Source organism: Teleopsis dalmanni, chromosome 1 (assembly GCF_002237135.1).
Source record: "Teleopsis dalmanni isolate 2A chromosome 1, ASM223713v2, whole genome shotgun sequence".
Taxonomy (NCBI): Eukaryota; Metazoa; Arthropoda; class Insecta; order Diptera; family Diopsidae; genus Teleopsis; species Teleopsis dalmanni.
In genome coordinates this window covers 212726631-212870809 of record NC_051846.1, presented here as the reverse complement: position 1 = coordinate 212870809, position 144179 = coordinate 212726631, and the positions used below count along the sequence as shown (strand labels likewise).

General features: G+C 31.5%; 2 protein-coding genes across 3 annotated transcripts; one reads left to right on the top strand and one right to left on the bottom strand.

Moving 5' to 3' along the window:
* Positions 1-2995: 2995 nt before the first annotated feature.
* Positions 2996-5535, bottom strand: LOC119671817 (gamma-butyrobetaine dioxygenase). The gene is made up of 5 exons (XM_038082615.1): positions 5155-5535; positions 4872-5088; positions 4249-4375; positions 3805-4113; positions 2996-3453 (listed from the first exon to the last, which is right to left on the bottom strand). Exons 1-5 carry the CDS (start codon positions 5491-5493, stop codon positions 3123-3125), a joined length of 1323 nt encoding a protein of 440 aa, XP_037938543.1. The 5' UTR covers positions 5494-5535; the 3' UTR covers positions 2996-3122.
* A 41525-nt stretch (positions 5536-47060) lies between these two features.
* LOC119671816 (netrin-A) lies at positions 47061-138302 on the top strand. Of its 2 annotated transcripts, none has more exons than XM_038082613.1 (7): positions 47061-48436; positions 109850-110038; positions 131133-131282; positions 131366-131467; positions 136429-136494; positions 136646-136901; positions 138089-138302. In XM_038082613.1, exons 1-7 carry the CDS (start codon positions 47245-47247, stop codon positions 138228-138230), a joined length of 2097 nt encoding a protein of 698 aa, XP_037938541.1. In that variant the 5' UTR covers positions 47061-47244; the 3' UTR covers positions 138231-138302. The 2 variants fall into 2 exon arrangements, with proteins under 2 accessions (XP_037938541.1, XP_037938542.1); XM_038082614.1 differs by having other exon boundaries at positions 131366-131471; positions 138089-138177.
* Positions 138303-144179: the final 5877 nt, after the last annotated feature.

Below are 144179 nucleotides of genomic sequence, written 5' to 3'. Positions count from 1 at the left end.
TTTATTTTTTCGCATGTCTGATTTCGTTAGCTCTTTTATTACCTTTTCGTATTTGAACTTTAAAATAATGACATTTTAAGCACATTTAATAAAATTGAAATAAATATATATGGAGGATAATAACAATTTTCCGCCCAATTACAAGCAAAACCCATAAATGTAAAAACCGAGTTTTTCAAAAGGGAGAAGGAAGAAGAAGAGTTTTTAGCGGAGTTTTTCATTGAAATCAACTTTTGTTGCTACTTAAAATTACATTTAGACTTTCGCAGCAATAAAATAAAATCCAAAAATAATCTTCTCTTTCGAAACGTAAAAAGCACAAAAATTCTATAGAAATCGAGTGAATAAAATTTTTTATAATGAATCGGAAAACTTGCATTGAAAACGCAACTTCATAAAAATGAAAATGTAATAACAATGACACATTTTTCCAGCCAATTTGATAAAATTACAATACAAACACAGCCCAACAGAGAAACACATACACACACACACACTCGCATTACCCATTACCCATTCACCCAATGGCCTACTCGCGCCACTCTCATTCCACCACACACAAAGCACCCCATGTGGTGGATAACACGCAAGCAACAAGGCATAGCCCAACCACAACATTTCTCCCCTCGCCCGCCGGTTATTGTTATTGTATTTAAGCAACTTTTTAAGGAGTTGCTCGTTATACTGATAATATTTCACAACAACAACAACATCAACAATACAGCGAATGACAATGGATTTTATTTGTAAATTGTGAGTGAAAAAAAATTTATTTTATTTGCTAAAAGTCAAAAAGCTAAAAAAGATTTGTTGTAATGATACGAGCAAGAACTTTTATTGTGACTGTCGCAGCACAGCGACAGCGGCAACAACAACAACTACGGTACGAACAATAAAAAATGGCGGAGGAACATATTATCCTGAAGAAATACTAAAGCTTATTTGCGTATTTATTGTGCGACTAAATGTGATAAATCGTTTGTGAAAATGATTGACAGAAACTTTTCCCCGCACACCGAGCAACACAAAGCAAATTCCCACTCATTTTTAAAGAATTTTTGGCAAATTGGCTTAAGTTGACATTTTTTATTTCCCCCTCTGCCTTTCACAAAAGTGCGAAAAAATGTTGTATCTGCGCCGGTTGTCAACTCAGCCCACTTCACTATACGCCGTCGTTCGAGTGGCACCTGCAAGATTCCTACTTCACAGCATCTTTGCGCAACTTTTTTCTTAACTTCTTTTTAAATAATAGGTCGGGCAAAAAGTTTTTACCTTATTTGTGTTATTTGGCTTATTTATTTTTATTGTTGTTGTATTAAAATCACAAGTAAATGGCGCACTGGGATTTGTTATTGTTGTCAAATTGAGTTGAGAGCTCCGGTGAGGTGTGCTATTGACTGTTTGGAGAACAAGCGAAAATGTTATCGTTTTTAATTTAATGAGTTTCCTAAGTTTAGAAGCCGCACTCCTTGACATTCTCAACAGATTTCTAGTCGAATGAGATTTTATTTTACGACAGAAGAATTCACATAAAAACAAACTCTTAAAGCTACTCTTGCTGCTCTGCTAAGTGCATTTAATGTCCTCTAAGCAATCGCAGTTTACGATTTTTTAAGATTTTAAATAAATTTTTTACTTTATTGCTTAATTTAAGACAATTTGGAACTAATTTGATGGGATTCGAGGCTTACAGCGCAAAACTTTTTAAATAAAACAGTTGAAAGTGTTGAAGGAGTCACTCGAACAGAGGAAAACCCAAACAGACATCAACCTAAGGACCTAAGGAGGCTTAGCTAATAGATTTTTAGGATGGTTTTCAATTTTTACTAAATCTCTTCGAGTTAAAATAGTTCTATTATCTTTCTTAACTTATTCTATTTTCAATTTTAAATAGAATTCGATTGAAGTACTATTTTATTAAAAAATATTGCATATTATCTAAACAAACTTTTGCCTATTAAATAATATATCATACTCTTAAGATGCACTTGCTCAGGGCTCACAATTGGTTAAAAAACAAATTTAAAGATGTATTCTGTTCTTTTCTTCAGTATGAAACTAACCATAGTGGTGCTGAGAAAAAGAAAAGTATCTAACAATTATTCCATTTAGTGATTTGTCCTAACATTAACTGCAACACACAAAAGGAATGAACCATCAATCCTAGGATCATTATAATAACTTAACCTAACCTAAAATAAAGTGAATATTACACACCTAATAAAACTTTCTGATTACGAGTAATTATAATAATAATATTTCTTCATGGGACTCAACATTAATAGTGAAGGCAGATTGGACTGTGACGTCCTGACTCCTTGGATATCTGATATATACACTCACTATAGGTTCTGCTCTTCAACCAGTACCGGAAGGATCCATATTTAATTCATATTTAATTTTTTTTTTTAGTATTTAGTGCTTTGGGCGGATTTCCTCCACCACACCCACTAAGTTACAAGCTCTTTTAAGTACTTATTTTGCAAGTATTTCAACAAACAATTTCATCAGAAAGAAGAGGCAGAAAGAGAAGCTCAGCAGATAAAGATTCGAACCGAACTGCCAAACCAATGTCGAAGTAACCTTTACTTTGTAAATATCTATATCTAACTACACTCATAGTAAGATTAATGAGGATATTGATAAATTAGTCATTTTATCAAATAGATCTTAAAAAGTATCTTATAGGAAAAACAATTTAGATAGAATGAAAAAAATTAAAAGTTCTTTCACTGCAATACATATCTTATCAAAATTTTTCGACTTTTTGAAAAATGCGAACTTTCGATTCATCCTTATTGAATTTTATATCTGAATACGAACTCTCCACACTTCCTTTGACAATTCCATCGAATAATCTTTAGAATAAGCACTTATAGGGTTCTCAATAAACGGATTTTATGTCATACAAACTACAATTCACTACTTAACCTCATTACTTTGTTGCAAAATGCAATCAACTCGTTGTGCTTCATTCAAAATTAAACAAAAAAAACTGATTTCAGGATATTTATTAAAAATCAATAATGACGCGAGTCCTTTTACATAGAGAATGTTATTAGAGCAGGGAAATGCATTCCTTTGTGCCAGGAATATTTTATATTGCCTTTGTGCTTAGTGCATTAACTCTGCCGCCTCCCTTCAGACTGTGCTCCTTTTAACACTCTCAGCTTTGAGTAAATGATGTCCCAATCGAGATAGGCGCCTACTATGTATCGCACATTTCCCTCGGTGTCATCGTACCCGGTACGGCCGTGCAGCAAGCGAATATTATTAAAAGTTAAAACGTCGCCGGGTCTCGTTTTGAATGAATAAGCGTCGTCGCGGGCCAAAGTGACAAACTTCGCATAGGCCTCATACCAGGGCAGTACCTCTTTCAGCGGCACCGAGAAGTGGCTGTCGCGCTGTGGTATGCTGTGATTTATACGCGCGTAATTTCCTTCGCTATCTAAACTGTGGTGGCAGCAAATGAAGGAAATAAAAAATATTTATTAAAAAGTAAATGTGGAAAATATTGTAAAAGTTCTTGATGGTGTGAGTGATAAATTCCAGTAAATGAAAAGCGTCGAACGATAAAAAGCAAAGCGAAAATGATAAGCAAAATTGAAAATCGATTTTATATGCAAACCAAGCTCTGTGCCCTCCTCGGTCTTTGGCTTTGCATGTACAGCAATTGTAGTGCACTTTTTCCATTATGACAAAAGGCACATGCAAAACTAAAACTATTTGCACTAAAGGACTTAATGATACTCCCTTGTGTGTCTTCCCCTCCACACTCACGGCAACACGGCAACCAACACTTACCATATCACAGGCGCACGCCAAATGTTATGAAAGCTCTTGCCGTCTTCGCTGCCAATGTCATTCCAATCGACCAAAGTCTCTGTTAGAATTTTGTAATCCTGCGGATGTACTTCCTTGAGACGATCTGCAATGTGAAAGGCGTCTACCAGTAAATTGCTGCCACCCGGCGATTCTGATTGCACCATGCAGTGCAATATGTTGACGCTGGGCTTGTACTCGTAGTATGGCAGGTCTGTGTGCAGGGGTAGTGGGTCCGATAGGTAGGCATAATTCTTTGCGCCTGGTTTCGATTGTACAATGAATTCCTCGCTGTTTGTGAAGGAAACGTTAATGAAATTTAGTTCATTTAAAAGAGCAAGGAACAAACATGCTGTGATTGTTGTTGGTGTTATGTTTTTTTGCAACACGAATTAGCATTGTTTCCTTTTATTCCATTTCACTTACCCGTAGGTTGTTTTACGTATGAAACCAACACGCTCAGCTAATTGACGAACGACTGTCTTCTCCAGTGGAGCGTTATTTATAATACCAACACCACGCACGGCTAATGCCTCCAACCAGGCTTGCAAAACTAAAATTATTTCAAATTTTAGTACATATAATTCGAATAGAAGTCGTGTTGGGAGTAAGTTTATTTGTGGCTAATTTTAAGTTTTCGCTAATTTTTAGAAATTAAGATATTATTTGACTAATTTTAAGTTTGAAGAATGCAACTTGGCCCAGTATATTAACCAGCGGGTCTAAACTTTAAATTTGACATGGTTTTATTAAACTGATAAAGATTTCAAAAGATCACTAATGATTGTAGACACAATCCGAAACAGATCTATGTATGGTTAACCAATATATTTGACTTAATATGAAATTAATTTTCAAATTTGCAATTTCTCCCCCATTTCCTTCTTTACTACAATGACCGACAATTTATACTTAAAAGGGATTTGGTAAGGAAACCCACCACTCCAACCTAATCAAACCCCTTTCACTATAAGAACTAGACTTCTTGTCATGGAATATAACAATGTTAATTAAAAAAAAAAAGCAAAAGATAAATATTTTGTTCGCACCTTTGTCGTCTTCCATCACAGCATTGAAATCAAATCTTGCGGTAATTTTCTCAAAGTCTGCACCGCTCCAATGCAACGATTTCGGGCGGTAGAAGTCTGTGAGATACTCTTTTCGACGCACATCGGAAAAATTGCGTTCCTTCAACCATTTCAAATCGAAAATTGATTGATGCTGGTCACTCCACTTGATATGTACTTGTTTTGTTATAGCTTCGGCCTTTAATATAAAGAAATTCGATAAGCCATTTTAAGTGATACACGACTCACAGCCTCACTCACTCACCTTCAAGTCGGTCACTTGCACTTTTGTATCAAATTTGTCCCAATTTATGCGACGTGACTTAGAACTTTGATGGAAGCATTCCTCACAGCAGCAATTGTCGCGCAGCCAAACACCTGGGAACTTCATGGCCGCTGCATCTGAGGATGACTGCTCTTGGATCTCAACGTATTTATTCTCCACTAATTTCGCTGTTAAGCAGCGTTTAAATATTTTACTTATATTATTAACATTTGTATTTATAATTTTATTCAATTGCTTGCAATGGCCAGCAAACATTTTTGTTGTTAAAAATTCAAACCAAAAACTTTCACGAATAAAATTTAAACTCAAAGTTCTCATCCAACACGTTCAGTAGCTTTCTAAGCACTGATCAGCTGGCCATAAAGTTTATCTCCGCAGTTAAGTCAACTCATTCATGAATATATATTTGCTTTATTAGAAAATATGGTTATTATCGTTCGCAGAGATAAGATTTCCATGAATAATGGGATTTGTTGTTTCGCAAACGACTAAACAGATTTGATCAAGGTGACCAGACGAAAAACAGAATGAACAGTTTAATAGAAATTTTCAAATATGGAAGATTTCATAATCGGATTGGTATTCGTCAGGGAATCACTCGTCATTTCAGACGACCAAGTACTACTTCTTGAATAACCTGAACACATAATATTAAGTGATTATCGCATTGCATTGATTTCTATGTTATTTCTTAGTTTAACTTATTTGTCATTTGAATATTCTACGTATGGTCACCTCATTTCTTTAATGAAGCATAATAATATTAATGTGTTTAGACTTTAAACCTATGGGGGCATCAGTTCTTCAAATGCGCAACCAACACGTCAGAGAGTATCCCATTTCTACTGATAAGCGAATGATCGCAAATCAACAACAACAAAGCACGAATGCATCGCTGGGTGACTTATGTGCGCTGCTAGAACGTTTACATGAGAACAAAGACGCGAATAGTGGGAACAGATTTCTGACGCTGTTAAGTTGTTGATATAAGTGTAAAGATCACTGCGGAGAAGAATTTATCGCGCTGGATGCATATTTAAATTTTGTATGAATTGAAGAGCAAAATATATTTAAAAATTAGTAAATATTTTTTTAAACATTAAATTAAATCAATTAAAAAAAACATAGATTTATAAATAGCAAAAATATATATATAAACACAAATAAAATTTAAAAAAAATGTGAAAATAAATAAAAAAATTAATTAATTGAATTAGATATTATTTATAAAAATAAGAAAAATTTTTCTTTAATATAAATATATTTTATTTATGTTTACCTAATATTAATATAATTTAGCTTAGATAGGTAAATTATACTGATTGAAACTAACTGTTCAACCTTTGGCGATACAAATAAGAGACATGATTACGAGATCAGTGAAGTTTTCATATCATATAACTAAGAGATTTTAGGTATGACATAATTTTACCATATATTAAAGTACCCGACTGCTCTGAGTACTATTCTGTTATTATTTTGGACATGTACCATATATGTCAAATTTTTGTTAATATTTTTTTTGATAACATATTTTGTTTCATTTTCTCGTTATGAACAAAAGATTTTAAACAAATCCTTAACATTTAGTTGATGTGAAGAAATTTTTAAAAATTTATATTTACAAAGGCTGTCAAGAGAATTTATATTTTGTGGCTAACAAGCATTCGAGTTCTTTACTGCTCAAAAATACTGATAATTGAACTCAACAAAGATTATTTACATATATAGTAAAAAAGAAATTAAATTATTTATTTAAGATGATGAATTATGAAAGTAAATGCAATTAAATTACAATAACTGAATGTAATTAATATCTTTTGCCCCATGAAGTATGCTAAAGAAAATGCAATATGCCACAAGCTGTAAGTTGCATGCCAATAACATTTTGTTAACATTTATACTGGGAGCATTTGACAGAAAATAAGAACAGAACAGAATGCAATCTTTTGTTGTCGATGCAATGCACATTCATTAGAAAATAAAGTGGAGTAAGTGTTATAAAGTAACTTTGCTTTAAAGCTATAAAACTTCAGCGACACAACTATTGTTTCGACCATAATAAAATCACTGTTCATTAAATGTGAGAAAGCTTTATGTACTGGTAAAATGTCTGATGAAATTATGTGGAATCCAAATCAAAAGTCAAATGAATATATTAAACAGAATTAGGTAATTCTACAACATTTAGGTCTTAAAGTATCTGCATACACAGAAGACAGGTGTATATATATATATATTGTGAGAGGTCTGGATAGTGCACCATCCAACAAATGGTCCCAATGAAGTGAAAGATTAGCTGAAGTAGACCACGAAACGGACTTGAGTGCTATTTCGTCCTTCAAATTCTCAGATGTCGTTATTGAGTAAAAGATAAAGTGGCTTGCGTTCGCATAACTACATCTCTAATTATTGCAAGCAGCTCATTTAGCTGGTATGTTTGTATCAATTTTAATACTTAATGTTATTTCGAGATTAGATTTTAGTAGTAACCTATCCTTTCTGATTAAATTGAGACAAAGTAAGTGTGTCGCTGTTTTGTAGATTCCAGGTCATGAATAATATGAAATCAAAGAAAGCATTGATTGACTCGCCAAACGAGGAGCCCCACGTCAAATAATTAGACCTTACTGATTCTATAATCTAGCAATGGGGAACATCGTAAAGTATTTTCAATTTTTAAATTATCAGAAGAATAAAAAAGGCCAAAGACAATCTTAAAGATTCATCAAATCTTCTAAGGTTACCTCAAATAGTCTTCTTGTACTGTAAAAAGAAGAAGAAAAACTCTCACAGTGTGTATGGCAAGTCTGGAATTATTTTCAAAGACAAAGACAGACTTAAAGATTTATCAACTTATCGAAGGCAGCTTAAAATATACTTTTTGGAAAGGTTCTATGACTAAGAGACTCTAATGAGCATAGATTATATTACAGGATTTCTGAGAATGAATTGCAGCTTAAGTTCCTAATTCAGTTTATTGGATTCTCACAGACCAAAATCTATAATTGGAGCAAAAATTACTATTTTTAAGAGTTCACCTGCATTTATATGCAATATCTACATCTCAAATTTAGTGTTGATTCTTCAGTTTTTTTGGATCTAAACAAATATTAACCATTAAATTTGTAAAACTTCTCTTTCAAATGCGGAATTGTTTTTTATTTACTCAATTCAATGATTTGGAACTATACGATTGCATCAATCCAATCTTAATTTTGTTCGAAATTACTTATTGCCTTAGATTAAAGACAACTTATTCTTTAATATATTATTGAGGACAACTAAAAATTAATTTTAATAAAGTTGATAGTTTGTTTTTCCAGATAATCCTATGGCCACGTCAATTTTAAACCGAGGGATGGGCTCAGAAGGAATTTGTTCTGATGTATACTGAGATAATCCGCATTATGTTTTACTCATATTATTTTAAGCAAAATTCATATAAAATCAGAATGAAATTAACTATATCACATCAACAAAACTGTGAAATACTTCTTCAGCAAATATTTGACAAAAAAAGAGTACACTACATAAAATATTATAAACGTTTACTCAGATTAAAATTCAATAAAGTGGAAAAGTAAATCATGAAACGAAATTGTGATGACTTAAAAAGGTGAAAACAACAACAACAGCAACAGCAACAGCAACAACTTCAACTTACAACAGCTCAGCATCTCAGCATCTCATAAGCACGGTGACATCTTCGAATGCATAAATTGCATTGCTTTGCCATCGAAAAGGCAAGGAAATCAAATAGAAACCAAATCACACACGAAATGCTCAGCAATTGGAAGCTTCAAGTGAAGAAGACATTTCTGAAGATATTCACCGTGGAACGCGTATAGGTTCTGCCTGCAACCACTGCCGCTGCCGCTACTGTTGCAGTTATGCGTTCGCCAAATTGTATCTGCGATATTGTACTCGTATCTGAAAGATAGTTACATTCGTTGCAATAAAAATGTACGGCAAATGTGAGAGCATTTAAGATTGCAACGAATTTGAAGTTACAAAAGCTGATAAAGGCAGAAACCGAGGCAAACCAATGTAAAGCACAGCAAGGCTTGGCGTGGTATCGCATCTCGGATGGCATGGCAAGACTTGACATTGGTATGGATTGGCACAGAAGCAGCAGCCTTGTCACATATGCCATAAAAGGAGCTAAAGTACAAATCGTTGTCAAATGTGAGTTGCATTTTTATTTGCTACAACTTGGGAATTTGTAGTTAATGCTGTTATTGTTGTTGTTGTTATTGTTGTTGTTGCTGCTACAAAACTTTGAAGATCGCAATATTGTTGCTTAAGTATTTATTGCACGAAACTTAAGTGGTCAAGAAATAATTCATAACATTCAATTTTATTCAATGTTAACAGTAATATAAAGGCAAGAGAATCCAAGCTTGAAGCTACTTTTCTCGTAGAGCCAGTGTACGTTATAGGCATTTTATTAATATGTTATTATGTCGATCTTTAATATAAAAACAATATAATTATAACCTAATAGACTATGTTCATATAGTTAATATACAATGAACTACTAAAAGAAAAACTATTTGAACTATTTAGAAGCACTTCTTAAGCCTGATATCAGTATTCGGAAATATATGGTATATATAGCGCGTCTTATATTCGTTCATTACCTATAACATTTTTGGTATTAAATTTCTTATTTTTTTATTCTTTCCTTTTTGGTAAAGTGCTTTATTGTTATTGTTTTGACTTAATTCAATTTTTTTATGATTTTTATTGCTTTCACGGGAATGCATTCTTCAAAAGGTGATGCCTATGGAGGAACCAATCGTATGAACAATGCGCCGCAAAATCTTCAATAGTTGCCAGAGCTGTGAGAGCTTCGAAACTTTGCTTTATGTGGTTAGAAGAAAATATATGAATTGTTTATATATATACAAAACATTTTTCGGTTTGTTAAATCTAATATGTTATATCTAATAATACTCGAAACAACTGAATTATTAGCCAAAAATTCAATTAATTAAAAATAAATAAAATTTGTTGTTGTAATTCAATACTGTTCGAAACCTCTCTACCATATAAAAATATAAGAGTAATCTAACAGAACTTTATTGATATATTCATTACCCTATCACCCCTACTTGGCTTTATATAGTCAGTGTACCGAACTTACTTCACTGAAGTTTTTGACTTAGTATCAGTGATGATCATATCTTTCTTATCGGTAATCGGGATAGGTATATTGATCACTTGATCTGATAAGAAAGTAATTAGCATTTATAACAAAATCCTCATAGGTGCTTAAACAATGTATTTTCAATTTATTATTTAAACTATATTCAACCATTCCACCTAAATCTTAACGTCTGATTTGAATACTAAAATTTTTTCATTGTCTTGTTGAAGTTAAAGAGAAACATATGAATTTTAAATTATTTAAATTTAATGCATTGACCCAGAAGTATAAAATTAGTAAGTCCCTCCATCGAAACCCAGTTTCATTTGCCATTCCGAAACCGTTCAGTAACTGTTCATGGAGTTTCCTTGTTACTCGTAACGGATTTGTGTCAAAAAGATTTTTGAGCTGTCATTGGATGTAAACAAAACAGCGACTTGACGTTGTCCGCTAAATTTCTGTGCCGGAACATAAAACAATCCAACAGATACAAAACCAATGTGACGAATCCAATACAAACAGAGAAGCTCATCGATATATTAGCGAACCAAAATGCTTAAATGGTCAATTGGAGCTCAGAAAGTTCGACTCACAGCAGCGCAACACATAAATTTCCAACTTGAAAAAAAAATTTACGGTTTTTAAATATATTTTGGCGAGATGAGAAACTTCTTAATGTAAAAGCAACAAGAAAAGATACATTTACCAATACAGAAGCGGATAAAGACACAGCATTCGCGACACAAACGATTTATTGGCGTTCAAATTTTTATAAATTTTTTTTCGCCTCTTCAGAATTTCGATGCGACAGAAAAGTTCGTCGAAGCCGAAGAATGAGAATTTCATTCCTTCACGTTTTATATTTCAATTGTAAATGTTTACTTTTATTCCGTCCTACTACTATTCCCTACTATTACTTTTCTTGTGCTAAATTTCATCTAAACTGCAAGTCTTCTTTTCCCTTTTGTGGATACATTGTGCACGTAGCTTCTTGGGTTTCTTCTTGCATCGCTGCATTGTCATGAATGCATTGTTGACTCGTCTTCTTGGTGTGGCCTTGTATCGAATGGCATCAGAGCATCTTTCATTGCTGCCATTGCAGTGATTCATTGCACTTAAGCTTTTATCCATGAGATTCGATGGCAAACTTTGAATTTGAATGGAGCAGGGGAAAGCACCTCTTAACGATTGCTGCACTTACACTTACAACAATCCTTCTCGTTAAATCAATGTCGTCCTCTCATCCAACTCTTTAATCCGTAGTCCCATTATTAAGTATTAATACACTCTTCGGATTATCCTTTTAGTACATGAGCGAATGCGTGCGAACTGAACAAATTTAGTGTCTTTGCTTTGCGATTTTTTTCGGAATTTTGTTGAGAAAATACTTTGAGCTCTGTCATCTAAATCAATATGAGCATTTAACTTAAACAGAGGAATACTTCAGATACGGAGGGGTACTTCAGATATAGTAAAGAAAACTACTTTTATGTTTTTAAAATTCACAAAATTTCATATTTTAAGGAAGTGAAGATATTATCTGTGAATTTAAGAATTTTATTTTCAGTACCCAGTGAAGCTCTAAAGATTGTGTTTGAGTAACGTAAACTGCAAACATCAGAAACCACTATATCATACATGATTTATAAGATCTACTATATCAAATTGGACCAATTTTCCGATATTAATGCTTTTCTATTAACAATATTAATTTATTGTATTGAAACCTCTTTGTAATGAGCAAGAATCTGATATCATAGTAGTAGTAAGTCATGACATGGACTTGAGAACAAATACTTTTCGAAAAATGGATTAAGCTATGTTAACACCGCCAGATTTCATAGATCGCTACATTGAATATCGAACCGTTTTCTTAACCTCTAACTTGTGATGGGCAATAAACCAGTTTAGTATCTTATAAGTGTGGTACTTCGAACTATTAGATATAGTAGTTTTATCAGAAGTCTAAATCTATGTTTAGATTATGATGGTATTTAATAACAGTTCATATCTTTGTATATCTTTGCTCTTTCAAACAATGAAAATTTTTTCCGTTTTCTTTTGATTTTTTTCGAAATCGAGTCTATTTAAGAGGATTGAGATTTTCTTTGTACAGACCATACTCTTTACTTAATGTAATCTAACAACATATATTAATACGTATTGAAGATTTAAGACTTCCCAAACTGTAACACATTAACCGTCTCAAACCCTCATTAGGAATAATACAAACTTTTGATGAAATGAAAGCCGACTAATTTGTATTGGAAACTGAATGTAAAACTTTTACATGCATTAACTTTTTTTATGTACTTCGCAAAATTTTACATTCATTGTGTAAATTTCATTATTTGTTAAGAATCCCTGCTACATTTCATGAGGTATTTAAGAGTCTCACTAGCTCATATCCTCCCTAGCAAGCCAGTCACGTACGAATTAATGCAACACGCTCCAGACGGCACAAACAAACTGTAAATGAAAAAGGACAAAAATTTAAATGGAAAAATAAGAAATACTTTTAAACTTTTGCAACAAGAAAACAGAATGAGGAAAGCACTTTCCAAAGCATAAAAATAAAAGGATTAAAAGAAAAGTAGAAAAACTGTACAGAAACTACATAAAGCAGAGAAAAATGTTTCAATGATTTTATCAGTTAAGGAATACATCCTCATCCTTGCGAGGCAAAGAATATCAATCAAGATTCGTCGTATCTTATCGGATTATTAATGAGCTAATTAATAATAATTGATGACTGAAAAGCGAAAGGATATCAAAGTTTAATCTGCACAGAGGGATGACCCACATTTCAAATATTCAGCTACAATTGATTGGTTCAGTAAAAGTGAGATAGCGCAGCTTAGCTAAAAAGCTCTCCTATCAATTTATATGAATTATATCGAAATTAAAATCTTTAATATAGAAGAAGACATTTTATTCTGACGATGTATGTTAAGTATGCAATCAATAAAATGCAACTCATCCACGAATCTTTACTGCACTGCAACATACATGCAGCGCATTAAATTATTGTTTCTCAATGGATTTCAAGAGGTTTCCACATTGATTGCGGAAGATGAATTTTATTTCAATATTATTCATAGACAAGTTAACTTCCACCGAAACATACAACCGCCGCAGGACACTGAGAACGTCATGGTCTGCTGCATTGGCAACTTTCAATTCCGTACTATTTGTGGTTCCAAACACGTTCGCAAACGTTATCAAAACATTTTCACTGCACTGTTTTGAGCTCATTTTCATCTTTTTATTTCGTCCATTTGGATTTTTTCCTCAGGCGAAACAACTGCATTCAGAGGAAATGGAAACTGATTTTTTTTATTTATGTGTTGAAGGCGCATTCATCGTCTTGTTTGTTAGTCCTTAGGGAGTTGCGCGCATTGCGGCAACTACGCCAACTACACAGGCATAGCAATGTCAACAGTTCTTGGTATCCGTGCCACATTATTTTATGAGTCCTTCTTTTAGTGGTAACTTATCAGTTTACTAGTGTTTTAAAATCATGAAACTATCCTTTATCCAACGGTTCCAGTAGCAGGGTTGCTACTGCTGTCGGCCGTCCAGTATATGCAAGTTTTGATTACACTCCATTTTTTGTGGACGTTATCATCCTTGCAACTGTGTTCAGCTGCCTCAGTTGCATGTTTAAAATTCAGCATCAGAAAAGCCAGTAAAAAATCAGCTCTGATATGTATATGGACATCTACGTCCTTATGGCAGGCTCTATTGCCGCATCTTCATTATAATTGATAATTCAATTTGGCTAAAAAATGTTATGAAAGTCTGCAGCAGTTTGGGATTAAAGTAGTGCGGAATTTTATGATGAAGTAAAACTGTATAGCATGTTTCAGATTTTTTCCTTAAAAAAATTAAATACATTCTTGTTTTTAAATTCAAATTTTCTTTTTAAACTTTCTGTATATAATTTTAAAGTAAATAAGGCAAAAACCTTGTACAATCTCAAGCGAGTTTCATTATTTGAATTATAAATATGAAGGCACACACCATACTTAATATACTATCAGCAGCTTGTACTAATGAAGACGAAGGAGGATGTGTCTGATTAGTCAGAAAACATTACATCTATGAACGAACGACTTCATATTGTTATGTTAAATATGGCTTCTGCATGAGTTCTTAAAAGTATCTATAATTATTCACATACTATATTTTGTTATATTACTATATTCTTCACGTATCTTCAAGCATTCGATTTTAATTTCAGCTGTATTTTGTTCTTCAGGTATTTACGGTAGAAATAAATCAGATATATCTGTTTAAAATAGTTACTTATTTAAGAATCTTCTTTTATGAATAGTACCATGTTTTCTTGATTCCGGTACTGACAGATTAGCTTAATTGCACAATATACCTTCTTCTTCGCAATGTATCGGAATGTGATCGGAATGGCATGGTATCTAATATATAGCCGATTTCATCTAAATAACTGACAACCAATATAATTATTTAGTCTTCTGAGTGCTACATCCAACTCCATGTGCGTTTTCGTATTTATTGTGGAGCTTTAATTCAATTTATGTGAGTCCACAGATTAGTATTGAATATTCTCAGAGCCCATCAGATATACAAAACGCGGTATTGGCTTATATAGTTATTGGTTTATAAAACTCTGAATTTCGAATACAACTAAATTTCGAATACAAAAATCTTGCCAAAAATTTACCAATCCGAACAAATACTGGACTAGGGTAAATAGACCCCAAAAAGATAAAACTGTAATTTAGTATTTGAACTATAACAGTATTAATTAACAGTATTCATATATCATAATGTCTATGTCTGTGGTAATAACAGTGTTAATTCAGATATGATAAGGTCATAGGCCTCGGTAGAGTACTGAGGGATATGATCTCTCTATATTTTTGTGTTTGATTTATAATGAAGAATTAAAGTATTACTATACTTTGTCATCATCATTTCAATGGAATTAAATGTTAAAGATGTCACGAATTTTTTATGATTTTCAATATTCTTAAGCACTTAAGATTTCCACACCTATTTTTTTTAAATATTCCTATAATATTAATTTTTCTTCCACTGCTCTCGTCAACCCTTGTGGTCTACACAAACAGCATAAAATAAACAGAACTCTAACATCATTGAGCCTCAGCGATTTACTAATACTTCAGCTGCTATTGCTGCTGTTGTTTGCTTTCCTTCTCTCACAAGTGCTCTTCTTCTTTGTCTTGCTGCCACCGAATCCATTTTTTATGGCTGCCTTTGCGGTGTTAAGGCCACAAATCAATTTTTATGCTGCATCGCCAGCTTCATCAATTTGTCGGTTGTAAATTACACGCGTATTAAAAGTATCGCACCTAATTAACCATACCGAAGAGACATTGCTTTCAATATTACCAGCAACAACACCAACAACAACAACGACAACAAACACAGCAACTAACCACACAGACAATGAGTATCTTCTTGCGTTGGGAAACATGAGTCAATATTGTTGTTGTTGCGTTAAATTTCACGGCATTTGTAGTTGCTACGCTTGCTTGCAACATTTTTATATCGGAGCATGCACCGACAACAACAACAACAGCAACAACAACAGCGTCAATTGTTTATAATTAAAATGAGTGAACGGAATCGAAGCTGAGACATGTTGCCGCATAAATTAGTCGAATTTTATTTGTTCAAGCAGAAGAAAGCAATGCAACGAATTTCCATGGTGGATCGCCTCAGATGATTCAGTAGAAAATTTCCGACAATTTTGATTTAATAGGGAAAAGGTGTGAGTACAAAAACAAAGTGCCAGAAAAATATAATCGCTTGGAGGCACTCTATTGCAATGTAGAATTCCGAAATGAGCTATTATGAGATGTTACTGCAAAAATTGTTATGGATTTGATGTTGACTTAATAAGTTTTAAAATTAATTAAATTAATTACAAACCAAAAGATAATTTTTAAAATGACAAGGAGAGGTGGAATCCCGTTAGGTCACTCACTCTTTATGGATTGCTTTATATAGTTTATGACTGGAACTACTGAGACTATAGTAAGGCTTTATAAAGCTAACTTATTGAAATTTTTTAAGGTTATGAAGGTTATCTCAGCCGTTGTTTTTAATCTATTTTCTTCAGCTTTTCATCTTAAAAGACCAGTAATTTCTTCAATGAACTTCTGAGCCACAATATATGAACGATTGATATTACTCCACTTTGAAATTCAGGTTCTATATTCACATATAAGTGTTGAGTAATTTTATAAGAAAATGCCTTGAATTGAAAATATAAGATTATCGTTTTTCCTGCGATGATACAAAGCTTACTTTATCAGAAACTATTGTGCATTTTTTCTTCAATCACTAATCTTCTTATTAGGTTGATACTGCTAATATGCAAGTACATGTGATCTTACGCCAAAGAAAATATTTTCCTTATACATATAAAATATTTTACATATTTGTCTATAAGAAAATAATTATGTAATATAATAAGAGGCCCCATATAACATATACCTAATCAGCCGCTGAATTAATTAATTAATTAATTTGATTAATTTGAAACGTCAAGAAAATGTTTTTACTATGAGTAATGGAAAGTTGCTCTAAGTGCAACGTTTGGACTTTTTCAATCTAACATCGTAGATTTTAGAATAAACAATATTAGTGAGGAATAAGATGACACTATACCTGTATAATCGTTTTATATAATCTGCAGTGTAAATAATTAAGACGATTCTGAAACTAGTAATTTCTTTTTTGCTCTTAGATCCTTTAAGCTAAAATTGTGGAAGATGATTGCACATATAACAATTAATTAATGAAATATATCTGAAATATATCTCGTTAGCAACAGCTCGATTCTCTATTTATGACTACTAAAACCATTTTCAGTTTCACACATATTTTTCAAATAAAGCGAACTGATGTGACAAACTAATCATGACTGCCTTCACTGTAACGCTAATCAAAAACGCAACAATTTCATTTAGTTAAAACGATTTCCTAAACAATAAGAGTATAACTTCAAATATCCGAAGTGCTAATGAATCATGTCTCCAACAAAAGAGCAAAGTTCAATGAAATATAATTCCTTGTAAATCAACATCAAATCTGTGCTTACTGGAGGAATTATCTACTTAACCCAGCTTTGTAGTATGTTTTTGGTATTAATTAAAGTAAGACTTCATTTACCAAAAGTATCTCATTTATAAAAACAGCATCTGTTTCATTTGAGTTCCCATCCAAGTTAACAGTCAACAACTCCACTCCAAACTCCAGCCAAACCGTATAGGTGCTCTTTTTCTGTCATTTCTTCCTTCATTTTTAATTCACTTAAATGTCGCTTTTAATAAAATTTCACAAAGTCAAGATGATTTGAAAAGGTTAACTGTCAACACTGACTTCGTCTTACAAGGAAAAGTTAAACACTGCAACTGCAACTGTAAGTGGACACGAAATTGGGACTGTGGCTGCAGCCAAGGATAAAGGCACAATCAACTCGTACACGAGTGTACATTGTACACTTTATGGACATAGTTCTGATGTTATTTTATTTTATCCAACTCCACTCAAATTCACTTCTCTTTACTTCAGATACGAAATACAGTTACAACTTCCTCAACAAGAGAGAAATGAAATCTTTAAATTATAACTTCAACAAAAATGTCTTGACTATTCCTGCCTCTCGACTCACCACTGCACGTGACGCCAAGGAGGAAAGATGCTTAGAATGCTTCAACGAAATGTTAAAGGTCAATTTTTTTAAAGTAGCTGCGACTTGTAGTTCTTGTCGTTTTTTGTATTTCAAAAAGAATGAATAAAACCTTGAACAGGTGTCAGTGGAGATTAGGGTATCCGTAGTGAAGTCAGCATTTTTGGCAGTCAACAGAAACTGCAAGTTACTTTTTAGACTTCTGAACGTCACGTAGCCGGAGTGAATGGAATATGGCAACTGCTAAGATGTGTTCTGTTGCCACAGAGCAGCATAAATCAGTAGTAGCAGTCGCCGGAGGCAGTAACCTGTGGCATCATTTGCATAACAGAAATGAAAAATGTAGTCTGTAGAAAAGCAATAATAGTTTCGAAGTAAAGTTATTACATTCAAACTTAATGGGAGCAGAAAGGACTTTTGCACAATAAATGGAGAGGACACTTTTTTCTTAATCGGACTGATATTTTCTATAGAATTTGTTTGTTTTACGTTCATTTACTTCTTTCCTCTTCGCAAAACGACAGAATTTTTGAAATTAAATAATATTATAGTCTTTGATAATATAACCATATTCTAATTCATAGGAGAAGTAAAGCAACAAAAACTATATAATATATGAATATTAATACTTTCCAAGAAAATACAATAATATAACTATCGCATGAATATTTGAATGTTCTGTTTAATACTTATGTCACCCTAAGTCTTTAAAGCATTTTAATCCAAAATAACTTCTGTTTGAAATTTGTTAATTATCACTATTATTTATCAACATGCTTCAGAAGTAGCCAGGACGCGTCATCGATTATAAAGCGTCAATTACAGCTCACCGGAGTTTCACTAAAATTACTGAAAGGTGAACTAAAACGGACTTTCTCTGAAATAATAGAACTACCTAAACAAAAATCATTCAATTGAAGATGTTTTCGCCCTTTTAAATAAATAAAATCTTAAATGATGACTTTCAAAATAACAAGTTTACTTTTCCGAATAATAAATTAGTAAGTAGGTATACTATTTTGTGTAAGTAAAATGTGACTTATGAATATCTCGATAAGTGAAATCTACATATTCGTTCATATTCAAGAGTCGTCTGCATCCCAAACTGATCGTGACATAGTCCCTCTGTGCTAAGGGATGGATACTTTACTCATACACTATCAGTATATTTATTTATAAACTACACACTATCATACACTATTATTATCACAACAGATAGCTGCAAATCAAAATATATATCAATATGTTTATATAATATTCTTATTAATCTCCTATTGATCCTTGGTTCCCTCTAAGAATACACCACTACATACCGATCTACAATTAACTTACTACAATAGTAAGTTAGTAGTAATGAGTAAATTAATGAGTGCAATAATACAATATATAATAATATCACAATAATATTGAATAATAAATACATAAATAAATAAATAAAATAATTAGTAATAATCAGTAAAGATTACTCCAAAAATTTAAAAACTATACTGATAAATACTAATACCTACCGATAGATTTAGGCTTTAATGTTGGGATGTAATAGGAACTACGAAGATTTGACTTAGAAATTCAGTTGCAGATTCTTTTTATACAAGAAGTTCTAAACTAGTAGTTAGATTTATTTCTTCAGCAGAAGTAGACTTTACTTATAACTACGCGATTTCATAAACCATCTACAGCAATTTTTCACTTGAAAAGTCCTAAAGATTATAATGTAAATTTATCTCGAATATCTTTAAATGTAATAAAACTTGTATTAGTCCTACCTAATTAATTTATCCTTGTATCTTCTCGAATCCTTTTTTGTTGTTCATATACATGCAGAAACAATTAAAATACAACCTTTCCCAAAGCAAAGCCCAATATCCACAATTAATGACAACTAAAATTACAATAACAGAACGAAATTTTTCCAATTAACCGAAATTAATCCTGATTTATGTGATACATTAATAGCCAATGTCCGACTTATTGAACGCCAATGAATTAATAAGCAATAAAAATGCACAACAAAGTACAAGGCACATTTGTGTCCTCATAAAAAGGAAAAATAATTGTTACAATTTAAGTGGATGAAACACGGCAGGACGCACATAGAATCGAGAGCAATCCAGAGAAGCTTTGCCAGCATTTGTTTTATTAATTGGTTAAATTATAATTTTTATGCATTGAAGCCACCGATATCCACACACACGGAGACTTTAACGTCGAGCACATATGCGTAGCGCAGATTATGTACGCACCGCCGAACTATTTGAAACGAACAAAGTTCTTTTGGTAGCGAAATTGCCCTGCTAAAGGACATTCGGAGTATAGAGCAGAGCATAATAATCCATACATTTTTATATGAGTTTTCCTTTACTCTGTTGAAGCAAGCCACATGCTGATCAATGGTCTATGAAATTCCAATTATATAAACACCCGCACCAAGAGTACATTCGCCTATCCGGACATTTTCTGTATAATTCTGTTGCAATTCCATTGTGTGAAATCCGCAGGAAAGGAAACGAAGAAAAATTTGTTTTTTACTTTTAATGTTTATCACTTTTTGTGTTATTTATGTGCATAGATTTTTTACCCCAAAAACGGTACTGCTTCCAGGCAAGGACATTTTTCTACACGATTCTCAATAAGCGCCCACACCGCAACTCCCGTAACTCCCGCAAATAATCGCAAACAGAGGCTTTCCATTCACGTGATGTGTTGCACTGCAGTTCGTCCATTGTTGTTGCTGCCGTTGCTCTTTTTATCTTTTACCTGCCACCCATCGGCTTGCGGGGAAATCAGTTGGGAGCGGTTTGTTGTTGTCTAAATTTCTAAAATCATTTATTTTATACAAATCCCCTGAGATGCCAACTTTTTTAACTCAGTTTGCATTATTTGCTATCCTGATATCTCGCAAATTAAAATGATAAATCGCTGCGCAGAAATCATTTTAGTGGATTTGCCCCCTTGGATCGGAACTCGGCCTGCAAGTATCTACTCCATGTGACATTCAGAAGCACAGCCAACATATTTTTATGAATGAATTGGGAACGAATTGTGATTTTGGGCTTTGTACTTCGTCATAATAAAAACGAAATAAAAATCTCATCAACTTCATAATGCGCTGCGTCACGTCAGGTAAAGTAAATACCAGATATGATTTCATGGCATTGGGGGTAGTCTTGGAAGAATGAATTGACATTTGTCTTGCTTAAAATAACTTATAAAAGCTATTGTGATATGATAAAATAAATAAATTTATTTAAATTTAATTTATTAAGAATGTTAGAAATTTTCTAGATAAGCCATCATAAAATCTTGCAGAATTTCTTGCGTCAATCCAATACGAAGGTAATTTATTCATACAAATCTAAATAACTTCAAATAATGAAGATTTTTTTCCATTATTTGTATTACCAAAGAAAAACCAAATACAAATGTTTAGATATATCAGATATTATTAGTTTTGATGAATATAAATATAGGGATTTGTATTTAGTACTATCCAAATGACCCGTTAATCATTTTGCATCAAATAATTTGAGTGCTGAAAAGAATTTGAACTAAATGGTGTGAAGAACTCTTCTACAGAAGCTGCTTGTATGATAGTTCAGTTCCTAGGCAGTTTATTCTGATGTCTTAGGACTCAGATCAGTAATACTTTGACGTTTGATTAAAGTGGGTAAGATCCCGTTGCTTTGTTGCACTAATTGGGAGACTGTAATGAGTTTATTAAAACCCTCAGTTTAAGCTAGGCCATCCAATAAAATACGTTTTTTATAAATTTATAGTCTGTTATTACCATTCTACGAACCTCCTTGAATCCTTTTGATGTTTGGTCTTTATGCTAGTAAGGATAGAAATTCATTTTAAAGCCATCTCAAAAGATTGAAATATCGAAGCCATTTTTAAACGAAACTATTTTCACCCCTCGGTGTTAGAGTATAACTTAATAAAAATGGATATTCTCTTATTTCTGTTTATAAATGTTATGAAAGATCGGACCTTAGTATGTGAAGTATATGATTCTTTTGGTCTTACTATAAAGAAAAAAAAGTTGCAAATGTGATAAAAGAGAGGAACTAAAGATGATAGATAATCCTACTATCCTGAATTCCATGATGTAATCTGTTCTTTATAGTAAAAAGCTACTTTTTTTCATTATTACATATTTCCTACGATCTGCTTTATCATAACAGTTGCAGATAGAAATAGTTTTGAGCTACAATTTATAGAGAACAAAATTCCTACTGACCAAACTAAAAACAGTGCTGATATGCCATTGCCCAGTAGACACATATGCCGAAAAATTACCTACCCCTTCTAGCCAAATATGCAATAGCTGTAGGGTAGAAGAGGGAAAAGAACAACATTCTATATAAATTGCAAGATATGGTAATTCAAGATTCAAAATATAATAACCTTTTTTCACTGTCCGGTATGGTTTTAAAACTGATATTTTCATAAACGGGTTTATGATATCAAAACGACGACTAAGCGCTACTTAGACAGAAGAGAAAGTTCTGCAGCAACTGAAACCAACTAACCCATAGCATTCATAGTGCTTGTGATACTTGACATATTCTATATACAATCATAGTCTTTTTAAGTGTTTATTACTTTCGGTAGTCCACCGAATAACCCTATTATAGCTCTCCAGCATTTTAAACAATTCTACTCGGCTTTTCATTACAGATCTTCATTGACCAAATCTTCTAATACAGATATATTATGTATTTTCTAATATATATATTTTTAAACTTTATATTTTCATACGTTGTAATTATGAGTACCTATGTATGACTACAAAAAATGACGACTAGGTATTGATTGAGGGTTACACATCAACATAGGTAGTATTTAAACTATAAATAAACTATTTTATTCATGACAAAGACTATCAACAAAAATTTATTAGAAGGACATTAGGGTTAGCTATTTACTGACCCCATTTTCATAACCGCCTTTTACGGATTATTCCATGCCAATCACTTAAGAAAACAACCAATTCCCAATGAATTTGTCATTTTTTAAAATGTTCAAGAAGAAAAACACTTAGGATTTAGGTGAATGGAATATGAAAAGGAATACTTTTATACACTTGTGCAAGAGATAAGCAAACAGGACAATCGATGAATTGACGAACGGACTGACAGACGCTGACGGATCAAAGTTTATCGGTTTTATCTTTTCATTTTTCATATTTTAAATTTGATGTACGCACAAATGGAATTTATGAAATTTTTCATCTTCTTTCTCCAATTCATGCTCGTAAATTGATTCAATAATATTTTTAGAACTTGAAATGGGATAAAAGCATTCCTGGCAATGTATGTAAGCACAGTAAGCAGAGTAAGCAGAGTAAGCCAATGGAAAGAAATATAAAACCCAAGAATATAAAGCAAATAACAATAAAAACAGAAGTATTTTCATATTTCTTTGGAAATTTTCTTTCATATTCAAAGGTGAAATACACAAAGGAAGAAACTGAGGGGATGGATGTCTTTCACAAGTGCGGAGTGTCGGAACTCCCAAAGCTGTGGTATCAAAGTTCCTTTAATGTTCATGTTACACAAAAGGCGAAATATTAGGAGAGGGATGACTAGGTGAGGTTAGGCAAGCAGAAGTGTCAGTTGCTTACCTTCGGTTTGAAATGCTTGTCAGAATTGAGTAAAGTTTGTTTTTTGTGTTTAATGAATTTTTCAAATCATTTTGACAGCTAACGAGTGCGTGTTTGAACGCTTCAAGTATATTAAATTTTTTTCTGCTATATTTTCTAAGATTGAAATTCTTCTTTTTGTATAAATTAGCATTTTTTCTCTACTGAGTGGTAGATATTTGAAGTTAAGCTCGAAAAAGCAACATCACACAGAGACTTCATTCTAAAGTATACTCGCGTTTTAACCGGAAGTTCGATCTAAACTATAGCTTTTGTTCTTATTCTTATTGCTAGTCTAACTATTTTCACACAAGCCGTACATCCATACACACGCACACACACACGTCCTCCGATGATGTGGAGTGTACACCTCCGCAGACAGAACAATTACAATGAATTATGTTGGCGTTGAAGTTTGCAAACAAACTGTGACTGTGCATATCCTCAACAAATTAAAATTTCATTAAATGAAAAATATTACGAAAAATATAACGAAAATAATTAAGCTGAGCGAAATCGTCTGCACACCACAACCGACGAGGGAGCCCAGCTCAGAAAGCGCAGCTCCCAACCCAGCGCACATACGAGCGTTGCTTTACTGTGTTTGCTTTACTGGTGTGCCCCTTTGTTTGCTTAGCTGCACTTGGTCGGCTATTACCGTTAGTCGTTAGTTGCTAGTTGCTAGTCGTTAGTAGTTAGTCGTTAGTTGTGTGCAATTTCCGGCGCTGCATTTAAAGGCACATAATCGCTTCCCCGCATTTATTATTAAAACAATTTCAAGTGAGAAATTCTTAACATTTACGGTTCTGCCAATTGCTCGCACTACGAATGAAACTTATATTAATGAAACTGCTGACGTGGTTCTATTTATTCCCATAGACTCCCCACATAAGTAATTAAAGACTTAAACAATTGCAAGTTGAAGTTAAGAGTTATGACATTTAAATAAACAATTTATCGAAAAATGCTATAACTGATTTTTTAGGCTATATTGCTCAAATTGGAAGATTTTGTTTTGGACTTCGAGGTACACAAGAAACGATTGATGTTTTCTGAGTCACCTTTATAATGGAGTGAAGTGCTGTCAGCTTCTTTTCGATATTAGTTAATGTTTAGGATATACATAGCATTTCCCGGACTAAGTTAAGTAATGAATCAGGGAACATACATCACTTTTTCAATATTAGTTTAGTTCAGAGAAAGATTTACACACTTTAAACCAGTGTAGTGAGTTAAGTAATGATACATAGAATATGCATTTCTTCTTCAATATTAGTTAAAGTTTATTAATTTTCTGACCATTATAATCGCGAACATGATTAGTAACACATTATAACCATATTGTGATAAAATGGATGATATATTTTCTGCTATTAGATTAGATCGATCTTAGATACCCCAATCTCGTTTACAATTAGCTTTTACTGCTGCAAATTTTAACCTAAATTCTAAAGAAATTGACAACTACATATTATCCTCTAAGACAGGGCTGTACAGACCAGAGAAGGTCGTGGACCAATACAAATCATTGAAAAAGTTAAAGGACCGCAGAAATAAATATATTGCCGTACGAAAAATATTTCATTTTTAAAATAATGTCTTACGTCTGGATATGAGTTTTTTTTACCAGTTATAAAAAGATATATATACTAAAGTCTTTACATTAATGTAAAGTGTAATGGATTATTTAAAAAATTTTAATTAATTTATTTGAAATAACACAAAAATAAAATAATGTAATGTTACCAAAATATAACAAAGAAAAATTTGCCTAATTGTGGTAGATTAGAAATATATCGCGGACCGCACACATATTAGCCACGGGCCGTGCTTTGGACAACCCTGCTCTAAGATATGCGAAAAACTCTTTGAATTTGAATTCGTTAAGCATTAGAATTAAAAATAATAAAGGATAGATATTTATAGTATATATCATATGTTTTTGAGGTTATTGTAGATGAACATATAATCTGCATTTATTATATATGACACAAAATAATTTGGTTTTTTTTTCAAATATAGTTTTTTCTCATCCATTACTCAACATATTCAAGGTCTCCATATTCCATGCTGTCTATCAAAACTCATTATGGATAATTGATGTATATACTGCATAGTTGAATGAAGGTTTTATGGTTACTATATGGTTTTATTAGTTAAACCACTTTTAGGAATGAGCCATATTTGCCACCACACAAATCAATTTAAGCAAACACCTCTCTTCCTTCCCACAAAAAACATCAGCACTCTGTCTAGCGATTCGGTATGCATTTTGCGGAGTGTTCGTGCGTATCAAATCGAACGAAGCCGTAATAGAATTCGAATGCTTCAGCAATAAAAGAAGAAGAATTTCATAATGTTTTGAACGTGCAACAAAATATTGCAAACTGTGACTTCTGTTGGCATGCAAGGTGCGGGATGCAAAAGCAAGTTTAGCAAATTAAATAAAATTAAATTAAATTTCAAAATAATTTATAGCCAACACATTTTCTCAGTGGTGAAGGTGTTCACTCACTCACAAAATCTAAGCAGGATGAGCAGAAGCACGTCTATGGGAGATAAACAATTTCCGCTGGATTAGCAGATGTTTCAGCATCATAAAGCAATTCTGGTCTCATATTGAGAGCAGTCAAAAATTTATTTAAATTTTTGAAAGCAAAAGATACTTATAATTCAAGTGCTTAAGCATTTATGCTTTAAATTTAAGCTAATTTCTTGCATGACACTAATTACTCTTAGCCATTTTGTGTTAAAGTCCTTCCTGTGCGCTTTTCTTACTACTGCCATTGGAGTCATTGGAGTCATTGGAGTCTGGTGTTGAGTGCAGTACAAATGATCGTAATTACACAGTAAAAAGCAGATTTTATGCTTGCATATGTTGCTTAAGACAGATGCATTAAGTTGCACTAATAGTTTGTGAGTGGATGCGAAGGAGGGCGGATGTTTAGTTGTGTTAAGCATCATTGGCATTAAACATGCAGCATACAGCATGCAGCATACAGCATACAGTATGCAGTCAACTCAAATTGTAACAAAGCTTGCAACATTTAAGTCAGCCGCACTTACACGACAATTCATTGTTGTCCAATGGGCGCCAAACTTAACATATCCGCTTACACATCCTGTGCAAGGATAAAGGATAATATCTCTCTTTTGCAAACAAAACATAACACATACGCCACATTCACACCGAATACTCAAATACTCGCACGCACACGTTGCATTTTCTTGCAGCATTTGCGCACAGCTGCAACAAACCCCATACAAAGTATCTAAACAGCTACATCTTCGCAAAGACACACACCCCTCACACGCCCACTTATATAGGCATTAGCACTTTGCCAGCTGAAGTGTTGCATACTTTAGTTGCACTTGAATGCTACCGGACTTGGAATTCGTTTTGTTTAATGCCTGCCAAGCCACCGGTTGGGAGTTACTTCGGGCTATGAGCCACTATTACTCATCCAAGCGCTGCCTCCATTGTGTTGCGGTTTTCTGCTTTGGCACTATAAAAACTTTTGGCTCGGCTTTGGCTTTCAGCTTTGCTGGTGCATGCAACATCGCACTTACGTGTAAGTATCTTGTACGTGTGTTGATTCAACACGTTTCATTTAGACACTACACCGCCGACTGCACTGCTCAGATGTGCTGGAAGTAGTCTCTGATCCAATTTTCTCTACTTGAATTTAAAACTACTTCAAGTTGTTTTCATTGCTGTTGTTGTTGGTGTTGTTGTTGTTGTTGCTGCTGCTGCTGCTGCTGTGAAGTGCACTATTTCATAGCAGGTGCTAAAGTGAAAAATGTTTTTGAGATGGACTTACAAGAATTTTATGTGTAAACCAACAACTAAGCAAATGGTTTTAAGTAGTGGGGCAGGGACTTGGTAGTACTTATTGTGTTATGCTTCGTAAGGGTTGCAAGGGGTTAACAGAATATAAACACCATAGAGTACTAAGCATATAGATAATTCCTATTTAAGATATGTTCTACCACTTTACGGAATATGTACACATAAAATATTAGTTAAACATGAGGGTATAAAGTGGTTCCAGTCATTTAGAGTATAAAACTGTTAGATAAAAAGAAGATTTGCCTCTAAAGTAGGCACAACTAGTTCCAATAAACAAGATTGCAATTACATCTGATAGTGTCGGTTTATTTGTATGTATGATTTATATGATACTTCATTACCCACTGTACGACCGTTATTTCTTAAGAAAATCTGTTAAGAGATATATTCTCCATAAATAGTTGTGGCTGTTTTCATATAATACCATTTCCAAAGACTTTTGTTTTTTTCGTGATGGTTATTCTTTACAAGAGATATTATTTGCTTCATCATTGATTGAAAAGAACCATCCTGATCATGCTCGCTAACCCTTTTTAAAAAGAGTACTTCCAACAGTAATTTTGGAAGGATTACACCGTCGCTTTCGACGGAAGTTAAGTAAGCAAAGTTGTCGAAGATTGCGAAGTTGTCGAAGATTCAAGAACTTTTTAAACTTTTTAAAAAGTTATTGAAAAGTAAAAATTTGACCACAGCATTTAAGAAATAATTGTATTAAAACTCACATACCCATACTTGTCACCAAACAAACATGTGCAACGAGCTACCAATAATTGTTTGATAAGAATTAATCAGTTGAAATTAAACAGTAGAAATGTTACATCCTGGATGACGTCGCATTTATAATTCTCATGTAGTAGGGATATTTGATAAGAATTATTTAGTATGCTTTTCTAACAGAAATATATTACCAAAAATGTCGCATTTATAATTCTCACCTAGTATGAAACTTTATTTTTATATAAATCAATATTGGAATTAGTATAATTGTACTTTACTTTAATATAACTTTGTAAATTCAGTTTGTGTTGCAGCCACTCTTTTTAGTCTGATATTGATATAATCTTAGATAAAATTGATTTAATATCGTTGATAAATAAATACAATTATGTATTTTCAATTTCTTACTTGTAATTAAATCCAAAAGAATAATTCGGCCATTTAATACATAAAACTACTTTGTGGACTACATATCATTTTATAAACTATGTTCATAATTTATAATTTACAATATACATCTATAAGTATATTGATATAACTTAATATATGTTACATTTGGATAAAAAAATAAGATATATAAATAGGAAGACGAGGAATGAGTCTAATATGTGTAAATTAAAAGGAGACTAATACCTTAAAACTACGGGGATGATAAAATAAGCACGTAAGGGCCCAATTTTCCAGGTGAATAAAATAACAAATATAGAATAAAATAGAATACATAATGTATTCGATAAGGGACCTGAATTTATTCCACAGAGGTCTTTAATGTGACTGTGTGTATATATGTTTATGTAGATCACAATTTTTACATTTATCGTATCCAGCTTAAATAAATAAATGAAAATATTTGATTATAATAATTTTAATAATATATAATAGTGGGTCAGTCTATTTTTTTCCACTTATTGTAAAATCTGTAACCCTTCAAGAGTCATCATAGGATACGATTCACGCATAATTATTCTGTATATTTCAGTACCGATTACTTTATGAAACATTCTCATCACTAACTCACATTCTTAGTATTTACTTTTGTCGTTTCTTTGGGAATAAATTCTAACTAAACTGCACATCTGTGCTTGCAACATAAACATTTAAATCAAAACAATGGCGAAACAATGCACAAATGCATAATGTGGCAGTGAACAAGGATACGAACGCACCTACGGACAGACAAGCTTTGACATATTACATGTCAGTGCAATGCGGCTCACTGCATGCCGAGCAAATTCAGAATGTAAAGTTAAGCGCCAAAAACTATGCAAAACTATTTACGGCATACAACTTTTAATGTGATAATAAATTAAGGAAAAGGATGAAGCACTAGAAAGATGATAGCACAACTTGCGACCAGAGCTGAACCGAAATAAACTATTTAGAAATGCAATAGTCAAACTTGTGATGTCTTCGCAACCCAGAGTGTGTTGATGTAGGCTGTGATATGTTGTAACAACTGTGAAACCAAAGCGTTTGCATTTGTAATGCAAGGATGAGACTAATATTTCGTTCATTGTGTTTAAGTAATACAAGGAAATTCCCAGTTGTACAGCAGCAAGCAGCAAACAAGACGCAACATGAATAAGGACTCATTGAAGAAGGTTCTATTTATTTTGCAAAAGAGCAGCATTCTCATTTTGTTTAAGTCCACGTTGTTGTAATTTATTTACTTTCCAATTAAGAAAGCCACCCTTTGAATTTATTACTTCGGATATATAGTATTTAACTATGAGACTTGCAAATAGTTGCAAGTCTAGTAACTTTCCCAGGAGACAGGATGCAGTGTTAAGCCAAACCCAACTTCAACAAATTATAATACTTATAAAGCCATTAAAATAAACGCCATTCTAAAATAGAAACACAAAATAACACAAAATAACACAAATTTTAGAAGAAAAGTTTGAGTATTAAAATTTGAGTCCATAACGAAATTTTCGTTTAAGACTGAAGTGCCTCCTCAAGTGTTGCCAATTTGCCAAACTTTTGCTGCCATTCATAAAAATTCGAAAGTAGTAAATTAAGTGCTTTTTAAACTTTCTTTCTTTTTAAAAATAATAAATTTTTTACTTCACCAAAAAAGTTTGGTGTTTTTTGAACAAGAAGCAAAAAGAATACAATCTCTGCAAAAGGAAGAAATAAGCCCAAAAGGAAGAAAAGTACCAAAAAACAGAAAAAAGCGCATTTACGATTTACAAATGAAATTTTAACTAAAAAGTAGCAGTAAGAAAAATGTTGTCCTTTGTAGGATTACAGCCTGCGGCAAAGGAACAAGAAAAACTGCAAAAAACGCATTAAGCACTGCAAAATGGGAGAAGAAATCCTGAAGGTACGAAAATACAAAGCCACTTAAACGTGTTGCTTTTAACCATCAATGGTAAGAGTAATATAAAGAAAAATTTAAGAAATGACATTAAATAAGACTTTAACTACTTCTTTTTAAGCCTTGTACATTAGATATAAACTTTAAAAGAAAACAGGGGAGAGTCACATAGATCGTATAAAAAGTTTTAAGCAATATTCAAAGCTCATAATAGCATAATTGCAATAATTAATTCAAGTCACTAACTCAATGATAGAATAAAAATTCATTAATTTTATTTGACGTAACCAAAATTAAAATCTCTCATAGGCTCTTGTAACAACGATCAAAATCCTTAACGGAATCTAAAGAGTTTCACGGTTGAGAAAAAAGACGAAGAACAAAAGAGCATCCTTTTACCAATTATGAAAATACACGTTAAACGCAATTTAGTAATTATTTTTTTAAATAATAATTTTAATAGAGCAACCAATCCTGAAATTGGATTTCGCTTCTCTCATGATTTGGCAACACTTTTTTATTGCAATCATCTAAGGCAAAGAACTTTTCCTGATTTTTAATTCCGATAAGTATTTTACAAAGCGTAGTCATTAAGCCATTTTATCTTGGCATCCCGACAATTCTTTCAATCTTTCCCGTTCCCCGTTCCCTTCACTGTCCCTGTCGCCTCTTCTGTTACTGTCAATTTTGACGGTTTTGTCTGCGGAAAATAAATTATTTTAATAGCACTGCATTTGTGATTAATTGTGAAGAAATTATGATTTAATGGCGGACATTTCAAAAAGGATTCGATAAGACCACTGAAAACTTAGAGCTCACAAGCAAAATGCAGAAGAAGATAAAAAAGGTCGCTAGCTCGACAATATTTTTGCGCTTGATTTGCGGCAAATAAATGAAACATTTCAAAAGTAATTTAATAATCCTTAAAAGTTAATTGTTTGCCAAAAGGCAACTTTATTCCGTTTATTTGTGGTGCAGTAAAGCCTCTTCAATGAATAAATTTTTGATTTATTAAATTAAATCAGGCCGAACAAAACTTCACTTTAATTAACTCGCTTTCTGCTTGACAACGAATCGGATGAGCCTGAATACTTGGCAGATTAACAGATACTTGCTGTGTTTACAGTGAAGAGTAATACAACAAGTGACGCAAGGATAAAGTAATCTTTTTGTTGAACCACTACTGGCAGGCAATAAGTAATGCAGGACGACCAACAAACGACGAACGACCTACTTTCGTAGTGCTTAAATAAAGCAACTTAATAAATGTCCTCTTGCATTATTTAAATTTAATGTCGCTCTTGATTAAAGTGATAAGTTGAAGCGCCAGGGCAGCGCAGACGCGAAACTTGGAACATTCACAACTGCAGCCACACCGCAGCTACAGTGGCATTTCCGGTGTCATGTAGCTGATGTCCGTGCGCCGTGTGCCGTATGACTCTCGTTCGCTCCGTAGCTGCCGCAACCGTGCAGGCTCGGAATTAAGTTGTGTCATTTTCATATTGTCAATCTGATAAATATTAAACATAAAATATTGTATATAAAAAAATATTTTAAAAACTTTTGTAAATCACTTTTTACTTAACAACTTAATAACTTAAAGTGGATGTAAATGCAGGACATCAGTCACACAACCTGGATTGGCAACGGGTTTGGGACGGGAAGGATAGCGGTTGCTAACTTAAATTGCGTATTTCCGTGAGTTTTCGTAGAAAATTTATTGCTGGTAATTATTTTCAATTGTTATCTTTGCAGTGTAAGAACTTGCAAAATAAATGAAAGTCAAGCAAACAACGTAAAAAATTAATAATAAATTATTCTCTTCATTGTTTTTGTCGCATTTTTGTCGTAACTTTTGTGCTTAACCAGAAGCTTTGTCTGGTTAAGTTTAAAGAACTATCATGGACTTGACACCCACAATTGACCTTTGCACATTCTAGTCAATTACAGCATCGGAGAAGAAGAAGAAAAAAGGATTTTTGAACTTCTGATATAAATTAAAATTATTTATAATTGAAGGAAATACGATTCGGTGGATATGGGTTGCGACAGATGAAGTTGCGATATTTAAAAGTATTTATTTTTTTCTTATTGGAAAATATCATAGCAAACTATTTTGATACTAAAACTATTCATATAAGAACCATTTAAGAAAATTTTTGGTAAAAAAAGATTTAGCTTTTTTTAATTTTATGTGTTATATTTAATATTCTGCTAATTTTTATTAACTATCATCTTATTTAATTACTTAGCTGGTCCTAATAAGCTGTTTGAAGGTTTCGATCTGACATAACTCTTCCCTTCTGACACCTCTGTTTTATAGGCGCCTCTTCCGTTTCGCTTTTCAAATGCGATTAATGCAACCTCAACTTGAACACACTATTAGAGACACAGACTTACCTTACGTTTTCTTCTTCCTACAAACAGCTACAAACACCTTTTAATGCTAAAGCATCTTTAGCTATTCCATTCCCACAACACGATCAAGACAGTGAATCCGCTAGATGTTAATTCGTCGCTGTATAGTGTTCATATCAAGATAATTCTCGTACAGCTTGTACTTGATTTAGTTTCGGTACACATTGCCAATTCGTAGATTACCAAAATTCTTATAGATTTTTATGTTAAATACTTCAACTGCTGCTTTATCGTTGTGAATCGTTGCGTCCGTGATTTTACAACATACAGAAGTACAAATAAATTGAATGACTTAATGGACTTAAGTATTGTCCGTCAAGAAATCATCACTGCTACCAACTCGATGTCATGCTCTCATATCCGATCTTTCGGCTATCGTTTTTATACGTTTTTATATAAGTGGCGCCTTGAAGGCATACTTGTCATGTGCGAGCGTCATACATTTCTATCAATAGCTGATATATTCTTCCACATGAACCACCATTTGGTTTTTCATAAAACAGTTTTATTTTATCCTGCAAATTTTGCATACGACTTTTTATAACATTGGGACTCGGCATTTAGGGTGAAACATATGATTCCACCTTAACCGATCCAGAACAGATATTTACAATCCTATTTGACAATCCAATTCATATCTTATTTGCACTTAAGTAAATGTATGCTCAAGTCAAGTCTTTAATATATTGGAGACAAATAAATATATGAATATTGATTTTTGAGTGTAACCTCACCAATATTAACATTCATTGTAAATCAGAGTTGACAGAAAACTACAGTTTCCTTTTTTTTACTTTAAAATTAATCTTTGATGAGATGTTTTTATGCATAGTTACCTCTTTTCGTTCTTTCATATTCTAATTTGTTATATATAAAATAAAAACAAACATCAAGTGTTCACCTTCTCAAGACCTATACTAAGCAACCCAATTATTGTTGGAAGTGCATCTTGTATAACATTCGAGTACAACATGAAAAATTTAAAACTTTATGATATGTTTTCTTCCTAAATGACTTTATCCTGCCATAATCTCCACGCAGAGACACTCATCCGGACGCAAATCTGTAAATCGGCTTAAATCGGTTGCCGCAGAGCATTCAATCTCCCACAAAACATTTAAAATGGCATTTAAAGTGCGTGGAGCGTTTAAATTTAAATTAAAAAGGAAAAAATTAATTTTTTATTCAAAAGCATCAATAGGAAATAAAACGTTGGAGTAAAATTTTTGGAGGGCGAAACGAGCAAACAAAACCAAACGCAACAAAAATGAACTCATTTTCTCGAATATTTTCCTCCTTTTTTTTTGGTGTGTAAACAACTGTCAACATATGTCCTGGCAGCCATTACTGCTACAGCATGGAGGCGTGTGAATGTGTACATCGCTCTAGCAGAGCATTTTAAAATGTTCAACACGTCTAATCCTTTCGAGAGCTGTCATTCTGCTCAAAAGGTGTAAGCCGTAGATACTTTTTCCAACACTGTTAATACGGAGTGCTTGTGTGTATGGGGGCTCAGTGAAGCTAATAGACAAAACAGGATTTCAACTACATAATAACGCCAACAAAGAAGCGATTTTGAATGACAAACATTTTTAATATTCGCATTATAAATGCACAAAAGAACACACACTCACACAATCAGTTTAATGTCCAAAAACGCACGTGCAACCATTTTGGACTTCGACGAAGGTAGCCTGGCACTCATCCAGACTGTTTTGCATGTAAAAATGGTCAATTCGATAGCGAGAGATTCGGAGAATGGACTCTAACAGGCACGCAAACAACTTTTATTTCAATTCAACCAACCCGACTACGATTAGCAACCCTTACGCTACATTTTGGCGCGCTGTCATATTTATTTAGAAATTTATTTGGCTTAAACGTGCCTCAAATGCTACTAACGAAATCGGCGTACAAAGCTAAAACGCTGTAAAGTATGCAATAATAAATTTTATGTTATTAGCTATAGGTGAACCCAACGGAAACGTATGTTTGTTTAATCTTCATAAATTCAGAATATTTTTATTCAAATTCAGGGATGATTGCATTCATTCAACTAAAGGAAGGTAAGAAACAACTCCTCCAATATTTAGATTTTGTAAAAAGAGTTGGTCGAGCACGAAATAGAGTAAAAGATCTATTTTAAATGTTGTAATATTTAACCGATTGAATTGTTCAATAAGTTGATATTATTATATATCATCTACTTAACACTTGACTAGTTCTGGGGAATATAAAATAAATTAAATAGTTCATAATTTTATAGATATGCCTTTATTAACCTGATAAGTCGCTTACGCTTATCCAATTTTATCACTCTGAATTACAAAATCTCTTACAAATCAGTTATTTAGGCCTTCATATCCTATGAAGTGCGTAGGATATCCATTAATTCAAGAATGTGTAATGCAAAATAATACACTGAATCCGACAAAAAAAATTTATTTAACAGATGTTCGAAGTTTTGATTAAATAGGAAAAATGGAGTGGCTACAGTAAATAATTCTCTTCGCTATTAAATTTATAAATTGGCTTTTATTAAATTCAATATTGAAACTATATATTACGAGTAATAAAAATATTTAGTGCATTTTGACTGCATGCGGACTAAGTTCGCTATTCCATTTAACACACGAAAATTACGAAAGTTTTCATCCTAGTGTGCACTTATATCCTTTTTGGCATACATTGTCCTCTGATTTCGTGTTCCATATGTAAATATGAGCTAACATGTTGCGCTTCTTGGCAATTATTTGAGTTTCAAACTTTAATGGCGCATCCTGGCGGCTTTCGCTGTATACAAAACTTGGCCAACAAATCTTTTTCATTTCCTTTTATTGCTGGAAACTTTAAAGGAGTTGCAAACTTTCTATGCTGGTAAGTAAATATGCTTTTTGGATAATATAATGCTTCCATTTATTGCCTTCATACGTATATGAACGCATATGGTATAATTTTATTGACTTGAATAGTTTTGAACAGTGGAATGAAGTTGATATAAATAAGAAATACTTACATCAGTTCTTTATATTTTAATATTTGATTCCAGTATTAACAAATTTCGCTATTTAAATCTTTAATGAACTCTCAGCTATAACCAAACAATATGCAAGTCCGAGTTAGAAACAAACTCATGGATGAACCAACGTCTAGCCGACCACTGGATTATCACTACAGGTACAAGAACTCCTAGACTAATTTCTATAAACTATTTCAAAAATCAAGAATCTTTCTTAAACATTATTTCAATGGAACCAAAAGAAAATTACATAAACCCACGACTTTCAATGGATGAAGTACAGTTTCAGTATTCATCAAAGCAGCATACAGTAACGGCATTAGCCTTAATTACTTCCTGCCAAAAATACTTGTAACTCTCAAATACGGCTATCGCTTCAACAAAACCCTAACAAATAAGCCCAACGAAGTTGTTGACCCAAAGGAAATAAGATTAACAGTGCAAGCCTGGCTCTGCCAAGCTGACTATTGGAAGTGTGAAAAAGCCTCCGACAGCAACAACAACAACAAGAGCAATAAAGGAACAAAACAGGAAATACAACTACAAGTGCAGGACCAACAGGATGAACATTAACAATAGCAGTAGTCAACTTTGGCACAGTCAACGAATGTACATAAAGCCCAGGAGATTTAATGAGCATCCAAGCAAATGACGTCAGCCAAACTGTGAGAGCAACAGACCGGCACAACAACGATGTCAAAATGCATTATAAAAGGTATGTATTTTTAAAAGGAGGTGGCTGAGGCTCAAAATGAGCAACAGACGAAAAATGTTATTAAAATAAGCCTCCGTTCCACGTTTTTTTAACTCGCATGTGTGCATGGCAGCTTCCATGTATAACTGTGCCACCTTGGTTACTTCTCATGCAAAACTTCGACTTGTTAGTTGGGCGATTTAGACATACGCCTCTTTTCGTCTTATTCTATTCTCAAAGTCAAGTGGATCTTTTGAACGGAGAAGAGAAGAGCAGGCCCATTAAAGTTTGTATTGTACCTAAAACTGTCTCGCCATAAATGATTTATCATACACAAATTAGTGGCAGGAATTACGCTTGTAGCACACCATGAGCCTAACCAACAAACCGGAACCGTCAGCAGTGCTCCACAATAACACGACGGAACATTGTCATTTTGCTGAGGGAAGCGAGAGGGCGGTGGCAAGAAACGGTTCAGCCAAAAACCACCAAAAAGGAAATGTTAAGCAAGCAGCAGAAAATTATGCGCTGTCAATGCTGAAAGTCACGGAGAAAAGAAGATAAACTTTGCTAGTAAAATTTGTTAAAAATCATTTTAAATATTCAAAGGATTAAATAAATTTGTGTATGGATTATGTCTGTAAAGGGTTCAGAAGTGTGCGAAACAAGCCGCCCGTTCACTGCAGGGACAGGGGCAGATTGTCCTTGCGGTTTTAATTGTTTTAAGTCGAAATTTGTGGCAACAGCCAGCGAAGTATGCATGCGAGTTGCCAATACGGCATGGCAGCAAGCGTTGCCAGTGCTGCCAGTAGAGTTTAAATTTGTGCGAATGTGAAATAATTTGGGTTGCCCACAAAGATGTGTGTGAACTTGCTCGTTGGCAAGTTATGTATGTAAAAAGTGGAGCAAGAACCACTGTTGCGAACATTTTGGAAATTTCTATGTTTTTACTAACATTTCGTGATAATTGAAATCTTGTGTAGGTGCTCCGATCTACACTTGCACTCTTCCCATCTATGAAGTTGGCTCGTTATACTTATACGGTTTTATAGGCTGTTGAATTCTCCCGTTACTTCGTTCACTTTTTATTACCTTCTCGGTTTAATTGCATTTAATTTGGTTTGAGAAAATTTCCCATCAAATGTGGTATGCGGCAGCCAAAAAAAATACGTGACCGTTTTACGTAATCCATTACTAATTCAAGGACATTTCTATTCCATTTTGCGTACATTTCAAGTACATGTCGACTATGTCGATTAAATTGACAATGATGATGGCAATTGCCAGTTCCAATGCGGTTGCCATTGAGCACGTGTTGAAGGATTTGGAGAGAATAGAGTAGTGAAGTAATTGGGTTGGTTTTCGTGGCAAATTAATATTAAAGGTAGTCCACAAAAGAACTCCAACATCCCACTTGCTTCGAATTGAAAAGGTAGTTCGAAAATTTACTAGAGAAAATTCATTACTAGAGAAAATAAGAAACGAAGAATTTTCATCTTTTTTCTAGTTAGTTTACAGTTTTTACATATTTAGTGATTCTTAAACGTTTTATATTGTAAAATGAAAAACCTTAAACTGAACATATCTTGCCTTGGATAATAATTTCGTTTAAAACATGTTACTGAAATAGTACTATTAATTAAAAAATGAATAACTCTTTATAAACATGGAACTCTAGATTAGTTTATTATACTATTCACTGTCATTAAATAGAAAAATAACTTCCCTTCTCTTAAATATTTTTATTTTACTTTAAAACCTTATATTTTATTTATTGAACAACTCTATAAAATATACACCTTTAAAATTTTCATAGAGCAGACAATATAATTAAAGGCATAAGTGGTACTATGAAATGCAAGTAGCACTATTTTCCAAGTCCTTTTATCAGCCGTAAATGGTTTGAAACATTCAACGCAGTGATGAAGAAGACATAACGAACTGGAATAAAAACTCCAAACTATAATCCGAAAATGAATTGCGTGTTCCAATGCATATGAGCAGATAATAAAAGTTTATCGATATGAACAACTGAAAAACAATAAAATTAACAATTTTAGCAGCAAAAAAATCACACAAATCCGGTCATAAATCGTGGATGTGCCTGCAATTCGCAGAGCAGCAGAAAATAAATAAAAGCAAATGGCTCAGCGGATAAAAAATAAAAGTGAAAAGTGCATTTGAGGCTCTCAAAAACATATATACGTATTTTTTTCCGACCAGCCCGCTGAGCCTGCTACTTTATAACACTGACCTACACACCGCACCAGAAACTCCTGGCCTCGATGAGGCTATGATGCGGCACCAATGACTCTGAACTTCACTAACCACGGACAAGAGCAACAATATTGCAACGTTTACTTGTAAGCCACAGCGGTGGAATAATGCGCTTCCATGTTTGTTTGCCGGTTTCCGTATGGACAGAAAGATGCACAGTCTCATGCACATGCAGCTCCAATGCTGTTCCCACCGATAAGCCAGAAGTGCGCACCGATGAGCGTTATTCGCGCGTATCCATAACGTAAATTGACGCCATCAAACAAATGCAATGTTGCATGTGTGCTGCCACGATGCCAAAGCGGCAATACATGGATTTGTATAAATACAAATCAATGAGAAAATTTGCGGTCATATGACCATAAGGAGCACTCTACAAATGACAAATTCTTCATAATTCTGGATAATATTTTAACTTTATTGATATTGTTAGGATTAATAACGCAAAGTTCTTCAATCTTATTGATTGATAAAAGTTGTATAGAAAAATCAATTTAATATTTGAAATTTTGATCTCAATGACAATGTGATACATATATAATGGTTGCCTTTTCCAACTTAACAGATGTCCACTGAATAAGTAGCGCACAGTTCCTTTTAGTAGTCGCGTTATGGACTTGGAATGCGAGTTTATGGCATTGCATATATTTTACTCGTGTCGAATCGTTTTGGAAAAATAAATAGTTATGCTTTTAATCAAGAGTCGTTAAAATATTAAAAAAATGGTTGCAAATATAATAAAATAAAATATATAATAAGTATTTATGTGTTTAAACATATTTTAAAGTTAAACCACGCATTGACTTAATTGTTCTGTTAAAATATTTAAACTTCAATCATTTTAAAAATATATATCTTTAACAATAGTTTTATAGCAGTCGAATATCATCATCCTATTTAATCTCGATTTTCGTAACCTGGATTATAGGGTACATAATTACTAACAACCTTGTAATCATACTCCACTCGTATCTCTCAATCAAATCTTCTACTATTACCACCATACTCGCTCGTTTTGTTAGGTGTGTTCAGATTTACAATACTAAGCCCTTGATTCCTGGAATGAAGTTCTTAGCGCTCTAACTTTCCCGATGAAATGACTGAAATCTTCACTATTCATTATTTTGAGGTGGTTTTAATGGATTGACGATGGCTTTTGATGTCGTTTACATACAGTAGCTTTATAAGTTGATTTATTAAAAGCTGCTTCTATTAACAACTGTTACTACTTACACTTACTCAAATTTAACGATTTGATTCAATTTTAACATAATTTTATAATAAATTCTAATCATCCAACTGTCTCTGAAATTAAAATCAAATAAAATTATATGAGATCTATATCTTATACCTACAAATGGCATAAGAATACTGAAAATAACAACTGTCAACCGCGATAATATCGAAAAGAATTAAATGCCGAGTTATAACACATCAGAATCGAACGTGAGAAAGCACGAAATTAACTCAGCAACCTTTGCGACTTCATTAAACCCAATGAATCCCCTGCAAATAAAATAACGCAGCTAAGCAAGTGGATGTCGGCATTGCCATAAGTAAATAAAGAAACCACAAAACACTAATTAACGATGATGGAGCGCAGAGCAACCAAACCAATGTTTACCCACACACAACTCGCGCTACTGCCATATTAAAAATTAATCAGAAAAAAAGAACGCAGTACTTTCGTACTACGCAAGTAGACAGGGAACGATGGTCGGGGCATATGTGCGTAGCCTACAACGCATGGGAAGTTCTTATCAAGTCATCAGAACTGCCAAAATTGATGAGTTTCATTAACGAGAATATCATAACTTAAACAACTGCTGATGAGGGCGTAACGGAACGTGTCTACAGTTGAATATTGGATTATATTTGTACAAAGGAAATGTTTAGGAGTATGCAGTTGGCTTTATTAAGCGAAGTTGTTGTTGTGGGGTTTAATCAAACATACAAATACATCTCTTAAATGAAATACTTATTTTTTTCATTTAGTGATAATTTTATAGTAAACATTAGCAGCATTGCAGCTGGAAACGATTTAAGAAGATTCTACAGAATCCTTACAAAGAAGATTCATCAATATATACTTTAGTACAAAGCAGTTTTCTGTAATAATGTATTTAGTTCGGGATAAATAAAATTTAATGAAAGTTATTTATAAAAATGCTAAACTTATCTTGATTATTGAAAAATAAATAACTTTTAAACAGAAGGGATACTCATCTGAGTAATGTTGACTTGAATAATGTTGAAGGATTTATTCTCAAAGTGTTCTGACGTATTATCTTAAATATTAAGCTTGATACTTTATGCTTTCATTTTATACATTTAATTTAATTCCAATTTCTTAGCCTTCATCTCTCTTCACAAATGTTTTTCCTGATTGTATATATATTTATTTATCCCGGCTGTGTATTTCTCCAAGCAGACTACTTTAATATAATTCTATTCACTTTTACTTCTTTGTCGTACACTCTTTAATTTTAATTAAATTTTTGTGTTACTGTCATATTCTCTCTCACACTCTCATATATATTTCTTTAATATCATAATATTTAACATTTATTTTTAATATTTATTTTGTATTAATGTTTTTTTGAGTTTTTTCTTTCCTCTCCTATAAATATTCCCTGTCTGCTCTTCATCTCTTTTAAACAACATTCTGAAATTTCCATCAAACCGTTCCCTATTTTTCCTATCTCTCTTCATCTTTTCTGTTCTTTCTTTATAACTTTTCTTTATTCTTTTTGTCTATATTTCGTAAAGTCTAACATCTTCATTCTTCCTTCTCTTTCTCTACGTCTTCCCTTTTTTCTCTCTTTCGTTCTCTCTCATCGTAGCTCAGTTCAATTTGTTTTGGATCCTTAATATTTACCATACTATTTTACTCCACATCTTCTTTTCTTCGGCTTTCTCCGTTATTCTTCCACTATTATAAACTTCTCCGGCTTTCTCCGTTATGCCACCACTCCGTTATAAGCCTATGTTCCAAAATCTCTCAGATGTCTTATATTCTGCATTCGTCACCATTCATAGTTCCTATGTTGTATGTGTGCCGATAATAAACTACGACACATCAGCCTAAGATAGTTAAGCAATATCTTGATAAATATATATGGTAAATAATATACACATAAATATATTTTATATTATTTATATTTTTATAAAAAATCGTAATTATTTTATTTATTTCTTTCCTCAATTCAAGTATAGGCTTTATCCTTTAATGCAGTTTTCTCATTACAATCGTTGTAGCTCCTTTTACATAACATATGAGCTTACTTCTATAAGTAACCAATGCACCGAAAGGACATTGCATTTTTCTTCATGAATTATTTATGTTAGCCCATATTTCATCCTCAGTCGATATGGCATAGTGTGATTAAGCTGAAGAAGCAGTGGAAGCGAAAACATATGTGGATGGAAAAGGCAATGAACAGTACATAACACTGACATTGATGACCATGATTTTGACCGCCTTGATGACGATTTGCGGCTGTTGTTGATGTTGATAAATATTATTGCTTCTGTAGTGATGAGAATACTGTCGCGTTGTTGTTGTTATTTTATTATTAGTGACGACGAGGACGAGAACGATGACGATGACGTACAACGGGACTACTAAAAATTTTTGGCGTATTGTCTGCGAGCCCGTTGCATTTTCATTCAACCAACAAAGATGGACAAGCAAAAAATTACGCATCGATATCAATGGTTTTCATATTTGTTTGGTTAACTGGTTAGACCCAACTGACCAACCAACTCCAACAGCTTTGGTTGTGCCTGCGAATCATGTACACGCTTGTCCTCTATAGAATATTATTGACAGCAACAAATTTTCGCTTTTTTGCGATAATCTTGATGATGGCATCTGGAAGATAATTCATGGCTGGAAGTCATTTTGTGAAATCCATTTGAAAACCATTTGTTCTGCTTCTGTTCGGCTTTAGTAGTGTCGTTCTTCTTGTTGTTGTTAGCATTAGTTTTGTTGTTAGGTTGACTCATATGAAATTCCTTATTTGTTAATGTCCGTTAGTTCTATGGATTCTATGGATTTACTGATGAACTTGGCCGTTTTGTCTTTTTGTGAGAAAGATATTATTACATTTGTTGTCCGTATTTGTGTTTTTGTTTATACAAGTCAACAATATGCTTAGTACTATTGTTGTTGTTGCATTTCATTGTTATTGTAGTTATTGTTCTACTGCACAGTGTTTCTGACAGTTACCCATGAGCGAAATTCCAACTTGTCATTGAGTCTAATGTAAACTCTAACTAAATTAAAAACTCAAACCAAATCTACGACAAAACATCCCATTTGTGTCCACTAAATCCATACTCTTCCAATACAAACCAAGTCGATCCCTTGCAAATGAGTCGAGCTCAACACATTTGGGATGCTTTCAGTTGTTTGGTTTGCTCATTCATTCTGACTTTGCATTTGCACTCTAATGTCTTCCTGCATTTGTTTATACTTTTGGTTTATTACCTCACCAAAAGCCAGGAAAAAATCCACAAACGCTTTCATACTTCCGTGCCACATTCTGTCACTGGGCCAGAGCCATAAGCCAAAAGCTTATCTGCGTCTAATATGCCTCTTTGCACAGCCTTTCATTTCTCACCCACCCAACCACTTCACGCTGGTCATTCAAATTTCAAAGCCACATCAATAAAGCGGTTTCCTTGGCCATATTGTTTGTCCATATTGACTCACTGCAACTTAACTGTGGGTGCTGCCAAGGCAGTGTGGAAGAACCAATGGCGGTGGGCAATTGGCAGACCTCGTTCAGTTTGTCGATTTCGGTCTTTGGTTTGGAATGCAAAATTTATTTTCGTTTATCATTGCAATTTGTTGTTGCTATTGTTATTGTTGTTATTGTTGTTTATTTGTTTGCTGTCCCTTCTAACACACTGACACTGCAAACTGCTGGCAACCGCAACTTTTGTTTACTGTATCTGCAGTTATTTGTTTGGATTTTTGTTTGCTCAGTGGTTGGTGCTCAATGCTCGGTACTCGGTTCAAATTCATGAAACTCCCAGGCAAGTGGAGCGCTTCCCGTTTGTGTGTTCATAATTTTGAAATTGAATTTGAAATTGAAATCTAAGCCAATTCAGTCTAGAAATTTCATTTCGAAGGAATTCATTCAAAATTTATTTCATTTGAATTTTGATCAATTTTATTTTATTCGACATATTTTTTTTTTTGGAAAGGATGATGAAGTCTATATTAAGCTTTAGCTTATTAATGGCCTAAGAAAAGTTAGGAGTAGCTTTGATGCTATTCCTGTTAGTACACAGTAGTGTATCACTCCATATTCCATATTCTAGACTCCGTATTCTTTTTTTTTGTGTATTCTTTTTTCACAATATCATGTTCCAGTAAGAAATTTATAGAATAATTTATCAATAGTAATAGTAGGTTTCATGTTCTGTGTCTTTTCCTTTGCTAAAATCAAAGAACTTCACTCTACAATAATAATAGGTATCATGTAATTTTTCTTTTCCTTTACTAAAATTAACTGAAGTTATTTTTTTTTTTGTAGTTAGACGGAAAGCATGGAAAACTAGCTTGTCCAACATTCTTTTTAGTATTCACCTCTGCATCATCCCAAAAACATTAGATTATAAATGGCCGAACTTACAAACGGTCTCTAACTTATTTTTATATCGGAAAATTGTTATAACTTAGGCTTTAGTGCAGAATTAGCTCAATATTTTAATAAATTTATGAATATCAACAACCAATCTTAGTTGTGGGAATGAAAAATAGTCGAACCGTGGTACTCGTATACTTTTTGTGAAGAATTTTGCTTGTTCATCCGCAGTGAATTCTTCATTATTTTTTTTCTTTTATAACCATGTCTTAAACCAATTCAATGATAGTTCCTTCTTTAAAATCGACATTAATTATTATTATTAATTAAAATATCAAAAACAATTGAGATAAAAAATAGGATAACAAAACCCAATTAATTAGAACAGAAGGAAAACAATGAAAATTAAATTAAAAAATCTTAAGGGTTTATCTCTTTTCGAATTGCTCATAAAAACCTATATCTATGTTAATATAAAAATAATTTAAAAATAATAAGGAAAAAGTTAAGAACCATAACAGGAATTCTATCAGGGCACTATAAGCTAAGCTGACAAACTGGATTTCAAATAGAATTTGCAGGTTTGCAAAGAAAAAGAGGAGAGTTTGAAGAATGTACTGGGTAGGTACTGCATAAATCATAAACACTCCAGAGTAAATTCATTTCACTTGGAGATGAAATAGAAATTGAATTGATCTATTTGTCGCAGTCTTATATAGCTCACACAATAATAAAAATATAATAAAGTAATAAAGCACACATAAACACTTTTAATGTTATCAAACACCATTATTATCATTTTCATTTATTTCATTTATTATTGGTTTTTTTTACTTTTTGAATATACTTAAATATATGGATTATAAGAAATATTCATATAACCACTGTCAAGAACAGACTATCAATTGTTATTAAAACCCATTATATATCATATTATAAAATTAGAAGAGTATACTTTTCACTGACTTAAGGAATGAATACTATCTAATGAAGAACCACTCTTGATAAGTCGAATAAGTGTGTGAAGGGCGTCACATTCTTCAACAAACTCGGCGATATTTCTAGCACTAGTTTTGGCAAAATACAAAATTAGCAAAATAAAAATAGGATGGTTCTAATATATCCATCCTTCTACCCACAATAATGAGAAATGTGGATGAGAATGGCTTTCTTAGCTAAATGAGGAGGATGCGTTCCTATTACCATTTCACCTAACTAGCCACGTGAAGATTTGTTTACTTCACTCTTTAATACTGCTCCAAAAGGCTCAAAACCTTTTAAATACACTGTAAAAAATTATGCTTTATTATATAAATAAAATTACTAATCATTAATGAATCATAAAACAGAAATCCAACTAATTTATAAAGCCTTGCCTCAAATCTCTTTAACTTCAACCAAACAGCAACAGTTGTGCACACTGTCGTTAACAGTGCTGAAAGCGTCATTAACATTTTTGTTAACAGCAATAATCGCAGCAGCGCAATGCAAATGTAAAATGAGATGAAAACCGTCACAGCCGACGAGAGCAACAGCGACTGAGATGCTTCGTTCAATCGTGGTGAAGACCGAAATGTGGATGCTGCGAGTTGAGTTTCATCTCAGACAGCAACCCAACTGCTTCGTTTACATTTGGCACATGCAACTACCTCCCGTCTGCGACATGTTCGCAGACATGTTGTGTTTAGTTTGATGTATGGTACAGCGTACAGATGCGGCTGTTCGGAAAATTGTTGCATGCAGGTAGAAAAATGTTAAGTTGCATGCCGCAAGTAGAAAAAGCGCCGAACAGACATTGAATGAATGATGCTAACACACGATGACGATGACGATAACGACGACGACGACGACGACGACGACAAAGAGGAAGAATGATGATTGCTTGAAGAATGATGTGTGCTTGCTGGGTTAGGCAGTGCAAGTAGGCAGCGCTGGCATCATCAGCGCAGAGCCAATACAGCATACAGCATCGCCACGGTAAAAATAATTGTTTCAGTCGTGTGCGCCGTGTATTTTCGTGTCGTGCTTGTTGTTGGGCCCGTTCAGTTGACTCTAAACAGCCAACTTGAATTGACGTTTGCGAACGGGACGGCGCGTTGTGTTAGCAGAAATTCTGTTCGAGTGCATTTCTTCGGCAATTCTGCGTGTGACAGAGCGAAGTGAATTTTTTGCGTGTTGTGCTTATCGCGTGCGCGCGGGAATTAAACGCGTTTATTTTTAAAAATTGTGAGAAATTCGTTGCTAATTTACGTGTGGTGCGTGCGAATTTGAAAAATTCTATTAATTTTATGCGAAATAAATTAAAATAAGTAAAATCTGAAATTGCTTCGTGCATGATTTGTGGTGGATTCCAGTGCTTTCAGGTGCTCGATCCCGCCCCATATTCAATCACCGCTTGAATAAATGCGCAGAGGAAAGAAAGCAAAAATATTTTGAATCTCAAAGAGAATTACAATTTTTTAATAAAAATTATGATTTTAATTAAAAGTGAAGTGAATTCAAGACAAAATTTATTACAAATAAAAATTGTGAAACAACCAAACAATTAATTACTTTTTAGAAGTGACTTGGCCTGACCTAATTTCTGACTCCAAAACAAATTGCGACAATTAAAAAGGCTCGCAGCCTCTACAATTCAAAATTAATCGACTTAATCCCTACCAATAATTCAAACGTAAAATGGCTAAGCTGGTACAGCTCATTCTGCTCTTAGCCACACTACAATTTGTGCTGGCTATACCGACCGACATTTACTTGAAAATGTTGGCCGCACAGGCGCCCACCGACCCCTGCTATGATGATGACAAAGCGCGCAAATGCATACCGGATTTTGTGAATGCAGCCTATGGCACACCCGTCCTAGCTACAAGTACTTGTGGCTACAATGAACCGCAACGCTATTGCGAGCATACCTCGGTCAGTGGCAGTAGTAAGTCTCAGGATATGACATGTCACACTTGCGACAACGACAATCCTCAACAACGTTTCCCAGCCAGTGCACTAACTGATTTAAATAACTCCAACAATGTCACTTGCTGGCGCTCGGAACCTATAACACCAGTTACCAGCATGAATGCTCCGCCAGACAATGTGACACTGTTGCTTACTTTGGGCAAGAAATATGAACTCACCTACATCAGCTTGCAGTTCTGCCCGAAAGCACCTAAGCCCGACTCGATTGCCATTTACAAGAGCGCAGATTTTGGCAAAACTTGGCTGCCATACCAATTCTACAGTTCACAATGCAGACGCGTCTATGGACGACCAAATCGCTTAACTATAACTAAGCACAACGAACAGGAAGCACGCTGCACTGATGCGCATCGCCACGCTGGTGAAATGTCTGGCATACAAGGGACACGCATCGCTTTTAGCACTCTTGAAGGTCGCCCATCGGCACGTGACTTAGACTCATCGCCTGTGCTGCAAGATTGGGTTACAGCTACAGACATAAAAGTGGTATTCAATCGCCTGCAAATGCCTGAGCAGGCTACGAAGCTCACACTAGAACCGAATGTTGACATAAAAGCTGGCAAATACAGTGAAACCGAAAGTAACACGCTGCACATACACCAATTGGGCTCGAACGCCCTTGATCAGCAGAGCATGTACGGTACTAGTGGTGCCGCAGCTGGTGGCACTTCCGCACTCATTGCAAGCACTGGGCAACACTATGCTGTGTCAGATTTTTCTGTTGGTGGTCGCTGCAAGTGCAATGGACACGCTTCGAAGTGCATTCCGGATCACCATGGCTTGCTGACTTGTGATTGTAAGCACAATACGTCCGGACGCGACTGCGAACGCTGTAAACCTTTTCATTTCGACCGTCCGTGGGGACGCGCAACGGCACGTGATCCAAATGAATGCAAAAGTAAGTGGCTTTTAAAGTTTTTATTCCTATTTATTTATGTATGAAATCGAGAAAGGTCGAGTGATGTGTTAAGGGAAATGTAGCCAATTAAATAGTGTTGAGATAAATGAATGAATAATTCTATTGCAGTTACTTCTTTTATATATTAATTAAATTTTTCATTTTATTGACCATGACTTTATAATATTATATACCTTTTGAAGAAGTTCACCAATTTTAATTGGCATTTCATGAATCTTTGAGTTCACTAAGAAAGCTAAATAAATAACTAAATAAATAAATTATGTGATTAACTATTAACACAATAAAAATGCATGGTTAAAAACGTGTCTGACACTAAATCAGCAAAATTAAAATTTTTTCCTTCAGCAAAAATTTAATATTAGCTCAGTTTAGAGTACATAGCAGTAAAATTATCCAAAACACGAATTGCCCTTATTAATCCTTTATCCCAATTTAATACCAAGGCAACATAAAATTACATGGCATCCATAGCAAACATCAGCAAGCATGGAAAATCAACTTCAGGTGCACGCCTACATTGAAATTAATCCTCCTAGATTATGATAACTAAGCCAACATTGATTAAAATGTTCCATAAATCGTCAGTGCAAGTAACCATTGCCTTCAACCACCAAATCCCATTCCTCCTTCCTCCAGCCATGAACGCTGCTCTTTTGCAAACGCTCAGTGCACTGAGTTGCCTGCTTTAATAATGTTTATGCAATGGATTAGGCTTATCCGTCATTGAGTAACATTGGACACGTGTGCCTTGAAAAATAAGCTCACAACAACATCAAACAAAAGGAACAATGCAATTTTTTATGGTCGTAATAAAAACTTTCACTTAATAAGCCAAACTTGCTGAAATTAAATGAAAGAAACAGAATGCAGCGAAGAATGGTTGCCTTCCTTCCCGTAAACGGGGAACTCGTGCCACACAACAGCAGTGAAGAATATTCCTTAAGCAAACAAGAGGAACGCTTTACGAGGCTTGACGCATTTTAAAAAGCGGTGCGCTCGTCAATCAGTCATTTTGTGCAACAGACCGTCTCGTTCCAGACCAGATTTTTAATCAATTTGCCTTACTTAATCCAGAGGAGCACGCGCCCTCTGGCGCTTCGCACATGGATAGCATACTTTTTGGTTTTTGGTTATGAAGAAGTTTTCATGAGAGGAGTGCACTGGATGTTTAAATTGTTTATTTGCTCTTCTCCGCATTCGTTCGACTTCATTTCATGTTTGGCAAATTATCGTTTAAACGCGGAATTCACTTTGGTTTCTGGCATTTTTCAGCCTCAATACCCGTGGCACAAGTGTCCGACATGTGCACCGCTCATGACGAGTGCGGAACAGGGAGTGAGTGGCATATAAATGATATTTAATTAAATGTGTTTTTTATTTGATTAAAGGATTAGAAATTTTGCCTAACGAGTTGTCATAAATCAAGCAAATATCATTCCAATTTGGATTTTCATTTGATGCTAATATGACAGCAGTTAATTTGTGCTATTTACGAAGTCCAACAATTTTCTAATTCTTTAATGAAAGAAAAAAAATAAATTAAAAAATTTTAATTTACTCCGTAGAGAAACGCAATTCTAACTAGAAAGTTACTATGATAATGGCAAAGATTTGAATGATAGGATATTAAGATATTGAAATCAAAAGATAACACTGTTATTGTGGCAATCAATCTAGTTAATGAAGTCAAATAGCACAAATAATCCATTGCCATACCATTATTTCTAAAACATATCAAAGTGCTAAATGTTAGTGATGAACACTACCACGAAACCTGAACTGTGGAGCTAAGTAACTACAGAATAGCTATTTCTACCTCCTTATAGAGAATGCCAGTTTTAATGTCTTTCTTCTTCCTCTTTATAGCTACTATTTCTATAATATTCATATGCATTAATACAGGTGGTTATTTATTATGAGAAATTATTTTAAACTGATCCTGTAAGGTATAGTAATCCCTTCTTGCTCTACAGTTCTATTCAGGGTTACTGTGTTTTGGAATCCATACCCGAACAACCTTGGAAGCATTTATGATTATCAATTTTACCAACTGCAACTTATTAAATTCTTTATCCTTTAGCCCACAACCAGATGATTGTTGTTATTTCAGTTTCTAAATTTAGTATTTGAAAAGGAGTATTGACGAAAAGAAACACTAGAAATGTAAATAACTTAAAAATACATTAAAAATATGGAAAACCAAAATTTACTTACAGTTTTTCCAACATCACTTTAAGCTAGCATTTTTCCCAAAGAATATATTTTAATAAACTTTATTAATTAATAAACTTTATCTATGGCAAGTTCCTTGCCAAAAAAGAAAGCCCTTACTCCTAATAATAATTAATATTATATGGGTCTGTTACATATGTTCTGGATTTTGAATCATTAGTATAAGATTTATATAACTGTAGATCAGAAGATCACCAGCTCCGAACCTGCATAACAAGGATTTTACCACATATAGGTTTTCATTCCATTCATTTTCTTTCAGCAGTGCTTGATCATTATTTTGACGGTACTTAATGAATTTTACTTTCTGAATATGTATAGATTGAAATCGTATTTACTACCTATATATATTTTTAACTACAAGATAGTCCTAACTACCTTTAAAGTAACCTTTGAGATTGTTACTAATAGAATCTACAAGAACTTAAGAAACCACAATGAAACTATGAAAAGACTTGAATACAAATATCATCCATAGCATTTACCAAATCTGACCTAAGGATTCTTCTTTCTGCTTCTTTATGCATTCTCATTTTATAATTATTTAAGTCAAATATTTTCATTCATTTTAACACTTGATTTGTTGTCATATCTTTTTAATTTTTGGTGTTATAAGAGCCCGGGAAGATCTATGTAGCAGATAACATTATAGAAATATCATTTCTCTTCTTGACAGTCTACTGAATATACAGACTAGAACAACTAAACTTTTTTCTGATAATTTTTTTTTTTAGTATTCACATTATTTCTTATTTATTTGATATTTAATTAGAAATTTAAATAAAATAAAAAATAATTGAAAATAAAAATAATATTAAAAACTTTTCAAAAAGAACTTCAAAAGTGCAGTTATAAAATTGAAATCAAATCGATGGCAGTAAATGACGGTTTCATTACTTTTATCCTCAAAAGAAAAAACTGATTCTTCTCCAAACAGCTGAAGGCAATTATTATTGCTATTATTACATATCGCATATTTATCCGGGTAGTCAGAAGTGCTCCCAATCCTCAATAAATTGAACCCTTCAGCTGAAGTAGACACGGTGTGTTGTTTTAGTTTTTCATTTTATGCAACCCTAAAATGTGAACACAAAAAATAATTGCACAATCCAGCAATCCTCAGTCCGTAGAAATTGAAAGTGAATTGCAAAGAGTTTAAATAAAATTAATTTGATAAGCATGTCCTTACATATCCTGTAACAAACACAAGCAGCAGGCGTAGACCTACGAGTGTTACCCTTGACTCGACAATAATTTATTGAATAACAAAAGTTTTGTAATGAGTATTGTAATAGGATATGAGTTCAACAAAGTTTTCTGAGGTAGTCAGATTTAAAAACGTTTCATTGTAAGGATATCCACTTGGAGTATTCATGTAAATGTAGTCGAAATTGCAATTCAATGCCATTACATTTTTAAAGCATGAAGAAAGTATTTTAAATAGAAAATTTTGTTTATAAATAAAATCATTTAAAGATAATAGCAAAATTCTTCTTCATATTCTGTCATATCAAGGGAATATTTAGTCGATTTAATTGGAGTCTTAGCATTATTTTAATGCTAGAAGAACTTTCAATTATACTGAGGAGTGCATAAAATATACGTAAGATAGACACACCATTTCGGAACTAAGTAAAGATCATTATATATGAAAACACAATAATTCTGGTTTAAGAAATTTTACATATAATAAAATGCTATATCGCTGTTTACTGGAGATAGTTAGATAGATAGATAGAAAGACAGTTAGGTAGATAAATAGATAGTCAATTAGATGGATAGATTGATTGATAGTTAACAGGACTAATAACTCCTACTGCAGCACAAGACTGTGGCCATGGCAGGTCTTATTATGCTACAACTAAATTGATTTGAACGTTAGACGACAAGTATGTCACATGATATTAATTTTTTCTGTAGAGTAGTATAAGTAGTTTTATTTAAAAAAAAAAACATTTATAATTTTAAGTTGTAAAGTAAACGATTTAAGCCCAGTAACAATAAAAATCTATGGTATGAGTAGTAGCATAAGTAGTTAAAAACTCCGCGAAACCGAATTTTGAAAAAAACTAGATAAACAGATAAACTGGATAAACAAACTAGATAAACAAAATGGATATATTTATAAAAGCGGTTTGTAAAATAGTAAAGAAAGTCACTGTTAGTAGAACATAGCTCAACAGTAGGTCCACCGTAACCAAGTAGAAGAACCTTAGCCTTTCGCATAAATGCCAAAGTATCCTTTAATGAAAAGTACCTAATATCAGGTGAAAAGCTTCCATACTAACTATACTGATACTGGTGATAGGGGTCACTAGGGAGTCATCTAATAACTCCTTAGCAATAATGGAAAGCCTCCTCACCTTTTATCGCCTTGAATGATTTTTAAGTAGCGTGGCATATTTGGTCTTTTGAAAATATCAAATCATATTGTTAACAGATTTTCCACACTTCTCTTCAGATCTTGAAAATTTCTACACAACTGCTAATATATCTCAAACAATATAACATATGTTAATAAATTCCTAATATATATTTTAAAAAGGAATTCTTACAAACAATTACCTCCTGTTAGAAACAACGATTGCTACACAAAGAGCTGTCCTTCTACTCCCTTTTTACTGCACTTTTTGATTCCGGCTTGAATGTGATTTTATTGCAATTGTAAAACATTTTCCACACACCACACACACACACACACGCATACACCTCAATCGTTGTGGATGAACATATGCCCAACATCCTCACAGCACCTACAGGCTTGTTCATATAAATTCATATCCTGACTAAATGTGAGTCAATTGCGGAAAAAGTCCTTTTCGACTTCCGAGTTTATAAATCACGCCAACGCCAACGTTAAAGCCATAGCCGCCACTACCATTGCCGCTGATTACAATGCAATTCTTGTTGTTGTAGTATTGTTTTTTTCAATGACATTTGTACTGCACGTTGTTGCTGTTGTTGTTGTTGTTGTTGTTGTTGTTGTAATATGAGTGTTTGTTGCTCTTGTATGAATGAGCTTAGCACAGAATTGCGGCGTTTATTAGGGGTAAATATGCGTGCATATGTTGCATGTTTATCCTGTTTTTATGACCCTGACATATCCTTTCAAATGTTTGTGTACCGCAATTTGTGCTGCAATTGCGTTTGTTATGCATTTTTAAACCTAATTTTGACATGAAAAAAATGTTAATATGTGAAACAATAATAACAACAACAAGAAGAAGAAAAGTAGCTCGAAAAATAGGAAAATAACATTTTGGCTGATTGCCTACGGGAAAGTGTGTGCATAATTTGTGCATTTTCACCCTACACAATGCAGGCATGTCGGGCCTGGCAGGCAAGCAGTAGCATTCAAACTGGGTAGAGGACAGATTCGAGGACTGGGTAATAGGCAGAATAGTTGAACATGGAATCGGCAATATGAAAATGTGTGAAATTGCGGAAAATTATTGCTGTCGTTTTCTTCCCCGAAATCAACTTCATAGGCAGTAATCACAGTTATTAACGCTGCTGTTTGTTATTAGTGCTTTAGTGTATTAGCATGATAAGCACGTGTTAATGTATAAGTATATGGGTGTATGGGTGTATGAGTGTATGCGCTGTGCTGTATGTACGTAAACTATAAATTAGCGTGTAGTTGTTATATTGTTATTAAATTGTAATTCTATTCAAAGGCATGACTTCATTGCCTTGCTCGCATATGCTGCGAATGGTTGCGCTGACACATGGACACAGAATCGCTTTGGAAAAACGCTTAATTTGCGGAAAATTTCTGCCAAAAATTCAATTAATTTGTATTTTCCATTTTCATTCCGCCATAATTTATACGGAATTATTAATTTTGCCTTAGTACGCAAAAACTAATTGATTTTGAAAATAATGAATTCATAAAACTCACGTCCAAACAAACAAAAAAAAATTAGCTTTCACATATGCGGAGAACATCAAATGAATTTCCCGAAACCGTAAAATCGCTCAACCGTTTTATTGCGAAAATATGAATTTTACAATTTGCAATTCACAGTTACCTCCTGTGAAAACTTCCGCTGCACAAAGAAAGAACTTAAATGTTCATCGATATTCATGGTCATGGATAATACCAAAGTTTTTTTTTTGAATTTTCTTAAACGAACGGAAACATTAAATATTAAAAAATCATACATAAAAACACCGACTGCTAATCATTATACGCTATGAGTAATTTATTAAAAATGAGAATATCCTTTGCCAGTGATTATGTTCAAATACCGCTGACCCTGCATAAATGACTTCTAAGTCTTGATTGACAGCAAACAAGATAATATTAAGTGTTTGATAAAATTCGTAGGGAATTGTTTGTTACGACCTGCTCCAGTGTAATGTAACGATTAATTCGATTCTTCACTGCTCACAACGAGACCCCATGAATAAAACTATCCAGAAGAAAGGAACAGAATCGACCAACGGAAAAAAATTTGTCGTCTATCTTGACAATGCTAAGCCACACACATTTGCGAGTATTATGGGCTTCACACAAACTGATAACCATTTTATTTGGTTTCTGCAAAACTCCCTCATTGGTAAAAATTAACCAACCGAAGAGCTGCTGACGATCACTTGGGGAATTTTTTCTCCGATAAACCACAGCAGTTCTATGCCAATAAAATTATAAAGCTACCCCAAATATGGCAAGGTCTTAAAATAAAAAAGTAAATCTTGTGAACCACTGCAAGAGGATGTCATATTTGTTTGATGTAGGTTCGAATATCTATTCTATCAGTGAACTTGTGATTATGAGTTAAAAGTAAAGAGTTTCTACCTCAATATCAATATCCTGATAGCTGGTAACTGGTAGCTCTTATTCTCATCCGATATTATAATATATCAACAAGTCATGTTTTAGTCTTCGCTTAAAAAACTAATTGATTTTTATTCAATGATTGACAATTGTTCCGTTTAAGAACGATTTTGTTTGCAGTCTTCCGCTCTATTAGGAGACAAACTATTTGTTTTTGAAAATGATTTATGTTATCGTATCATGAAAGTCAAAAAGAAACTTCATGAAATTATTCAATAAAAAGTTGCAGACCACACCGAAAACAATATAAAAATATATATGAAATTCTAAATTCTCCTCACGTTTCGAGTGAATGAATCATCATAAAATGAATCTTTTACACTTTTAATTATTTTGTCACTTCAACAAAAATTGTGACCATTCGCAAATGAAAACTACATTTGAAATTGTCTGCAAATCACAGATTCATGCGCTGCTGAGGTAGAAGATACAGGCAAGAAATTCTATTTCATTAAAAAAAAATAAATCTTGTACAGAAATTTGCGTGCAAAAAAGATAAATGACTTCTGAATGTAATCTACACATTTTACCGACCGAAGAAATTAGTTAAGCAATTTATCTGAATGAGGAAAAAATACCAACAAATGCTTTCGTAATGAAATGTTAGGGAAATATTATAAAATCGCCAGCAAAAAGTCGGCATCAAAGTGAATTTGACATTTCAGGAACAAAAAATTAATATAGAAATAAAAAATTTAATAAAAATATTAAACACATAAAAAATACAATCTTTGACGGCAAAATATCAAATAAAATTTAAAAAAAGATTTTTGCAAAAGAAAATAATTCAGAAAAAAATTATTATCTTTTTTTGTTGCTGCTACCGTCATAGCAATTGTTGCTGCTGCGTGTTGTTGATGTTGATTTTGATGTTGCTAATGTCACAAGGTGTAAACAGCAATTTCGTTTGAAATTTATTTTTGCTTGTGGTTCTTTCGTTTTCTGTTGGACTTGGATGTGGATGTGGACGTGAACGTGGATGAGGACGGACTTCGTCTAACCGCAGTGACCACAGCACATAAATTTCGAATTAATTACTCGGAACCCAAACAGAAACGAAGACTTTTTATAAAAAGAATATATATATATAAATGCTATTTGATTTTTAAATTTATAATTCAAAATTATTTAATATTTAAATGAATAAAAATTTATTAACATTATTTAAAGAATTAAATTTAGATAAGAATTTAAATTTCTTAAAGTGATTTTTGGCTAAATTGCTTAAATTGCTTAATTAAGCAATTAATTTAAAGCAATTTAAGCAACACCTACAGAACTCAATTTTGGATCATTTAAGAATTATTTCGGATAACTATAAGAACTATCAAAGCATTATCTTAAATATGCTAAGATATACATACATCGTGCTACCTGTGATATTGCCTCTGTCTTTTATTTTTTTTATATTGTCTTTTATATATTGTATAATCAGAATTGTGCTTTACAATGGGCAATGCTCAAAAGTATACTTTTGACTATTTGGCATATTTTTGACCAAAAATTTTCTTTACCGAAAATCAGTTCTAACCTGGCCGTTATTATTTATAACCACTTGTCATTGTCACATTCATAATACCTTCGGTACGGAACTACTTAGCCAAATGTTTTTCAGCAGCTCCTTGTTGGACCAATTTTTTACCATTAAAAGAGTTTTATAGAGAGTGAAACAAACGGCAGTAACATGGTACAATGTCCGGGCAATACGAAGAATACATCAAAACTTCCCAAGCAATTTTGTTCAATTTGTACTGAGCCATCAAAAATATATGTGGCTTGGCTTTTTCAAGATGGAACACAACTCATTTTCTGTTGACTTGTTCTGGTCGCTTTTCCTTGATTATTTCGTCCGAACAGTCAAGATAAAATTTGAATGAATCATCATAACTTTATTCTTCTTCTTTCCTTTACGTTCAATAACGAGTACTTTTTCATAGGCGATAGTATAAACTCTCTTGATCAGATAAAAGTATTGAACAAAGTAATACGATTTGTAATTAACATGATACACAGTATCGTATTGTATATTTATTTATTTTAATATCTAAAAATTCTAAAGAAAGTTAAATTAAGTCAAACTGGCTGGCCATAAGCGAGATGTAGAACTACTAACTCTTAACGATACCTGATGGAATAAAGATATCTATGGAGATTACAAGATATCTATGAATGGCTACGTTGTGTAGAATTCTGATTCTGTAATAATGCAGTAGCATATTGAATGATATCATATGTCTTCCGCAGTGACTCCTATCAAACTATATTTGCCTGATTTGTAATAAGCTAGAAATCTTCGCTGCCTACTATATATATATTACCATGTATTCAATTAGTATGATAATAAATTGTCTTATTTTAAATTAACTTCAAATTATCTGCTTTTATAAGAACTTCTCAAATAATAAGTCAAACATTTTTTAATAATATTCTAAAAATTGTGAAAAAAATGTGAAACTCACAGAATAAACTCATCAAAACCAATTTTAAAATTTCTCTTTCCAGTAAAATATTTCAAATGTTAATATTTGCAAATTGAGTAAGAAAAGAAAGTAAAATTTTTGTTTTCAAAATCGCGCAAAAACATTGTCTCAAGTATGACCACTTCACATCAACCATCGACGCTGTGAAAAGTCCTTACGACTATAGCACACAATAGGATATCATGTATCCGCACTTGAGAAGAAAAATGTTTAAAAAGAATTTTATTAAGAACGTCAAAAAAACAACAACGAACAATCACAAACGAAATTTCTTATAACATTTTTTGTCCACTGCTTGGCAACATTATTGCCAAAAAATGTCCTTAAGGTATTTGCTTATGCTGTGAGTGCAGGACTTTGTGCAATTTTATTTGTTGCTTATTTTTGCTGTTGTTGTTGTTGTAATTTTGTTGTTAAGTGTAAACAAAAAAGTCAATGCGCAGTAGGATTGCAATATATATACGCCTTTTATACGCCACCACACACACACATGTACGGCTACGGGTATGAAAGCACATACACAACGAACATATGCTGTATCATAAGCAATTGCCTTTGCTGTAGTCCTTTCGTCCATTGTCCTGCGGCTATAATTTCGTTGTTCTACGTAACTCGTTGCATCTCTTTTTATTTTCTATTGTCATTTTATTAAGCATTTGTTTTATTTTTTGACAATTGTTTGAGTTCTTCTGTCATTTTAATTGCTGTTTACTGTGATTGTACATATCTGCACTTGAACTGTTTCCTTTTCTCCCCTCAAGCTCTATTGTATAGGTAACTGCTCTTCTCTTTGTGTGTGTTCATATGATGAATTCAGTGGAATTAAGTCGAACAATGCAACAGAACTGATGGAATTTTTTTGGAGTCATAAATATCTGTAGAAACTTCTCTGTTTTCATTACCTCAATTTCTGAGTAGCCAGCATTTCAGGTTAAGGGAACAAAAACGAATTTATATTAGGACACATCATATGAATAGGAGTGTTATGGGATGATTATATTTTAATTGTAGTAGACTTAGAAGAACTTAGACCATAGATTTTAGATCTTGAAATGTAAATAGTACAACTATACACCAAAACAAAACCAAATAAAATATTCGTTGTGTGTTTTATAAAAGAATTTATGATTGATGAGAATATTTACAAGTTCTGGGAAGAATTCTAATCTAAGTATTACTGAATAAACTAAGAATGCCGAAGAAAAACTAAGAGCTTATTCAAACAATTTTAGATTGTATCAAAACCACTATTTGAACTAAGCAAAGATTGTTCAAAGTTTCAGAAAGGGCTAGTACCTCGTTCTTTCTTATCCTATCTTCTGAAAGGGCTAATTCAAATACTATCTCAATAAAAATGGCTATTAAAGGTTTTTTTAATTAGTATGTTAGAACTATTTAACAAACTCTTTGTTTATACTCAAATTGTGTAGCATAAATCAATTTATTCAAATCTAAAGACACCTGGAATTAACACAATAATTCATCTCAGGTGCGATACAGAGTATTATGCGCAGAATAAGGAGTAATAATAATAGTGATAATTATTAAGAACATCTTAAGAATGTAAGAACATAACTTTACTAGTTCATTTGATTAATTTGTAATTGATTAAAATGTCAACTTTAAACTATTATAAGTAAAAAGTGCTTCAATATCTCCATTACAAAAACATTATTTATAACGTCTTGTTTTCAGAAGATATGCAATTTCATTTATATCAATCAGTACTATAGTGACTAAGGTCTACATAACCGACAAAATTTTTTTTGTCTTCATTATTATTATTTTCTTGTCATTTTTCACATCTCATCTTGTTTTGTATTGTTATTTTTTTCTTTTTTACATTTTGTTAATTTTTTCCACAAATTTTTTTCAATTTTCATTGTCCTTACATCTCAACTCAAAGGACACGTTATGTCATTATTTCATTTTTAGTTGACTTTGATTTACTTTTTACGTAATTTCGCCTTATAAACGTGTAAACCGTAAACTCATAAAACTCTTCACACACGAGAATGTTTTTATAATTTTGAAATTGAATTTCTGCACAAAATTGAATTAAAATGACATATATAAACTAATATATTTTTATGTGTAAACCATTCTATAGTAAGCTTAAAAAAAGTTCCATAATTTTAATGAAATTATTTTTTTTCACATATAAAATAAATAATGTAACTCAAGGCAAGTTAAGTTATCTTTAAGATTTTGTGAACTTGATAAATCGTTATCAGTACTATATCACAATAAAATATTGTTAATAATTATAATTTAAGAACTATTGAGAAGTTAAAAATTCAAAGAGTTGTGAATGAAATTGAGGTTTATGTAGTACTTATTTATGAAGAAGTTTAAAATATAATTCAATCTAAACGTAACTAATGATTATTTGTATAAAATTGATTTTTATGTATAAATATAATAATATGTGCTTATAAATAATATTCATAAAATTTAATAATTCTACACATTTTTATATTCATATTTAAAATTTTAAAACGACATAATAACTGCATTAATAAAATTTCTCTTATATTGGTACAGTTTATATAGTTTATAATGCATTTCTGTTTTATAACAAAATATAAAAAATTTTAAATAATCACGATTAAGAAGATCAAGCAAATATTGTTTGCAGATAAATTTCACACATCTTTTTAAATAACTAATAAAAAATACAACACTGCATGTCATTCTTCTTGAATAAAACTTGTAATAAAAGCTCTACTTACCAAGCAATAGTAAATGTAACGGATTTGCCTTCATACGATATTAATGTGCCCTCACTTCAAAATTATTTCTGTTGTAATTACAATAAATACAACGTTAGAATATTGAAAATCACACTATCAATTTACACTCAATTTGCATTGCGGAATTCATTTCATGCAAAAAAATGCGAAAAACAGTTAAATTAAAAATATTGTGATGCTTTTTCAGTCACTACATCAAATACCTCTTTATGATATTATTTTTTAATTATAAATTCATTAATGAACTAATTATTAATTCCTTTTAAAAATTTAAAGTTTGAATCCGTTAAAATAAGCACTATTTTAATATTAATATTAATATTTTATATGTCTTTTACTATTTAATTGCCAATTTGCATTTTTTATTAAAATTAAAATTTTTGTTTTATATGTTAGTTTTGCATGTAGTTTAGAACTAATTAATACTTTTTTGTGTGGTATATATGCATATTCTTTTTTAAAAAATATCTACAAAAAAAACAAAAAACATATGTTCAAATATGTACATCTAAATATTATATATAAAAGCAGAACAATAATTTTATAAACTTTTCTGTTTACTTTCGTCGCAAGAACACACTTTCTCACTTCATTCTCTAGAACCCGACTATTACTCGTTCTCGTTTACTCTTGTCTTAAACACGATCTCTTTTACAACTTTTAGTTCTTGCTTTTCGTGAGCTTTCGCTGGCTTAAGAACTGCGAATCAATAATTAATAAGTATTTTAACATAACACTATTAACATTTTTGTGTTAATATTGACATTTGTTAACATTTTTTTTCTTCAACTTATAATATTATCAGCTAATTTTACTTGCTTGTAGACCAATGTAATCACCTTTATTAAATGTATAGTACGCCTTTGTTGAGCCATTTACTTCAATGTTATTTTCTGCATTGTTATTTTAATTAAGTAATTTAAAATTATATTCAGTAAATATATTTTTAATTTAACTTTAAACTTAATAATATTTACTTTAAAAGTCTCCATAAAAAATAAATAAAAAATATCATTTTAATATCTCAACTCAACCTTCTCAAGTATATGTTATTTGCTGTTTGCTGTCCAAAATACTTTCATATAACTTATGACTTTTAACAATATTTAAAAATTATTTTCACAAATCCTTTAAGCCATTTTAAAAAAATTTGTTTTTATCCTTTTATATCACTTTTGTTTGCTTGGTACTCTTTTTTGAGTAAATAAACAACAAATATGCATAAAGCGATGTTATACAAAAAAAAAACTTTTATAAAGAAAAAATGTTTATAAAAGCTGAAGAGTACTTGTCCTTTTTTGGTCTGACATATAAGGATCTACTACTTTCCTGCTGGTTGCCGTTGTTATTGCAATTGTTACTTTTTTATACTAATAGCAAACAGCTCTCAAAAGGATGCTGTTTGTTTATTTATTTGTTGTCCTTTTGGCGCTTTTCTTCTAGTTCGGCTTGGCTTGGCTTGGCTTAGCTTAGCTTGACTTTGCTTTCAAGTGATTATGAATATTTTTCGTACACATAAGTCACTTCACAAAATGTCCTTTCGGTTTTGTTTGCTACATTTTTAATACATATACTCAGCTGATGAGATCGGTTTTTTAAGTTTAATAGTAAAACTACTAGTTACACAGAGTTACATATAGTTAAATAGAGTTATATATAGTGGTCTTATTCAACACCATGGTCAACAGTTATTAACTTTGTGTGAATGGTATACAAAAATATCAGATATGGCTTTGAATAGCTTATATAATTGCTGCTTAAAGCGTTATAAAAGGACTATAATGGCACGCACAAACAATGACATTAGGAGCAACACATGAATACATCTAACCAATTTGGTTCGTCTGCCCATTGCCATTATCAAAAAGATACAAAAGCATTGCTCACGGCTACGGCGGCATAGGCTATTCCAACTGCATATGCTGTCCAATAGTCACAAATCCGTAAAGTGACTCTTTGCATTTGTGCTTCCATCTCATCTCCTATACATACACATGTCATGCTAGTCTGTCTGCGGGTCCGTCCTTATTTCTCGCTGTCTATTTCGGCATTTGTTGGCATTTGGGATTGTTGCATTTGTTGGTTGTTGTTGTTGTTGTTGCCATTGTTATTGTTGTTGTGTTTTATATTGTTGCTGGTGCTGGTCGTTGGTGTTGCAACTGTTTGTTTGTATAGCTGTAAACAGTTAATTGGATCAGAGTCCATATCTTTGGCATAGAGAAAAGGGACTGCTGCATACTTTATGGCGCAGTTGCTTATGATTTATTTTAATAAGCTCACATTTGTTGGCGTTTGTTTGGGATTCATTTAATAACATTTTTATTTACATTTCGTTTTTTTTTTATATTCCCTTGATAATATTTGAATTTTATTTATGTTTGGCTTGCTATTTGTGTTCTGCGTTAATTCTATTTATTTTTGTAGGAATTTCTGAGTTTTCAGTTGTTTTTGTTTTTTTAGTTGTGAAAGTGCGTTGATGCGTTTAGTTTCTTTATTGCATCGTAAAGTATCTCAATTTTAATTTTATCTATTTACTCTTCGCGAAATGTGTAGATTCTAAAGTGCGTTTGCTTTACACTTCGCTTACCAAATTTGATACTTTTAATGGCTCAATCTTCCCCTAATGTAATACTTCTTATGCAAGCTAGAGTTGAAACCCTTGTTTTTAATTTGAAGAAAATAAAAAAAATTGTTTGATTAAGATGAGCTTACAGTATGTTATGAATATAAAAAGAATATATTATGTATAATAGTACAGAGTTTTCAGAGGTAAGTACTATTAAATGTTTTATAGTGCAAGTTTTGTGGGTGTGAATATATTTATATTATTATTTATATTATTATATTTTTACCACGTTGTTTATAATTTTAATTATATTTACACATAAAATAAGATTTTGAACTGAAAAACATTTAAATCGAAAATAAGGCAAATTTATATCTAAAATGTTTGTTCTTGTCTTTTCTTTGCTATTCCAATCCATCTAACTTTTAAATAGTTTCTTTTCATCATAAAGATGTGTCACTCTCGGCAAGAAAAAAATAACATTAAGACATATTTATTTTGATATTTATAGACGATTACATTTTCATTCTTGTATGAACTGAATACTAACTCACATATGTTACACATAAACATATTTAAAGAGTCAACAGATATACGCTTTAATATCAGAAAGGAATATTTTGATCACTACATAGTTTACATTCTACAGACAACTTTCAGGATTTTTCGTGTCTTCTTGTCATTTTGAAATAATCTGTGTCCTGATTCAATAAACACCAAATCAAGTCTACATTTTAAAATTTTAACATAAAGAAAAGTCTGCTCTTTTGAAGTAGTAAATGGTTTGGATCTCAACGTAACATTCCAGAATTCTTTCCCATAAAAAGTGACTTCATGGTCAAAGTCAAAACAAAATGCTCGATTAACCGCAACCGTTTCAAATATTCCAATGAATGCTAATTAGTAATCAGTTGCTAATACTTCATAAGTCAACCAGTAATTCTTAGAAACTTCGGAAAATATTTTTGTAAATATCCGTCAACGTCATGCACATTTAGGACGAAAATCAATTCCTTTTTAGTAAAGAAAATTGCGTTTAGATAGGTAGCGACTTTTAACAAATCAACTTTTGGCATTAAAAAATATTAAGTTTGATATAAACTATGAAAAATCTGTAGGAATTCACTTCAATATTGGTGTTTTAATTTAGCTAGAAAGACACTAAAAATAGATGTATGAATAACAAAGACATAGACTTCCAGTGAAGCTGAGCAGTGCAGTGATAATAGTTTCTTCGTACTTCAACAGACTCTAACCGACCAGAAAGCAATTAGTCATTCAAATGAAGACCAGCACATCCGTTGTTGAAGAGTCCCTGATAACAGAAAGTACAAGGAATCTACATACATAGCTGTTGTCCTCCTATGAACTTTAATGTTTAATACTGTTTAAAATTGAGATTATATTATCAAGCCATCACATTTGTTATTTCATTACCATTCAAAATAATTATTAATAAATCTCATTAGCTTTCAACTGGAAGAAAAACAACATAAAAATTTAATTTCTTTCTCTACATAAATGTTTCAATAAAATATATTATTTGAAAACAAAGCGAATAATGTTGCAGATAATATCAATTAAAGGATCGCAACTGCAGTGGAAAACAATAAAAATATTGCTGCATCATGAAAGGGCAAACGTTGCACAAGTTAAATAACATTAGCAGCAACTTCATTATCAGCACCAAAAAAAAAAAAAGCAATAGCAACAACAATGGATAACGTGCCACAAGTGTTAAGCAGACACAAGCAACAAAACAGTGCAAAGCAGCAACTTGCAGTTACATGCAGCAGCAGCAACAATTGCATTTGCAACACACATCATTTGCATATGGCGTGATTCGTCTGGTACCTGTTCCAAAACTGTGGCGCGATGTGTTCCATGTGCATCCGCGCTCTTCCCGCTTCAGTGGTTTTAAAGATAATTCTCTGAAGTTCTGTTGTTGCCATTGCCATGATTTGGTTGTTGCAAACATTAGTTTTTGTTGTTCATTTTTTTGTTCATGTATGCTTGGCTTGTTGTGATCCTCCGCGAAGGAATCGCTTAAGTGCCACTAAGCGAAATGTAAATAAGCATTTAAAAACATCAACAACTCCGGCTGCAATATCCGAAACAGCTGAAAAACAGCAACAAACAACAACACAACACTTGACTTTAACAACAAATAAATCTCAAGCAGCAGTTGCAATCAGCGGATTTATGAATTGCACGTTCGCTTCATATTGGCAATGATTTTCGCCAGTAGCGTTTGCGAAAGCACTTCGACATGCGATTCTAGTTTTCGAAGTGTGAAACTGTGTATCTTCACTAAAAACATTTTTGTTGCTGTTGAGGCTTGAGATACAGCAATTGTTGTGACTTAGGGTAAGGCATACCATGTTAGCTGTTGCTGTTACTGTTGCTTTTGCTTTTGCATTTGTGAAGCGAGAAAAACCGTAAAAACCTGCCACGAAACTCTTGAAAGTGTTGAAACGATGCCGCCTAATAGTCTCCGATCGTTCGTGGTGCTACCGTCGTGGAAGTCTCTGTTTCAAGTATCTTCGATTATGTGGCGCGCAGCTTCTTTCACAATTTTCGCTTTATTTCAATTTTTAACATTTATTTTTTGTCAATTTATGAAAAATGCTGTGTAATCTTCAATATCGGCGACATGCAACATAACGAATTTCATATACTTCACTTCACTTATTTGAAAGTACAAGTACCTAAATTCTTCCCACTTCGATAAATAGTTTTTGAACAGTTTTTGCTATTAAAATACAATGAGAGATGAACTTTCATATACTAAGTAATGTTTACTAATATTTTTTAACAATATTTACTTTAAAAATTATTATATATACACCTTTCCCCTCAATAGAGTATTTTGATCAAGCATTAGAAATAGCCACGCACTGAATTAAAATAATAATGTAATTAAAGATACAATCAGGTATCAGAAAGTATACTTAATTAGTATACTTAGTAATTTCTTTATTTTAATTTGAGTCATCCATTCCTTTCAGTTGATTCAAATTTATATATAAAAATAAATATCAGCCACACTGCCAGCTAACTGTATAAAAAACATAATAAGAAAGATTTTTTGGTCTATAGAGAGGAATTCACCTGGAATAGGGAAGAATTAAATCGACCTAAAACTCTGACCTAGAACTGAAATATATCGAACATATCTCTGCATATCACAACGACTTCTTCTATTTCCTTATATTTCAACCTATAAGTCCTCATCACATTCAAACTGACTTCAATATTTTGAAATGCACTCAATAATTGTCTGTGTTGTATGACTTCGAATACAGATTTCAGATCTATAAAATCCACCAATTAACTTAACAAAAAAGTCTTCAATCTACTAAGGACTCAATTACTTCTATATTGCTTAAAGTATGTATATATTCTGTTGCATTTAAACAAGCCGTAATGATTTTTTTATAAGTCAACAAATTAACTTGAGTTAATTTTTGGTCTGCATGAAGTCCTTAAAGCATTTTATATTTCAGTTTTATTAACAATTTCGGAAGTAGACTGGCAAAAATGAAGGCCGCCAAAGAAAACTTTCAACAACTTCCGCGCCAGCAAAAAAAAATATAAAAAATTGGTTAAACAAAAAATGTTTCTCGTGACGGAAGGATGTAATTGTATTTTACAAGAACCAACTTTTTCATTTACATAACATTTTTCTCCAAATAACTTCATTGTTTCAAAAAATTTATAAAAATGAAATTTATTAAGACAGAAAAAATGTGTAAAGCATATTATGGAATTATCAATTTATTCCCTTAAAAGAGAACTTTATGCTAGAGATATTATTATTACTACTCTTATTTTTAGAAGACACTATATTACATCGCCATCTATGAGAAGATATATTAAGATATAAACAGCTCTAATCTAACCTGAACATATAAAGATTAAGTCATTTATATACTTCACAACGTCTGTTGTCTCCAGATAGCTTCAGTTTCACAAAAACTACGTGAAATAGCAGGTTACGAGTCTGAGGTAGTTAGTTTGAATCTGAACCCGAGATTTTTTATTTTATTACTTTTGTAGTTCTTGTCTAAACATATGTATATATAAGATGACACATTCAGTGACTTGAAAATCATTTTTGCAACAGCTAGTCTCATGACAGATCCTCTTCTTACCAGTTCACCAGTTTTTTTATGTCCCTCAATAGTTAAGGTGGTGCTGAAGATAGGAGACATAATACGAGTAGGTGCTGAAATATACTAAAAATATATTTTAAGACATTTTACAATTCTATCGTAGCTACCATTCGCAAATAAACAGTAGATGTTTCTATAATACTAAATTTAAATATCCTATACGAATGCAGCAGTTTTTTAATAGAAACATTTCCAATACCCTATTTAATACATATATTACTTATTTAACGGGTCACCATGGACTGCGTTATCATCTTAACAAAATGGGTCTGTCTGAAGAGATAGATTATCAACTGGCGTTCATTCGGAAGGCGGAATTTCTTCTGTTCGGTTGCAGTGCTCCGCTCCGTTGAGAGCTACTACCCCGTTTATTCCTATCCCATCCTATATCACTTGTCTATATAATCTACATGGTAATCCACTACCGCAATTTAAAATTGAAGTAACTTTTAATCAAGTATGTATATATACATTTTAAAATATCGGAATAAAGTTAATACTGAATTCCAAATATCTTTCATTATTTGATTCGGATGATGTCAGTTTAAGGTGCTCTCAGTTTTCCACTATAATGACCATCTGAGGCTTAAATTTTCACCTTTGTAACTATTATAATTTATAAATTTCATTTTCATATTCGGATAAACATTAAAAATATACAAACTTTAACTCTTTCTGTAAACTGTTAATCCTTTTATCTATATATTTCGTTTATTTTTGCTTGTAATTATTTTACGAATTACAAATAATTAATTTAACCCAACCGCATAAATAATAACCAAAAATATTACCTGACAAAATATTTACGGAGTAATTAATTATCACTAAGCAAACTTAAAATTATTTTTGCAGATAATGCGGTTAAAATGTTTGTAAATTCACACGAAAATTTGTTGAAATAAATTTATGTTGTTTACAGTAGCAAGGATATTTGCACAAGGATATGTATTCAGTAGCTGATGCTCTTGGTGATGTTATCGCTTATAAATTTGAGGTTGTCCTCAGTTGACTTTATTGTCAAGATTTTGTTTGTTGCTACAATTTGGTGCTGTTGCTACTTCTGCTGCTCATTTCAAAATATTTATATTGTCAACAAAATTTTATAATTTATGTAGTTCTGCTCACTCTCAAAAAGGCGATGAGTGAAGTGAGGACGGATATTTAATAATATCGAAAAAAATAGAGGGACCGGGTTCAGAGCCAAAGTGTGTGATAATAACTGAAGTAAGCATAAAGTTAAGTTGAGTTGTGAAAGAAGCTCGTTGGTATTCAGTAAATTACATTTATTATAAATAGAAGTGTTATAAATTACAGATTTAATGATAAGGATTTAATTATGTTCATTTAAAGCTCATATTTTTAAGATGTTAAAAAGATACTATATTTCACAATGGCTATTCATCATTCAAATGAATTTCATTCACCACTGAGGCGATTCGTAGAAATTAAAATTGCTGCTTTTCAAGTTCAATCTTTGAAAATAAATTAAAAAAGATATGAGTTTAGATTGTTTTTGAGTGTAAAATAGTTTTGAATAAACAATAAATTTTTAATTGTTTTCGCTGAAATTCGCCGTAGCGCTTTTGATTAAAAATTACAATAATTTAATTAAACAGAACTCGATTACGATTACTAAAATTATTGTAAGTAATGTAAACAATCAAAATTTTTATTTTAAATATTTTATTGTAAATTTACGAGTTTGGCATGAATTTTACTCCACCCAAAAGTTTTGAGGAATTTACACGCAGCGCAAATAGAGGAGCACAGATACTGGGGCAGACATGAAAACAATTAAATTAGTAAAAATAATAAACGAAGCATAAAACTCCAATGAATTAAATTTGAATTAAACATTTAAGCAATTAAACACGAAATTAAATTCTTACCAAAAATATTGGGAAAACAAACAATTTCAAAAGAGCCACAAATTTAACTAAATTACATTCGAAAACCATAAAGAATCATTTCAATACCGAAAACACGCCCGGTTTTCGGCTGAACTACTTTAGTAAAAATAAGAACACAAATAAATTAGTAAGAATTTCAAATAAATTCTAAATTTACTTTTAAGTTAATTGATAAGCAATTTTTTCAAACAAAAATGAACACTGTTGCATCGCTCGGGTCTACCGGTCCGATTTTATATAGACAGCAAGTATTTATATCGCATCATTTTAAACTCTATGCTTTGGTTTTAGTTTTCTTTATAATCAAAGTGAAGTTCACTTTGTTGCAACATCTGGTTTTGTAGTACATATTATCAATGTTTAAAATTATCTCCAAGTCGATTTTTCAAAAATAATGTTTCAGTGAAACAATATCAGCTAATTGTACGATTCCGGGAACTATCCTATATAATGTTCAAATTACTTGGTTTCCCTAGACTGCGATCCTTTTCTGCTCAATGATAATTCTTCTTCATTGGTTCTATAACTAAAGTGCAGTTTGACTTTTGTTATAATATATCATTCGAATTTTTTGACCACATTTCACTTGCCACATAAGAACACACCTAGAAACCTAGAAATTGTTATTTTTTACAAAATGTTGTCCATATTTTAATATGTAGTATGTGTATGTAACCAAATAAGGTACTTCACCTTCAAACTCAATTTAAAAAAGAAATCGAGGGTCGATTCTCGGCTAGAAAATATAAAAAAGGAGAACTGAACCTAACAAAAAATCTGTCGAATTATATATTAAAGAAGAAGAAATCGAGGCTTTATAGTCAGGTAGAAACTCTGAAAAAAGAATAGTACTGAACCTGACAGAAAATCATTTAAATCATTTAAATCATATCCATTTATATTCGTATATTTAGGTATATCATTTTCGGTAAATGTTTTCTTTAAAACGTTTTGCTTCGGTTTCGAAGTAAGTACATGATTTAAGAGATTAACTTAGCATCCGTTCTCCGCTAGAAACTATAAGTAATATTATGAGCCTTTTTAATATTTTTAAAAAGTTAACATATGAAATTCTGTTCGCAATTCAGAATACTCTTTGTGGAAATGTTCTCTAATCAAATGTTCGCTACATGTAGGAACATTTTAAATAAGATCCAATCTAAATATATAGTATAATTCCAGCTAAATAAAGAAACTTATAATATATTCGAAGTTAGTTGACCTTAATTTTTAATTTTAAGTGAAATCATTTTGTCTTAATATTTCTATTTATTTATTTATAAATTAATTCAAACGCACATAAATTAAAATTAGCGAAATATTTGACGTTTGCTTATGTTTTCCAAATGTTCGCACCATTTTAGAAAAATATGTTTTATTTGCTTTTTCAACTTAAGCAAATAATTCATAATTAAAAATAACAAATTTATAAAATTTATTTTAAAACCGAAAGTGTGAAAAACTAACTAATTCACCCGCTGCTTTACATATTTAAATCATCGAAGAAAATCATAAGCACCAGTAAAAATTTCAACAAGAAAAAAAATTTTATTAACTGAATTTTTTGGACTTTGAAAAAAATCCATAACACAATCGTTTTGACTTTTTTTAATCGCAATCGAAAAATTGTTTAAATTGCTTTTGAAAATTTCCTCAGAGTTTTGAGTTATTTCATAATCGATTGATTCAGTTCAATCAGCAGCGCCGCGGTTCAACAGGAATCCCACAGACACCACACGAAACGTGGACGGTTTATTTACACTTCGAATTGAGACCGAAAATGTTACGCGGCTGCTCTGAAAATAGAGCTCAAGTGCGGCGTTCAAGATTCGTAAACAATTTACGAATGCGGTGAATTGACGATGGACATTAGCGATACACCTCCACACTGCGTCAATTGATATAACACATAGTTTAAACAAAAAACCTACAACCAAAAAAAAGAAAGATTAAGTAATATTAGGCAGCATTTGAAATGAATTGTCAGACATGATCACTGAAACGAAGGTTGCACTAGAATTTGATTGAGATTTGTTCAAGAAAGGGAAGAAAAGTATAGAAGATATAACATATCATAAAATCACGTATTCTTTCTCTTTTTGTTAGAGGGAATTTTGTTGACAAAGGCAAAACTATATGAGATCTTACACATCATAAATTCGATCTTTTGAAAATGTGATCAGGTATTGTACTCAGTTAATCTGAAGTAATATTCCGAAGAGATGATTCTTGGTTATGTGACGTGGGTTAATATCTTTCTACTTTCGTTATATTTTTTATTTTACATACCTTATGATATATTCTTTACTTCGGCGTTTATATACTTAGGGATTTGTATTATTCGAGTCATTTTTATATACTTTAGATGAAGACAAAAATCTGGTTTACGATCCACGGAGAGTAACTTGTATCCAGTTCGCTTGATATTTCTTATTCCTACTGACGCATATATAATACGTATACGTTGATTAGTATAAGTGCACAGTTTAATTATTTGAATTTTTAGATACCCTTAACATCAAGAATTTTAACTACTGAAAATATGGGAAAAGTGTGGGCAATCCCAAATATTTGAAGTTTTGTATGAATTTGAATTGATGGAAAGTTTTAAAATTATATACCTTACAACTCTCATATAATTAGATCTATTAATATTTATGTAGACCCCACTTTCGTTTTAGTTTGGATAAAATATTGCTGTATAATATTGCTAATAAATCGTATTTTATATAAAGCATCTAGTTCTAATTAACTGAAGTATCACCATTTTCCCTATTACTCTTTTAACTTCAGTATGCAATGGCGATCTTTTCAAGTTTATGTTCCGAAAGAACGCCAACTCGATTTTGTATAAGAAACAGATACTCTACTCATTTAAGACATTTATCAAATTGGAACTATTTCAAATATCGAATGCTTATATTGTGCATTTCTAAGTAATACCTATAAGAAGTAGAAAAGCAAATGTTTCGCAATACAATTAAGTTTAGAAGCGCCCATATCATTATCCATTAGCTGACTCATTTTAAATTTATAAATAACTATTATGACCTGCTCCAACTTCATTCAAAATGAATTACTAGGTGCTGAGTATAAAATACTATTGAAAACTTTCACTTCCCTTCCATTTTTTGTATTTCTAGGTCCTTAGCAATTACTTGGTCATGCCAGTAAGGCTAAATGTTAGTATCTCAATGAATGAAATGGAGTGGAACGTTATCATAGCAGCATTAAGTTTAAACTGTTATATTTACCCATATTTTTGCCCTTTATTTTACTATAAATCTAAATTGCAAGGTACCCCATTAGCAATGGAACTTAATCCTTTTTCTCATTTACATGCAAATTTCATTGAAAATGCACTTACGTTAAGTTGTTTGGTGCACTCTTAATGCGTTGTCCTTATAATGTTGGACTTTGTTGAAGTTGGTGATGTTTTTGTTGTTGTTGTTGTTGTAGCTGTAATTAGTATTACAATGACTTTTGCAAGTTGGCATGTCCCTTTTATGTTGGCGAAGTTGTTAATATTAATGTTGTTCATTAAAAACTTCAATAAACTTTGGTCAGCTGAAACAATGAATAAAGTTCACGCAATCAGTGTCTGCAGATACAATATCTAGCAGTAAATGAGATGTATGCAATCTTAATATATTTAATAACCACGCCCATCTCTATTTGCAATAATGTAATGCAAACATGTTATAATAATTAAGATTATGATGATTGCTTCGTGACGTAGCTTGGTAACGATTGACTGAGACTTGCTAGGAGGAAGAAAGAATTCTTACTCCTTATTATTTATATCGGTTCTACTAGAAGAATACAATGTATGTCACTTAAGTTGCTTGTAAGTCAATAAGTACTTCTGCGAGTCTGTCTATTTGCCACCATACTTAAAGCATTTTTATACGGTCGTCCGTTTGCTGTTAAAATACATCCGGGAACATATCCGACAATTTCCTGCTCCTGCTCTATGCAAACCTAACTGAATGTCCTTTATTATTATTTTGATTGCTGTATTTGTTGTTTTGTTTACCGTTTTTGCTGTCGTTTGTATTGTTCATTTTATTTAACTTTGGCCCTTCCAACACTTTTTTCTCCTGGGTTTTTCACAAATTCTGACATTTGATGTCTATTTTGCAGTTATACAATTACAGACTGAAATGTTTTTGGTAAAAAAAATCATCTTGAAAGTAACAACTTAAGAGGAATACATTCTGAAGGCACAATTAATTTTATTATTTTATGTAGAAGTTTTAGATGTAAGAGGATACATAGAAATGCCTCACTGTTTACAAGATATACATATATCCTTTATATAGTAGATACACATGTTAGTTGTATGTAGATATCATCTACCTATCTTATCATCTCTCTCCATGTCTTTTTTTGTAAGAATTTTTTATTGCTCAAGATTTGTAGAGGTATAAAAAATTTTTAATAAATTTATATAGATGGGTTTCATCAGAACAGTAAGCGCAGTAACAGCGGCCCATTAAGTTGTTATCGCAAATTACTCAAGTATTTAATAACTGATATAAAAGTCATCAAATATCACTCACATATTATTCTCTCTTTTCAAATTATTGAAATTATAGATTGAATAGATAGATATGGGGAGTAGAGACTTATCTTATGGAAACAAATTCATTTAGGACCTAAGAAGTAGGCCCGTTCCGATATCAGTGCAAAACACTTATGTATGTAATAAATAGTTTTCACCAACTAAATAATTTTCTTTTCAAATTATTCAAATAGTACGAGATAAAGGCACACTAGATAAATAAATGTCAGTGGCACACCATTAGACACATATTTAAGAAAGTGAGAATTATATTGAATATATGCCATATGGTAAGTGCCAAGCAATAGTAGAGCAGAAGGGCAATATTCTTACTCTTCTAAAACCTCGAACACTAAAGGTTTTTTGTTATACGATTTGAAAAAAAGATATATAAACTAAATAAAAATATGTAGTGTTTATTACAATCGATGTGACCGATTAAAAATATTATGTACTTCTCATATTTTATTATATTTTTGACAGCAGGTAAAAATGGATCAAAAATCTCAAACTTAACTGCAATTGTCGCAGGTTTTTATTTGCTCTTTCACTTTGTTTTCCGCATTTTCAAGATTCGTTTGAATTATATTTTTGTAATATTTTGATAGAAACAAATGCTTTTAAATTAATTTTTACTTTTTATTAATTTTGTAATTATTGTTTCATGTATAAAACAATAACTAAGAAAAAAACGTTATGAATAAAAATCTTGAATTGCGCTTCCGGCTTATTGCCGACAGCTAAGAAGTAAATAGTCGTGGCCGCTGACTGTTGACTGTTGACTACCAACTGCCGGACTGCTCACAAGTCTCAAGTTAAATTTATTTACTTAAGTATGCTTGCTTTTTCCGATGAACTCTTTCAACTTTCTGGACTTTCCCTCAAGTGTAATTAACAAAGTTTGTAGCAAATTAAATTGAAGTTACCTAATAGCCAAAAGAGTTTGACGGTACCGGTAGTGGTGCCTGTGCCGTGAACGTATCCGTAGCCGTAGTCGTAGCCGTAGTCGTAGCCGTACCCGTTGAAATGAAGTTACATTTTAATTGCATATTTGGATAGAATTATTCATGATTTTCATAAACGAGATTTATGCTAATTTTATTTTGAATAATTTATGCCAACTTAATTACTTTACAAATGAAGTTAAGCTTTAAGTTCATTTATTAATTAGCGTTACGAAGTGAAAAAGATTATGAAGGAATTAAAAGAATACCGGAATTACGTTTAGAAGGAATGGTGATTTAAAATTAATAATATATTTTTTGAATTTGCTTTGAGAAGTAATTTTTATGAAAATTATCTATCTGTTATCTATTTACATACACTTATGAATTTACTTATAATGAGAATAAAATGAAATATATTTCGTTATTGTAGATTAATGGGTTAGTTTGTTAATAACAAACAAAACATACCTTAATCCTTTTAAATAAATTTAAACACGATTTTAACACCATTTCAAACCGTTTAAAGGGTTTGGCAATAAACTTGCCTTTTCGATATTTGTCACAATTATAATTGGCAATGCCTGAAACTGGAGAGCGCAGAGGAACAGGTCTTATTTGCTTACACGCCCGACAAGTGTTTGAGCATGTAATTGTGTGGGTGTGTTTACATTAGAAGCTCAATTTAATTGAGCCTAATTGCATGAGTGTTTTCACATACAGAATACAAACACAGAGCGACATATACACATATGTGTGCGTTAACAAGAAAATTCTTTGTTAACTGAAATTGGATGTGACTCGGTATTAAGTGTCACAATGAACAAGTAAACACTGTGAAGTGTTTGTGGTATTGGTAGGCACACAGGCGTGACTTGAAAGGAAAAGAGAACGCCACTGTCTTATTACACAGAAGCTATTCAATTCAGCATCGGTGAATTAAATTGAAAATTGTGTTGCTCCAAATAATGGCAAAAACCACAAAAAATAACGCAGTTTTCTATTCAACCACGCCCTTCGGTTTTTATTTTTTTCGTCTTCGAAGTGCTACAAAAATTTAATTGCAAGTTAAAACTCAACTAATTGTTGCTTTCAAGTGCTAATTTACAGCAGCAAAAATAAACGAGAATACAATTCAAGTTATAGAAATAAATCAACAAAGTCTAGTATAAGGCAGTGATGAACACTGTAATTGTACATTGAGTATTTGCTGCCGTACTGTACTTCACAGTTGACAAAGTAATGCTTCCTATATTTTCGTATGGAATGCTTACAGTAATCATAAGTATTTGCTTTTGGGCTTTTAGGTAATGTAAACATTTTTCAATGTCATTCCTCGATGTCATTTGGTACAAGGGTTAATTCTTTCTTGTTTCTTTCAGTTCATTTTGCCCCTGCTACAGCTTCGGTCCCGGTGCTCTTTGTTATTTATTTCTTCACTATTTGGTAAGGAATTTCGCGTGCAATGCAAATTTATTAAAAATGCTTTTCACTTTTTACCTTCAAGTTATTTTGCTTTAATTTAATTTTCTAAGCGTTTTTGTTATGTGAAGAATTCAGTTCAGTCCCTCACTGTTTCAAGATGTATAGTATGTTATAGTCGTTACTCGCAATTGTGGCCTTGTGACACCCCCAATTTTGGCATTATTGCTTAAATGCCTTTTAAATTTCTCTTTATCGTTTGTTATTCTTTCTATTGTTATTTTTGTTGTTGTTGTTGTTGTTGAGTTGTTGATTTTGATGCTGTGTAAATAAATACCTTTGAGGTGTGGTTTGCTTTTCCAACATTGACCCTCGTTACTGTAAATCAACCCCAAAATTAAGTTTTTAAAATTGCATGAACGCATAGTACTCTTACTTTGGTATACTTTACTCTAATAAATTATTAACAATAAATAATTACTATATCAAAATTTAGAAAACAAACAATATTCAAACAAAAAATACCTGACAGTACTTGATATTTGCCTTAATAAATTGTATTCGTATCTATGGCAAGTAAAGTCGCCTTATTTCATCCACACATGTTACATTCAGTTATTACTTAGTCTGATGAAGTGATAAACAATAATCCAGTTAAGACGTAAAGAGGGGTTATGAAAAAACCTCGCAGTTCATAGAGAGTAAAACTGCTCAAGAACACTGACTTAACTAGCCTCAACATAATAACAACAAAATAATATCCTTGAGTATTAAAACAACGAAAAACAGAAAAGTACGAGCTAACAGCACCAAAATGAGCAAGAAAATTTCAATCAATCAAAAATAGTACAAAATAATTTTAAACAATCATTCTATGAACGAAAAAATGCGTAGATCTGTGAGATTCGCAACGATACCAATTTAGATTTCTTGCAGTCTATAACAGTAGTATGTTATATTATCATATTTAACTTTTAAGGGTTATATTAAAATCGTATGAAAGATTGACACACATTCTTAAATAGTGAAGTTTAGAATCTTAGAATCAATCACTTAAAAAGCTTTTAAAAGAATGGTTAATACATTTCTATATTAATTCTTTATACTCAATACTCCATAAGGATATCTTGCAAAAATGTAAACTTGGTCCAAGTCACTTAACGTCAAAGAGGTGCTCTTTACTCTTTAAAAGCCAACGCTGCTTGGTAGACGAAGTAGGCTGAGTCAATAGAAAATAGAAAAATGTTGCAAATTTCATAGAAATTCGCTCATTGTCAGATTTATTCACTGAACTGTTAAAATGACAAATATATTTATTTTGATTCCGACTCTGATTCTGTTACTTTATTTATCCAAATAAAGCAAAAAAAAAAACGCAACCTTCCAGTTATTACATTTCTGAGGATTTTTTCAATATTTCATTGTGCAAATTGTACATTTTTAACATTTATCTCAATATTTTATGGGATTTTTTACAAAATACCAATAGCAACAACTACAACAATAACAACAAATACAACAACAAATACAACAATTATTGAAACATAAATAAATATTTATTCAGGGTGGTTTTTATTGCATGTTTATTTATACTTTAGCCTCACAAATTTACAATTCGAAGTTTTGAAGGATTTCAAGGATTCGAAACTTTTTTCCATTTTGAATTTTTTTTATTTGGGTGCGTTTGGGGCGCAGCAATATTTCCGACTGATTATTATCCTTTTTTCGGCTGAATGCATTACATTATTTCTCCTCAACAAATCCATTTCACTTTTATTTCTTAAGATTTTTTCCAAGTTTTTCCATTTGTATGGGCGTAAAAAAGGAAAAGGATGTAAGGTGTAAGAGGTCAGCAAATAGAAGAAGGATAATTTGTGAGGTTTGTTACAATAAAATGTCAAAATGATAATGATGCACTGCTGATTATGGCCAATTTTTATGGCTTCAATCAGTGACTTGGTTGTGTGTTTGGCCAATATTTGTTACACCTACTAATTACCGGAAAAATAAAACAATCTTTGTTTGGGTTTTTTTTTTGTTTTTAAGTTTTTCTTAAGGTGGCAATATTTGTACTCATAGTTGTAGATGCAATATTTTCCCAGCAAATAATAAAATAATGTTAAAAATCATTAAAGCATAAAATTTTAATGAGCGTAGAAATTTCGTTAGAAATTTTAACACCTGAATTAATGCTCGATTTTACTGCCATTGCACAAAACTGTTTTATCTTTCATGGAAGGAACATTTTTCACTGAAACAAATTCGTAGTCATTAAAAAATAAAAGCTTGAAACAATTTGTTGTGCTAACCCCGTTCCACATCCAACACCCCTTCATCCGTTCCGGTGCTGTTTATATTGATTGCGTTTGGTATTTAATGGGTACAACTTTAACAATTTGTTTATTTTGTCAAGCTCGACAATGGCGGTGACGACTACAGCGACTACAGCGACGAGAGAGACGACAGAGGCGACAGCGAGGATGGCGGCGACAGTAGCTCCACTGCGCTCGGAATAGCAACATGTTCCATTAAAAATATTTACAAGATTAATGACATGTTTTCGTTCCAAATATAAGCATTTGCGATTTCATCATTGCTTCCATTGCTGCCATTGCCAATCTCGCTTCATTTACATGTTGCCATTTTATTGACAACCCCACCGTCGCACACCCATGCGCACCTAATAGTCTCGCACGGTTAATGATTAATTTATGCCGATTCGCGCGTCGAAGGTGTCAAATTTTACTTTTTAAACTGTCAATATGTTTCATGTGTTCACATGTTTTCAGCAGAAGCTTCAAGCTTTAATCGTGTAAATGTCATTTGTGAATTGGTGAATCGGAGAATTGATGGTGATGTGATGTGTTATGTTGTGTTGTGTATGCTACGGGACTAAATATCCATAAATGAATTTACTTTTCAATTTTCGAAATGAGCAAATACGAGAATTACATATTTAAAATAAATTTAAAAAAAATGGTATGGAAAGAAGTAAATACGTTTATTTTATTGATACGAAAATATTACACGATTTAAATCAATTAATTTATCATAAGTTATGGTAATTGTTTCAGGAAAATAAAATATTATAATGTTGAAATATATTTTTAAAATTTTGTTCAAAAACCATTTGTTTTGTTATCTGATTATATATTATATATTAATTGATTCTGTTTATACAGAGGCTCTTTAAGAGATAACGCAAATATTGCCAAAATTGTTTATATAGGCAACTATGCGCAATAGCGCAAAAAACACAGAGCACCGTAAATCTACCGGACTGCCGATAAGACCCGCATGGACGAGTGGTGTCTCTTATTAGTATACATTAAGTAAAATGATCTATTTTACAACCTTATATGCGATGGAGTTGCATTTTGTAGCTGGTACGCATCGGCGGTAATCTTACTACAAATAGACTCACTTACAGTTGAGCTTTTAAAAAAATCGCCGGTTTCTTTTCTTGATTGTAGAGTCACCACTTTTTTGTTGGGGGATAGAAATAGCGTCTGCAGATCTTTTTGGTACTTTTATTGTTTTTTATACTTTCAGTATTAATGCTAAACCTTCCTATTCTTCAAAGGTTTATACTTTGGTATAAAAATATGTGCTGCACGCGTGGAACTAAGTACAGAGCTATTCTTCTCTTTGTGAAAAGTTATTGAAATCATTCAAAATGAAATATTATATATATGATATTATAAAAAACAAGTTACTTAAGTCACTTACTCCTAAAAATGTTCACCTAACACATACAAGTATACGTATATGTGTATAAAGCAACCCACCAACGATTATATAAATTCACACTCAAGCGTTTACAGTAAAGAATCTTCAAATCTCAATTCCATTTATGAAGTTATAGATAAAAATAAATAATAAATAATAAAAATACAAAAAAATCCGTAACTTTTCGAAGGCACGAGAACACTTCTTCCAAGCTTCATGCCACGCTCATATGCAAATGATCCGTTGAAAAAGAACTTAATTCCATGAAATTGTTATAAATGACATTTAAATTACATCATTATCATAGATATGGTATGTTGCTGTCAATACAAAATCAATGTCTTTATAATGACGACAATCTGAAGAATTCGATTTTATTGCTGCCATGTTTAAATGCAAACTACAACAAAGAAAATCTTACAACTTCATAAATTTATCTCAATCTGACAAATGACAATTTTAATGTTAAATTACAAGATAGCCACAAAGAGCAGCAACATTCCATATCTAAAATCAAAGACGTGTCTTTTATGAAATATACTCCATAAAAGCGCCGCAGTAGTAAAAATGAGAAAAAAAAAACAAAAATTTAAAGAAATAAATTAATTTAAATGTACGAAATTGTTGAGATAGAAAACAATAACAACAACGTAAACTATGAGACGTAAACTATGAGATACATACACGTACAGTATATCGAAATGGCTTTACCAGGGAATTAGAAAGAAATAAACACCTTCGAACCGAAAAGGTTAATTAAATGCAAATGACGATAAATTTGGGAGCAGATAGACTTGAGCTGGTCATCGATGGAAAATGAAATTATTTTGTATTTGTTTAGAGGCGTGTGCGACTGATAATCCTCGACATGTGAGTAGGCCAGACGACAAGCTCGACTTGTAACATGGCTGATCGTGTGAAATCTGTGAAATTCTTCACTACAGAAGTTTGTTTCATAGTGATTTTCTTAAAGAGCTTAAGATACTAAGCCTAATTTAATTGATAACCAGCAAAGACTTCAAAATGCGCGGGTGAGAGAGTGAGTTATCAAGTAAGCCGAGTTTTGGTGTTGTTAAACGGAAAAAGTATTTGAGTATTCGAATAAATTTATGCATCAAGTAAAGCATAACGGTGTCTTGCTTGGAAGAGAAGCCTATTGAAGATGATTCTTCTTTTAGATCATAAAAAATATAAATAATTAAAAGATTTATTTTTACAACTTTTAAATAAAAAACTCATACAATTCTGTGAAGTTGACCGAAATATTTATTATAAACTTTAATAACTAAATTTAAATAAGGTATCTAAGTTAATTACTTTGTTTTAATTAATTTAAAACTATAGCCTGTGGTACCATAAACACAATGTAAATTAATTGCACATTTAAGTTTATTTTTAAAACACATTAGATTAGAAAAATTTTCTTAAATAAAACTATATGAATAAGTAAGTCTTGCTTCTCAAAAATGATATTCGAACTAGAAATCGAATACAGATATATGAATAAATTGAGAGATTCTGATACTGTCCTTCTGTAATACTAATGGAACTAATGGAATAATAATGGAACAATATTACCATTGTTAAAAGAAAAGTTCTTCATAAGGCCATTAATGTCTTTTGAATGATAACTATGATTACTGTACCCATATGTATCTTATCACGATTTTGATAGTATTAATTATTTAACGATTACACTTACTAGGAAGTTAGAAAAAATAAACTTAAACGCTCAGAGTTAAGTGAGCAAATTGATGAGCACTAACCACACTTGATGTACAAAACTGGAAATTGTTAATATGAAATAGAATTACCTGGAGAGATGTGTCATATAAGACCGAAATCTAGAAACGGGTTGTTGAGCTTACATCAAGTAATTGGAATACTGAAACATTGAGAATTCTATGTCAAAATTTGAATCAAAAGTTTACTACAAGAGAATAAGCCTATGAACTATCACGTTTTATGAAAACAGCATCCCAATTCTAGAATTCGTAGACTTATTCTGGGTGTTTAGAATATCTGTGACAATACTGAACACCCAAATTTAACGTATATTTATAAACTAATCACTTCTCGCAAAGTGATGAAATTATAAGTTATCTATATACATTATAGTTAATGTACCTATAAATTTTATACTATAAAGAATTGTTAAGTAATGTATATACTATGTATTATAAAATTAAAAAATTCATTATTAAATGATAAATATTATTCATTAAATACAATTTTATTTTAAGTTGGAACAAAAAACTTCTGCTAACAATATTCAGATTTTAAATTGTCGTTACTTATGTATAATTAAACTCAATTTAAATTAAATTAATTAATTTATCATTTTTTTAAGCCAATGACTTACAATTTTTCGCACGTTTTTTCCTCACTTTAATAATCGTTAAGGTTGCAGGCGAGAAACCCATTTGCTGTCGTAAACTCATCATTAATCAAAATGATTTTCATAAATGAAGCTCATTTATTTTAAGCCTTCATTTAAAATACAATTTTGAACAATTTTTTATTTTGTTTTTGATATTTCACACGATTACACTGAGTCCATAATTATTTACCAACTGCACTGCACCGCACTGCAGTTGAACTACGAAATGTCATACTAACGAGCTTACACAAAAGGTTCAAGACTGTCTACAAAGATTGGAGATTGGCTGAAGACTGCTGTCGTGATTCTGCAAAAATGCAACACGATATGCAACTCAGAATGCAACGTCATTCCGATCTTTTATTGCAAAATATGAGCTAATGTACGCCTACTCTTTAACACCTTAAGACTTTGATACATGTTTGCCTACTGTTTTCAATACTACAAATTAATTTAAATGGAACCTTAATATATTGATCGTGTATTAAGAATTCATTTTTCGAAAAACAGATATTCATTGAATATAGTACTTAAGAAGAGATTTCCGAAATATTTTTAAAACGGCAGTTTGTTTGGAGAGATTATCATTCACTACTGTTTAAAATTCGAACTTAGGAACCTCATATCAGATATAAATCAAATAAGTCCAATAGCTGAGCAAAGCATCACTAAAAATTGATTAATCAATAATGCATCAACCTTTAGGGAACTTCATAAAACAGATGAATGATGATTACAAACTGTTTAACTAACTATAGTACAAGATTAGATTAGAACTTGGAAATATCAAATAAAAATTCAATTAATAAAATAGATGAGTAAATTTGTAGTATAAATGAATAAATAGAAAGGCACGTAAAGTTTCATTAAAGTGAGTTTATTATCAATATGTGTGAAAGGGATATGGAAAAGGATATGGAACTGAAGGCATGTGTTTCTTAAAACAACAAATTCAAGATTTCAAATTAAGATACAAGACAATTTAAAGAAGAAAAACTGATGAGAAGAATATCTTAATAAAGCCAATAAATAACATTGTCAATGAGTCCAAGATGAAACATTGACAGAGATTGTTGTAGAATTTATTGTTCCACTGTCCATATGTAAAAGCAATTCTAGCCAAAATACCACCTTGTATAGACCTGGTTGCACCGAGTTCTGTTATTTGTATGCAAGGAATATGATGAAGCCAATATGTCATACTAGAGTCATTGTAAGTTCTACGGCCTTTTAAACGAACATGGGGCCGTATAATCCATAGGGCATCAATAAATCCTGTGAAATTAAGTATTTGCGGTTAGAATAAGAAATCAACAAAGAAGAATACAGTAGATGGAAGAAGAGAGTCAGCATTCTTTTTCACTTGATAATCTGATTACACACAGCATAAGAGCCCATATGGTATTTTGAACAAGTAACAAGTAATAGATTTCAATGCTCCAGTATTTTTTTGATATCAGATCTTGAAATAGGAGATTATTCCGACTTTGAGTCTGTTATCATTTGATGTGAAGTCATTTGAGTTAATAAGTAATTAAATTTAAATTTGGGTTAAATTATTTCAATTGTTCCTACACTTTGAAAGTGTAAGAGTACAATTTTCTATTCTAATTCGAAATGATAGCAAACTGCATTCAAGACATCGTCTATTTAATCTTCTTATCAAAGACAATAAAGTACTAAATATTCTTAATCTATTGTAGGTGTGAAAACCAGACAATAAAGATTTTGAATCTGAAGTTTCAAATGCTTAAATCAGTTATTTTCTATTCTTAGTTTTTTATTGTTTATAGTTTAGTATACTTAATTCTAAAAAATCTCATTTAAACTTACATAAGTTAACATGTCATAAATTCTTTGTTGTGAACACGCTTGACCCAGATTCAGTATCAATAAAAAACAAACGAAACAAAGACCAAACATCAAACACCAAAGGGTGTCATTTTACACTAGGCAACTTTGTAGCTTCCACAATATTTTCCATGTCCATGTACTTCATTGTTGAAACAGACTCAGCGTTTAAGCGATTTGCCACTTCCACTCATGGCACTCGAAAGTATTTGCGATATTTCGCGAGACCACAATGCGATATCCAGCAGCGTCTTAAAAGCTTAAAAGCTGATTGTAGATAGAACAGCTCAAATGAAAGTGTTTTCCTAGCCACCATGAAATCGTGTTTCCTATAGTTTTAGCTTAAGTTGACTGAGTTGGCAAATGGTTTATGTGGAACAATGCAGCAAGTTGCATTGTTTCCTTATCGCTAGGCTTATGTTGTAAGCGAGCTGAGCTGTTTTAAGCAAAAAATCGAGTATCTGTACGAGCAGTATGGGTAAGTCTTTAATTTATATACCGCGATAATCTTGTTAACAAAGTAGCATTAATCAAGCATGTGGAGCGGTGGACGTTTAAGTGTGCAGTGGCTCAAGCTATCAAATTACGAATTAAGAAAATTTAATGCAATTTAATTCACCAACATTAGCTTCGGTTTCCAGTTTCTGTTTCTGTTTCAACTAAACGAATGAAGTAAAACCATTTAAAAAATGCTATAAAATTTGCTTCAAATACGAAAAGCTATTTTCCATTCTTGGTTCCCACTCTTACCGTGCTCTCATATAAATTATTAGCACATCTTAGACGGTATTCATGCTAAGGACTTGTTAAATTTATTTACATTTAACTTTTGTTTTCAAAGAAAACATGAAAACTTTAAGCGGATCTCCATTATAGCAACCATTATAAATAATGTCAAAGATATTACAAGCAAAAGTACAAACTGACATCAAACAACAGACATTCATACGCACACATACATACATACATACATACATACACGGGTACACCATTTGCAGATTTGCAGTTAGTGGCTGTTAGTTTGTGCCAAATTCAAAGGCACTGAAAAGTACTTATGAAAAATTCAAAGCAGCCACTGAAAATACGAGTATTCCAACGTTAAAATCATTTGATGGCAAGGTACTCCATGCCATACTTCACATTCCAAATACCGTATGTACCGTGCCACATACGAATATTTGCGAGCACGACAAAAAGGAAAAGTGTGAGAGCCAACAAAGCAAAACTAAAATCGTAAATCGTAAATAGGTCTTCCTAGCGCAGAACTACCAGTAGTTGTTTGTGTGCGGATATTTGCTTTGGAACTGGTTTGGACCCTTGAAGAAGTTTCACTCGTTACGTTTGTTTAATTCATGACAGCTTATTTTCCTAAGAGCTAAAGTAGTTAAATCCTTATATTTATTTACAGTTGTATTTACATGCCGTCAAGGATATTATGCGAACGTGTTAATACGCTTAACGGAGCAAAGTAAATTTTGCTTTCAGTGATGTGTTTAAAATCCTAAAACAAATTTTACAAAATACTTCAGAGACAAATTCTGGTTCGGTTATTTCAGTGAGCTGTGCTCTAAACTGAAGACCTTTTAACACGTTTCCTAAGCAGGTTATTAGAGATTTCATAAAAATCTCGACATGAGTGGGATTCACATTTATTAAATACCTTGCCAAAAACATTATTAAAGGCTGTACTGAAATTTTTGTTAGTTTTTGGCGAAATTCAGAATTTCATTTTAAAAAATTCACACTTAAGTCATTTAACACCCATCTAGTTGATAAGATAAATTAATTTTTTTTAACATTTTACTATATTTCACTTTTATTTGTAATTAAACGATAATATTTGCAATTTAAATAAATTATAAATCGTTAAGTGTTTTATATTAATGTTAATGTCAAAATCTCATAGAAAATTTTAATAATCAATTTTCACTTTATAATTTTATGCAATAAGTGTGAAAGTGCATGAGACTTCGTCTAACAGACATTTACTGAAACCTGGTATTTTGAAGCAATTCTAGCATATAACAATGTAACACCTTTTTAAAAGTGAAGCTTAACTGATATTTTTTATAATTCATATGGAGAAAATAACAATAATTAATAAAATCATTGGTATTCGCTGGCAGATAGTTTTAAAGAAAATACCGTCTGAGAAAAACATCTTTGTATCTCATATAAAATTCATTTTTCTCGTTTTTATTTCTTGCTAAAAATCAAACTGCTAATTTTCCATAAAAGGCATATAATTTTCGCAATCAACCAATTACAAATCACAGCCAAAAGAGCATGAAATCTGCAAACTCAGATAAATAAAGAAAACTGGGTACGGCATTACATACGTCGCGACGTACATACGAATACGTCCCCGGCCAACGTGAATATGCAGTAAAATTTGAATTGTGTGTAAAAAAGTATCTGTAAAGTATTTTTCTATATTGGTATTTGCTGTAACTCAAAATGATACAATATTATAAATAAAAAACGAAAACGTATAACGAACAAAAATATTAGACTTTTTATGGAAGTTGACACAATTTCCTTGAGTTTTCCTTACATTGTCATTAAAAGCAATTTTCAAAAATTTAAGAACATTGTAACTTTTTTCATAAAAAATTTAATGATCAAAATTTATTTTGTTTCTTTAATAAAAAGTTCATGTTATTAAGTTGTTTTGTTTTGTAGCAAAATAAAAAAAAATGTTTACCTAAACAAATTTTATTTTCTATTCTTTATTAGCACTGCCAGTACTGGACAAAAGATAATTTATGAAAAGAATAACGACGTGTCCCTTTTGGGCACCTTCACTGGCTGTCGCGTCGCGGTACCAGAAAGTATCTTCCACTGTCTCTAAAGTTACTGCACTTGACAAAGCACAGCACATTCTTCAGAAGTCGCAACATTTGCTGATAAGAAACTTATAATTGCCGTCATTACGGCAGCAAATCTAGCAGCTGTTAATCGCATCATTCACAAAAAAATGGAAAGCAAAGTAATTAAAAGACGATACAAAATAGATAACCGACTTCTCAGAGTAACTGAGGTTTTCCACGGAAAAATTTTTTAGTCTGATGTTACTAAGTTACTACGGTTTACATTCAATTGAATTGATGTGATCATCTTTCATAGCTTTTGTATCTTCTTTATCACATCACTTAAAAATCATCTCCACTATCGAGTTTTAAATGCTTTTCTGCTTAACAATCGAAATTACTGAACGCAAAAAAAGAGATTACAACAACAATGGAGTGAAAAGAAACTAATAAAGGCAACCTAATTAAAAGTTAAGAGTAAATAAGTACTTAAAGGACCGCCTATTCTGTAAATTGATATGGCCCGTGCTCTCCTTCATGTTTGTGTCCTATGAAAATTTACCCTCCTTGAAGGTGACCCTCCTTCTTATCAGTGAATTTTATAAACTTTTATTTTTATTTGCACAGATTCAAGATTGCTTTTGGTATTGTTCAGAAAAACACGAAAATTTTATAATATCAGAAAGAAAAGACCTGCATCAAAAAACGAACCTAATGGGTAAATAAAACACGAATTAATAAAACTTGGATGTTAAAATTAACTAAAGTTTAAGTTCCCTACAGACATATTTATTTTAAATGCATTAATAGTAAAGGAGCCGCTTTTAATTTCAAAATATTTAAATCTATTTTTGATTCGAAGATAAGATATATATGATTCAAATATCCATCAAATGAGATGGAGAAAAGTAAAATAGATGTAAGCCGGATATTGACTCCCGATGAACCGCAGAACTGCGATCAAGACAGATATTTTTGTGCTAATATCTGACGTCAACCAAACAGAAATACGTATACGTCAGGATTCCTTACTGATCACTCGGTAAAATCAGTCACGGATAAGAAGTTCCATGTAATAGCTTCCCAACCCTAATCAAACCAAGAAAATAATATAGAATTTGACTAAAAGAATAAAATGAGATAATATACAAAAATGTTACTACATCCAAGAATTAAGATAGATACCGAAGTCATCTTCATTTCTAACCCACACTTAAGCTACAGTTGCTTGCTACAATATATGTGAACTCTGTAGTCTAACAATATTGAATAGAGTAACCAGCGACCGTTGCGTACTCCTGCGTTGACCATCAAAGGCATTTTTAACAACCCTGATTGTATTTTATTCGGGCCTACGTCCCTAACGAAAAGTAGGGATTATAAGCAGTAAAAGCATTGAAATAGAATGAAATAAAAATTAAAATAAATAAAAATTAAGAAAAGGCAAATTTTTTGCAAATACGGACACAATCAGTTCGAGTTGCAATCATATACATTTTTAATATTATTTCTATTGCTTTTATTATTTCTGTCTCTTCCTTATACAATATATATATATATTTACTTTACGTATTGTTTGTTTTATCTCCCATTTTTTAAGTGCTTAGTATAATCCAAACGCCTTTCTTCTCAACAAAGTGTTTGTACTTTATTGTTATGTACATCCTTACTCCTGTTTCTTAACTATTGTAGTAGACCCTAAAATGTTATCCTTTTGTGTGTATTTTTTTCCTTTCACATTAATTTAGCATTGTTTGGTAACTAAAGGAAATCACTAAGCAAAAAATCCTTTCTTTGTTGTACTTAAACAATTCTCAGGAAATCGCACCCAGAGGCATAAACAACGGTCAAACAGGATCTTCGTTCATCTCTTAGTTTTAGTGTACTTTAGATGATTTTTTGTTCTGCGATGCCGTTGAGTGCAATTTGCTTTGGATATCTTTAATTGCAACAATTAACTTCCTTAGATTTTGTGTGATTACAACTATTTCTTCTTTTGTCTGCTACAAATACTTTCAGTTTATTTAAGAACTAAAACAAAGATTTAAGACTTGTACACACATTCACTAAAGGCGAAAATCTTTTGTGAAATTAAGATGGGATATAAAAGTTGGTTTTGTTGGTAAACACAAAGACATCTAACGTATAAATTTGCTTTTATAGAAAAAAAATAATGATGTTTGGCCATCCACAGACTTAATTAAAAAGCCCATATTTTTGTTAGGCTGTCATAGAAATGCCAGATAACAAACATCACAGTTAAATTTTTAACAACTTATATTGAAAGAGGATAACCACACAGAAGATAAATAGATAAATTGAACAAGGAGTTACAGATAAAAAGAGTCAAGAGGTATCAAAAAAAGCAGGAACTCGGCAAGTATATGGTAGGTGAATGGCTTAGCTTCTTCAAGAACTGTTACGTCAAGGAAAAATAAAGTTTCTCTATGAAATCAAAACAGTTAATAAATTAGTGATTTTTTATATTTTATATCATCAACTTTCATTTTCATCTTGAGATTATAAGTATATATACTTTATATCCTGAAATATATCATCAAAATAAAAATATAAATCTTAAGTTAATGTTTTTAAAAGTAGCAAATGAGTTTTTTTTGTTAGTCCAGTCACCAGAAATCCTTTCGTGGGTATATATTCTAGTATAGTTTGAACTATTATCTCCTGAATTTATCAAAAACAGAACAAGCTCAAAAATCATCTTATTTGACCTACAGAAAATAATAAACATGGATGCAATTTCTAGAGCAATTTCTAGTTAGCTACTCTCTTTAAAAAGCATCTTAAGTTTCATGAAAGGATCCAAATGGTTTTAAACTCATTCTGTTTTACACTGTAACAAAGTGGGCCCATAGTCATAAGAGGATCCTTTGGATTTCTCTAACCTAATACTGAAAACTAAAGAAAGAGAATACATGTGTACGTCTGCTTTAAGAAAATCAAGACTAACTTAGTCCCAATGTAATATTACAAGTACTGGTATGACAAACTTACCATGCTTCGAAATTTAATTGATAGAGACCAGGTTTGAATACTTGAGGAAATGCTTACCTTGGAAAAGTATTTGTCTTTTTCCTCTTTTAAGACATATCTTAGGCAGAAGTTATTACAGGGTACTCATACCCAGTTAGCATGTCGGCCCAAAACCAAATTTCCTGTTAGTATGGCAGTTGCATTTGCTCTGTTCAGAGTGTATTTGTACCTAAAAGTTTTAAGGAAAATAAAAAAAAATTTACTTAAAAGAAACATCTTGAGCTGTGCTTCAATATGAAACAAAAAATACTTCATGTAAATGAAATATAAATGTTTTATGTTTATTGGAGCTTTTTATATCATATATTTCTTGTTTAAAGTCTAATAGCGTTGTATGAGTAACTGATATTATACTCCAAATAATGGTCCGTCCCTGTCACTTTAATTTCAACTATCACAAGCAATTGGTAGCATTAACAAGATATAAAGAAAGTAGCTCGTGTTTTATTTAAAATTGAGGTTTCATATTGCATACTTGCATGTCGGAGTTATACTTTGCCTACAGAGTAGAAAAACTGAAACAATATCGAATTTAAAACGTACAAAAGGTCTATAAAAGTCAAGTCAACAATAACGACTGCTAATACCGACTCATAAGCCAAAAGTCAAAAATGTTGTTACAATTTCTACATGCAACATTGCCACAATTGCCACAATTGCTGCAATTGCAGCGACAGAATCTAATCCAAAGACTTTTCCGCTTCTGAAATTTTTTATGAGACATTTTCAATAATTTTTATTTTCTTGTACGGAAAATGTGAGGTCAAAAAGTCTACTGTGAGGAGTGCAAGAAAGAATCCAGCTAACATGTATTTAAATTTCATATTTTTATTACTATTATTTTTACTTTTTCGCTTATTTTCAAAGAGCATTAAATTGTTATAAGCACAAAATTTTCTAATTTGCATATTAAAAATGGTTATTGTTTTGCCAATTTTGGTAGCACAGCAACATGAAGGAGAGATGTATCTTCTCCTCGCACAGATAATGGCATACATAAATTAAAGATATGCATAATTCTATGAGGTTTGGAATTACAATTGTACTTTTATTATAATACAAATGGGATTATTGTTTAGAATTATGTTTAACAACATTCAGAAACTGTTGGTTTGTCCAAAAGTTTCGATCACGTTTGCCTTTTCGAATAATCCAAAATATTGCATTTAAGATTTCTAAGCAGATTAATATCGAAATAGAACTAACAATTGTTGATTTGATATTATAAAACAATTGCAACAACAAATTATAATTTAATATTCAAATAAAATTTATTTTAATTTTGTTCCACCACCTTTTTCTCTCATCGAATAATATATACTTTAAATTTATCATCAAAATTAGTTGGATAATCTTCACACGCCAACACAACAAATTATTCTTTTACTTTTCTTATTTCTCGGTTTAACATCTTAGTAATCTCCTTCTATTCATCCATAGTTGTTGCTGCTTTTCTTCAACCCCTCTTTTCTCTGTTCTCAGTATTTCATATTTTAGTATGTTTTGTAATAAAACATGTTATTGTATTCACTGCAATCTAGCTAATCATTAAAGGGTCCTCTTTAAATATATTGGTCTTGAACTGATCAAAATATGCGTCAAAGCACTTTCCTCTCGATTATAGCAAGTCTGCAAATCTGCTTTAAAATATTTTCATCTTGAAATTTTTAGATAATACTTTTGAGCACAAATCCATTAAATATAGAGAGACTATAATATAAACCAGTGCTGTTCAGAATAGATAAGTTCGCAATCAAGAGATTATCCTATATTATTTATAGTTTTTAAAATTTCAAATGTTCTGCCTTCTATTGTTATGTACAGTGGTGTTGAACCAGAAAGTAATATAATTCCATATTATGTTTTTTATGCAAACATATACACATATTTATTTATTTATTATTATTAAAAATATTATTCATAATATTAATATCTGTTTTGTTCTTTTCTTTTACAGGTAAGTTTTCCTGCAAAAATCAAAATGTTTGAATAAATCAATAGTTGAATAGCCGTAAGTAATATTGTTATATTACCTAAACTTCCGTCAATTTATGCAATCATCCATAAATCATAGCTTTAACCTAAACAGGATTATGTATATAGATGCAAAAGTACCCCTAGCATCGTTTTGCATTTAGTTGACCCGAAAATCGGTTAATACCCAAAAATGACAATGTAAGAATGAAATTCAATTACGTATCAAAGAAAATCTATTTTTTTTTACAAAAATTTTGAATACATTATCTCGGTCTTTGGAAGACATAAATGCTAGGATTGCTGCCTTTCTATGGTAACAATAGCAATGACGCAAGATTGCGGTGCCTGTAAGGAAGATATACCGGCTACACTGAGGACACAGAGCGTGTGTAACAATTTATGCATGCTTTTGCTTTCAGCTGCAATTCAGTAAAAATTTCATCTTTGGAATCATCACAAACTGCAAGTTAACTTTTAAATTATTTCGTCTTTTTCTTAAAGTAAGTTGAGATTAACTTACAGCTGCTGACCATCGAAATAAATAAAAATATAACCAAAAAAACCTCTTAAAAGATTTTCTTTAGCCGGAGGAACTCAAGAGCACGTTGGGACCACAATGAAAATATCTGTGCATTGTGGAAAAAATTAAATTAAAAAACCAAATGAAATGAATTCATAATAAATACACTTGAGCAAATGTTAAATGCAGCAAAAATCGAAAGAGACTTTTCTTTTCAACTACATAGAAAAACATTAAAGATAGAAAAGTAAATACTTTATTTTAAATGTAAATTTTAAGAAGAAAATATACAAATAATGTCTTTCAAAAGCATTTCAAGAGTAACTCATTTGAAGTTGTGGTTTATCTTCTTTTCATAGATGAAATGTATTTATATGCATAAAATATATATACCTAGAAAGGAACAACGTAGAACCTAACCTGCAGCAATTTTCAATTGTTGCAATCCAAAATTTTCTTTGAACTTCACCACCTGTGAATTGTCTAAGAACAAGAGAACTACAACAAAGAGTTTCTCATCAGGAACACAATATCTGCAAATTTAACTAAAAAATATACAAAAATAAATTTAAAATAGTAATAAATAATAAAGGACGTAGTCAGTTATGGTGGGAAATGCGTTTATCTGTGCGATCCATTCATGAATTTCATTTACTGCAAGATAAAAGACAAATAGATTTCTGCAAATCATTTTGAATCGTAATTTCGAATTACTAATTTGTTTAAATTTTGCGAACAAAAGTCCCATAATTTTACGCCCCTGACATTTGGAATTGTTGCGCCTGAGCAGCCGGACCAACCGCACAGCGTGGGATCGTTCCGTCTACATGCCGCTGCTAACAAGTGTGACCGTGACAAATTGCGTGTGGCAGTCGAAACCTATACTGCTGCCTCGAGCACAGAAGCGACATTATTTTCCGCTCAATTTTTTATTAACACGCTTTTGTGCTGAAACAGATATAATCTTCCTGCGTTCGCTATACTTTGGCCAGGTGCTTTATATCACATTTGGTCAAAGTATTTAGTGTCCCTTTATCTTCTTCACTTTAAATTAACAATAAAATATTTTTGCTTGCTATTTCTTTCATATTTTAGATTTTATATTGACGATAAATAATCGGCCCTTATGGGTTAGACCATCCACAGATTTTACTAAGCATAATTTAAATATAATTTTTCTTAGTTGAGACTGTTTGCCATTGTTTGCTTTGTAAATATAAGGGATATAATCATTTTCAATTTTATAACAACTCAAACTATAGATCTCTTAGAATAAAAATGTGGAAGATGACAAATATAGAGAAATATCATATTTTCTGCTATCATTTTCAACGAAACCTTTGAGACAATACCTTAAATCGTTAAAATATTAAGTCCATCGTGTTTTATTTAAACATATATTCAAACAAATTTAAGTCCATCCAAAGCCATTTTTAGTATCTTTATTAGCAGAGATAATTCTCTTTATGCATGAAGTTAGTAATCAACTGAACTCTACAATATATATTAGGAAGAAAAATAATATATTTACCAAATACCTGTACCTGGTTACAGTACTGAAAATGTGAAAGAAGAGAAAATTATTTAAAAAATATTTGTAGCTCATTGCACAATGATGGAAGAATTTTGCAAAAACTTTCTGTAGAAAACATTTTGTATGTCCAAAAAAAAAAACAAATCTAAATTTCAGATTTAATTGTGGACCCAAAACTCTTCTTTTTCCTTCCATCTACAAGCTCTTCGAATAATGAACACCAATTAATTGATCAGAAACCGATTCTTTAAAGGGCATGTAAAGTCATCTATAAAATTAAAAACTGCTTTTCTTTCCTCTCTGCCATTTTTTGCTATAATTTGTGTGAAGCTACAAAGTATTAAGAGAAAAATGGAAAAGTAAATGTCCAAATAATTAATCTTATATTTTTAATGGCAAGACGCAAAGTACAGAAAAAATTGCTAAAGGAAGCAAGTGCTACTGCCAAAGTGGAAGAAAAATAATGACCCATTATTAATTAAAGAGATAAGCAAAAAATGTGCCACTTAAGAAATTGCTAAATTGAGCTGAGAAGGAACAAAGACAACTTAACTTTTTTAAAAAATATAAAAACTTAATTAAATATAATTTATTTAAAAAAAATATTTATTTTTTATTTTGGATATTTAATATTTATTATTACTATAGTTGGGTTCCTCCATATTATATAGCAAAATGTGAAGAGACCTTGCGGTGTGCGGACACATAAATACGAGTATAATATTACAAGGCTTTAAATAGAAATAAATGATTTTTTAATATAACTGACTAATAACAAATTTAAGTGATTTGTCGTTTCATTATTTTGTGAATTCATAAAACCATTATGAGTTTCAAGACTTGTCTACGTCTTTGTCTCAAATTCAAAATATCTTAATTGTCATAAATTATTACGGGTTTCTTATACAATTTAATAAACGATATTACAATATAATAGTAATTATACTCGTATGATCAAGAAACTATGAAGTTGTAAAGCGAAGTTGAAGTAAAACAACAATCTTATGATTGACGTAGGAAGGACGCCCAATTGAAAAGTCGCATCATCAAGCGATTTATGACATTTATGCACAATTTTTAAACTTTACACTCTTCAATATCAATGTTTCCATTGTTTCAACAAGATTTGATCTACTAAGAAACAATAAAATTGTAATCAACCCATCGCAAGACCACATCAGATACAAGAAATCTGTAGTAGTGCCACAACCACGCACAATCGTTTTCGTAATTATTTCTCATATAAAAGTCATTAATTTTTACGTTGTTTGAGTAATTAAAGCAGAGGAGATAGTTTTCTATTCTACTTTGTTAAAATTTTATTTATCAGACCAAAGGGTTTATTTACTTTTAGTTTCCCCAAATTGTTTATTTGCTTAAGTGCAGAGGGTCCTTGAAAATATACGTAATGGAATTCCTACATTTAGTCTTAAATTTTCATTAATATTGATAATATCTGCTGCTTTTTTTGTGATTGCTGCACGCAAACCTTTTTGTTGGTCACACAGTCAAATTGGAAGGAATACATGGAAAAAACAGAATACATTATATGATTATCATAAGATATCATACTTTATTGCTTTGCTTTATTTAACTGAATATCTTGTTTATTCAACTACCGCCGCTGCCACTTCAGTGTGAAATGATAAGAACAGAAAAAATTTCGGATCCAAAATTCCACTTCAGTGTTTTTGGGCCTTTTTTCTTCTGCTTTGTTTTTATTGCGGCAGGTTAGTTTATTTAAATGTATAAATAACTTCTTACTCCCATGAAGACCGATCTTGTCATGCGTTAAGATAACGTGAAACTGTAGTCTGGCTCTTTGTAGCATAATTGATAACAAGTTAATTTAAGAAAAAATATGTAAATTTCAATAAAAAGAAATTTTATTTCATTGATTAGATTAATGTGTAACTTTTTTAACAAATAGTAAAATTTTAAAAGCCTTTAATATCTGACATTGAAAATGTTCACATTAGTTACTAAACTTACTTTCTTATTGGTATACCCAACACAAATTGTTGTGTAACAAATCAATAAATATTTTATACTCGTATAATATCAGTTTCAAATAATATTTTTTGCAATTTCAAATTATAGATTTGAATGAATTTTAAATTTTACTACAGGAGAAACTTCTGTAGTACAAAAGGCAGCATCGTTGTTAATGCAAATTTATTGCATTCTTTTAAACATTGTTTTTGCATTTGCATTGCTGCTTCTTATACTTCTTCCTGCTACCTCTAGAGTAGTAAGAACAGTTCTACAATTAATAAATAGCAAATAACAACGCCGTAGAGTGTCGCAAAATTAATATTAGACGATCAATATTCGTTAATTTCTGAATCAGTGAAGATATTAAAATGAAATTTCTCCTAAATATGGTTTTTGAGATACACTTTGAATGTATATTGAGCCCAATCGACTTATAGGAACCTCCCAATTTTGGGCACAGACATTATCAACCTTCTTATGTTTTTTTAATTTCGCGTAAACTGTGCTAAACACTGGTTTAAAAAATACCGAATTTTGATGGTCTAATTTTAATTCGTTGACACCGTGTAACAGCAGGTTTATACTAACTAGCAAATAAAAGTGTCGTTGGGCTAGAAAATGTCTTAAAAAATCTTCTGCATAAAATTTTTTAATATTATAAGACTTGATTGCATGTGCAATCTATAGTATCCTTGATGTCTTCTTCACTGTCAGCATTTATCATAGTAAACTAAATATACTATTCTCAAACTATTTGTTCTACTATGTAAATAAATCTTCTCATATTACCTAACACGGTGCAGCACTAAATTGTTGCACACATAAATCCATATTATTTAATGTACTGCGAGCAATAATAATTGGAATTTATGCGCTTTACACACATACTTCAAAACCACAAAAGAGTTATTAACACTATCATTACTCAAACGCAAGACTCAACACAACACTACAAAACACAACAAACCAAACTAAACCCAACAACAACAACAGCAAATACTACGCACAATATGCAACCCATAAAAGTGTAACAATTGCAAGATGCATAAGCATTTTGTAGACCAACATTTATGCACCTTGAACTGTACAGAGGCGCTGTTAAGTAAACAAATTGATAACAGGGAAGCAATAGATTCTCACATAAACTAAAAATAACTTGAAAAAGGGCCATGTGGCTTATTTGACCCATCAACAACACAAAAAATGACAAAACAGTCTAGAAACTGTTTGAAAATTATTAGCAAAAAAAAGCACTTGAGCACAGGCAACACTCAGTAATACCAATATTAACAACAACAACAGTAGAAAACATTGCCATAGAATGTTTTCCAATTTGAATATTCAATTTGGTAATAACAACAACAACAAACAAATCAAAACAATAATTAAGAATAAAGTAGGTATACTTCAGAAACTGCAACCAGTCAAACAATAAATGCCTTCTTCACCCACAGCCGCAGCAGTCTATCCACGTTTTTAACTACTGTGTTAGCTGCACTACAGCTTTGTTGTTGTTGGTGTTATTGGCTTCTCTGGTTTTCATTGGTCGTAATCATATGCGGCTTATGTGGCATATGTGTGCATGTGTGTTACCATACGCTTTGTTGATTTTATATTATCTTATAATTTCTATTTAATTTACTGAATTTGTATGCGCTGTTGTTATAACTGATGTTGTTTTTACTTTTGTGTACCGTTCCAAATCTTAATTAGAAAAATGCATAAACAATTTTTTATATGAGATATTTGTTTTTGCAGTAACATTGCTGGGCATACCCTTTCCAGTTGTTGTTATTAAGCATCTTTAGCATACGCATACACTCGTACATAAAATACATGAAATGGTTGATTTGAGTTTTGTGTTGCATTGTTTCTTTTTCCCCACTTCTCTTTTTGTTTGTTTTTGCTATTAAGTTTTGGAAATGAAAGGTACTTTTGTGTTATTTTTTGATTATTTTTCACTTTTTCTTTTTACCAATTTTATATTCACTTTTTATTGTTTTTGTTATTGTTATTCAAATTGGTTTGAAATGCTCAATAATGTTAACATTTATTTTCATCAAATTTAATTATTTCTTATTAACATTGTTAAATATTTACTGCTGCAGTAAGTTATACATATGTATGTGTGTTCATATATGTATGTATGTATATGTGATGAACATATATATAATATAGCAACATTACTATATTATCTTATATTAACTATCTTTTTTAACTGTTTAACTGTTAAGTTTATGTATTAAATATCGTGACAATTATTTTCAGTTTGGTGATAATTACAAAAAAGGGTTCTATATGCATAAATATTTGTCAAAATTTCAAAAATGCTGTTTGCCCTACCCAGGCAAATGTAAAACAAAAATTTTTTATAGATAATATTGTTAAATATTTAATAAAACTCATAGATAACTTGCTGAATAAAAACATGAAATATCTCAAATATTAAACACAAATTTAAAAACATGCATAAAAATGCAAAACAGACTCTTTAAAAGCCATAAAATGAATATAAAGTCATAAATAATTTACACCCAAGCATTTAGCATGTTAACAAGACCGTCGTTGACACCTCAGAGCTGGCGAACAAGAAATTTCTTTGACAACCCAGACGCGGGACGAGATGCGGTATTAGAAGAAATTTCAAATTGGCAGTACTAAAATCAGAGATTTGTGTTAACTCCGTGCGGAATGTGTTGGTTAAAATGTTTAAATGGCCAAATTAAAATTTGTAATAAAACTGAATGAAAAACATGCAAGATGTGCATAAATATTGTACATAACAAAGCCCGCCCGCAGTGAAAATTTCGACAAAATCACATCACCAATCAAAAGAATCGCTTATGCGACAACTAACAACTAAAACCAATGCTAATAAAAATTATATTGATTTTTTATTGAAGAAAAATGCATATGAGATATGAAATCGATGTAAAATGAAATGTGTGACATTGTTGTATAATTTACTGATCATAAATCGGACATACAACAACAATTTGTTCGATATTAAGTGCGGATTGAGATACATCAATGCACCTGAGGAGAGTTTAATATACAGACGTTAGAAATTGATAAAACAAAATGCACTTAGCTTACCATATAATTTGTCTGGCTTTACGGATGATACAAAAAACTTTATTAATTACTTCACCGACAACTTGTGGCACAACAACATCCGAGCAATTATGTCGAAACACAAACTCAATTCAATTTGTAAAATCCAAACAAGGAATTTAACTGCATGCTTTTCTGCTGTCGATATGAAAAATTGAATTGATGCAATTCCATTTGTCGCTACTAGCAACATGAAGCAACTGCAATAACAGCAATAACAGCAACAAAATCAACAGCAACAACTCAACTAGAAACACTCCACATATTTAGTCATATTGACAAGTTGATGAACATGAGTACAGCAGCCAACAACCAAAACGACAATATTGCCACAGCAACACCAAGAGCATCGGGAATCTACCAATATTAACTACGTTGCTTAAGCAAATACAACACATTGCTGCAATGCATTGCTGCTGTTGCCACTTAAGCATATCTAAAAGATAGCAACTAAAGCAAAGCGCAAAAGCAAACACTTTTAATTTTATTTTTAATTAAATTAGTCTGCAATGCAACTAGTAATATCATCAATAACAACAACAACACCAAGAACAACGACAATGGCCACAGTGAGAGTAGCAACTACAGCAACTACAGCAACTACAGCAACAACAAAAACAGCAGCATCTGTGGCATTGCTAACTTAGCGCAAGCAACACAAACATTGAAACATGCAATTGGCAGTAGCAATGGCAACGGCAACTGCAACGGCAACGTTAGCAGCGACAATTGCTCTTGGCCATAATTTCTAATAGCTGAAATGACATCGGAATTGCTGCTAATATCAACAAATTAATCTAAGCAATTTTAAATATTTGCGTTTAGTTTTTGCATTTTTCACTTGATGTTCACTTTATAAATTTTTTGATATTTTTATCGGAAAAAGATTAAAAATTTTCAGAATTCTTTTTGCAAAGATATTTGCAATAAATTGGTTTTTATTGAATTCTTTGAATTGCAATAATGTGATTATTTAACTATATAAACAATCATTTTATTAAAGTTTTCTGTAGCGTTGATGATAAAATAAATAGATCAATAAAAATATTTAATAAAGATAAATATTTACTTCTATTTATTTCAATTCTTATGCATATTTGCTTATAAACATATAAATATTTAACTTTGTTGATAATCCTTCATCTGTTTTTAAGAAAAAAAACTTATTTAACTTCAAACGAGACTTTCAATACTTCTTATATTAGAAAGTCCTAAAATGACTATTAGTCATTAGTATATACACATGTTATCGCAAATACTTGCTAACAGAACTGTCAGTATGTTAGTAAGAGTTTCCGATATTTATCAAAATTTGTTGATAACTATTGATTATTGTTAATCATTATCGATAGCTATCGATTACTGCACACATTTATGAATGCTATCGATGGTTGTCAATTATTATCGATATTCAAATATTTTTATATACTAATTTCTGTAGCATATATTGACTTCACTTCTATGGAATATATTTTTTTTTAATTTTTTATCATCTACAATTATCTAATGATGTACTTCTGAATCTATTACTTATCGTTTATATACATATGATTATCATTATTATGTTGTATACTATGTTTCTGATTACTCAGACACCGAAAGTATTACTCACTTATCGCACAAACTTTATTTTAAACATTTCCGACATTAAAAAATATAAAGAAGACATCAAGAAATTTTTGACAATTATTTTAAATCATTGCGCCATGAAGTGGCCTATTTTCAGAAAAAAAATTAGATGGGATTTAAAGAAAAAGTGCTGAAGATTACAAGGCAGCAACTAAATAACAACAATTTTATTATTTTTAAATACAATTTATTTTTTATTTATGTTGTATTTATATTTTTATATAAAATTTTTAAAACTATTAAGAAAATTCAGCAGCGTTGGTGTTGGAATTATGATTTTAAAAAAACAAAATTTTTTTTCATCATATATATCATACAATCATACACGTCGGTGATTTAGTACTCTAGGGGCCCCCTTCCTTGAGGACCTGGACCAGTTACAGGATCGGGCTTTAAATAGCATTTTATGCTTCGCAAAAGATTCTTGGTGGTTTTAAACCCTGAGGTTTCTTTTACTTTCTTTTAGTATTTATATACGGCATCACAATGGGCCAATAGGCCTAAGTGGATCCACTAGGGATCACCGGTATAACCTAACCTAACCTATCATACAATATTCTTTATTTTATCCCGTAATATTTTCAATATTACGAATGTATTCACTTCTGTAATACTTCTGATTATTCACTTCTGATTATTTTAATATTAATAGATTAATAAAACGACTATTTAAAATCAATAGATATTTTATGATAGTTGGAATCCACCCTTGGATACACATTAATAGTTCCCTAAGTAATACCTAGAATTTAATATAGGGCGGGCTTTAACAAGATAAAAAGTTCTTTAACATATAGAAAAGTTCTTTATCGCATATAGAAATCTAAAATGTTAGTCTTTCTCAAATCCTTTCTTAAGTCATAGAATAGCAGTCGGAGGTGGAGCGACGTAAAAAGAATGCGGATCCGTGCGAAACCAATTTTTACAACTCAAAGTTATTGTTACGATTTAATTTTATAAAAAATATCCTTACATAAATAACCGTAGAGGTGAATTAGCAGAAGTGAATGAAAGCATAAAAATAAAATTATTTTACTTTTAGAAAACTTTAATCAATAATCAGATATTTATCTTAATTTAATGCGTTAAGAACAGTTGTTAATACTGGACGTAGTTCCAAAGAACCCATCTGTCTTCAATTTTGTTAGGACAAAATCAGCAAAATAGCGGAGCTGCAAATCTTAATTTTCGAAATTTTTTTGTTTATTTTAAAAGAGAAATATTTTTTGACGTGTATTTTTATTTTCACTTGAGTCTTTAATCATGAAATGTTGCAGCTGCACGTCACGAGTTTGTTGTTTGCGACATGTTGCCGCTTTAATTCAGCGTTGATTGCAACTTATTTGGAACGCGTTTTTTTTTTTTTTTGAATATTTTTCCGTTGACGAAACTTCTTCACCCATTTATTTTCTGTGCTATTTTTCTTTCCCGAACTGTTCAAATCGACAAATGCATTTAATTAGCCAAGTTGTGCTCGCCTGTCAATGACTGAGCCGCGCGTGAATTCTTGACAAATTGCAACAATAAATATGAAAATATTTCCGTTAAAAAGAAAATCTTGTAAATGAAGCAAGAAAGTATTTGGTATATTTCCAAAATATATAATAAGTTTCACTAAAAATACAATTAATCGCAATTAAAAATTTTACTTTGTTAATCTTACTTTCCGAGAGTTGTTACCATTGTGCTTCCCAACGAATTTAATAGAGTTATATTGCAAAGTAGTTTGCAATTTGACAATGTTGTATTTAAAGGCCCTATCTATTTGTTACCTACCCCAGCTCTTCAATTTATAATCATTTTTTGTTCCAGACGTGATAAATGCATTAAGCCGACATCAACTTGCAAAATTTTATGTCCAGACGAATTTGTATGGCTCGAGGACACAAATCAATTTAATGAAACATGGTACACTGAAGCGGAATGAACTGTCAATATATTTAAATACAATTCCAATGATTCAGTATTTATGAATATTTATTTCCATTTAAAAAAAAAGAAATATTGAACATAGATTTCATTGCATTCAAACCATCCAACTTCGCATTTAAAAAAAAAATACTTAAACTGTTGAAACTGTTTAAATGGAAAAAACGCTTTAAATAGTCAAAAAATTCCGGCAACTATCAAGGGGCGAACTTAATGACTCAATTAAATTTCAATTTGGATGAGGCTTTGATGTTGGTCACAACTCCATAAACTGCTAAAACACTTAAAACTCGGTTTTGCGGTAAAATTTATTTTTATGCTAATTACATTTTAATTGTGACGTCAACTTTGATTTATATCAACTTTGTTGCTGAGGGGACTTAAATCAATCGTCTTGTATCTTTAAGGCAACAATTGATGGTCAGTGCGACTGCGGTTAACAGTTACAGTTACATTGAGAAAAATTATTTAAAGCAACGAAGATTAAAAACTTAAATTCAACATCCACTAAACAGAACATTTACATAAAATAATAGCCATGAACTTTAAGCGAAGACTTAATTAAACCGAGAGGTTTAATTTTGAATGAAAAATTTTGCGAGAATAAAAAATTTATATCCTAGTTTAGAATATGTTTGAAGCACTATTAAGATAGACAGATTTTGTTTGATTAATCTTTTATAAAAATAAAATTACTATTTTGTTTTCCTATAAGATAAAACAAATAAAACAAAGGTATTTCATATATTATTTATATTATTTTCTGGCTATTAATTTAAACATTGATCTTAGGAAGTGAACTCTTATCTTTTTTATAGTTATTTCGATAGTTAAAAATTTATTATTTAATAAAAAAAATCGAAATAATTAATCACTTTCACTGTTTGCTTTCATGCCACATACTCGTATCCCTAATGAGACTTACAAGCGACGCCTATAATAAAATAATAAATTAATAAATAATTTAAATAAAAAATAGTTAAATATCTGATTTTTTCCAAACCCATTGTCAAAATCAAGGGTAGCACGAAATATTTTTTAAGAAATGTGGGAATACTTAGCAGAAATTAGTAGCAAACATGCGATGGTAATTAAATTGAAATATATTTTACAAATCTGTGTTTTGGAACGTTTCCATAATTGCCAGCAATGCCGGTACAGCAATTTAATGTTGCATGTGTCGCTTTTAGGAAATTAAATGTTGTTGCGATACTTGTCTGTGATGCTGCCGATGCAGCCTAGAGCAGCTTTTGGAGTTCAATATGAAAAGCAAGAGAAACTGATGATGTCAGTTAATGGCAATGGTTGAGATTTATAACTTCGTAGTTGAGTTTAGATAAGATATCTTTATATCTTATAAGGTTAATTATGTAGTTTTTATTTTATTTTAGATAGTTTATATTTAGCACACTCACACATCTACAATTTGAGAAATGACACAGAAATTAACTTTTAAAAAAATTGACTCTGGTTTAAATAGACGTTTAATTGCATTTTGATATTTTTATTGCACTCGTTGGAAAAGAAAACTTCATATAAAACCACTTAAATGGTTTGACTTTTATCCGAGACGACTGTCGTAAAAAGGTTTATGAACTTAACAACTAGTAAACCTGCAAAATCTATAGTTAGTAAGCATAAAACCAAACTACCTTTGGAAAAATTAAACAATATACTGAGGTCTTCGAACAACTATTAATTATAATAACAAAATATATTGTTTTTAATTAATTAAATTTTTGGCAGACCATACAACAGTTTCGAATACCCATTATCAGTCATCTTTTTGAAAATACCGCCTATTTCAATCAATACGTACCCTGCCAAAATTTATTTTGAAGCCGTAACATTAGTATACTCTGACTTTATTTTTCAGTTGGGATATAAATATGTGTACTATTTTATAGAGCCACTAATATTAAATTATTACCTTATTTTATTTTTGTTTAGAATCTTAAGGTTGTTACTTACTAACTTACTTATTTGGAGGTAATAACCCGTTAGCGAGTTTCGGCCTGACGCAGCATATCTCCAAGCACCTTTGCTGCGTGGGCGCCTCCTCCAGTCTCGTACATCAAGTCCAGTTAGTGTTCCCTCAACTTGATCACTTCACCGTAGACACAGTCTACCTCTACGTCTTCTTTCGTCAACTACTGCTTCAAACACCTTTTTCGCTGGATCATCTTCATCCATTCTCACGACATGACCATCTTAAGGTTATTATTTGTTATATTATAAATGAGTGTTGGGCTATCAGTCAGATTTTGTAATTTGGTTTTTTAATAAAAAATTTTTCTTATTATTTTACTTATTTAATATTTATTTCCGACGTTTCGGTTTTTTAAAACCATCATCAGGGAAAAAAATTTTCCACACAAAGAAAAACCCCGAAGCCACCGAAGAACAACTCTTTGACTGCTGATTTATTTCCAGCTATTATTTTTTTTCTATTCTGGTGCACTGCACTTTCCCTTTCAGAACTTTCTCTCACAATTAATCTTACTAAGACTATTATTCAAACTATGTTTTATAGCATTTTTTAGCGTTCTCATATTAAAATTAATTTAAGTTGAATTATTTCTTTTTTTGGAGACTCGCGTGCCATTTATAATCATTTTTATACATTTTTCCCACTTCAGTGGATGCGGCCGGCACATATGCAATCAATCATACGAAGAATAAACGTGAAACCCAAAGCGGCAGGAGTGCGTAAAACCAAAAGCAGTTACCGGAAAATGCGGGTGCTGTGAAATTGGGCTAAAACCGCAGACGATTTTCGAAAAGTGAAACATATGGAACAAAAATCGCTTAGTGTTCTTATTTTTTTAGTGTTTATAAAAACATTTTTTTAAATATTATTCTAGCAATTTGTCAATGTCTCTTACAATGGCTTTAGAGCTTCTACTAAACTACAGGTCAACGTGTATCTATCGAAAATCAAAATTGAATATTTAACTTCTTATGCGAGTACATATTGAAGTTAATTTGCTAACCTATTATCAATTACAATGCACATAAAAAGTACAAAAGGGTTAAGTCTGCTACCTTCAATGAACATTAATCAAAATGCTTTTTGACTTTTTATTGGTCACTCAGATCTCAACCCAACTAGACATTATGGGGTCACTTGTAGCTGACATTTTAATTAAATTCATACCTTTTTCCTCTTCCCAAGCACAAATACGTTACTCTCATATTTAGAGTGTTTATGTCAACATTCGATCCAGGAGTACATTAATCATGACTGTATAATACATTAAAAAACTGTAGAGATGAGGGCTTTTAAATAAAGTCATAATCGAAAAATCGATATCACTGCAGACGATTTTGTATAATAAAAAGAATTTTTGCCAAAATTTATTTAAAATAAATTCCTTTTTTCATATTTCTCAAGACATTTAATAATTTTTAATTGATATTGAGTAATTTAGATACGTAAGATATTGTTATTGGCGTAAAGATAAAATTTATTAAATAAACACATTTTTGCATATATTTATATATCTATACAAATGGATGTATATTTAAATAAAATAATATATTGATGTATTAAATTACATCTTTGTATTTATGAGGTTACAATTCTTTTGTGATTCTTCATTAATTTATTAATTATTTATTTTCATTTGATACATTCAATTTGTTACTCTACACACTAATAACTCAGGCGAACAAAGATACGTTAAGCCACTTAATTAATTCTGTGATAATGCCTCATTCATATTTAAATTCAGACATTAATAAAGATTTATAGATACAAAATTAATAGTTCGTTTGGCTTTAGTTTGTACTCATACTTCAAACTACGTTTGTTCGAGATTTATGGGCTCTTCTCAGACACTTTGTCTGCCTTGAGTAAGCTGGCTTACTAATTGTGTTTAGTGTGTCTAATGTGCGTATCTCGCTTTAACTGCTGTCTTAGAATAAATTACACGTTCCTTCCTGAAAAATAGTACTTATCATCGCTTTTTCGCTGTTAGTGGCTCTAAAAGATTTAATTGCTCAGGTCAATATTGATTCAAGCTACTGAAATTTCTAGCAGACGTTAGCGCAAATATTGTATTTAGCACTTTTGGTCAGACACCTGCTTAAGGTTGGTATTGCCTTAACTCTAAAAGGAGAAAAATCAGTACTTAAAGTAATGGAAAGGTGTCGAAGTGATTCAATAATTTTCATGCTAACAATATTGTATAAATCAAGAAAATACATCTTTAATAAAACAGATTCAATATAGTTAACCAAAAACAACTAGTGTAAAATTTTTGTTAGTGTAAATTTGTAATTCACTTTCGTCAGAGATTATATTTTATATAATGACGTTACTTTAAGATAAGGTGTAGAGGGATTATGAGGATGTTCTCATGGGTGCAGTTAAGGCTGCTGCTTAATCAATCACAATTTGTGAGACTCTTGTCATAAGACAGTATTGCTGTATAATCTAAAGCTTAGACAATTACCAATAGTATTGAGGAAGCATTCACAGAAGGCTCTGTTCTTCGGAGCCTGTGATCGCGTTGAGTAACGCTGCCAAGAATGACACACATTTGTGAAAGTCAACTGTGTAAGTAACATGTTTGCATATTGTCAATCCTAACCATCTTGTAATAATCATGTAATAGATTATTCTATATAGGAAAAATTCAACAACTGTTTATATAAATAAAATTAATTATATAAAATATTGATATACTCCAAATGTATTCTAAAGGTACGTAAATCCGCGTTGGATTTATCTACGATATTCTTGTAATCGGAATGAAATATATGTTACAGCTTATTTAGTTTCAGCGTATTTATCATGACTTTTCGAAAACAGTTCGGAATGAGTTATATCTTAAAATTAAAGGAAAGTCTTTTACTTTTTCTGGAGCCCAAACTTTAAGTAGATCGATTCAGGTTGGTTTTCTTATAATCAACAATCTTTTCTAAAATTTAAAAAACTCAAATGTAAAACTTATCAAATTAATTACAATTATAAATATTTAATATTTATATATGAAAAATTAAAAATATGAAATCTTCATAGTCGAATCCAAATTTATTACCTCACAAACAGATGTTCAATCATTTTCGAAATGACTAAATGTATTTCTTTTAATATTTCTCTAAGACATTAGGCAATTAAGAGATATTAGCAATAACAGATTATCGCATTCGGATTTAGTCGTACTAATGATTTTAAACAAAAAATAGTGCTAATGTCAATGTCAAAACTGACATCACTGCCACTAACCGTGAATGTAAACAAACTCACCACAAAATGACAGAACCATCGGCTGCGGCCACATTAGCCAGAAACAGAATAAAAGGAGGCATTTAACGTTGCTGCTTCTGGGTCTGCTCCCAATGATGAATGTCTAAACAATTTGCAATTATGAATTTTGAAAAGAATGAAAAACTATTAAAGAATACTTAAGTCAACAAACAATATACAAAAGTGGCAAAAAAATAAATCATCAAGAATTGTAAATTACTCAACAAATAGCAACTGACAGAATATCGAATATTTTAACAGATTTTTACTAAAAGCCACTCAGGGCCAAATTATCACATTACGAAGTAGCAAATCCAAAAACAAAATATCGTATTTAAATATTTATGAACCTAAAAACAGCACTTAATTCATACTAAAACCAATTAATCTCATTTTAATTAAGCATAAATAAATATTTCCAAAAATATGTCTACAAAATTAATTTACATATTTCTGTTTGAAGACGCTGCTAAGACTCTCAGTCTACAATCTAAGCAGCAGACTTAAGATACTTTTTCTGTTATCTTCTGGTGCGCTAACAAAATTCAAAAATAAATAAATTAGCGAGTATGAAAAGATGTGAACAAATCCAAAAATAAATAAATAAAAACGATGAGAACATAAAAAACGAATTTGTAGTAACATTTATCGATGGCATTTCGCAATGCTCCCAGGGGAAATTAACAAAACGGTTGCGTTTAAACCGGAAACTGGAACGGGGACAGGAACGCGCCGCAATAACAGTAAATAACGTATCGACATGTTTAAAGGACGTTGCGAACGTAACTTCTAGGTTATATGGGCGAGAAAGGTTTATTGGAAAGTTATTAGTAGAATTGAAATATTTGCATTTTAAAAGGGATTTTATAAAGTTATTTAAGACGTCAGGAAAGTTTTTAAGTAAAATGAAAAATGTTTGCAGACATAGGCGTTTAGGAAACTACATTATAATGCATATTAATATGATATGATAATGATTAAAATTAATTACGTTTCTTAGGATGCAAAAAAAATCTTGCAAATAATACGGCCAAAAAATTGGTGTTACTAAAAACGACTAGAGATATAACTAAAGTAACTAATAAACAAGAAATACACCTGAAAAACCCTTGCCGGATAAAAAGAAGAAAACATCTCCAATAACAACAAGATCATCTGATCCAATTGGAATAAAAGATGATCCAACCAAATGTGCAGAAGTTGAGTTTCTGTATCTACATTCCTAGAAATAATAATGAATGATTTCTAATAGAAGTCCATGAAAGAGACTTTTATCGTAGAAATAACTAATGGGGTTAATCTTTTGTCGTAACTCCAATAGCAACGATGAAGAATAAGGCGTACACCCTATGTAATCTTAAGATTACTAGAAACACTATCGATAGACAACCCATTAACCAATATTTTACTAAAAATCATTTTGATTTTTAAATTTAAAAATAAGGAAATATGGCATAGAACCCTCATGTGAACGAAATCCCATTTATACATCCCATCCTAAATACATGAGTAAAGATGATGCGATGGTAGTAGGCTGCTACCAGAAAACTTCTCTTTTGTGTTTTAAAATAATAATAATTTTCTGCATTTATATATATGTAAGAAAGTCTATACTACTGTACAAGTGATATTATCTACTATCCCTTGTAAATATTTGCCTTTACAGTATGATATAATACAATTTTTATTTCAATATCAAAATAACTGTATATTTTTTTTTTCATTTTCAGTTTGCAACTGCAATAATCACGCTCGCCAATGTCGCTTCAATATGGAACTCTTTAAGAAGTCAGGCCGTGTTTCCGGTGGAGTTTGTCAGAACTGCCGTCACAACACTGCTGGTCGTTATTGCGATTACTGCAAGGAAGGATATTATCGTGATCCCACGAAACCATTGAATCATAGGCGTGTTTGTAAATGTAAGTAAATTGAGAATACCTATTGATCTATTAGAGATAAGTAAATGGCGGAATAATTTTTGATTTTATTAATTTATCTGTTAATTAATATACAAGTAAATAAAACCCGAAGTTTACAAATTTACAAATTGACAAATTTTTTCCATCGAAATGTTTAAAATCAAATCATTACTAAAATGCTAATTGCAAGTGATTCGTATCATTTGTCAAGTTGATTTTAATTAAGTTGGTGCTAATTTAAATTGCTCATAAAAATATTTATAAATTTTTTAAAACAAATATTTAATGCAATTCGTTGCATATTAACAGCATTTCCATTTGATTGAGTTGTTTATTTTAATTTAGAGGCGCTTTGATATCGGAAATTAGCATATTTTGCATATTCATGAAAATGATTTTTAAAAACAAATATTTGAAATGCAACGCGATGTCGCCCATAGGGAATAGAAATAAAAATAAAAACTCAAATTTATATGTATCTATAAACATATTAATATAAATAATTTAGAAACTAGTTTCTGTATTACTCAACTTCTTAATATACTTTTATTAATGCAAAATTAATTTATTCATTTATCTAAATGTCAGCAATAAATGAGAAGAAATCTTTGGATACATCTTTGGATGTTTCCATTTAAATTTTTAACAAATTTCCCACTTCCAATAAAAAACTTTCCAAGTACTATTTTCATTTTTCAAATGAAACACAAACAGTTTAAAACATATAATTTTAGAAATCTTGTTTTAATTGTTTATAATTGAAATTCGAAAAAGAAACTCAAATGAGTTCATTTTAAAAATGAGGCAAAGTAAATCTTTGAAATGCTTTTAACACTTCACAAGGAAATCAACATATAAAATCTAGTAAGTTTGTATACATCGAGAAAAGTGTAAAAAATAAAAAAAAACAAAAACAAAAATTACTCACATTAATTAAATTTATCCAACTTAAGATACATCTACGAGCTGTTAACTACACAAACAAACGCACTCAGGCAAACTTAAAATAATAAATCCTGCGGATAGTGTAAACACAACGAAAATAAATTCTACAAAAAATAAATACCAAGAATATTGGAACAATGCACATTGGCAAAGCTCAAAGGTGATTTTTATTTTCTGCAAATTATTGGAAATTATAAATTAATGAGTTTGTGCGAATTTGCCCCACTACAATCAGTCATTTTGACTTCATATAATAGAGAATATCAATTTATACAAGGCACAGTATATAGACTTGTGTCTACAAAATTAAATTTAGAAAATAATCTTAAAAGAATGGAAGAATAGAAAATAAACACGCTACTGGCTGCCAAAGAGCGGCACACTTCGACCATCATTGATTCCTTGTGTTACTATATTTACTCAGTAAGTCAAGCTTACTAAGTCAGCAGTGGAAATGTACTATTACTGATCCGAACTAAACAGAAGATACGCCATATTTGGAATGAAAGCTAAAATGTCAGCTCTTGAGGACATCCTAACTTCGGACAGGGATGTGTGAACTCTTAACCTAGCCCAGAGTAAAGTAAAGTCACAGTCAATATTACTAAAGGTCTCACCTGCTTTCAAACAGAGATGATGTGCTATCGTTTCAGACCCATCTTGTTAAGACGAAACTCAGTTCCGTTCTTCCTCCAAAGTTGAACGGATGCAACATCTCCTTAGCCCGGCAATCACCTTATGTAATCCGACAGTACCAACATGTTTTGACCACAAACCACTTTTCTATCAGAGACCCTTGTTGCGGATCACGCCTAAGAAAAAGTTTCTTATAATTTTCAAGACAAAACCATAGCCTAATGAAATCTGTGCTATTCAGAAAATAGAACAACTGTAACATTGGATCTCTCCAACAACAATGAAGCATTATTATACAAGTTTCTTTGAGTCAATTCAGCTTATCGGTTTATATAAACATGTTGTGCAGCCTTATAGGCGCACATGACGACACCTATAATGGGTGACTTTAATGTAAAAGTAGGGCTGGAAGTATAGCTTTATATATAGTAAGTTACTGTTAAGCATTCGTTGTACAATTAGTTATTTAGTTGCAGTACAAATAAAACATTGTGTTAATGAAACTTTGGGAGCCTCTCCAAAGGCCCACCTTCATCATTGATATTTTCAAATTTTTTCTCAACGGCAATATCTCTTAATTAAATACTAATTCATACATAGCTTTTATCGGACTACATACAATTGTTTTGTAAAATCTAAAAATATTTTATTTTAAATTAAACTCTTTTACGTCACGGTATGCATAGTAATCAGAAATGATTATATATAAGTATTATGCTTCTATTGTTGAAATGCAGTGATATTTCAGATATTTTGTTAATAAAATGAATAAAAAAATTAACTGAAAAATGCAGACATTGTAAATCAGTATATCAGTCAACAACTTAAGTATTGTACTTTTTCAATAATTATTAAAATTTAATATCATATTTATCTGTAATGAACCTCAATGTCAAGTGTTTAATCTATAAAGCGATTGTTTGAGAAACAAGGTTTTAAATCGGTGATTTTTATTGCCGCTACATTTCGACACTCCTACAAAGTTTCCCTTTTATTACCAATAAAAATATTATTGATAATATTAAATATAAGATTTGCTTACAAAATTATATGCGTGGCAAGCAAAAGTTATAAATTTTATGTATCTTAAAAATTAAGACCAATAATCGCTAAAGGTCCACATAAAGCCAATAAGCAAATGCGTTTCGTTTAGCAGCTGCAGTAAAAGATACATTTGAGCTCAAATAAAATTAAGTTTAATACACTTAAGCCGAGTTCAGCTGGGCTTAAACTGCTTTGCGGTTTTTTGTTAACTGACAAAGCGAAAGAAATTAACAAAATTTCGGAGATTTTGTTAACTTTTCGCATGAAATTAATTAAAATTCGATAAGTTTTTGAACTTTGCATTAAATTAAGTATGCACAACTGTGAACGCAATAATTTCAGGACTTATGAATACCGAAACTTTTGCAATTTGCTCAGATTTATGGGCGCAACAGAAGTTTTGAATTTTTTTTTAGAAGGTAAGAACAATAATTGTGATTCATTACAGGACGAAGAACAAAGATTTCTTTCTTTTGTATGACATAAATCATGGAACACAATCTTCTGGTATGATTCAAGTAATACAGTTTTCGGTTGGCCTAATTATTGGATTTGCTTTATTACCTTTTCACTTTTACTGGATGTTTGTTTTCATTTCTTTTACTAAATTATAAAATATCTCTGGACTTTTTTAAATGCGTAATAAAATTCTTGAAAATAATATAAATTTTAATGATGTATTAATGGCTTGATCTAAATTAATCAAGAGTGCCCCTGCAAGCATTTACGTCACTATTTAAGAATTGAAATTACTGGGTTCCTGGAAATATGAACATTAAAGGGAATGAGAAGCTAACAGTTTAGCACACTTTGTTGCTTTCCTGGATGTGTTCCTGGTAGTACCGGTTTATATTACTCTAGAGACCATTAGGAGAACTACTTATAACTTCCAAGTTAACATGGTCCACCTATAACAAAATTAGATCCTCGAAACTCATGAAAAGAGACCGCGTAAGTCTCAGAACTGCAAGGCTTACTGCAGTTCTTTTTGGTCATTGATGGATAGAAACCCACGCAGAGAAAATGCGCGTTTCTCAGAATTCTCATTGCAAAAATTGTAGAAAGGCGCAGGAAAAATTAACCACTTAACCATTACATTTTCTCTGTGAAAGTCCGGGTTGGGCGTCCAGAAGAAATAGCTTTTTAGACAAATAGACGAGTGACCAATTAAATTAACTAAATTCGAGGGAATTGATTTCGTACCTACTCTTCTATATTAAGAGTTCTTACGAGGAATGTGGTAGCAAAACAGCGAAAAATCACTAATTCATGTACATTATCAAATAGCCTACCACTGCAATCAACCAACGAATTGATAATAAATATTTCTTATTATAAAAACAGAATTTCTCTTAAAATAAAGATACTATAACAAACCCAACAATCTATATAATTATAAACCTTGGCACTATTGATTGTTATTAAATATTTTCGACTTCGATTTCTATCACATCTTCAATATTCAAGTATTTCAAAAAGTTAATGTAAAGTAAATCAAACTTTAGCGAAGTAAGATGTTGTGTTCACACTAATGAAATTAAAATGAATAATGATTGGCTCTATAGACTTTGAAAACAGAAGTTCCATATCCTATGACAAAAAGAACAAGTCTGAAAATCCCTGTGGCTCTTTATTGTGTTAAATAAAATATAGTCTTACATTATTATTACATAGTGATATCACGTGTACCAAAACAGATAAAACAAGATTTATATGTAGAACATAACCTTACTTTCAAAACAGTTTATTTATACCATAGTATGCCATGAATTGTTTAAAAATCATTTCATAGTAATAACTTATGTATTTTAAATTTTATATTTTCATATTTATTTTTCATATCGTTCGACAACTTACAAAATTTTTCTGGTGAATAAAAATTGAAGAAATCACTTTTTGCCTAATTAAAGTGAATTTTTTCGATTTGATTTTACATTATATATTTTTCTACCATCATGTGCATATCAGTAGAAGAATTAAATCATTATTGCATAAAATATTTAAAGAAGAAGAAGCACCCGGTCCCATTCTCGACTTTACTCATGCGTGTTTCCGCAGCTTTCAAGGTAAGTCACCTCACATCGTCTCAATCGATTTAAATTTAATTATGTGATTCCTACAGACTGATTTTAATCGCTTGCGTGGTCCTCTGGTTGGTGTGCTTGAAGATAATATTGTTTTAGGCAATGTTAGTGTTTCCAAGCATGGTGATGTCGCCTTAACCCAACTTTTTTTGACTACAACAAAGTAAGTCTGGTGTGATTTGGAGAGCGGCGGATTTAACCAACTTTAAGATGAAGGGCCCATGCTAGATGAATGTTTATTGACTGGTTGCATTCACATCTCTATCGGGGATGATTACGAACTTTTGTTTATATATGATTAAATCATTTGTTCAATTGTTCACAAAAATATTTGTTAATAATGCGTAGTTTTCTGACAGTTTTGTAAATACATATGTTTCTTTATATCAGAACTTTAACCTTGTTCCATTTTTATTACTATTATAATTCAGGGCCTTAAAATAAACATAAGTCATATACTATATACGAAAAAAAAACTTATGTAGAAAATTTTGTACAGTTTTCTTAAAGACCTTTAATATATTTTGAATACCGATATTCTATAGTTCAACAAACTATATTCTAAAAACTATAGTTGACTCTAAATGATGGGTTAAAGTTAGCCAACTGAATGATTTTTAAGCATAAAAGTTTAGTATACTTTATTGTAATACAGGGAATGATTCAATAAGTTGGGACCAATGGATAATCAAATGTAAAAACGGGCACAGCAAAATGTATTATGTCAACGTTTTATAAGAGATATATATACACATTACTCTATTAATGTATAGAGTTATATATACATGAGCGTGGTTAGCCCAAATTAGAATTTAATAAAGTTTATCAATTCTTTTATTTAAATTTATATTTATATTGCATATTATATTGTTTAAAATTATATTGTAATGCATTAGATACTAATTAACTAATAATTAGGTTATACTACATAACATAGATAGATAGTTTTGGACATAATTTTTATAATAAATGGAATCCAATAATTAAGGGTCGCATTGCATTTTCTTACTGATCTTCATTCTTTATTAATAGAAGAACTGATTTTCAACATATTTTCTATAAAATACAAAGAATTTTTTATATCTGTCTATAGTAGAAGCTAAAAATAGATATATATAGTTTTGAATTAAACTCGCTTGTTATTCACAACTCATTAAAATTGGTCAAAAATTAAACATTTAGAACAATGAATTCTTGTTAAATTTAAATTTTACATATCATTTAAATATATCTGTACTCAATTTCCATATGCACGTCAGTCCATTTTTTTATACTCATATCTCATGACCACGTCGATTATTAGTTCGCATGTCAGTCAATTTTCATGTGCCTGCTTGCATGTCAGCACTTTATGGGATTCGAGAAAAGATATTTAACTCTTCAGTGCTATGCATTTTTTCGTAATCTGTAATAAATTATAAAAATAAACTAATTATTATTTACTTCAGCACATAATTTTAAAGATTTAAATGTCTGAGATCTGTCCATCAATTTCATTAACAAATTTCTTGAAAATAGATCATTATACGTGAATCTATTTTTCACATGCGATTTCATCAGTGAGAGATAGCCATTCCATGTTAATGATGATCAGTGATTATGGAGATTATAGTTGAAATGAGATTCGAAAAGAATAATATTTATTTAAATGAACTTTTTAATTAATTCCAATGAACATTGTGCATCAATATTCAATTTAATATATCATTTATAAAATTTACACAGCAATCAAAATAAGAAATTAATAAGAAATATATCCCCAGTAATACAATAATATTCATCTCTGGAGCTGCAAAATCCACTTTTTAGAACCCTCCATTATTCATAACCTAATCCCTTAGTTCGCAGACTTAGTTTGCCGGCGAGACAACTACTCGACATAAAATAACATCAACAACAATCCACGCAATCATCATTGTAACAGTATTACTAGTAACAATGCCTTGTATGATGTTAGTACTTAAACATTTTAGACTGAGATTCATACAAATTTTACTTTGGTGTTACCGAATCTCAAATTTCAAAGTAAACTCTTCTAAAATATATTACAAAATTCCAAGTCATCTAAACAACTTAATAAAGTTTTTTCTTATTTATAATTATGATAATTAAGAATTCTTTAGAAATGGGCTCAACGTTAAACTATGTACTTTCACTAGAGAGCTTAACCTAGCAATCTAAGCTTATACCGCAAAGCAGAGTGTAATTTAAATAGACTGCAAATACTAGTAGCAAGAATCAATGTCCCAATAATATGCATTAAAAACGTTCCAAAGTATCCATGTGTCCGCCCAGAAGAAGCCTTTGCTCTTATTTTCAATTAGATTTAATGATTTCTTATAAAGGCCTACCAGCAGGCTATGATTCCATACTTAATATCCTAATTAAATATAGTTTTTTAAGTAATTGAGCATATTGTGTTTATTTAACTACTCATCCAAATTTATAAGTTTTCCATATATGAAAATGCATTCCCATATGATCATTAAATAAATAAATACTGAAATTAATTTATCTTGCACTTTTCCGAATTAAATAAAAATGATTAGCGGTGCGTCATTAAATTTCCAATGAAATAATTTACAATTTGTAAATCTGGCAGCTTTCATCTAAGCAACTTAAAAGCAACAAATTTAAAATTCATATCGTTCATATCGAAATTATAAATTAAATGCCAATTAAGGCTAAGTCCAATAAATCAGCCAAACAAAGACCACACAAAGTAACAAATCGCTAAACGTTTACCGCTGCAATAATCAAGCGGGACAGCTGCAACGCCTGTTGCGATAATCGACGTAATAAATCGCGTTAAAAATAAAACAGATAAAATCTTCAATCTGCGAATTATAAAAATTAAATGCGATTTATTGCTGTCAATAATTTCACTTAACGCTGCTTTAACTTATCAGCAACACCTTGAACACAGCAACTTCCGCACTGGAAACATCTCAAGAATCAGTTTCGGAACGCCAACAGTTGCCTAATGCGTTGCTGGAAGCAAGTGCAGTTGTGCAAATATTGATTCGATTCAATAAAGGCAAATAAAGATGATTGAGGAAAACTTTGCTCTTCTTTAAGAAAAAGGAGCTGAGAAGTATTCATTGCTGTCAAAGCATTGCATGTCATTAGTCAAAAGTTTTCAATCTCAATCTATCCGAAATAATATCGCATACAAATGTATTAATAAGTTGCAATTTACTTACAACACTGACAGCAGCAGCCACAACAAACACTGCAGCTGCAAACAATCTTTATTTGACTTCAACTTAAAGTATCGCCTTTGTGCATCCCAATGCCAGAGCGGGAATGGCAATTCAAACGACGTTGATTCCTCTTGATGTGCCCGTTGATGGTGCAGTTGAGATGATGCTGTGGGTACTCTTAGCGCTCTCCTTCCAACTTTGCTGTTACTATTGCTGTTGATGTTGATGTTGATGTTGCTTGTGTTGTCATTGTTGTTGTGTTGCCAGTAAAACTTGAAAATGAGCAGCAGCCAACTGAAGTCATGTTGAGCTGCAAATGACTTTGTCGGCAAAATCTATTAAAACACAATTTTGTTCAAAACTTTTGGAACAACACAACAAATTCCTTATCCTGTTTAACTTTGAGAATTATTTTATTTGCTGTTGTTATTGTTGTTGCTGCTGCTGTTGCTGCTACTCTTACTGTTGTTCTTTTTGCTATTATTAAAATGTAAATTTAAGGTGAAATGAAACATCAGTGCTCTTGTTGTATGGATACTTGGATTGTATGGTTTGGAAAGCATCTGTCAACACACACAATTTTTATATCAGAACTTCTGCGTACAGCACAATATACTAAGAAAGACGAGTTGAATTAAGATTCTTTCAAAGAATGAAAATAAATATGAATACAGAAGGTAGTGAATAAATTTATTTCATGCCAACTAAAACTGAACTTGAAGATAAAAGTAATCCGATTGCATTATCAAAATTGACCGTAAAAGCAATTTTCATAATTAATCTAGTTGGGCCGCATGGCAAAATTATTGTATAGTTCAATGGATTTTACTTAATAAATATTTTAAAAATTTAATCAAACATTGTTTCTCAAGCATTTAATATAATTTTTGCACTGTTTTGTGGTTTTAAACTACTAATCATTGCCATTAACTTTATACGGTTTCGGTTTGGTTTTGTACTTGTGACTACCTTATCTCAAATATATCAGTCCTTCAACAACTTTCTTTAAACCAAAGAAATAATATTTAAAGTCTCAATTACTTAAACTTACACCATAAACTAGAAGCTAGATTTATAAATTGATTATTAATTTCCACATGTTATCCGCATAAATCCTGCAAAACAGAGTAGAAAGTGTTGCGAAATAAATTATTCGGCTAAAAAAAATCCAAGTATATCAAATAAATGACAAAAAAAAATAGCTATATTTTTGTATCAAATCGAGAAATAGTTAAACAAATTATAAATGAAAACGCAAGGCTGCGAAAAAACCTTAAATCTCCAGGATAAACAATTTTCTGCATCAACAAATTTGAAGCCCAAGGCATATCGAAAAGCAAATACCGGATGTAAAAGTGATTTAGCTAAAGCTACGTTAAAAGTCACTGCCATTAAGCTCAGTAGATGATATATGGCAATATCTACAATAATAATTTGCTTAGTCCAACGGACCCAATAAGCATTTTCAAGCTTTGAAAAGGTTAAATCTTATATTTCAATTACATATTAGACACACTACATAAATTTATAAAATCTTTACATTAAATGCAAATAAATTCAATAAGAATTCTTAGCTTCTTCGAAGGAAAACACACACTACACACAACTCTACACAAATCTACACACTTCGCAAGCATTCGGGACGTTCATATATCAAAAAGGATTTATGAAAATTTACACTGACATAGCGCACAAAACTAATGATGTTAAATATGCTACACGACACCATTGCCACATGGTTCCAGCATATTAAAAACATTTTCATCTTCATCTCCATTCGTTAAGAATGCTTAGTAGAAATGCACATGTGGTTCTGTCGAGGGTGGTAAGCTCACCACAAAGCGTTGCAACATTTGTCTTCCTTCCTTCAAATGCGTGAGTTGGCTTGAAATATCAGTGCGCATTTTAAACGGATTTTCTATTACTTTTCTTGGTTTACCAACACTGACAACAGTGACGTTACAAGAAAATTGTACTACTGGTATTGTGCCAGCAGAGGGGACAAGGCAACTTGCTCTCACAATAAATTATGTATATTAAGTCAGCTTGCAACAAAAATGGCACTACAACTTACCATCAAACTAATATTCTTGCACTTTTCCGAAACTCTAATGAAATTGCACACATAATTCAATTAATTAAAATTTAAGTTAAATTAATTTAAATCGTGAATTTGTACACGCAGCACACGACACACGACACACTTTCTTTGCTTCACACTGGCAATGCTGGCCCATAAGTCCTACTTGCTTTACATTTAATTTTAATAGCTTTTTAGCCTTTGAATCGTCTTAAAGTACTTTGCACTATCAGAAGAAGATTTGCCAGATTATGTTAATGTAATGCGTCGCTGTTGTTTGTTGTTGGATTTGTTATTATTTTATGTGCAACATATTGCAAGTGTGTGTTCAGTGACTTTGGGGTGTTATATAGGTTGGCTTTGTAACTGTTATTGTTGCTGTATTTCCTATTAGTTTTCGCACGTGACTTGCTGCTTTAATAGCTTTTAATTTTGTACGCTTTTAGTTATGGTGTGTTTAAATGATTTTTGTGTAACTGCTACTTTGATACTTACATGCATCCATACATATGTATCGTTGTGTGCGTTTATGCATATCGAATTGCTATTCCATTGGTATAAATGTAAACGGTTTGACATTTGCTCTTAATTATGTAGGCGTTACCAACAGAAAAGTTTTTGTTGCGCATTTGTCACTCATTTTATAGGCTAATCGTCTTAAAATTAATATTCAACAGTGTAATAATTTATTAAGAATTTAATTAAGTGCATTGTAAATCTATTAAATGTTCTTATATTAATTTTGACAGCACAATCTCGATTTGAGGAAGGATTTAAGTAAATTTCATTATTCTTAACAATTCACAACAATCAAGCTTCGTAAAGCTTGCTGCCTAAAAACCACATAATAATAAGCATAGATGTATAAATATTTTAGAAATAAATGATTAGATTAAAAGGATAAAAAAAAACATCAAATAAAACATATATTTTACTGTCACATAAATTTACAGGTAGCTCATCGGTTTATTTCGCGAAGCTGGAGAGGCTGAAGCACTCCTCTTCCTCTCTGGCTACAAGCCTACCAACACTATAAGTGCATTCATATCTTTATTTTAGATATACGGATTTTAAACCCATCAACAATACAAATTTTTAATGCAACGAATCAAATTTTAAACATATATCACTGCATTAAAAAGTACTAGTACCATTCTAACAATGATAAATTAATACGAAATAATTTTTTTTCTTATTAGTTTTATATACGTTTTTGAAATCAGAACAAGTAATCAAATTCTACGAAAAATAAATTTTGAACAATTTTTCAAAATATTTAAAATTTTAATATTTATTTTAATACTTTTATCAAAATCTATAGAAAAATATATTATTGGTGTTTTGACATGCTGTACTCTACCCGGACTTCATCTTATTATGTTAAACTCTTTTAAAGAATAAAGTCTGACTTAAATAATTTGTTTAAGATTGTCTGTATAGATATTATTTATTATATTTAAAAATAAAAAATATATAAATATGTATTAGGTAAACAAATAAATAATTGAAAATAAATTTCTAATTAACCACGATTTTGCCAAAATGAATTTGCCAATCGAAACCAAAAGTTAATCAAAATATTAATAAAATTTATAAAATATAATTTATGTGTTCAACACATTATTCCAACCCACAAACATGGAACAACTGTATCTATTTAGTGAAGATAGAAAAAAGGCTATGAAAAACATGAACACAGTAACGAACATAGTACCAGACTCAATAGAAGTAAGAAGTTTTAGATAGAAGATACGATGGCATAATAAATAATAATTTTCCGATCATTGCAACATTCTGCAAATAAGGAAATTGAGAACTTACCCAAAATGACATGCAAATATTTTATTTAAATCATAAATCAAATCCCCAGTAAATACACAAAACACGAATGAAAACCAGTGAACACCAATGAACCCCACGGAACAACTATGAACAGCAGCCAACTTCACACTTAAGCACAAATTATGATGCGAGGCATGAAAAGCGTGATTCCTAATAAAATTTATGAGTTAAAATGAATTAAAATTTTCAACAGATTCTAGTCGAAAATACGAAATCCAAAAAGAATCAAAAAGTCAGAAGTCAAAAGTACAAAAAACAGCGAGTGGCCGTATAAAAAGGAGTACACAACTCGGATTTTGCTGAAATTCTAACACAGCACACGTGCTGCCGAGGTTATTTAAGATACTCGAAAAGCCAAACGAAATTTCAATTATAAACAAACAAAAAAACTACAAAAACCGGAGACACAAAACATAGAGAATTTCAGCTACAATTATGAACAGATATACTTTACAGTAGCTTACAATAAGAACAAAAAGAGGTGCTACACTGAAGCACATAATAGTCATAAATGCATATGCTTATGTGATAAATTGAATACTCACTCTCATTGCATTTAACTCATTTGCTAAAAACTAAATTCAAATTTAAATTCTAGAACGCATGATGCCTGTTGACCAAGGCACAGAATTCATAAAGGGTAGCACAATTTTCATATGACAAAGGCCAAGAAAATGGAGTATTACCTTCCAGTTACGGAGTTCGAGGGAACTTAGATGTAAGCTAATAGACAGACATATGAGCTTACAGCAAAGCAACAGCTTGCATGGACATACTAGAATGCACCAGACAGACTAATAAGTCATTTTTCCACAGCAGAAAAAAAGGTCAAACTCATACTTTTCACTTTGATAGCTAAAAAATTAAACATACCAAAAATCATAATTCAAATCACATACTTCAGTATAAAAAATAAAATGTTTGTAACACAGACAAAAAATCTTTACATCTTCACATGAAGTTGCTACTGGCTATGCTGGCTATTGTACCATTAATTGCAACCAACAAGAAGCCGCACACACGATCAAAATGTAAATCATTTAAATCTGTTTCTGCTGTGCTGGGCTCCAGCACTGAAGGCTCCAGCATAATGTGAAAATTTGAATGGAACAGATAACTCCATGCGCCACTCACAGCATAAGAACCAGGGATTAGCTAAACTAACTGTTCATGAATTAAGTGCCTCATTGGCGCAAATACGTGTCTGAAGGTGATAGAACAGTGCTAGAGGAGTGCACTTTAATGCCTCACTTGTGCACTCGTAAACGTTGCTCGTACGTTGCTCGCAGTAATCTAATGCAGTAGTATGAGTTCCAGTGGTAGATATATCAGAGCGGAAGAGAAAGCTTTGTCGTGTTTATTGCTTATGTTTTTCTAAACATTTGTGCTCTACTAAAGTTTATAGAAAAACCAATTTATTATGGAGTTTATTGTACGATAGTTAATTATCTAAGGATTCGATTTCAAAGAAGTAGTGGAATGTATTCATCTTAAAAGCATAATTATTATTAATAATTTCAATAAGAATAACTTACGTCGCAGAGTATTGGCAGAGCATTTTCTCAGAAGTCAGCGAGTGTTCTGAGTTCTAGCCACAATCGTGCTGATTCATTCAGCACCGTTTTTGTCTATATAATTTGAAGTATTTTTCCTCGTATTCTAGAGCCTTGCACATTTATTAATAATTTAATTCAATCAAAATAAATCGTAAACACTACGAAACTCTTGTGTTAATATAAGTTATTTAAAATAATTATTTATTGATAGATTAAGCAAATCTTTTAATTCTATATAAAATAGATAAAATAAAGTAAATTTGGTTTGAACCCATTTAAATTTGTTAAATACTTTACTTCTGGAACCAAATTCTACTGTATAACTACTAACCGCCGCCATTTTCTAATTATCTCGTACATTTGTGCATTCATTAATCAAACTCTAAAATAAAAACAAAAACAGGAAGTACAACAAAAATGTCGATATAAGTACATAGTAGTAATAATGTAATGGCAGTGGCAAGCGTAGTAGCATTAGCAATACTGCAATTAGGACAGCACTTAAGTACAAAAACGAATACACTACCATTTACATTACCTTTCTTTGTTTTGCATTTCCTCCTCATTTGTGTTTGCATGTATTGACTGTTATAACTGCAGGAGGTGGCCGGTCTCCCCTACCATATAATGCTGCACAAGAACACTTCGTACATCGCCAAAGTCAGCTTAGTGCGTTGCAGCGCTGCTAATAGCTTATAGTGGTTATAGTAGCTGTAAGTATGCAAAAAGTACGTGCGAGTTTGGTGTTTAGCAGCAACAAGCACAAAATTGAATTGCTATGCAACACTTACACACAATAACGCCCTGCTCCACATGCATTGCCTCCTGCCGATATGGAGTAACATTGACCACAGCTTGCCTCGGTGTGTCAATGGTCGGCGGCAGTGCATGAAAGTCATTAAAAATGCAAAACATTTGTTAATTTGGTTTTTGGCTACACACTTTTAAACATGAACACATGAAAGCACAAAAGCTTAAGCACACACACAGAGATTCGTGCAAATGACAAGTAATGTATGTCAAAGTATATATATGTATTCGTGCAGAAGCACAGTGAGTGTCGTATGAAATGTACTTGAAATAATAGTAAAAACATCGATAATGCTTGATAGTAGCAACAACTTCTACGGCAATTAACACTATTTTCATATAATCATAGAAGTGCTTAAGTGATAGCACTTATGTGTGCTTACTACTTGTACTCACTGTAGTTGGCTGTATTTAGCCGAGTTCATTTTAAATGTTGTGTGGCCAATGTTTGCAGCATTCATTGCAAATGCATACAAAACGTAATAAAAGCACAAATTGTTGTAGCAAACCTCATATTTAAATTAGCATAAGTCAATTGAGTAGAGGTTTTGCATGGTGTAAACATTTTTCCAGTTTGGAAACTTTTTTTATGCATTTTCCAAAATTTCATACGTTACTGCATACGTTACTCCTTATCTGTTGCTGGCATATAATTAAGCAGCTTAATATCGTATTTAGTTTTGGCGAACTACTCATGGCATTATATGCTGTATTATATGTAATTATTTTAAATGTTAATTAGCTAATTGATATTAGGTGGATAAAATGCTGATATGGGAGCTTTTCTCAGTGAGGATCTTTTAGTGAAATACAAAACTCAACACAGTACGAGTATAAAATAATATCTGAAATCTTCATATCTATATAGTCGATTGTATTTTATTCAAACTCCACTACCTGCAAAATGAACACTTCTCCCAAGCAATTCACTTTACATTTACTTCACATAAACTGAAAAACTTCCAATATACTACATTGGAAGAATTATATCAATTCTCTCTCCAATTCTAGCATATCAACAACATTTTTATATATTATACATATGTAAATGAAGTGCAATTGACAATTACTCACACTGACACTTCAAATTAAAATCTTCTTTTTACCATTTATTTCCATTTTAATATCTATATAAATTTTTATATCTTTTTTATACTTTAACACGACAAAGCGCTTACTTGCAGTTGTAGCAATTTTCGCTTTATTCTACAAACTCGTACAAAAATGTATCTGCACATGTCGAGATTACAGTCATGTAACCAGTAACTTACAGGATGGCTGGCATGTGAAATGATGTCCAAGCTTTTGGGACTCATGAAAACTGTAATGTCTTATGTTACGTTAAATGCATTCAGTAATGCAAAATATTATATGAGTAGTAAATTGAATGAAAAAATCAGAAACTTTTTACGAGAATTCTGCATTCATTTTGGGGTTCCTTCATTTTACTCAGTTCCTGTTTATTAACAGAATTAACAGAAGATATAAATGCGTTGGCCACCAGACGTCATAAGAACGGCGTTTTGTAATTTAATCTGATTTGCTTTAAGTTAAATGCGATTTATATGAACAGGCATGCACAATAGATATGAGCTCATACGCATCTATGTCCGGTCCACATATTGTATGTAAGCACATACATCCGCGTAGTTGCGGATATGCAGACGCAGACTTCAAAAGTTGAAAAACGTAAATGAAACTTTAAATCTGATATTGTCAAGTTAAATATTTTTTTTTTGTATTAAGAATGAGATATGAGTTTTGTAGTGCAACTTCATTGTTCAAATTAAAATACAATAAATTTTTTACAACATATCAACTTGTGACAATTACAAAAAGAATGTTACTATTTATATACAATTAAATTATTCGTATTTATTCTTTTGTCTCCTATGCTTCGAAACAGAATTAAATACTGTTATGAATAGAGGTGACTTCAAATTATTATGACCATTAATTTAAAGATTAAAAGCTTTAAGAGTTACTCACTACAGATCATGAACGGATACTTGAAAGGTAAAGGATGGTAAGATGAATTGAAACATATAAGACTTCATGACGTCTATGAAATCATTCAACATTTTTCTAAAAACCTTCTTTCGTTTCTCTTCATAGCATGCTACAATAGATTAGTATTTCAATATCAAATCATTGTCTTGCATCTATCTCAGAAATACTGGAAAATAGTCATAGTTATAATAGCAAATAGATCCTTTTACTCGAACCAAGTCTGTGCTAACCGATCTTTTAGTCTATCGTTAAGGTTGAAAGACTGGATGATATCTATTGACACGCAGATGTTGACCACAATCCCTCACCTTATATTCTACATACTGAAGAACTTTCCACTGAGCTGTTTCTAAACAACCGTCTTGCTTGGAGGCCTCTTCAATCCATTGTTCACTATTTTTCTTTTGTTTAATCGTGAATAAAACACTCGTTTGGTAGCGTATGCTCATAGAAGAGTTTCAATTCATTACTAAATACTCACATCTCACTACTAAGTGTTTATTAGTAACACTTATGTAAATGTGAAAATTTAAATACTAAGCTCCATATCTTTTATTCATGATTATTGGAATGTGATTTCAGCCGGAAGTCTTTTACAGTCCGATAGCTAAGGTCTTCTTCTTTACTCATTCCTTAGATTCGGTTAAATTCGGTGGAACAAAGGTAGCTTAGCCTATTCCTCCTGTTTCACAAATGTATATATTTAACACTGTTTAAAGCAGGATAACAAATCGTCACCAACACCTACTTAAAATCACATTTACTAGTACTCGTTTAACTATGAAGTATCTCTGATAAACAGAAAACAATCTACTCAACCGACAGATACAAAAGATATTTTGTAAGTGCAAAAATCCAATAAAAGAAAATGAACTTCAGCGAGGAAATGCGAATCCTATGAAATTCTCTAAATCTAATTTTTATTGTACTTTTGCAAATTACAAGATATTTTATTTCAGTTACAATTGCGTTACCTTGGAATTATCTGCAGTAAATTCAGGGAGACACGCAGACAACAAAAGCTGGCAGCATTTTTGCCGGTTATAAATGTTATTTTGCAAATCTTGAATTTATCTTTTTCGCTATTTGGCCATTGTTGTTACCTTTTTTATTCTTAAAGCCAAAAGTATTGCAATTTTGATGTTGATCGCCGTCTAACGGTGCGTTGAGTATCTGTATCTGCAGTGCTTGAATAAATGAAATGAAATTCGTTCTGGAAGGGAATTTGTTTACAGTTACCATAAACCACATCAAAGTTAACAAAAAGCCATAAATACTTGCACTGGAGATTTATTAGGCTTATAACATAAGCGATTTGCAAATTTTTTGAGCTTCACTTGAAATTTATTTCTACATTTTATTTAACTTCTAAGGATTTACTCTCTAAAAAAAGAAAGAATAAGAAACGATAAACAAATACTTTGTAAAATTTAAAATAAATGCAAATTTAATACGAAACATTTTATTAAAACTACATTCGCTCAAGAATATTGGTAATATCCTTGATAACTGAATTCAATTCTCCTACTCTTCTCCTGTTTAGTTTTCAGAAATAAAAATATGTGAATACAACACTAAAGTAGCAAATTATTGAGAACTTTAACGAGACAACCAATAGATTTATTTCAAATGTAATAAAAACAATCCAAACTTTGAAAATAATTGCACAACAGATATTGGATTTCTATCTCAGTACTGTTTGTAGTACCAGTGGGTCACTGTGTAAACCCAAGCGTGCTAACTTACTATCCTCTTAGTACAACTCCTGGATCATATAATCTTAAAATACTGTCAGCAATAGCGTAGTCACTTAGATCAACACTGAAAAGGGAAAGTATGGAAATTTCATTAAAGAATCAAGAGATTTTTTAAACTAGAGAAGACAGAAGAAAGTCCTACTATTAACGCATTGCAATTGGCCTAAGCTTTGATAGTCGCAACCGCAAAATCTATCCTAGCCAAAACTATATCAAAACAGAAAAATACTATAAATCGGAAAGCATTTCAACTTGACTACTTCAAGGTATAATATTAGTCCCATTCATGTATTTACTGGGTACCTAATTTCCGCCATTTGCTTAAAGAATCTTTACAGAGTTTTATGATGATACAGCTGTCCTGTCAGTGAACAAAGTCCTGCTGGACAACATTACTTATTTGTTTTAAACATTTAGAAATCAAACTGATTAAAAGTTCTGTTTCGAAAAGATTCGATCTTAATCAAGATTTCTTCACACCTTCCAAAATCGCGATTTACTTATTTTATTGATATATCTTGTCACGCATATTGTCAAGTATATTTGATAAAATTAAAAACATTTAAAGTTGAAATGAAAAGTTTTTTAGTGAAACTTATATATTATATTTTTTATATTTAATCGTATTATAAAAATTAATTTTTTACGATTAAATGCAATCAAAATTTTTACTGTTTATGTACAGTTTATATTGACTTAAAAACACAATTGTACACTGTAAAAAAAAACAAAGGTTGACGAAACTTAAAACAACTACATGAATAACTATTTTCGTGCGAGTCACGAAGGCAAGATTTTGGTATATCCAATTTCACGATCTGAAGGAGCTAAGCAGATAAATAGCTACGATGATTCTTAGACTAAGAGAGTTTTCTGCTTAGCAGACAAGAAATCAAAACGATTTCAAAATAATAATTGGACTATGTAGCTTACTTACCGAATATTGATATCCAAATAAATTTATACCTAGATAGGCATCTTATATCGAATGAAAGGAACAGAAAGGGACAATATATTAAAAAAGTCGCATATTTAAAATTTTCCAACTTCGGATTACCAGATTAAATTCTTGAATGTAAAATCAAAATTTCGGCGAATCTGAAATTTTTTCGGTATTTAGAAAAATCAATCAGCGAAATCTGTTATATTGAACTTATAGAAGGAAATCAAATTATTCTGAAACTTACCTTCCATTGCAGTCATGAAGACAATTGAATCCAAAACAATGAAATCGAGTATTGTAATGAAATGTCGCTTACATGAACACCGCACATGACAAGGTACTTGTTTGGTGGGTTGTGGACATACGAATATTGAAGCAGACTAGTTGATCAGAAAAGGTTCAGAAATCCACAGAATAAGTCTAACTCATCTTGATAAACCACTATGTGTATACTATTTAGAAGCATAGAAGAATTCACCATTTCAATAACATATAACTGTGAGGGTGCCAGGTTGCCAGAACCTTATACCCAGATTAGACAGAAATAAAACGAAAAACATTTTGGGACTCAGCAAACCTGCAGTGCGGTTACTTATGAGAGTACTAACAGAGCACTGTGCTATTGCACTGGCACTTTCACATTAGCTTAATCCAACAACTGGACTATGCAAGAACTGCAACAATTAAGATAAGATATATAGAATCCGTTAATCAGTTTTCGGTCAATTGCCCGGGACTTCAGACGAAGTAATTTCAGTGGCTTAAAGATGGTTTCTTTACTGGGCTGACTGAGTTAAATTAACTTGTCGAATCTACTTAGCATTTTCTGGAAAACCAATTGACTGGGGAAGAACAACATCAGAAGTTAACAGCGGTACTTGTCTTGGAGGTGCTTGGAGCACACGTCCTCTTACTTTTACTAACCTAGCCTAACTAGTTACATTTTAAAGCACTACTTTATGTGCTAACTATATACCCACAAAACTTGCAATTTTTTCCAGTGTACGAGTATTCCAAACTAAATACCTAAAAAATGGTGCAAGTAACGTAAGTCGATTTTATGGCTTCAATGCTGTAATTTATTGTAGACGACGTTCATTTTGATAGAAAAAGACATTATATAAAATTTTATATCAAATTTGTGCAAAAATAGAACAGTTAAGCACCGTTAAAGTATATCCTAAAAGCAGATTAAGTCCATTTTATTTACAACAAAAGAGCGGAAAGCCAAAATGAGGCAAATTAAAATTTCGTGCAAATAAAACGAAAACGGCTGTGAATGCAGTAAATAGTAATTTTCACTTAAAAAATTAAAATTCTGTACAATTTTTTAGTATTTTTTTTTTGTATATATTTTAAGCACAGAACGAAACATTTCAGAAATATTTTAACGAAAAAAGTGTCGAACAAATTTGCTAAATACTCTGACCTCCATTAACATTGCGAGCAGAAGGAGCAGCAGCAGTGAGACAGCTCCTTTGAGGGGAGATGTTCACACTTTCGGTTGAAATTAGCTTTCTTTGCGATTAAATGCGAATGGACACCGAACATGGAAGAGTTTGGAATTCCACAGACAGACGAAGAAAGCAACGTCAGTTAGCGAAAAGATTCAGGAAGAATGTTGCTACTCAATTTAGCACTGCAGTCAATGCAGTCAACTGCAGTGCAGCATGCATCTTGTATCTTTCAGCAACTCATAAGAAATTGGCAGCGGCACGCTTAAGTACTTGCACTGCGTGTTTCTGGGCAATTTTCAAGTATTCCGCATTGTTTGATGTGGAATGCATGTTGAAAAGTTCAACTGAAACAGTGAACATCCAAAATCTCTTTTTGTCCGCTTTGTTACTAACATTACCGATAAAAAGCATTGCTGTGGTTGTTGCATCTTCAACGTTTAACGTTCGTTTTGCATCAGTACTCGTATCCAACAGATACATTTCAAGTGTGTGGCTTTTGGCTTATCACTTGCAATCACTAAGCTTCATTGGCTTTTGATGTGTACGAAGTTAATTGCTTTTTAATATCGAACCCGTAATGTTTTCAAATTGTTTTTAAGTTCACGTTTAATATAAATTGATTTAGACTTTGCGAAACTGTACGGCTGCAAGTTCTGCCAGATTCATAATCTTGATTGAATCGATTTTAAATGCATTTCTCATTCTTCTTTGAACTTTTCATTTTCAGCTTGTGAATGTCATCCAATTGGCTCATCTGGCAAAACTTGCAATCATACTTCTGGACAGTGCCCCTGCAAAGATGGCGTTACCGGGCTCACTTGTAATCGCTGTGCACGCGGCTACCAACAGAGTCGCTCACACATAGCACCCTGTATAAGTAAGTTATTATATTATCAGCAGCGAAAGCCAAGACTAACTATCTAATATATTAAAATCTTCATATTTTGTTTTTACTGATAGAAGTGCCGCCTCGCATGTCAAACATGCTGGACACCCAAAATACCGAACCCGAACCTAATCCGTATGAAGCCAATGCACCTTATCGCACTGATGGCGGGAGGGGTAAGTAAGTGTTTCTCTTTATTTCTTTCATTTATGTTGTGTTGTGTTCTTTATGTTTTTTTTTTATGTTTATTTTTACATTTATCACATCACTTCGCCGTGCGAACACATCATTGAGTGGCAGCTTCATTCATAAAAACGCAAATTAATTTTATTGACTAAACTTTTTTATTCTACAAAATTTCAAAATTGTTTTTAAACATAATTTTCCTATTTTATAACATCACTTAAGAGTTCAGCAAACCTGCGGAGAATAAATATTGTAAAGCCACAAAAGCTAAAAGGGTTAAAGGTGACTCTTTGCCGCAATACACAAATGTCGTTGTAAATGATGTGGGGTCTATGGATAGACTTATGTATGAAAAAAAATGGTATATAGCACAGCAAATATCGCAACAGAGTTGCCAATATTAAAAAAAATTTTTACGACCTAATCAAATTTAATATTAAATGTGCGGGATCGCCACTTATCAGCGAACTAACAGAGTAAAGTGGGCAACAGACGTTGGTTGAAACCTTCTGGATATGACAATTTTAATTTTTTTGTTAGTATTTAGGTATTAGTTATTAAAATACACAATAGTTTAGGGATATAATTTTGCATTTATTTTTTTATTTTTATTTGTCCACTCTCACTAGTCATCACATTTATTTTGTTATTGTTTTTTGAATCCAAATTCCTTAGAAAGGTTTAGATAGATATAGTTGTAGTCTCAGATTGACACTATCTCATATTGACAGAATTTTTAAAACTAGATTTTTGTAAGCAAGCTTGGCAACTCTAATGTCATTGAAATTTAAGTTTGAACTAATAAAGAGTAACAAGTATCCTTACCTTACCAGCTAGTGTACGCCTAACGTAACATTGCAGTACTTGAGTTGCCACACATTAAATCGTTTTAATTGCAGAAACCAATTTATGAATGAATCTAGGAATAAAGAAACCTTTAACGTGTATCATGGAATTGTGCAGTAAAGGAATTTTCATTTGCATACTCCATAAAGTCCTTCACGTAAATATGCAACACTAATTAAATGATTTCATTGAAGAAATCTCTATGAAACATTGAATTCCTCCAAAGTAAACAGCACACTTGTGAACTTATTTACGAGCATCTGCGAGTAGACTGACGCTGCAGTTGTGGCATGAATGTGTTGAACCATAAATATGAATAACAAAAGCAATACCAGGAATCAGGAATCAACTTGTAATAGCTACAATGTTGGCAACATTTTGCAAGTTCCCAGGATTCAGATTTGTTTTTTCCTGTTACCATAAGGACGGTGATTAAGGACATGACAGCATTGCGAACACACATGTTCTCTTTGTGCACAGATATCAGAATAAAAAAGTCCTTGGCATGAGAAGGATAATCGCTTGTTAATCAGCGCCTTAAATATGTTGTAACGGCGGTTCCGTAGCAAGCAAAAGCTAAGAAAAGCAACATGAAAAAGAAAATCTGTTAAAAGCATAGACAGTTAAAGTGGAAAAAACATTCCAGATAAGTTGAATACATGAGATAATTTATTTAGCCAGGATACCGCAGGAAAAATACTTCAAAAAGCCAAACAGATTCTTTGAATTGAAAAGTAAATTTAAGAGCATTTACTTATTTAAGCATTTTCGTTTATGAGAAAGTTTAAATTTAACAACTTATTTTTATAGAAATTTGTTTATAAATAAAATTAAACTTAATTTCACAAAATTGCTTGCATAATCCGCTTAATGAAAAGCAAGCGCCGCTCATCTTATTTGCAATACAAAAACTTTCCAACTATGGAAATTTAAACGGCAACAGAAATTGCCTTACGTGCTCGAAAACAGATAAAAAGCAAAAAGGGGAAGAACACAACTGGCAACAAGCAGAAAACTACTACTGTTGGTAGAACAGAGATAACAATATGCCATAAATTATGCAGTTATGTGGTTAGCTTAAGTTTTTTACTATCCAACAACAACAGCAACAACAACAACAACAACAACAACAACAACAACAACACCAACAACTATTGCAAGAAGAAATAGTCTCAAGTAAATCATAAACAAACTCACAGGAGAACTTGCAAGAGCTTATCCTTTGCCTGCATAGACAACTATTTTTTTTCTTAAGCAAAATATTAAAAACTTTTGTAAAGTCGTTGTAGGAAACGAAGAAGGAGGGGTGAATATGATGTTTATTATGTTACTAATTGTGCAACTATAATATTTGCATAAAACATTTATGCTAACAAGTGGCAACACTGTTTTATTTAAACTCAGTAAACTTTGCTTAGTTTAATCGCAACAAAACCGTTACGATTTTAAACTTTTTAATGAAGAAACTGAGTTACATTGCAGTGTAAATTATGTAGTTTAATAAATCCTTGCGGCTACGAGGACAACAATTCGTTTTTATCTAACACTAACAAATAAATAATACTTACATAGTGAAGAGAAATCATGAACATGTGGGACTTTATAGTTTTTTAAGACCTATATTCATACATACCGGAGTAGTTAAATATAAACCCATTCTCTTTATTTTATTACTATTTATTTATCACATTCAAAATTGGTTTTATTTGATCCAAGACAAACATATATGCCACCTCTCGTTCCAGTCTTCAATATATTTTTCATAGGTATTTTCCAGTATGGTCGATACCTACTGCAGCAAATTTTATTTTATGACTTAAATCGTGCAAAATGAATTCTACTGAGCTTTAATTTAGTGTATAGAACAAAAAAGATTGCATGGAGCTGGAACTGGAGAATGTGATGGTTAATTTGACTTGATCGTAACTATAACTTTATACAACGAAGCATTATGTATAAAAAGCTTTTCAACATCCGTTTCTAATGGATTTTTCAAACCTAAAATACAGGAAGTATGTAGCTTGAAATAGTTGGCGTCAAAATGTCTTACAGATACTTCAGAGACCCTAGCGGTATCAGTTAAAGACAATGTGAGAAGACTGATAATCTTATTAAATCCTTCGATTATTAAACCCAAGTGCCTCTATTGCCTCAACACTTTTACAAAGTTTTATTTAAGGATATTTATGACCACCTCTTTGACTATTTTCTTCAAGATGTAAACTATGTCAGAAATTATCTCTTTTCACCAGAAAATGGTCAGATATTATCTCTTTTCACCAGACTTTTTCTTTAATTTTTTCTTGATTGGTCAGATCGAATTAAGTCCATAATGAAGTAAATCTAAGTACCACTGTATGCTTGGTACCTACTTGGACTGAAAGAAGCAATTTTAGTCAATACTAAAGCGAATATCTTACGAATCTAGTTAATAATTTATTAAATAATTTTTATAAAATCTTTATATTCCCTTATATATTCCCAATTTGTGTATGAGCAATCTTTGCGGAAACTCTTTTTTAAAAAATATTATTATGTTTTCATTGAAACTGTCTAGAGTGGCATAAAATTCCTTTTTTACTTACTTTCAGATTTTTTTATTTATGTGAACTTTTAAGAACTCTCAATTTAGAAAAATCAACAATAGCCCCAAAATACTTATGAGGTCATTTTGGGTTGTTTTTCATCCGGCGCAACCCAATTGAGCTCAATAAATTGTTTATTTTTATTGATGCAATTAGTTGTGATTTTACCACAAACATCAAGTAAAAATACACACTAAAATAAATAAAATAATAAAAAACTATATCAATGTCTGATTCCACCGAACGAAGCACTTGTGGGGCGTAAATCGGCTTCACTTTTTAGTGTGACGTTGCAACGCCTTGAAATATTCTCAAAAAACAAGGTGGAATTCAACGCATAGAACGAAACACACTTAACTTTTCAGTTTATTAGCTATCGAATTTACAAATGAATCACTTTAGAGTATATAATTTTATTTATATGTAAACTACCGAACATGAATGTCGAACATTGATAGAATCAGAAACCAGAGAGCAATTAAAATCGAACGAAATGAAAACGTTTTCACTTGTTCAATTTAAACAAATCCCGAAGAGGCGAGTACTCCTCACGCACGCACCTCCGCACTTCTCTTGTTATAGACTTGAGTCTATAAATTTTCTAAGTATTTTTAGCTTCGATGTGTAAAGTCCAATTTGGAAGCTAACAGGGTAATTTGGTGCAAGGTGTTGATGGCCGCAGCTGCGGGAACGCGCACTTTGAAGTTGAATTGGGGAAGATTTTTATTTATTTATTTTTTGTGAGTTTTTTTAGCACTATTCTGTACTAAGACTTTCGACTTAAGAATTCGTTTTTTGATATAAAAATCTAAAAGGAACGAAAAACTATTTTAACATTGAAAATGTTATTAAAACGAATCCTACAGCAATTTTTTTCTAATATATATTTACTGTTTTTAGTGCAGTTAGCTAGCACGCAGTTTATGTAGGTGTAATTGCAAATAACCGAACTCATAAACTAAGCCGCCTTCCAACAGAACTCGAAATAATGTCACCCGATCTCTATGTAGATCAAACTATGATCTTGCACACGACTAATGGTGAGCAAAAATAAATGTCACTATCATTGGGTTCACATATCCGGGTAGAAAATACTGAAAACCTAATGTGGGGTATATACATAATACACATAATAGCACTTAATAGATACATAAACTTAAACTATAATCTATAAATCTAAATCTATATAATTTATAAACTATAATGGTTTTTAAGTCGCTCCAACGTTACTTCAACTCACTTAACGTCACTTATTATTTTCATAAGACTAAGATTACATTTTCTTGGAATTGGAATTTCTTTAGAAAACCATTATAATTGTGAAACCAATTTTTCGAAAATTGCTAAATTCTTTGAATTTTCTATTTCAAAAATCCAAGAACCGCAAAAAAGTATTTAAAGATTTTTTTTATCTGAAAAAATATTTTTCATTTTATATATTCAATCGAAAAATGTAAATAAAAAAGTAGATCTTTCTGAAATTTGCTGTAATAAAAATTGTTTAATGTTTTTCTTTACAGAATGCGAAAAATGCAAAATAAGCACAAAAAGGTTAAACCTGAACAAATTTTGCAAAAGGGATTACGGTGAGTAACGCCAAGAAATACCAGAACATAAAAAAAGCTCGAATTATTAAAATAATTCAAATAGAATTAAAATTCCTCTTAAATAATTCGATTACTTTTTTGTAATTTGTAACGATTAATGGATTAATGTAATATTTTGTTATTATTTTAGCAATAATGGCGAAAGTAATTGGTCGCGAAGCGAGCACCGAGGTAACAAGCAGCGAACAATACGAATACACCAAAGAAAGCCAACAACAGGAACCCGAAAAAGAGACGGTGAAGTTCGATTTACAAATACAGACCATTTTCAAGCGTTCCCCACCCGAGTACGGAACAACGAATACAATCCTAAAACGAGGTCCTATGACCTGGATCATACCGACTAAAAATTTGGAATGTCGTTGCCCCAAAATTAAACTTAATCGGTAAACTCGAATTTTATATTGCGTCTTAATATAGTCATCTACAATATAGTCATCATCTATATATAATATTATCAATTATAATATATTTTACATATCAATTAGTTATAATTTAATTTAATTTTCACAAACAGACTAAAAACAGGACTTATTTCTTTATCATTTGTTTGAGAATATAGATTGCTTTTATTCTCAACTTTGAGAGAAATCGCACCATCTATCTATATATCCATCTGTCTTAAGGTTGCTATTATTTAGAAAGAGGTTTTAACTGCATATACTGATGGTTTCAAGGTAGTTGACAGAATATACAGTAATGTTCTCTCTAAGAAACTAAGGTCGTGTGCGAGTTAGGCTAAGTTGCGTTCTAAATGAGGGAAATACTAAGTTGTGCCGATAATGTAGTGATGTGTCGATACGTGTTGATAAATGGCTAAATGTGTGCAGTGCAAAAAATCCCAAAAAATCTCCCATTTGGTTTAGCATCAACTTAGCCTAACTCGCACACGTCCTAAACATACAAACTGACTTTTTTTGGTACAACTCTAGCTTACCCTATAGAAAGTAATAAACTGAATAGGAACATATTAAAACTATTAGATGATCGAGCTACTTTAATCTTTCAGTTTAATCTATTTTACTTCTGGAACTGTTTTTTGCTGTTATATATCGTATATATATAATATAGCAACGCAATTAATATTTTTCTTCTCTGAGCACTCCATCACAGAGAGAACACTTGTAATTCGAAACTTGTGACTAATTTGACCATATCGCTAACATTATGCAAATATTTTTGAAATCTTCTTGTATAGAACTGTTACATACAAAATGGGAACCATCCACGATATACAGACATCTGAATGTAACTTGACTCCGATTTGAATCTAATTGATACACCCTATAAAGATATTACTATTGCAGTAGGTTTTCTAAGAAGGTGACTTTCAATTAATTAACCGTGTTAAGTGATTACATTTCTTCTCGAATGATTTATACCACAGTTGAAAGTAAAGTGCCTTACATCTGCTCTATTATTCCCCAGAATATTAGCATCGAGAATATTAGCATAAGTGGACTAAACTAACATAACCTTTTAGAATTGCCTATCTTATTATTGAAGACGTTATATACATTGATTTCTTTAAATAATACTATCTAAAACATTTTTTTTTTTTATTTAATTGCAGTTCATATTTAATTTTGGGCAAATATTCAGAATCTCCGCCCGGTTACTTAGGCATTGGTTCACGGACAATTGTTATAGAATGGAAGGACGAGTGGGCGAGGCGCGTAAAACGCTTGGAACGCAGAGCGCGAACATGCCAATAAATTCTTTAGTTTATGTTTAATTAATTTGTGCGAAGTCTTTGTGTAATTTTAAGTAAAAGCTGTGTAAAAATATATTTCAGACATTTAATTGAAAATATATTTTATAGTTTTGTTTATAAATATATTTCAATGCAAATAATTCACATGATAATATTTATAACTACTCATACTAGCGTAAGCCATGTAACTACTAATGCATTTATTTATTATTTTAAAATTAATTAATTTCTGTTTTAAATAATTGTTTTTATTTTGTTATTAATTTAATTAAGCTGCTGTAAGTGATTTATTGATAACCAAAATGTATTGAAATACATACTATATATATGTATATGACAGAGAGTGGAATTTGAGGATATACTGTTTTAAAATTTCCTAATACTTCTGAACGGTTTTTTCGCAATGAATAATTTGACTGGCACCGTGAAAGAGAACCATATAATAGATACTTGCTCAACAGATTTAAATAAATTGAAAAAATTTAATACAAAACTAAAAAGTGTTTGTCCGTAGCACATAATTTTTTAATTTTCATTGCATTATCTCAAGCTATAGCAACTGAACTGTGTACCTATTTAAAAAAAATGCCAGAATGTAGCACTTGACACTTGCTCTGCTTTTCAAAAAAGTGTCAAAATGTAGCATAAAACTAAGAAGTATCTGTTTTTAGCACACAATTTTATTATATATACTGCAATTTATTGGATTTAATTATAACTTCCTGAAAATATATATATTCTAGAAGAAATTTTGAATTTTATTTATTAGAAGTTTTTCGTAATAATGCGAAACGGTTTAATTATAATTTTAATGAAATTGAAGTAATTCTTTATCGTTTTCATTGCACTATGTCAAGCTATAGCAACTGAACTGTGTACTTATTTAAAAAAAATGCCAGAATGTAGCACTTGATACTTGTTCTACTTTTCAAAAAAGTGCCAATATATAACATAGAACTACAAATACTGCACTGTATTGAATTTAATTGTAACTCCCTTGAAAGATATATATCCTAAGAGAAATTTTGAATTTTATTTATTATTAGAAGTTTTTCTTAATAAATGCGAAACGATTTAATTATAATTTTAATGATATTGAAGTATTTCTTGATAATATTAAATTCAATGAAAATCAAATTCTATTAATAATAAATATTTAATTTTTACAGCTTATATTTTGTACATATATATATTTTTTTTTTATTAATTTAATATTATATACAATTTCCAAATATATTTACTATATAAGATAATATATTTAAAATTATTTAGTTTTGAACATGTGAAACCAAACTTTGTGCATATTTATAATGGAAAAATTTAAATAAAATATTACATGAGTAATATGAGATTAATTTTAAAATTGCAAAAAATATATATTATTTATATAAAAAAATGAATAAAAAATTTTAAAATTTATATGTAATCATTTTATGTTAATGGAAAAAAATTTAAAATTATTGATAAATATTTAAATTTAAAATTATCAATCAAATATGTAATTCTACCAATAATGAATTATTATTTTTTTACGGTTAAATTTTTTTTATTAAAAATAAAGGATTTATTGTCATGTTCGCAAGTCCGCAACGAAATCCGTTAAATCGACAAATTATTTCCATTAAAATTGAACAGAAAAATTGTTCTAGAATCACATAAATGCAATAAAAGTAAGAAAACTCAACAATCAAATTTAAAGCAATAAACACCGATAATTTAAGTATTAAAATTTAAATTTAAGATAATAAAATAAGCAAATATATAAAGTTTAAATATTTTAATTCCAAGCACCTGACACACTTAAAAGCAGCGTGTGAGATATTTACATACATAAATGCATTGAACTAAAATATAAAGTCTGACTGTTATCTGTTTCAACTGCTTTATATTTGTATCGATTAATTTTGGGACTTTTATCGACATTTGAATTATACTAAAATATAGAGAAACTGTAACGAGTCAAATGTATCGAAATATATAGAAATATATAGAAATATATAACGCACAGTCAAAGAAAATATTATTTATGAAAAAATTATTATAAAATTGTAAGAAAAAAACCTATACACAATATATGCATAAAGAAGTATTACGACCATAAATTTATTTCACAAAAAAAAAAATTTAATTCAAAATAAAACTAACCTAAAATGAAATCTTTTCTATATCTTTTTTAATATGTTTAGAAAAAAATAATAAAAATTAGATCGAAGTTAAAGTTGAGTTAAAGGCTATGCTTAGTCTATTAATGGGACACAAATAGAAACAATATAGACACCCTTTTTCTTTGTCGATTTTGAGTTTCGAAGACAATAAGGCGACAAAAAGAAGAAAAGAGGCGATCCAAAAATACACAGTTAGGGACAACCGGATACACGAAGAGAACAAGTGGTAAAAAAAATAAAGACAAGTTATATACAATTGAGAGACAAAAGGAAACCAGGAATAAGAGATAACAGAAGCGCAAGGAAGAAACAATAGATATATAGATATAGATATATAGATATATTAACAAGACGATGACAAAAGAGGGTAACAGAAAAAGAGAAGGGAAGATTGAAGATATGAGCGAGAACCACATGACAGACAGACAAAAAGGAAAAGAAGGCAAGAAAAAGAGTGACAAGATAAAGACAAAAGCTAGAAAACAGGGAGACAACAAAGAACCTCCAAAAAGAAAAGAGAGAAAGACAAATGAGAATAAAAGGAAGGGATATACGAGAGAAAAGGAGCAGATAATAGAAGACAATAGAGTGGACAGAAACAAGAGAGACAAGAGAGTGAAATGGGATTTGTGTGTATAATATTTGCATCTATTTCTAATAAGAGCTTAACATTTGATAAAATTTTCTATTTACATTTTGAATATTTTTATCTACCAGAATCTGTTCCCGTTTTCAAAAGATCACATCAATGTTTTTATTTGACTTCTACTTATTTGTTTAATCCTCTTAGAGGTCTTTCTTCCTTCATCTGGTAGGCGTAGCTACGATCAGCCGCAGTAACCTAACCTAAAACATAATAACCTTTCGATATTGGATAACCGTTGGATTACTGGGTGGGACTAAAATGGGACAACCCCCTTTTTACTAAAATTTATTTAACATTTAATATTATTGTTTTAAAATAAAAATATTTACATAGTAAATTATTTTATTGCAATTTGAATTTTAAATTTATTATATATTTCGAAATAATTAAAATCAAACAAAATGATTGATTAAATTAATAAATTCATTTAAATGATTTGCGGTAACTTGTAATTTATAACTTTCCAAGAGAAAAGCCAATAAGTGTTATTTTCATTCGGAATATTTGAAAAAAAAATTAAATAAAATAAATTTTGTTTTTTTTTTCTGTAAAAAATTTTCAAAAGATTCGTGTCTTATGTAAATTGACTTGTCTCACTTAATATGGTACCTCTATTAAGTACACTTCATCAAATATAATAAATTAACACATAGTTTGGATCAAAGAAGTTTCGATCTTCATTGGTGTGGATTGTACTATTCATATCCAATAAAGGATGTTCTAAAAAACATAAAAAAAAACTTTTAATTAGTACGAAATAAACGCAGCATAAAAGTATGCAATATAAATGTGGCGAAAAGTTCACACTGCTAGGGACACTGTGCAGAGAGCTTTAAAAAATAAAATTTTATTTTATTTATGTTTGCAACGCAAAAGATATATTGATAAAAATTAATTTTATTTATGCAGTTTTCAGTTTCCAGTTTTCAGGTGTCTAAAGAAATAAGAATTATGGCTGTTTGCGGGGGGTGGTGCGTGCGGTGAAGGTTATATATTGCTACTACAATTATCAGAAATGCTACTACATCAGCTGCAAAACGCAGATAAATTAAAATTGCCAACCCAAAAATGTGAAAGAATTTTCTCATTCTACTGAACGCATTATGTTATAATTAACACGCTTAAGGCTGAAATATTTATAATTATGAAAATGATATAAAAAAATTCGCAATGTTGCATTTAAATTGATAATAATTCATTGCGGACGCATTTATCAAAGCAACCGACAAAATTGCTCCCGATGGCCGCCACAAATGTTGTCAAATGACATAACTATTGTTGTAGTATTTAAGGATTGTGGTTGTATTTGTTGTCGTTGCTGTTGTCGATGATGTTGTTGGTTTTGTAGTTGTTGTGTTAAATGTGGCATCTGCGTTTCACATAGTGTCGATATTGACCATAATCAGATTTCCATCGCCCCTACAACGAAAGAATCTGTCATGCAAACCGAAATGTTTAATTCAACGCGTCCTGGTTTTTATTTTAAATTCTATCACACACACACATTAAAAGCCGCAAACAACACAAATTCATATCAATAACACATCCGTTTCCGCTGCGTCTTCATAGTCCTCTGCGCTATTCTGATTTGATGGCGATGCAAATATTCGAAAATATTTTTAACAAACGCTATGATTGCTGCGCGGCACCTGAATGAATTCGCATTTACTTCTGCGTAATTTCCATGGAGACCAAATACCAATGCGGCTACAACAACAACAACAGCAACAGCAGCAACAATATTGTCACCAGAAATGCATAACAAAATGCTATTGGATTGCATTGAAATGCACACAATAGGAAGGTGTCCAGATTTATCGACATATTCCAGGGATTTTTTCCTCCGTTGGGCATTTTCCATACAAAGTCGCAAATAGTTTATATGGATCGAATTTTTTTTACTATGCATATCTTATTTCCTTCCGTCAGGAAACGAGTTTTTGCTTCCAATACAAGCAATATGAAAAGCTTAAAGGTAAAAAATTGATTAAACCCAGTAACAAAATTCAATAAAAATATTATTTGAAATAAGCCTATTTATTTGTTTCTGGACCCAGCTAATATGTGAATTTTGACAGTTGTCAAAGTGCAGCTATTATATTTATTTCATGCCTCCAAGCGATATAAGTAAAGAATTTAATATGAAATTTACAAATTTTAAGAGAATAAAATTAATAAAGCGACGTAAGATTTCTGTAGCTGATATTTATTTTCATACTCAAATCGCATTTTCCGTTTCATCAAAAAAACATTTGTTTCAAAAACCAATCATTTTTCCATTTAAGTTCTTAATAGCGTAAAGATATTCTGTTTTGGCTGGCTGGCTCGAAAGAGTCCCACTTGGATCAACAAGCCTTTAGTGTCACCATGTTAGAAAAATATACGTATACCTAGATAGAGGTAAACATTCTTGGAGCATATGCCGATAGCAGACAATGCCCTGTGAGCAGTACCGTTAACAACCTGCAATCTGTTCTTAAAAGAGAAACAGAACCATGAAGCATTAAACAGGTAAACGATTCTTAAGTTTAAGTACCTAGCTGATGCCAAATTTACCGGCATTATGAAAAGAATAGCGTGTAGTGTCGCTGTTGGCATAGTCGTTACAGCTCCTGTAGTGCTCAACATTGCATTACTCAGCGTTAAGGACTCCAGGTGCTTTACATTGTGACCGAAGTTTGGAAATTCTCATTTAAAATTCGCCGCTGTATATTTTTGATTTTTAAGTTATGTATGGCAGCACTGTCCTAATTACTATGCCAAAAATAGCCATCTGTCGGACAGTTCGTTTACGGCAGCTGTTGAAACCAGTTCACCTCAGTAGGCGTTGCGAAAAAAACAATGGAAAAAAATATTGAACAAAGAGTTTGCATCAAATTTTGTTTTTCGAACGAAATTTCGTGTGCAGAATCGTTGCGAATGTACAAAAGGCTTAGGGGAATCAGTTTTACACTCAAGTTTATGAGTGGTACAAAGCCTTTCAGGACTGTCGTACGACGTCGAAGACATGCCGCGTTCTGGACGATTGACCTCTACCACCGACGAAAACTTGAAAAGGCAAAGGAAATCGTGTTCAAAAATCCTCATGTGATGTTAGAGAGATAGCACGGAGCTAGGATCGGTCGTGAGATCTCGTTTG

What these genes read in the sequence shown, in the direction of transcription:
- LOC119671817 (XM_038082615.1), bottom strand. Translation starts at nt 5,493, where the DNA reads ATGAGAACTTTGAGTTTAAATTTTATTCGTGAAAGTTTTTGGTTTGAA. An exon ending in TGTGATGGAAGACGACAAAG is followed by an intron (nt 4,376 to 4,871) that starts GTGCGAACAAAA and finishes AAATAATTTTAG; the next exon opens with TTTTGCAAGCCTGGTTGGAG. An exon ending in TGGCGTGCGCCTGTGATATG is followed by an intron (nt 3,454 to 3,804) that starts GTAAGTGTTGGT and finishes CTGCCACCACAG; the next exon opens with TTTAGATAGCGAAGGAAATT.
- LOC119671816 (XM_038082613.1), top strand. Translation starts at nt 47,245, where the DNA reads ATGGCTAAGCTGGTACAGCTCATTCTGCTCTTAGCCACACTACAATTT. An exon ending in TCATAGGCGTGTTTGTAAAT is followed by an intron (nt 110,039 to 131,132) that starts GTAAGTAAATTG and finishes TTTCATTTTCAG; the next exon opens with CTTGTGAATGTCATCCAATT. An exon ending in TCGCACTGATGGCGGGAGGG is followed by an intron (nt 131,468 to 136,428) that starts GTAAGTAAGTGT and finishes TTTTCTTTACAG; the next exon opens with AATGCGAAAAATGCAAAATA.